The sequence below is a fragment of the Struthio camelus genome, chromosome 1 (assembly GCF_040807025.1).
Source record: "Struthio camelus isolate bStrCam1 chromosome 1, bStrCam1.hap1, whole genome shotgun sequence".
In the NCBI taxonomy this organism is placed as follows: Eukaryota; Metazoa; Chordata; class Aves; order Struthioniformes; family Struthionidae; genus Struthio; species Struthio camelus.
Genome location: NC_090942.1, coordinates 175,404,102 through 175,531,344, shown reverse-complemented (window position 1 = coordinate 175,531,344; position 127,243 = coordinate 175,404,102). Strand labels below are relative to the sequence as shown.

General features: G+C 37.8%; 1 protein-coding gene and 2 long non-coding RNA genes across 6 annotated transcripts in view; 2 read left to right on the top strand and 1 right to left on the bottom strand.

Moving 5' to 3' along the window:
- The first annotated feature begins 5,618 nt into the window (after positions 1 to 5,618).
- NDFIP2 (Nedd4 family interacting protein 2) lies at positions 5,619 to 80,644 on the top strand. 4 transcript variants are annotated; one of them, XM_068929305.1, is made up of 9 exons: positions 5,619 to 5,906; positions 25,461 to 25,617; positions 27,072 to 27,199; positions 31,119 to 31,178; positions 34,364 to 34,451; positions 42,985 to 43,109; positions 45,880 to 45,946; positions 50,103 to 50,208; positions 79,570 to 80,637. In XM_068929305.1, the coding sequence occupies exons 1-8, from the start codon at positions 5,871 to 5,873 to the stop codon at positions 50,204 to 50,206; spliced, it is 765 nt and encodes a 254-aa protein (XP_068785406.1). In that variant the 5' UTR covers positions 5,619 to 5,870; the 3' UTR covers positions 50,207 to 50,208; positions 79,570 to 80,637. The 4 variants fall into 4 exon arrangements, with proteins under 4 accessions (XP_068785406.1, XP_068785397.1, XP_068785420.1 ...); XM_068929296.1 differs by lacking the exon at positions 79,570 to 80,637 and adding an exon at positions 51,401 to 53,201; XM_068929319.1 differs by lacking the exon at positions 31,119 to 31,178 and having other exon boundaries at positions 79,570 to 80,644.
- On the bottom strand, positions 51,905 to 73,460 carry LOC138065148 (uncharacterized). Its single transcript, XR_011138294.1, has 2 exons — positions 73,342 to 73,460; positions 51,905 to 72,768 (listed from the first exon to the last, which is right to left on the bottom strand). It is a non-coding gene; the product is annotated as an uncharacterized lncRNA (long non-coding RNA).
- A 30,131-nt stretch (positions 80,645 to 110,775) lies between the features above and the next one.
- The window catches only part of LOC138065132 (uncharacterized), a 17,710-nt gene continuing 1,242 nt past the window's right edge, over positions 110,776 to 127,243 (top strand). The window contains exons 1-3 of the long non-coding RNA XR_011138286.1: positions 110,776 to 113,370; positions 123,858 to 124,025; positions 124,479 to 127,243. The exon at positions 124,479 to 127,243 is cut by the window's right edge and continues 1,242 nt beyond it. This is a non-coding gene — a long non-coding RNA (uncharacterized lncRNA). The remainder of the gene's footprint in view (positions 113,371 to 123,857; positions 124,026 to 124,478) is intronic.

The following is a 127,243-nucleotide window of genomic DNA, read 5'->3' as shown; positions in this document are numbered from 1 at the left end:
TTCACAGTGTTTCAACATGGTAATAATGTTCACGTCATTCACAGAAAACTGAGAGGCAGCTGGAAAAAATTAATTTTCTAATTAATGGGTGAACATGAATGGATTCACCCATTCTCATGAATGGGTGAACAAATATTTCCTAAGGAATACACACTAAAACTATTTAATCATACTTTGTTGGTAGTGCAAAAAATATAGGTGTTCCCAAGATCAGAGTGGACATATCTTGTCCAAACAGGACTTCATAGTACCAATTGATTTCTTCTTGCAGCATCAATCTATATTGACTTTTAGTGCACAAGCACACTGCCATCAATATTTGCTACCATTTCCTCCATGTTTTCCCATCAGATTTCAAGTAATTTTAGATTTTTTTTGTTCTTTATTTTTTAACTGGATGTATTTTCTCACATATGTCCCACATTCCTTTATATTTTGGTGAGTGCACATTCCATTCAACTCCATTTGCTAAATAGAAACTTCAAAGCCATACGGGGACTATTTTGTTTTTTTTTTTTTTAAATATTGTTTATTTCCATAACACCATATGTTGGGTATTGTGAAGGCAAGGTTTTTACCCATCAGATCTATATCTGAAACAAATACTGAAAAACTATCTCATATCAATTTATTTTTAAATTTTAATTAATTCATTTTTTCTGGCATTGTCCACACAAATATTTAAATAATTATCTTATATTACAAGGTAATTAAAACAGTAGTTATAAATCCATAGATTTTAAACTGATAGACTGGAATTTTTAAGATAACAATTTTAAAGTGGCACACTCTCAATTTACTCGTATAATTCTTTTGCTTTGCACTAATTTCTTTCAGAGAACACATACCTCTCTGGTGAGGTGGAAATTCAGCAGATCCTTCTTGCTCATTGTTAGAACCTTCTGTGACCTGTCTGAAACTGTGTTAGCTTTTCCATTTGTTCTTCGTAGTAACATCTTCTTTATGTCACATTAGGTAGAAATGGGACTTTTTAAGAAGAATCTCCTCTCAGAGACTAGCACATCTGCATCAGCCTTTATTTATGCATTCAGTACCACTTCCTCTGAATTCAGAGCATACTCCAGAAAACTAGCTCAGCAGAGCGTATCCCAGTGGCAGCTCATTACGTTTTTTAATTTATTTTTTTATTTTTCCCAAAAAACAGCAAGCTATACTGAAGAAGATATATACTGATGCTAATGTGAGAGTTGGCTCCTTGAGTCTGTTTGAAGCATAGCCCTACCTATTTGGCAGATAATTCTTCTTCCCATGCTTCTGTGCTCTGTTCTTTTAACCGTACTTGTGTCCAGTAAAGGTAATGAGTGTAAGTTATATGGCAGACAACAGAGACATAGGGACACTACAGATTTAAACGAAGTGTAAGTTTAATTTGCAGACCTGTGTCGAGCTTGTCTGCATATACCTGACCTAATTTTAAATTGTCTCTGTAACTAACAGGAAACAGCTGTGTCAGCATACAGATCAGTGTAGACTGCAAAATCCATCCTAGACCAAGGCAAATATCTGAGATGTTTCCCACCCTGAGCTCTGTGCTGCAGTAATTATATTTAAAGCTGGTTCAGATATATCTGCGTGATATTTGGACCTGATCTGCAGGACTATACATATGTATTTACATATGAATAAAGATGATGGTAATGTAATTGAAACTCTATTTTCAGCTAAGAAATCTTAAAAGTAGCCTAGCGTTCCTGTTAATGATGGCTCTGGCATTGCCTGTGCTGCCTAGAAAAGGAGAAGAAAAGATGAAGAAAACCAAGCCAACCTCCTATTATTTCTTTTTTAGAAATTCAGTCCCAGTGGTTTCTTTTAGTCAGCTTCCGTCTTAGAGTAGCTGTCAAAATCCATACAGAGATCAAAATTGTTATGCAGTTTATATAATCAAGAACATAGAATTAAAATTAAATAATTTATAAACATAGTTTGCAAACAGTGAAGAAAACAAATACAGCCAGTAAATAAATCTATGACCTGATTTCAGGTCAGTCCATGAGTAAATTAAATAAGTACATTAATTTCTTTAAATTTATCTTTGGACAAATCTACTTATTTCTCAGGGACATTGTTTGCATTATAGGTTTGAAAACCAAGGCTCAAGATGCAAAATTAAGTTACAAAAATTATTTTTGTCTTCATTTTTTGGATATAAATGAACAGCTTTCATTCTCTCTAGGTTTTTTACGTAGTATAGTAAGCAATACAGCATAGAAAGCACAATATTGACTTAAACGGTATCAAATAGTAAAATAGTATAAAATGCAATATTGCTTATGTATGTTTATTAAAATAAAATTGACCTAGTGCTGATGTTTACCCACTGTGTAATGTTTCTTTCCCATCAGAAACATTAAAAATTTGAATAGACTTATGCATGTAAAGAAGCACTTCCTTATTTGCTGACCATTGATAGAATAATGAATGAAAAAATAAATTTAAAATTGTTAACAATCTTGTAGTGCTTGCAGTTGTGTAATTAAGTTCAGATGTATCTGAATTCAGATCACAGCTTCCAAGTCAACTTCTCAGGGTACTAAGATTGCAACAGTTATTACTACCAAAAAGATTCCTTTGTTGGCTCATTTTCATGTTAGAGCAAAGTTTAAACTGTTGTAAACTTGCTGACTAAAAGCAAATTGATTTCTTCTTTCCTAAAACAAATCTAAAACAATGCTTTCTTTTAAATGTCATTTTGACATTATTTTCTTTACATACTGAGCACTTTCCATAAATACAGCTCTTTCACAATAAACAAATTACTACATGATCCAGAAAACAGTGATAACCATTACTGTCACTGTATACCGTGGTTTAAGGAGGTCACACAGAAAAAAATAAATATTAAAACTTGTATTATTCAAATATTTTAATCAACATGATTTGGTTATCTAGGCAATAAAGTTCTAACTGTTCTGAAATACATATTTCTCACTTTCAGTGTACATTTACAGGTGCCTTAGTGCTTGCTGATTACTTTGTGCTGTAGATTAATATTATGCCATAGACAAAATCTCTAGAACAAGGCAGTTAAAATATATTGATAACACTATTTTGACAATAACAATATCTTTCAGGAACGTATGACCTTCCTTTTTAGCCTTCTATCAGTGCAATAACACAGCCACCCACACAGTTACGTGGCTTTAAAAAGAAGAGTTACAGCATTCCAGAAAGAGCAAGAACTGAAAGACGGACATATTCAGAGTCAAAAGCCATACTGTCTGTTTTAAGGATGCATTTATAATACTGCTAAAGAATAAGAAGTTGAGTTTCTATACATCTCTTAAGCTGTAGCACGCATCCAAAGTTCATCCTTAAGCATGCAGCTCCCTTCCTACACACGCAGTATTCCTCTACTGAATCTTTTTGCCAGCTTCTGTGAAATATTTTGTAATTTCCTTGTTAAAGACATTGTGGTCCTATCTGCTGTCTTTTCTTTCCTTAAAAAAAAAAAATATATATATATATATGTATATTTTAATTTAAAACTACAACTTGCTTCTTACTAAATGCTTACTCAGTTGCTGTGTTGTGTGTGTTTGTATTCTGTTTAAATATTTACAGAGCGAAATGTTCTTTGGCAGCTATTAGCAGAACTCACCTGGTGTCCAACTGGGAGCTTCTAGGCATCTTTATTCAATAGAGCTGAGGTACAAAACATAGAAAAGAAAATGTGGAGGTCAGACAGCATTTTCAAAATTTCACTTGTTCAAAACTCCATTTCTGATTAACGCAACACTTTCCAGAAAACATCTTCCTGGACTCAGATGTGACATTGAACACTTTAAAAACTGTCTACTTTTGGGAAGTTTGTTTCTAACAGTATAGAAGACACTAGAAATTAAACCTATTATATGAATGGTCTAAATTCCCTTTCCCATGAAATCTGATAATACAATTAAGAGGTTTTCCTTCTATTTGGTAACAGAAGCACAGTACAGTACTCTGTACATGCTATTCTTAAACTTAACATGACCTGTACTAATAAATCTTCCCTTTAAGACAGAATAATTAAACACAGAAACTTTCATTATGTATAGAGGTAAAGAGGAAAAGGGAGGAAATCCTGCCAGGAAAATAATAACATTAGTCCATTTCTAACCTGTATTTCTCTGCCAACTTTGTTTCTAGACTGTTAGGCCTTTTTATGCACAACCAAGTTGTTCAATGAGGAACATAAGAAATGCAACAAACAAGAGTAGGCCGTGTAAGTTCCCAAAACTTGGTCTGTTTGCTTATTAATAACCGTTGTGGTAGCCAGAGATGGGCTTCAAGTGAGGTCCTGGGCACATCATGCTCCCGCTCCCTCCTCCCTGTGTACCTTCACTCCCACCCCCACCTCGAAACCAACCCCCAGCTCTCCACTTCTCTGCCCTCCTACACACACATACTAGGGCTTAAACTCCACTCCTGCAAGTCCTTATCCAGGCTAATGACCGCCTGCGTGACAACGCTTAGCCTGCCGCTCAGGTCAGCCTCCGAACAAGCAGGCTGTCTGGATAAAGGCAGTGATCTGGGCTATACGGGACAAAGTTCTGCCATGAGCCATTACTGATAGCAAGAATCTGCTTTCATGAGAGTGTTTATCCTAGGGATCTGCTATACCCCCCCCCCCCATACAAACGCTCCTTTCTACTATGGCTCGGAGCTGTATGCCCAGCTGTTTGGAAATTGTTTTAAACTACGACTGCGTATCTGACAGTTTGGGAACCTAGGAAGGAGTCGTACTGATCTGACAGGCCACCAGGGTGAAAGTTTTCACTGTTTTTACCCCAGGAGGTCATCAGTGTTACATCAATACATAAACATTTACAGTTTTAGAAAGACGAGTGAAGGAGAAGATCACAACGTTTTTCTCCTCCTCCTCCTCCTCCTCTCAGAGAATGGTGCTTTTGCCTTGAATTTTCAAAGGAACAGAAGACAAATAGGTTCTTGACTTAAAATTAGTACAGAAAGATTCCTACTCCAGATCATCTTCTAGGCCTCAAGGATGTCTACTTTATTCCTTATTTATTTATTCGTGCCTGATGGGGATAAGCTGCTAGGCTACGCATGCTTTGTGGACAGAATAGCCTTGCTGATAGTGCAGAAGGAGGAAAAATACTACCGAAAAGAGGGGGAAAGGGCAGCGGCGCACAAACCCTGTGAGGGGCTGAGCGTACACACCCACCCCGAGAAGGGCTGGGGACACCAGCCAGCAGGGCCAGCGCCCGGCAGGGCCTTGGTGGCAGGGCGCTCAGCACAGCCCCTGGGGCTGCCGCGCTGCCAACGCCAGCAACGCCGTCAGCTCCACTCCCCGAGCAGCTCCGGCGGCGGGGGTTACACCGAGGCGCAAATCGCTGCGCCTCGCATAACGGCAGAGAAGACGGACAAACCCATACGTTTCCCCCACCAGGCAGGGCACGCCCGTTTAAACACCTCCACGCTTCCCCCCAACACCCCGCCCAACGGCCGACCAGCGGCCCCGCGCCTGCGCAGAGGCGCGCGCGCCCACCGTCCCCTTCCCCCCCCACTCCCGGCGGCGGTCGGTCCCCGGCGCGTCACAGAGGGCGGGGCCGCAGCGCGCTCCTCTTCCCCCCCCCCCCGCCCAACGGCAGGAAGGGAGGCGTTGGTGGGCGGTGTGGCCCCTCCCCTGGTGGAGGGCGGGGCGCGGCGGAGCGGGGGGAGGGGCGGCGGCGACCGGCTCCGTCGCTGGAGTGGGCGAGGAGGAGGCGGCGGCGGCGACGGCAGCGACGACGACGACGACAGCGGTTGAGCGAGCGGGCGGGCGGCGGGGAGGAAGGGCTGAGCGAGGATCGGGCTGGTCGGAGCAGCTGCGGCCGCGCCACTGTGTGCGTCCGCCGGCGGCCGGGATGGATCACCACCAGGCCGCCAGCCGCTACCAAGTGGTGAGTGCGGCCGGCCGCGGCGAGGCCCGGCCGCCGGGTCGGTCCGTGGCGGGGAGGGGGAGGTGAGCCCACTCGGAAGCCCTTTCATCCCCGCCCCTTCGCCTTTTTTTCCCCCTCCCCCCTTCTTTTTTCTACTACTCCCCTCCCCCCCTTTTTTGGGGCCTACGCGACTCCAAATGTGAGGGTCTGACAGAGATCGCCTCGCGTTTCTCCAGCAGTGATGTGGGCCCGGGCCCGGGCACGACCCTGTCTTTTCCCTCCCTCCCTCCTGCCCCCTCCGCGATAGCCGCCCCTCCCCGGGAAGGGAGGGGGGGATTTGGCTTCGGCAGGGGCCCGCCGCGGAGCTGTGTGCTTGAGGGGGGCTGCCTCAGCCCGGCCGAGCTGCTCGCTTGTCTTCGCGGAAAATCCCGGTGCCCTTCCCTGTTCTCGTCCGCCCTGCGCAGGCTGGCCTTGCTTCCCCTCCCTTAGGCTGCCTCGGGGCGGTCGGTGGCGGTGCGGGGGCTGTTGAGGGCTGGGCTGAGTTGAGCTGAGGTGGGATGGCAGCGGTCTCCTCTCCGCTCGGGAGGGCAGTATGTTTTTCTTGCCCGGTTAACTGATTGCGTGGTAGCTGTCTTGATCTTCGCTGATCTAGCCGGGTGGCTTATGCTTTCCTCTTAGGTAAGAAGTAAATGGACTCCTCTGTATAGCTTGTTACTTTTGTGATGTTCAGGAGAAATTCGTAGAGCCTGGCTTTGTTTGAGTATTTCACTGATAGTTCAAGCTGTTGTCCTGGCAAAAGTTTATTTGAAGAACAGTATTTTGTGCTGTCTAGCTGTGAAATTAAGGATAGGGCAATATCTCTAATTAATACATGTGTCAGAGAATGAAGTGTCACTTGTATTCTAAAGCCATTGTTAGCAGTTGCTTGGCTATCTAGCACAGGGATAGATTTTAATGTGTGTATATTCTAATCTTAAGTAAGCCATTGCACATATGTGTATGCGCACACACACGTGTACTGTGGCTGACTAAAGATTAGATTCAGTGTACTGTAAAACACTGAAGACAGATCTTCTGTAGGCCTGTGTTTATGTATATATGTATGTATATGTGTACACACACGTGGGTGCATGCACACATACACCAAGGATAGTGGTTTACTGAAGTACTTTACAGTTCATTGAGTCTAATTTGAATGCTCTTTCCTTCCTCCTAAACTTCATTACTGAAAAAGTAACTTAGTATACTAAGCTCTTCTTCCAGCCTGAGTTGAGTGTACTGCTTGTTTCAATCAGTTGTTAGTTTAGTGTCAGTTATAGTTAAAAGGTGTATGCTTTTCTGATTATGTCACAAAAATGGCTTACGTGTAGTCAGCCTCTTCAAAATTTTCAATTTTAACCTTTAGTTCCATGTACTTCATGGCTTTGCTACATATTTAAGGGGGATACCATACAAATGTGAAATCTTTGCTACTGATTGTAGTTTAAACCTCTTTTACAATCCTCCATCTAAAGCCTGAATTGTTCATCTTACTGTTTGTGTTTTACAGCTTGAGTAGTGAAAACAATGAGCACAAAAGTAGTCACATTTACTTTTGTTTGATCTGTTATCTTGTATTTCTGGGTCTGGTGATATTAATGCCATGTTCTAGAGGTAAATGGCTCTTCTGGGTTGCAAGCAAAGAACTCCTAAGAGTGAACTTATGTAAAAATAAATACAAACGTTTGTATTCGGATTGTTCCTAGGTTATACTCTAAAATGAATAATGAGAAAGCCTTTGTTATGCATTTGAAATATTCATTTTGATAGTCCTACCAATAGTATGGAAGATTTCTGTTTGCTCTTGCGTGATTATATTGTGGGACAGTCATATAGCTGAAGAACATACCCGGCAGTCTGCATCTTCTCAGGAGTGAAGTATACCTTTAGGACACTAGCAGGTCCCAATGCACTGTATGGGTTAGTTAGCAGCCTTCTAACATACTTCTCTTCCTGTGCCACATTACCATAATTTAGAATTAGCAGAAGTCCAAAAGTCATTGGCTCTTCTTTACAAAGGTGAATGAAAATGCTGGCAGAGCATTTTCTGAGGAGCCTTCAAATGCTATATTCCCTCTGAGGTCTGAAGTAACCAAGTTATGTTTTAAAAGGCCTTAAAAGTGTATGCTGTTAGAGGTCTGATAAATATAATGGAAATTTTGCTTCCGTTACTCAGAGGAGTAGAAAAAAGCATGGTAAGATGGAATGAAGAGATAATTTGCCTCTGTAATTTTTTTTTTTGTTATATTTGATTTAAAACTTCCAACTATGGTGCTGGTGCCCAGCTTTGAATAAATGCTTTTTGTTGCAGTGTTCTAAAAGGAACGATATTGATGTAATATAGTAAGAGTTGGCCCAATCAATTTCCCATGTATATTAAACTTTGTGGCCAATTTATGTAACTGAGTTTTGTTACAGAAGTGTTCCCTGAAGCCTGTGCAATTACAGCACATTAAATAACTGACTACAAATTCAATAGAACGACAAAAGTGCTGTTTTAATCTTTGATGCACCACCGAGTTCAAAATAAGATCTTACTGATTACTACCTTTTAGGAAGGACCGTATTGTTTTTCTTTTACTATACATACATCTGCCTACTTGACACTGAGACTTTCAAAATGTTATTTGCTTACTCTGCTGGGTCAGAGGATGGAAGAACAAGACAATTGCAGATACACTTAATTAGCACCTGATTCTTAAAGCTTATAATCTTTAAAGTTATGATATCTTTGCTTACAGAATGACTCTGATAGAAAGCAATAGATTATTTCAGCTTTTGAAAATGCCCATTTTGTTGTCATGCCCTAACTTCTAGGGGCAAAATACAGAGGAGAAATATGTGGCTAACATGGCAGTAGTTTTGTGAGCCTCCCACCCTATTGCTGAACTCATGAAATCTGACCAGTGTGCTGTTTACAGTTTGTATTTTCCTTTCTTTTCCTTTCTTTTTATTTTTTAACAAATAATAGCAAAAACTTCTCCCCCGCCCCGTTCCACCCATTCTTTGCTTCTGATTTGCATTTTCTTGCTCTATTCAGGGCAAGTTTCCTTCTAAACAATAATAAAAAGATTTATTGACTTTACTGTCACTGCTATGAACTGATTGTATTAGTAGCGCTTTAGTGAAGTGCAAGAAGCTACTCACTGCTGCCTTTATTGTTTGTCATTTCTTTAAGTGAGTTAAACTAAAAGACTTTGAGAATGGCAGGCACTTTAATTTTAAGCTTTAACACAACTAGCCAACACAATGTTATGACTTGTTAAGGAACAGAAAATGTCTGAGCATGCAGTTAACCCTTGATTTCTCTTGTCTTTTTTCCTCTGTCAGAAAAACTATTAAAACTTTGTTCTGTTCTTTCTTTTACACCTATGAGGGTTTTCTGTTTATTTGTTTTTGTTTTTTAAGTTTAACAATAATCAAATGATGCAACTGTTAAAAAGCTACTACTTGAAACTGCAGTACAATAAGTGTGTAAACTAAGAGCAGGCAGTAAATCAGCATTACGTAACTTTATCTGCCGCAGGCATGTGAGATTTGTACTGTTTTCTGCCCCTCCTTTTCTGTCCTCGCTTCATAGGACAAAAAAGACAACTAATTGATGGGTAAGAATTTGTCATGCTTCTGTGCAGGGGTATGACATCAGAAATGAATTAGCCAGTCTTTGTCATCTTGCTTTCCTTCCTTTTTCTTTCCTTACTCACTTGCATACTGCAATCCTATTGGTAAATATGTCCTTTCCTGTGTGTGGGTTTGTTTGTTTTTTTTCTGTTCTGCTCTTGTTGGACTGGAGTACTGAGGCGTCAACTTAGTAAAATATAATAATAAATTATTCAATGATAATTTTTCTGTTTCCTTTTACTTTCTAGCTCTTTGTCATCTGTCCCTAAATTGTGCATTACTGCTTTTTTACCTGAAATGTCTGCTTCTAGTCCAAGCTTGTTCACAGAAAAGGTGGTTTGAATGATGCTTTATGAATTTGTACTGAAAAAATGCAGCGGTTTTCTGCAGTAGGTAAAAATGGGTGAACAACTGAATATTAGAGCTTTGGATTGCCTTTTTCTGTGAAATATAATTTTCCAAGCCAGTCATGAGGCACTTTTTCACAAGCCTATGAATGATATAGGCATGCTCATCCGCTTGAAAGCCACAGGACGTAAATGCTGACTTGCTTAAGAATTATAGTCAACTCCCTTCCCTGTCTAGGCCTTTAATTAATATATTTTTTAAATAATCTTACTATGTGGTTGATTGGCTTTCACTAGAGAGTGATTTAAGTGTTAAGGGGTAAAGTAGGTAAGTAGTAAACCGGGATGGATGAAGCCAAAGGGCAGTTGTTCACACAGATGTCACTTAAGCTGTCACTGAACTCATCATACTACTGTAGCACCTGGAGTTGAGTGGGGTATTGGAAATGCTGCTTTGGTCTCTAAGTAATAAGTGATGCAGAACTCTTAAGACTCCAGCTTGCTATTTATGGTGATTTTTTTTTCCTTTTGTAAGGTGCATGAATATTGTGTGTCAAATTGTGTATGTTGTTTAGACACAGGATTAAGTGATGGAAACTGGTACTATAAACACTTCACCTATGTCATGCTACATGTTGTCAAGAGTTGTACAGTTACAATGAACACTTAGTAGTCTGTATTTCTTGACTCCATTATCACTGACTTCTTATGCTCATCTGGTTAACCTGAGTCAAAGTCAAGTTGTCTTTGTATGTCTCAAACATACATGAAAGTCAGCTTACACAGGAAATGTGCACAGAAGAAAAATTTCTTCCTCCTTTGTTTCTTTTTATGGGACTGATCCTAATAGTGATTGGCAGATAAATAAAAATGTTACCCAAATATTATATATTTTGCATCTTTCATATAGGAGTCATAGCCTATATCTAGAATATCACATAGTATTTGTCTTCTTTGGAGAACTCTTATTAAATTGATGTTACTGAACAGATCAAGCTTATGTTAGGGAAATTCCGTTGCTTTCAATATGTCTGGTTGTGAAGTCATAACTGGAAGGTTAACTGTTGCTTTTAGGAGACTTCTATGTTTATAGTACAGAAGAATACTGAGTAAAGATATGTTAAGTGATAAGCGTTACTTCTGCTTGACTGTGCTTATGACAGTTAAACTGACACATTTAGTGATACAAAATGCTTAGCCATTGAAGATAAAGATTTTTGTTTTTAATGCAATAGCGTTTTGCACGTTAGGCTTTTAATAGTTTAGAAGGGCTTATAAGGGTCCTCTGAAATGAGGTAAGTTGAACTTTCAAACAATGGGCTGTGCTTGCATCTTAATTATTTTTAGAATTTAATAGTAAACATTATAAATTTGTAATTTACTCATTTCTCATCCTATTTTTACCAATAGCAAATTCTATTAACCCATTTTAAATGGACTACAAAGTGTTTTTTTTAAAGAAGAGTTTAATATTTTTGTAAACATTTTTCTCCTATCTTTTCCTTAAAAAAAAATCCCCCACCAATGAAGATGAAAAGTTATTATAAATGTTATCATATATTTGTATAACTGCAGTAGTCTTGCTGTGAGCCTTTTTCACTTTTTAGGTAGGTTTTTAAACACTTTTATGTTTCATATGGAAGAAGGGAATAAACTCTAATTTCTCTGTGTGTTCCTGACAAGTCAAGGAGATGAGGTACCAGCTAGGTACAATCTTTACTCTCTCTTCCCTTTTGCAAATCTAAAGCAGGGTGATCTAACTTTGTGTGTTGTTGCGACCATCTAGTTTTTGGATCTCTCTCTATGGGCCACAAATTTAGCACCTACCTAAGGATCTGCTTCACAAGAGGAAGCGCTGTTTCTCTTATGGAACGGGAGTAATAGCAGTTGCCATTGCTTACTGTTTTGTTTTTTTTTGGGAAAGGGGCAGTTTCCTATCTTTGGAGTGTATGTGGATTTTGGGAGGGGGGATGAAGAGACCGCACTGTTTTTGTTTGTTTTAATCAGCCAGTATTGGATCAGTTATATTGGACACCAATTTCACTGTGCTAAACAAAATAAAATGAGCAGTAAAAGCCAGTAAAATGTACGTGGGTTGCTCCGCTCTTAAAGGTGTTTCTCTGAACATTCATAAGAACTTTTCTAGACATCACATGCTCCCATTGTTCATTTTCCTTTTCCTACAAGAACTTGTTACTGTTAAAAGTCACAGTAGAATAAACAGAACTTTGCTTCTTGTCTCATTCCTCAGTGAGGTGGTACAGTCACTAAACTAGCAGAAAAGCATTGAGAAGTGTTGACCTTCATTGATCAGTCTCTCAAAGAGACTGGGTTCTTGTAGTAAGGAGTAATTTAGACATAAGTAAAGTCTTACTATTAGATTATTATGGCATGCAAGTAACTTGTAATTATTTTTTCAGGTATTACCCATATAAGCACAAAAGGAAAAATAGATGTTCAAATTTAAAACTCAAGTTCACTTCAAAGAAATGTGCTTAGGTGCCTGTATTTAGGGAAGAAAACGTTACCTAACCTTCAGAGCAGGCTTTGAAAAAAATGTAGATAGGAGTCTCAACGTGAATGGAGGAGGTAGAGGAATATTGTATCTATAAAAGAATCATTCTTCTTTATCTCCTACAGATTAAAAATGCTGTAGTAGTAACAAGGTATATGGGTATCACCTTTTGTAGATGTGACTATCTGCTGAATGATTTGATGAAGCTGGCTTTCCAAACCTTATTTGTAACAAGTCCTGACTCTTCTGATTCTTCTTCCTCTTCCCTTCCAATAATTTCTGACCATCGTATTCTAATGTTGTTCTAACTGTATTCTAATGAGCCCATCTTGTGAAATTGTATTCTTGAATTTTTAGGCTCCTCAAAGATGCACAAATGCAAAAGAAAGGTGTACCTGCTCTGAGTAGTGACAATAAGTCATATAATGGAAAAGAACAGCTTCAGATTGGGTCATACACACATATGCCACTTTTAGTAAGTCTTGCTATCCTATTAAAAAGGTGTGTGTGGGGGGGTGGGATGTTCAATAACAAGAATAAAATGTTTTTGAATAACAGAGTTTTTAGCAGATGTGTGTGATGTGGCCAACCTAGATCTCTTCCTATCATGCTGCTTAAAGAAAGAGGCTCTGAGCACTGTTAGAGCGTGTTTATATCTGAAAAATGAGGTAGAAACCACAATAGAATAGTCTCAGAAATCCTGTGCTTAAGAAGCACTGTGTTAATACAAAATGTTGGTAACAGTCTTCCAGATGGGGAAATTGAAGCACGTAGGACAAATGCCTAACATTAGCCTATTTTTGAAACACTCTTCCTAAAGACACAAAAGAATGAACATGTGGCAGCTAGTACTGTCATGATACCTAACCTTCTGGGACCTGAATGGAGTTCACAATCCTAGGTGTGATTGCTGTGTTCAGTTTCATAGCCTAAAACCTGCCTCTAGACTTAAGATGCTTAGGCTGCTTTGGACAGGAGAAGGACCATATACCAATATGCACATATTAGGCAAGCCATTCTCAAATGGAGAAGAAAGTCAATCCTAAGAGATTATGGGCAAAGAAAGAATAAAAAACTTGGCAGCTTAATTAGGTTGGAGGGGCACTGGCAACTCCTCCTACTAAAACTGAGCTATTGTACAGCCAAAAATGTGGGTTTGAGCTGCCTAAGGCTTCGAGTCTCCCACTTCATGGACAAGTACTGTAACGCTGGCCTATTTTAGTAAAATGGGCACCCCCTTTGCCAGCTGTGTTTTTAACGAAAATTACTGATAACTTCTGTTTCATGCTGAAGTCTTGCATTGCGTGGACTTGGAGCAAGTTTCAGGATGTGGATGCCTTATGGCTTTGCAACTTAGGATGAAAGTGGAAAATATATATCCATTTTAACATTTAACTGTTTATTCCACTTAAACATTGTTTCCAGTGTCAGAGGCTAGAAGTAGCCTAAAACTGATACAGTCTAACTTACTTTTCAATCATTCTATACCCTAAGTATTAGATACTGGGTCATTCCCAAACACCCCAGCTCATCTACATTTAGAGTGAACAGAATGATTTAGGTAAAGAACACCTCCAGACTTTGAATGCTGAAGATGCAACAAAACATGATCAATATCCTGGGTATTACTAATTCTATTATATTTCTGTTTGTAATCCTATTCTTCAGTTGCTGTTCAGGATTCTTGGCAGAGGTTTGTCACCATCGTTCTTGTGAAACATGTATTTTCAGTAAAAACAGGACAAAAATCTTAGTCTCTAACTATTGTATTGTAACTTAACATATTGACAAAAATAAGTTTGTCTACTTCAGTTTCAAATAGTATTTTACCTTTTGACAGCAATCCTGTTAATGTTGACAGGTGGATTATTGTTGTAATACAGATCAGAATCATGTCCTTGGTAAAACTGTTCAACAGTAAGCTATGTGTACATGCTTTTACTTTTCCCTGATTAACTTGAAAAGGTTATGTAGATCATCTTTGAGGAAAAATTGTTGACAGGAGGATATTTACAATGGCATTTATCTTGCTACTGCAGGAAATAAGAATTTGTTTGTAGGGTTAGGTACAAGTTAATATTCGAGTATGGCTTGGTAATGGTCAGCATAGTTAATTAACCCTTGTCAGCTCTGAAAAGTGAGTGATGCCTTTGAAAAAAGCATGAGACAATTGGAGTAAAATAGCTAAGTGAAACTGAGGATAATTATCCATTTGATTCTAGTATTTTGAATCAACTATCACATTTTGAAATTTAAGGGAAACATTGCTTCAGGTGTTCTGAAAGAATATACTGAAGGAGTGAGACTTAAAACTCCGGAGCAGAGGTCACAAACTTGATTAGCAACAAATGCATAGAATAAATGATGAGGAGGAAACAAACATAGTATAAGTTGTTTACTTTAAAAAAAAATAGGCACTCTCGTTCTAGAATTTGGAACATAATTCAGATGAATGAGGAGGCCACTAAAGTCCTGCAGCAGTGGGTCACAGCTGATGACCAGTGTGTCACTATGTTCTGTCAGTATCTCCTTTCTCGCTTATCTCAATGCGTACTACCTTCCCTTTCTTTGACTTCCCAATGTCACTAGGTAATGCTAGTTTGGTCATCTGCTACATTCTACCTCTGAACAGTTGAGCCTACTGGTCAGCTACAATGTTTTTTGTTTATTTGCCTAATAGTCAGAAAACTTGACCTGTTGGGAAGTACCTGCTTCTAGACCTGTGCGTCATACATCTCACCATTGAGAGATCCAGAAAATTGCCTGTCGGGCCACATATTATGTTTACTTGCTTTAAAATGCTTAGTCAGCCTTCTTTGGCCATAGTACCATCGCTTAACTTTGTGTGTCAACTATCGGTTGAGACACAAAATGTATTCTTTAAAGAGAGGACCTTTAAAGTTTACTGCTGTTGTGTGAGTTGTATTTGTCTTTGTCATTAAATGTTATTAAAGCTGCAAGTCCCATAGGGGATAGAAGAGAAAAGTCCACAAATCAAAATAAGAGCATCTTCAATAAGGCCTATTCTTTTGCATGTAATGCAAGGGGAAAAAAAAAGTAATCAGTTTGGATATATGGGTCTCTCCGGTTTTTAAGCTATTGGAACTTCTCTGTGTATCATCTCTCTAATTAATTGATTTGCTGATATCTTAAATTGAGAGGCTTGAGTACTCCTTTTTTCAGTTGCAAAGAAATGAGATGTACACAAAAAGCCAGGTAATAATTGACCTGTTAATAAGAATAAAGAAAACTTGCTTTTATTTACTTACCGCTCTGATTTATTTATTATTTAATCCAGTGATTTTGATTGGAGTTATTTAGTACTGTTGAATGGGAAGCTGTTCCAGCTTGACCAGCTTTATTCAGATACGTAAGAGGAAAAACTGCTGTGCTGTCAATAACGTTATCTAAGCTTTTCTTAGACTTTTACTCCAGAATTTTCAAGGATAGTTCAATTGTGATACAGGAGACACAAACTTGAGTCCTTTTTTCTTACCTCTCTCAAATCAGGGACTTAAGGTGCTTCTTCTGCAATTCAGTTACTGTAATACTTCTCTAGGAAGACCTCCTGTTTTTCCTTATCCTTCTCCTTACAAACTGAATTTGCAACTTTTAACATCCTCCCTCACTGTCCTTATTAGGAAGCTATGTGCATAAACTTTCCTACTGTACTTTAGCCTTTAGATGAAACACGAATAATATTTACAGAAATATTTAGCTTCTTGTATCAACATTGGCATTTTTAGCCCAGATGAGTGTAGGTTAGAATGGAAACTGGAAGTAATTGTTAAATACTGAGTTTGTTGTTGGTAACAGTTTTGTCCATTTCCTAAATTTACAGGCTTTCATATGCCTGTTACTTTTATAGTTTACATGTTTTGTATGTGCCGAGTGACTTCAGAATGATCAGAAATTAGTTTATGTACTGTTTCCATGCAGGTTTTGTTTCAGCAAAGAAGTGACCTTTTGATTAGGAGTTCTTGGAGTTGTCACTGATGGTTTGCTGAAGCTGTTGGTTAATGGCAGCTGCCAACAGATCCTAACAACACATTGTCCATTACCAGGAAAGATATTGAGTATGAACAGGAAGTCTGCTTTTGTCATTGTGTGAGACCTTGGTACCGATCACATTTTGAGTATTGTATGCAGTTTTGGTGTCTCACAAGAAGAACATAGTAGAGCTAGAGAAAGTAAGCAGAAAAACAGGTAAAGGATTGAAGCATCTGCTTTAAAAGCAAAGAATAAAATAGGTAGTGGGAGTTGGAAATGATCAACGTTTACAGCAAAGTCATCAAGGCAGTGGATAAAGTGATTGTGGAGCTGTTATTCACTAAATTGTATGCTACCAGAACTGGAGAGCACACACTGAAACTTTGGTTTAAGTCACACAAAAGTAATAACACAGTGAGAAGTGAACAGTTTGTTAATACATGAGAGGCAGATAGTATTAGCAGGTTCAAAAATGCAAATTCATGGACAAGAAGTCCATGATGATTATTAAATGGAATAGGCAGAGGTTTAGCCACCATAACATAACAGTTGCCAATTTTAGGGAAGTTTGAGGAAAATGTGTAAACAGTGACCAGGCTTGTGGGCTTTCCCAGTATAGTTGAAGACAAAACACTACTGCACACGGACCAGTGTTCTAAATAACATACTTCTATATTAATGGATCTGTATTAAACATTCTTAATTCTAACTGGAAAGTCTTTAAGCAGAACTTCATCTTGTATTTTGCTTATAGGGTTTAGACCAGTTCCTCAAACTGTTCTTGAGTTTCATTTGATCAGCAGAAGGGTACATAGTGATCTTTTTACTAACTTTTATATTTAGAATACTTCAGAATTACCATGCTTTATTGTGTACAAGCTTTAGGGAGTTGTTAAAAATGGTTCTAGAAAATAGGTGTTTATACTGATGCTGTAAATTTTGAAAAATGCCAGTAAAAATCATCCTTGTAAAACAGTTCTTTAGTGGCAACTTCTGCAGTTAATTCCTGTAATCATGCAATAGGTTGCATGGAAACTCTTGGAAACTATGCCCTATTTATAAGTATATGATAAAAATCAAACATATATCTATTTCGGGTATATCAAAATTTCAATATTCAGAATTATCTCTAAATATTTCTAAATTAGAGGGGAAAAAACCTTGAAGAATAAAATAGGAAGAAACAGAACTGTCTTAAAGGAAAATGCTTTTAGTTAGTGTTAGTCTCAGAATATTTACTTTTAGAAAAGGGTTCTAATATTGACACATAGTATGTTTCTGACTGTCCTTTATTAAGGATAGCTCCCCATCTGCTATTGATGTGGGGGATGGGAATAAATAGCTATCTTAGAAACAAAAGCAAATGAATACAAATGCATATTCTGTGTTGCTGTTAAATGTGCAATTAATTGTTTAAATCTGGATTGCAATCCATGGGAAAAGAAATAGTAAGTCAGTCTATTCTACATGAAGTAGCTATGTTTTTGTTTTTGTTTTTTTTTTTTTTAAGGAAGTCCTGATCACTACATATATATTTTTTCCTCAAATGCTTATATGCTTCTTTAAAACAACAACAAGAAGAAAAAACCTTGAAAAATCTATAGACTAACCCTCTGTTATAATAGAAATGACTAAAATGATTTCACTGTTTGCATTAATGGGAATGAGTGGCTCTCTTTCATTGCAACGCGCATATAAAACACTTTCAGTTGCTATGGATCACTTTATTTTTATATGAAGAGTCTAACTTTGGCAGAAGAGCCATTCTCTTGCAACATAATTTTCAACAACATTCAGTATAAATCTCTTTGGATTCTTTTCAGTAGAAATTTGCCTCCAGAGGTTGTGGGTTTCCATGGTACCTAATCCTTATTTAGCAGACACATTTGGTATTTCTGCACAGCTGTGGAATGGCAGCAATGGCCTTCTGTTCTGCTTTCCTGCTTCTAGTGCAGATTTTATATCTGTGACCTTATAGCATTTTGACTACTGATGAAAACTTTTTGCAGAGATGTATCAAAAAAACACCCCACTGTCATGAAGGAGTATTTATGGGTAATCTGAGTATTTATGATGGTTGACACTCGTGAAGTAATGGGATGGTGGAGGAAAAATTATGTAGATCTGTTCTGTGTGCTCTGGAATGCTGATCAGCTTTGATCAGTTAATGTTTTGGTGCAAACCAAAGGATTAAAAGCAAAAGTTGCTGAAATTTGCTGGAGTTCTGTGTTTTACCTGAATGTACCAAAGTACCTTATCTAGCTTCATTGCTTTGTACTTTAGTATTTATTGCTTTAAAGGCTCTCAGTATAACATCATTAGAGAGTTAAATTTTTGGAGGGGGATCTCTGACTGTGGCTAGTACTGTGTGTTTTAGAAGAGAATGCACTTAATGAACTGCAAATATCTTTCAGTAGTTCGGAAATTAAAATTTAGGTCTGCATGGGTTCCTGGTAGGTTGACATTACAACAGGAATTTGTGGACAAAAACATGTTGTAAACCAAATTTTTGATAGAGAATGAAAACTGATATTGAGAAAAAAGCTATAAAGTTAAAATTCTATACTGTTACTTTTTTTTTCCTTTTTTTTGTACAAATTCTTGTTTTTACAAGATCATTCAAGGCATCTGTTTTCTCAAAGGCCAGTGTGGATTTTTTTTTCTCTCTCTCTACTGATGAACAAGAAACTTGCAGCATTTCTTTTTTCTACAGGAGAATTTATCTGTCTCTTCTGGTCTTGTAATTCTTACCTAAGTGTAACTACAAATTCTCTCTTAGTTTTGATTGTTCAATGGCTCCTAGTGACTGAAATTGGGGCTGATTGATCTTAGTGCTTCAGTAGTGTGTTTATTGTTTTGTGGGTCTTTCTAAAAATACATGAAAGTAGTCTATACCACAGTGAAAACTGTTGAGAGAATGTGCTTTTGATTAAAGCATAGAATTTTGCCTAGGAGAAGTAGTTTTCAAAGAACTAAGCTTATATTGGATTAACTAATTTGTCATTCAAAAACAACAAGGATGGGGAAAATGAGGTCAAAATTCTGCAATCTGAAGTGTTTTATAACAAGTTCAGAAACTATTTCAAAATTCCCTTTGTGTATTTTCCTTCAAACTATCACTGTTAATACTTAGGTATTTACAGATGTCTAAACCTATTTTTAGACTACCAAAGCTGAAAGAGCAATAAGAAATATGGTTATACAGGCTGTACATCAAATGCTTTTTATGTGTTTAAGTGAAATTGCTCTGTTGTAGCTTGAGTATTTAGATTCTCCATCTCTTATGAGTAGTGCCTCATTTGCAAGAAACAGTATAGTATAGATTTGCAAATCATTATCAGTAGACAGACATAAAAGACCTTTCAATTCTTTACCAAATTAAAATGCTGAGTGTAATACGAAGATGGGAGAAACTTTGTGAGCGGTTTAATGAAGATGATAGTATTTTTCTTTTTAATCTACTGTTGATTATAATTTTAATACTAAATATGTTAGTATTTTTGTGGAATAAGTGTTAGGGTACCAGGATGGAAGATGCCATGAATCTACTGCAGAAATGTTGAAATACTTGTTATGCACTACAGAGGCAATTTTGAGATGAGTCGGTCATTGTCTTTCCCTGCACCACTAGAAGATGCAGTAAATGGATTTTATTTGGTTGACTTTTTGGCGTCGTCTGAAAATTATTCTAGAAAACGGAAGTATTAACTTCTGGGAGGTGGAAAAAGATGAACCTCTATTGCTAACAGCATTTCTCATCATGGGGAAAGTGTAGTAACTGAGTGGTTTAGCATGCAGAGGTTGAACTTGTATGATCTACTTATGTTATTTCCACATTTTTACTTAAAGCATAGTGTTAGGTCCATGGTTACGGAGTTTCCATGCAATGTATTGATTTTAATACAGTTTGAGTGAACTTATGAACTGATAGATGTGAGGTCAAAACTGGAGGAGCCAAACTTCTTAAAGTGTAATTATACTATAATTTGAAAGGCTAGAAAAGAGGACAAAGTAAAAATGCTTACAATTTAAGATCACTAGTGACAATGTTGTGAAGCCCTTTGGCCCAGGCAGAACCATCACTACTACAATTCATGTAAAAGCCTCCCTAAGGCAGGCTGTGTTAAGATGATCTTGTAGTACAGACATAAATAAAAGAGAAGGAAAGCTAGATGCGTTTTTTTTCGAAGTGATAATATCTTCTGTGTAATTTCCATACTGCACTAAATAAGATACAATGTGAAAACAACTTATTTTTCTTAAAAGAGGTCTTTGTAGTGCTTATAATGCATAGCTGAAGTCTATGTTGCAGTACTTATTAACATGAAACTGAATTTCTGTAAGTCACATTTTGTAAAATGGAAAATGCAGTAACTTTTAAAAGAACGTGCATAAAATTGGATAACGGAAGTAGTCTAAGAGTGTGTGTATCATTTGTGTAGAATACTCTGTCAGGATGATTAGAGATAACATATGCAACTTTAATCCGCTTGATCAGAAAATGTCTTGCTAATCTTGTGGAAGTATGATACAACTGACACTAGAGATCATCGTATTACATCCCTTTTCTCTGCTCTCTTATAAATTTGATGTATTTCAATAATTTGTCTGTATGTCACCCTTTTGCAAGCAGTCAATCCATCAGAAAAGAAGCGAACTCTGGTTATACAAGCAATCAGACATTTATAGTTCACACAAAATCACCACTGAGGGTAAATGAAAAGCGTAAGTAGAGAATGGCATCCTCCTCCCACTTTAAGTCTTTATTTCTGAAAAGCTTAGAGAGTAAAACCATCCACAGCTATTCCCTCAGTAAAGGATTTCTGTACTACTAAGCACTTTCTTCTGGTTCATGTTCTACTGTGGGATGTCAGCTGATTTCAGGCACCACAACTGGTTACTTTGGAAATCATTAACTGTACAAGCAAAATAGAGAACCTAACAGGAGGAGATGCGGCACTTCTTTATTTATTTCATTAAAGTGATTTACAATAAAAATGAAATGCTGAAAGTGCTGTATTATGTATTTTCCATAATATTTTGGTGTTGAAAGAACTGAAATGTTAATACACAGACACTTTTCAGCTTCTCTGGAATAGCATATGGAATTACTGCTCGTCTGGGATATCAGCTGAAGGTAGTATAAAGTTAAATAATAATAATAATCCTGTATTGTATATTCCATGGCAGGCTCTGCTGATATTAGAAGAACCATTTGTCCTACATCTAATTTTAAACTTGAAAACTTTTAAAAGTGTCCTAACTTATATGTAGCTTGCAGGTCTAAGCACTGTGACTCTTAAACGTCTAATATGCTGTAGTTATAGGGCTGGGAGAGCAGGAAATGAAATACTCATGCAAACAGTTTAGGCAGAATATAAATATACTGAAGAACTGTGTCCTGTTTTTAATTGTAAAGCTCTATATAGTGAGCCAGATACACTGCACACAGACTAATGTGTGAAGGAATCTGCTTTGGATTATCTAAAAATTGATTTCTAGAAAGATGACTATTGCTAGAGATGGCAAGCTGAACTAGCTGCAGAAAAATGAGCTTTTGACATGGAACTAACACAGGGAAAAAAAAAGCCTTTGAGTCCTGCTCTTAAAATAGTGTGGTGGGGAGCAAAGGAAGGTGGTAATTTACAGTTGCCTATAGTTGTTTGAGAAGTCCTAGCAATTATTTTTTACCATAATCTTGGCAAAAGCAACCGTGTTGCTTACGGTTATATAATGGTACATTTGTTGTGACGGGAAACTGAACTGTGGGTTCTTCCCACCCCTTCAATTTAAAAAAGTGGACAGGATAATCTTACTATTGAAAAAGAATCTTAGATACATTTTGTTAACTTTTAATGTTAAATCCTGAAAAGGTAACATTTAAGTATAGTAATTTAAGTAATGCCTTGAAACAGAATTTTCCGTTCCCCAGTGTTTTTTAGCTTGGTTTCTATGGAAATGAAACTTACGGATCTGTCAGACCCCTTCTTCCCTTATCTCTGAAAATAAGTTTTAAATTTACCAGCCGATATCAGCCAAATTGAAGCAGGAAGGGGGAGGCTCCAAGGCAGCTGGGTCCCTAGAGGCTTTGAGAAAACAGATGTCTGTGCAGAGACGAATCAGTGTCCTATGAAGACAAAGCAGGAGAGGTGGTCCTACCGTTTTGTCTGGTAGGAACTGCCTCCCCAGCTGGGAGAGGCAGAACTTGCAGCTTGCCAGGGTGAGCCCGCCCTGCCCCAGTGGAGCCTCCTGAAAGACTGAGAGGACCTGAAGTTACCACTTTGAGGAGAATGCAGGAGAGGAGACGCTTGCAGCAGAGATAACGAAAGCTACAGTCTGCTCGTGGAACAACTTGTCCTTTTCATTGCAGCTGTGAATATTTGAGATTCTTAATCTGCTTCTTGTGTATGGGGTGTGGTTTTTTATTTTTTTTATTACTTGTTTTTTAATTTTTTTTAATAATGGGATATTCTGTAAGGCGTATAGTGATTTTTCTTTAAGTTACTGCATTAGTATAACCAGGATGCCTTTCAGAATTTCTGAAAGATCTGTATAGTAAGAGACAAGATAAATAGAAATGCTTAGTCCCTTAATATAAATTATTCAAAATAATGACCAGGACTGTGTCTTTTGAGTACAGTTGATTGAAGGGCATAAAGGACTCCTTCGGAGCCTGTAGTGTGGAATTTTTCTGTTCCCTACGTGCAGTTCCTTCTACAGTTGGATGCCTTGTTAGCTTTTTCTGAAGGAAAAAAGTGTTAGGTGAATGTTCTCTTTGCATCCTCTTGTCACCATCATCACTTATAACTGTTATTATTTTCATCAAAATTTTTTGAAAGTTAATTTTCAAGAAAGCAAATAGAACGCACAAAATTAATGTCCTTGGTAATGGAAAAATGGGTATTGAGCAATTCATGTTCTTTGATCAATGAGCTGTTGTCAATCTTTGTATATGTACTATTTTTTGGTAGGAGAAAAGTTTGCTCTCGCTGAAAGGGAGGGCAAAAGGCAAGGAAGAATGGAGGTATGCACATCCCTTAAGTAGACTTTAGTTCTTCTACTGCTCATAGACCAAGCTGTTGCGGTAGAGTAATCAGAACTACCCACACATTCCCTATGAGGGTGTACCAGGCATTAATGTAAAAGTATGCCAGTAATGTTCTGTTATTGCTCACCTCATTCCTAATAAAATGACACTTTTATTAAAAAAAAAAAAAGGTGTTTTAGTTGTATCCATGTCAACATCAATTTTTTTTTTTTACGAATGATTGTACTTAATTTAGAATTGTAACATTTATAGTTCTCAGTCAAACTATTTTTCTGACCTACTTGACCTTTTCAAAATCAGGGTTTTATTTGTTATCTTATTTGCTTTCTGTATGCCTAAACATATTAGGCTGTTTTGAAGTGGTTTTGTTTTTCTGGTCTTAACCACTTTAAATAGCTATGCATATTTCTCAGCTGTTTGCTGCTTTTTCTGGGTCATTGATGAGACATTAAATGACCTAATTACTCAGTTTCCCTGCACCCTCAATACCCCCTTTCATTATCTAGAAGGTGATCTCAGCTTAATTGTGTGTATGTGCACGTACGTATATATATTTAAATATTTATCTATAGGTAAAACCTTTCAACTTTGGGCTACAACTCTTTGAACACAATATTTGGAGGGACTTTTGAAAATCAGTTTAAACATGTTTTAAAAAGTTAATCATTAACTTTAATCAAAATTGAAACTTAAAGTTAATAATTTTATCACTTTAATTTGACATATTAAAAGAGAGATGGTGTATGAGAAATTATATGAAAATTGTATAAACTTCTTCTATTGTGCTAATTTCTTGTGAAGTATTTTGTATTTTCCCTTGAACCGTCTTTTTTCTTATGTCTGATCTCCTTGTTATTCCTGCTGTTATCCTTAGTTTATTGTTAGAAAGATAAGCACAGAACTTGTAACCTGTGGAACTTTTATATGCTCTGGATGAAAATTAATTTTTGTTGGAACATAAAATGACTTAAAACTTATTTAGCACCCTCTCTTCTGAAAGTATTCTTTTCTTATAGTCAGGTTATACTTTGCTTAATACTAAATTAATGTAGATGTGTCCTTAATATTCTTGGTGCAGATAGAAAAACAATGTCATTGCGTAGGGTGTTTTTTGAAAGCTTGTGAATTAAAGCTGTAGAATTCTTGTTTCAGGTATGTTCAATTTATTCATCTGAATCTGTGGGTTTTAGCTGTGGGTGCTTCAGTAGCCTCCCTCTAGGCGTCTTATCTTGTAATTCACATTTTGTCTGAAACTAACGCTCTTTCTTTTTAATAAAGTTTGATTTCTGTCTTCTAGTAGACTAGCTAGTTGCCAAATTTGAGTTCTAGGGATTTTAATCAACATGTTTGCTTATTCTAATTCTTATTTTTATATATGCTTAACTGTAAGTGTGGTCTTAAAACTGCATTTACAAGAAGAAAACACAAGAACTTGAAGTTATATAAGGAAAAGATTCCTTCCACAATGTAAGGAAAAGCAGAATGCTTTGAAAGTCACAGAATTTGAGTGGAAAAGCTGTCTGACAAGACATGTGAATATAAAAATCCCAGTTATACAAATGGAAATAGGAATCTTATTTTTGAATTTCCTCTAGATTAATACAATCAAAGATATTGTTATTCACTTGTTGTATTTTGAAGTGGGTTAATATTTTATGAATGTATTTAGGAAAAAAGCTTTGCAATATTTTTTAAATATTCATGTAATAGAAAGTATTTTAAACTTAATATTTTCTCGTAAAGAGAACATTGAAAGGCAGAATTTTACGCTTCTATTAAGATAATTGATCGGAAGTAATCCATTTCTGAAAAAATTTGAGTTTAAGCTTATCTGATTTAGTTGGATTATCTGCAGTAGTCAAGCGCTAGTTTATAAATATGTTTTGTTGAAGAGGAATTTAGAGGAATTTTTGCTCTAAATTTGAAGAGGATTCCTCAATTATTGGATTGCCATGTAAAAAAAAATTCCTTGAATGCATCTGATTTTTCTTTTTTTTCCCCTCTCTCCCCTCAAGCTTCACAATGAAGATGACCCTCCAGAGTCTTCAGCAGCTGAGCAACCTTCTACTTCTACAGAGCCTACACAGACTTCTCAGACAGCAGCTTTATCTGAAGCAGATACTTCTCCTCCACCTTACTGTAGCATAGCTGTAGAAGCAGCTGCAACCTCAGGTATTTTTCTTCTTACATAACAATTTGTTAAAGAAAGGTGTGTATGAATCAGCACTTCCACAAAGTAGAAAAGTAGAATAACGCTGTGGGTCCTTTTTTTTTTTTTTTTTTTTCTTTTTCCTATGCAGACACTTAGCGTAAAAAGGTGTGCTTTCACGCACAGGTCTTTGTCCGGTATGTTCAGAAGCTGCACACTTTTAAATCACACTGTTCCAAATTACTAGACCAAATGAATATTCATTAATTAGTATGACACTTAAATTTTATTTAAGTCTGCATGTTAGTTCAGTTCCACGTTTAATCTTTGCATCTTGAAGTAGTGCTCTATAATAGACCTCATTAGCAATTTTGATGTCTTTTTATAAGAAAAAGCCAAATTTTCAAAACTAAAGCTTCTTAAAGAAACATGTCATATTAGGTGAGAATACTGCCATAAAAAGATGCAATTTGTTTTAAAAGCTCTTGATAAAATTTCTTGTGGAAAATTAGAAGGTTTTTTTCTGCCTTTATTCACTCCTCCCTTTTTTATGAAATTGTTACTTTTCTTTGGGATATGGGAGACTTAACCAGGGACTTGGATGTTACCTGCTGTAATCAGAGTTGCTTGCATTAGCATCTCCCATGCACAAAGTAAGCGTTCCAGAACTAATCTGTGGCCTAGTTTTTTGATTGATTAAGGAAGCAATTTCTTACCTCTGTTCTTTCAGAAAGATGTGATTGAGAGTACAAATAGATGTGTAGAATTATCCTGTGTATTATATCTTTGTGGTATTGGCACCTGCACTGACAAATCTTTACCATGGAAGGAGTCTTGTTGAACTACTGCTGGCTGTGGGAGGAAACTCAAAATGTATTTTAAATAACTTTTACTGTTTTATGATTTTTAAGGATTTTATGATGACTCTTTACTATTTCAATATATAAAAATGCATTCTGACTATTTTAATATAAGGAACTTTTTTTTCAAAGAATGTAGTAAAATTGAAATCTTGGAACAGTTGATTTTCATGGACCAACTGGAATTAGTAACAAGGCCCTGCTAATAAAAATATAGCATGATTATGACAGGACTTAATGTTAATTATTAAACAGCTCTTTTTAGAGTTTCTCTTTGCATGTCTTCTGTATGATTTGATAAAACAACTTTTTGATTAGAATATCTAGATATGTAACTCAGCAAGTGCAATCTTTGTTCCTAAACATACTAGCTTCTTGCAACATCTAGATTGAGGTTTCTGCCTTGAGCAGCAACTATAAACACCCTTAAATTGTTTGCTATTTTATTAAAAAAAAAAGTATTTTTATAGCTTATAAGAATTTGTAGTTCAAATATTTTTAACAGAGGCTGAACTTGTTATAGGTACTTTAAAGCTCAATAGTTCTGTGTACTTAATATTTACTGTTCTTAACATCTTTCTTGTTTAAAAATGCATAAACCTCTTTATTTTGAACAGAAACACACAATGAATTTTATCCTGTACCACCTCCATACAGCGTAGCTACCTCTCTTCCTACTTATGATGAAGCAGAGAAGGCCAAAGCTGCAGCAATGGCGGCTGCTGCAGCAGAAGTTGCCCAACGAGTAAGTGACACAGTTCTCCTTTATTTCAACTTTGTGACATCTATAAGGCTAATTTTAATTATTTATAATAACTTGAACCATATGGTGACCTATTTATTAAAATAATGGTGTGCTAATGATTTTATATATTTTAGATGTTTAATCCTTCATAGATTGTGGAAATTACTTGTAAAGTACTGTAAAAAGTGTAGAGTTTTCACTTCCTTCTGAGGCACAACTGCTTGCTAAACAACTTGAAAAGCCAAATTGTTCCTAGTTTTGATAGCCCATACCGTATAGTGTCATCTTTTAATTGAGAACCCCTGCTAATTTTACTTTTTAGAGTTAGTGCTCCTTTTGAGTGTTTCAGATGGTAATAAACTGATAACCAAAGAAGAAAATTCCAACAACCTAGAAGGGGAAAAATCCAAAATACTATAGATGTTTTAGAAGAAAAGGCTCATTTTTTTGTTTCATGAAAACTTATTACTGAATTTCAAAGAAATAATATTCCAAATACTTAAAAAAAAAAAAAAAAAGTCATGGTAAATAGTAAGTAAACTAATAGGTGTATGTATATAGTGTTTATAGTTTTGTAAGAATTAATATTCTAAAGAATACAGTCTTCAAAGTAGGAAATTAGTATCTACAGGTAGTATTAAATGTTAGTTTTGTCTTGTAAACAGTTGATGATTTTATTCTTTCTCACCCAATTCTGGAAGGTGGAACTTATAGTACTTCATGTGATTAGACATAACAGACTATTTTCAAGTTAGGTTTCCACTGCTTTCACTAAAAATCCCCATGTTGAAATCGTATGTGATTGCAGTTGAGATGCAACCTCCCAGCTGGAGGTTGTTACTTCCTTGACTGCCATGCAACAATCACGTGCAGAACAGTTTCTTTAAGATAATGATTACCAGTGAACATGTTACACAAACCTGTTTTATTAAATGTAGCAGTGCATCAGGAACATTTGCATAGTCAGTTGCCAAGTTTCTGCTATGAAGGGTTGATCTCCAGTTGAAGGACTGTAACTTTTTAAACTGCTTTAACAGGAGCACAGATTGCACTCTGTTAATACTGCTTTTCATACATGGAAAACTTTTGCTAAAGTGTTGGTCTGAATTCCCAATTTGAAATTAAGAGCCTTTAAACTTATTTGAAACTTCAGCACCCTGAAGCTTAACTTTTAGCGTTACCAGTCCTGTGGCATTTCAGACAGGGCATATGCAATTCTTGCAACACTCTTGTTACTTTTAATTTTGCAAATCTTGACCGTTGTAGGGTGAAAGTTTTAGACATACAGGCAGTAGTCTTTGAGCTGAATTTCTCTAGGAAAATCTTAGGTTATGTTTCAGCTAATTCCAAGAGAAAAGCTAACCAAAACCCACTAGTTTTGCCCGTGTTCTTAAGGCTTTTCTTTTGGAGAACTTTAATGCTCACATGCTCTGGTCACTGTGTCAGAAAGGTCTTTTGCCTTCCTCAGAAAATCTGCCTAATTTTGGCCAAATTATAAGCTGTTGAAAACTGAGTTTCCACAGTTTGTACGTACAGCTTTAAATGTGGTAAATCTGTGCAATTTGTCTTCCTTGAACAAGTTTAGCCTGCTCACAGCTGTGAAGAGGACAGGACTGCAGATGTGTTGTCCATAGAGAACGTTTTCAGATATTCTGCATCAGAAAGGGACTATAAGGCTAAAAGTAGATATACTTTATGGCTGCTCTTGGCTACTTTTAGTGAAAGCACTGGAACTGAGAAATGGGAATTTGTCCTGTGCCCTAAAGTACTATTCTGGGCCTTCTGTCCGTAAGGAAAAGGAAAGCCACTTGATTGAAATGTTAGGGCATCAGTGTAGGTGGAGGGGAAAAGGACAAGGGATGAGGAATTTGAGTCTGTGACTAAAGCTTAAGCGTTGTGGGAAGAGAAGTCTGTTTTTGTTTGGGTAAAGAAGTAACTGCCGCAATGGCAAGGGTGTATGCTAAGCATTGTTTTGGAGGGAGTAACATATTGAGCTATTTTAATTAGGAGCAAGAGAGAGAAGGATAAGCTGTGATTGACTGAAAAAGGAACCCAAGTAAGGACAAAATGTGGTATTGGAAAAGGAGTTGAAGTGGATGTGTAAGAAAATATGAGCGTAGGGAGGGAGGAAGAACAGTGGTAGGACTGGGTCAAGGTATGAGAGGAGGCACTTGTGGAGCTGAAGAAGGAAAATAACTGCTAGTTGGAAACTGTGCAACATGAGAAGAGTCAAAAGCCAAATGACTGAGTAAAACTTGATAGTCAGTTGGTCAAGGAAGAACAGCAGATAGGAAAACGAGGAGTAAAATGGAGACAAGGAAAAGGAATCTGGAACGAGGAGGCAGGAGAGTAGGATATGATGGCAAAATGTTAAACCACCTTTTACATAAAGTCTGTCCGTATACGTGCTTTTCCAAAACATACAGTAGAACTCAAAATTCAGGAACTAGGTGTTGACAGCACAAAAACAACCTACTTCTGAAAAATCAGTGGGGACAAACATCATTCCCGAAAAGTGCAGCTGTTCCCTAAGGCTGTAGACGTAAGGTATTATGAAGTTAGTGGCAGAAGTCTACTCAATGTATCTAAAAGTCACAGTCCTACTGGCTGCTAGGTGTCTCAAGTTTGATAAGATTTTTGCTCACCTTGCTTTTGTTTAAAAAAGAGAAAATGAAAGAAGACCAGCCCTCCAAGCTATATTAAAGAAACTATATTAAGGTTGCAAAGTTAAGCTTTGGAAAAAAGTAGGATAAGCCAGTGCAGAGTTTTTGTTTTGTAGATGATATTAGTTTTATGTGCCAGTGCAGTTTTATTTGATGCTATTTTAATTACCTGAGCAAATGGTATTTCCGCAGAACCCCTACTTATGTAGTACCTATGATAGACATACACTGGGGTCAGCTAAGGCTATGTAGTAAGACTATCTCAATGTAGGAGATACCTGGAAAAAGAAAAAAGTCATTTTATGGTTAAAGTGGTGGTTTGCCATCCTGAGAGGAATAATTGCGATTCTTAGCTCTAAATATGCATGGGAGAACAGATAAATCACTTAAACTTTGCATTACTAATATCTAATTTTTTTCTCACTTTCATTATGTTTGAGATCACAAAAAGTGACAGCTGCAAACAGTCAGAAGTGTTTTACGGTTTTCAAAGCATATACATACTGTATGTGGCAAGTAGGTTTTGAGTTTTCAGCCTTACAAAATTAGTGCTTTGAAGATATATATGTGAACTCTGCTATGACATATGCCTTTAACTTACATGTAAACTATGGGGAGTATTTCCCCTTCACTGCAGTAGTGTTAACAGTTGCAAAAAATTGAATGCCCTGAGGATGCATTGAGTGACCTATGAAGAAGCTGAAAATTATTTCATGGTATATTCTAAAGTGTGCAGTAAAGCAGACCAAAAAGCTATTCATTGAGCAAAAGAGGAAAAACGTATAAAATGACAACACATTTAATGAACCACTTCCATCCTTTTCTTTTTCTTCATGAGGTAGGAATCTTAAGAAAAAAATTAACGCCATCTTATTACTCTGTCATAGTCTCTGCCTCCATAGATTTTGAGAACAATCTAAACTTAGCGTTTACTGACACTTTCAGTACTCAACTGTAGTCCTTTGCTAAGTTTGTCTTAAAACAATGGAGTGTAAACATGCATTTCTCTCAAAGGCTCCCAGTAAGCTCAACATATCAAAGAAACTGTAACAAACCTTTGTCATCAGTACTGGTAGCATTATTTACCTGACTTTTGATGTCTTCAAATTCTCAAGGTCAGTTTTGAAAGGTTATTTAAATGGTCAAAAACATTTTTAACGGTTAAATGATTTGTTTGTATGTTGTAATAAATGGCTTTTACTTAATGCTCTTCTTTAGATGCATTTGTCTTATGTTTTTCTGTTTTACATGCTTAGCACGCCCAGTTTAGGGAGTCTAGGAGTCTGTTTGATGAAATATTCCTCAGTCCTCCAGAGGTATGGTATAGTTCTCTCTAGTTTAGACTTTATGAATTTTCCTGCTGGCAAGCAAATGCTGCTGGGGTTCTTCATGTCTTCCCCCTGCCCCAACCCCTCCTTCCAACCATTGACTTCTCAGTATTGTTTTATATGCTGTAAGTATCATTAATGAGTTTTATTAACTAATTTGACCCTTTTCTTAGGGAAGTGTTTCTCTGTAAATCATCTCTATTGCACAGAGTTAGACCAGTTTAGTTATTCAAGGGTTTTCTGAAAACTCTGATCCTTTCTTTGATTAAAGGTGGTCATCTCACTATATGCCATGCTAGGTTTCAGTTTGAAAGAACTTTAAAAGTCTTGGGGAAGAAAACAACCCTGTTTTCATAGAATAGCTACTGTAGTTCAGAGAAGTTAATAGGTTCAACTTCAATACATGCTGTTTGCAACTTGATGCTATTTTGCTCAGAGAAGTTAATGTGCGACATGCATTTATGCTGATAATGTATTTTGCTGTGTAGCTGTTGCTCTGGTCATCAGAAAAGTACACAGATTTCGTCACGCATTTAGCGGTTAGAAGAATCGTCCACAATTGTTAACATGGCTAACTATCAAAAATCAATATAAGATTCAATATATATAAGAATCAATATAATCTTGAAACATTATCACATGTTTTAGTAATTTACATGTGTTGTATGTATATGTGTATATATATTCAAATAATTATTCTAATTGAGAACAATGTCATTAATATCTAACAGAACAATTACTATGAAGTTATGTTTAGTTCTGAGCAGCAGCTGAGAGGGCAGTCATTCTGTATAACCTCATAAAAAGTGACCAAAAAGGTGGCAAAGAACTGTATGGGAAGAAAAATTGTTCCAGTTGATACTAATTAGCTCAAACAAGAACACTGTCTTGTGAAGCATAGCCTACACTTGTGGGGCATGACCAGTGGTCCATTGGTATCTCCCATCTGCAGGACTGTGAGCATAAAACCATATCGTACTAAATGGTGGATGTACCTAGAAATTTAATTTGAATATGATTTGAAGGTAGAAAACCCTATTTCATCATTCTTAAAGATTCTGATAACTTCAGTATGCCAGTGTTTGAAGACAGTAAGACTTAGTTTAATATAACTCCCCTTTGATATAGAATATGATAAATTACAATTTGTTTACACTTACTACAAAAGTGCCTACTTGCAAATCTTTGCTCACATGTTCCAGGGTTATATATTGATTTGTGTTTCTTACACATGTAAGCCTTAGGAATGTGCACATAGAGAAACCTGTTAAACTTGTTGCTGTAATTGAGCAAAATTTTATTTTTCTGAAGAAATATTTTGTATAAAGAGTAGCTCCCTAACTGATACAGACATGCCAGTAGGAAGTGGAGTAGTTACCAGTCAGTTCAAAAGAGTGGAAAAACTTGTTCTGTTTAAGAGATTTTATAGTCCTTCTGAAATTTCAATTGAAAATATTTTTTTGTTGTCCTAACTCGAAAAAAGGAACTTGAGGCATGCATTTTGGAGATGAGCACATTCAAATGTAGCCTTTTGTTTAACGCATTTTCAGCCTCCCTCCCCCATCAATATTGAAGCTGCAGCAAAGTTATACTAAATAAACTAATGCTTTCGTATTCACCTAAGATCACCATTTAGGGATATCTGAAGTTATGTAGAGTTGAATTACAGCCTCTTGAGATTGCTGCAGCCCTTTTTTTTTTGTATTTTCATTTGAATTATCTGCGTGAATGGCAATGTTTTTGAAGTAATTTATCTGATATAGAGTCCTGGTTTATTAATCTGAAATGAAAGAGCAGCTGGAATTTCATGCACATGGTATGAAGGGCAGCGCTAGCCACCTTCACTTGGGCACAGTTTGTTCTAGCACATAGTTAGTTATAATCATTGTCCCCTGGTAAATTATTCTATTATGCTTACAAAGATGAGCAAACATGTCATTCACATGACAGATGATTGTGATTGTTTTAATGTCCTTTCAGTTATGAACTCAATACACAAAATAACGTATGATATACATCAACTGAATAAGGTGTTAAAATCAGAACTATGCTGCTTCAGTAGTAATTATTTGCTGTGGGGAAAAAAAGCTAAATAAATCTCATTTTGATGAATCTGCCTTGAATTAGGTTTTTTATAGAGCACTTATCACAATTCTAATCCATTATGATTAAATGGAGAAAAAATTATAGGAAAAGTGAAAGAATGTTACTCATGCTTTTATCTATATCATATTATTACTGTTACTGACTGCACTACTTTACTTGAATCATCCTATGTTGTTCTGCTGTTGTTCACTTTACTGTTTTTCACTGCACTGTAAAATTTGATGTTTCTAATTGATTTTACAGTTTCTTTCAGGCTGTCTTTAGTAAATGCTCTCATGAAAATTTGTTTTTTTCCAAGGCTACGGTTATTGTGATGTCTTAGTTCTGCATAGAACTTTATTTGTAAGATCTACCAAGTCCTGTTGAAAATAAAGTATTGAGAAACAAAATAAACCCATACTTTCAGTATTTTAAAATCTAATATTTTAACATGACAGGAGAAACCTTTAGATTATTTTGACTGACATCTGTCTAATTTTGTTTGACTTGAAGTATTATGATTTTTGAGTTGGGAAGACTTGTGAACACTTTTGATGTGCTTGCGCCCTCTAGTGTCAGTAGACGCTTTCTTTTCTTTGTATGTGTCCTACCGTGAATTAAAGGATAGCAGAACTGGTTAGTGCTGTGTTGTTGCATCAGCAACTTGTTTTAAGATACTAACCTTATTCTAAAATTTTATCCTGTAGTTTGTGAAACAATAAAAAGGCTTGCCTTTCAGAGGAAAAAAAAAAGTGAGATCATTCTTTCTAAAAAGTATTTAATTACTTGGCTGCATATTAAGATATGAGCAGTATAGCAATGAAAGAGATTTGTTTTGATTGTAAAGAATGTCTGAAATAATTTCTAGTTTCATTTAAGATGAATGTACAATATGTACATATCTTCAGTGTAAGCAAGACTTGATTTAGAGGATGTGAATTATGTTTCTTTTAAAAGTCCCTTATGTGGACCTGTTACAGAAATGTCAATTCTCTCCTAGCGTTAGAAACATAATTAATACTTTAAACCTACAGATAGTTACTCTAAAATAAACTTTTCACTAAATTATCACTAACCTGTAAATCCAGGAAGAAGAGTATCCACCACGGGATGATTTCAGTGATGCAGATCAGCTTAGAGTGGGCAATGATGGCATCTTCATGTTGGCATTTTTCAGTAAGTGATCTTATATCCCAGACCTATTGAGGTATATCTTAATTGTACCTTGTTTCTATGGACTGTAAGACAGCTGTGATAAACTGCAGTAATTTACTGTAACAGATGGATTTTTTTTACCTGTACACAGATATAAACACTTCCTGTTCCAGAAGTAGAAAGTATGTTGCCCTTTTTTTTCCAGTTGTCAGACACCTATCACAGATAAGGGAACAAAACAAAATCACAGTAAGTATTCTGAAGCATAGCAACACTGTGAACTGTGAATTGGGAAATTCTGTTTTCCAAAGGACTACCAACTTTAATTAAAGGCTGGATTAGAAACTGGCAATCAGTTTTTGGACAGAAAGAATTTGAGAGTTACGATGTGCCGTACAAAAGTTGCTTTTGTTACTGAACTGAATTAAAAAGCTGTAGGTGGATTTGTGGAACAAATCCAGCCACTACTTACTTATTTTCAGGTTGAACTCATCACTAGCATATTAAAAGATATATAGTCTTCAGATGATTTCTGATTATCGCCAACACTACTTTAGCACTTACTGAAGTCACTATATGTGTGCTGTACACGTCTTCTAAGTACTGCATTAACCAAAGTTGGATCTATCCACTGTGAGTTACTTCTAGAAAGAAGCTGCCTCTGTTTTCCCCGTTGTATATCTTTAATTTCTGAGGAATTTTCCCCTTTCCCAAATAAAACTGCATTTTGCAGCCTTTATGAAAATTTTTTGTTGGAAATACAACTGTTCTTTTAGCGTTCATCAGGATGAAAGGTGATTGATATCCACCAAAGTCCCCTTTATGCCTTTCAGCTTAGATTTCGTCTTTATTCAAGTTCTTCTTGTCTTTTACAATCTTTGTTTAATTGCTGCAGATGCAGAATATAGAACTTTCATAAAAGTTCTTTTTCTTGGTACAACATACTTGGAAAATTTGAGCTTTGCATCTTAGCATACAAAAGTATGCAGGTACCTTTTACAGCAAATGCATATACAGAGAGACAAAGTGAGTTGGTAGTCTGACCTCTCTGTAGTTGGACCATGACAAGGGTATGTTCTTGTGGGGAGGAAGGGGAGAGTTTGGCTTAACTGGTCTCTTTCCTTTTCTTCCCCGACTTATTTGCTACAACCTTTTGTGTTCAATCAATATGGGTTCTGTATTTTGTGAATTTGTTCATGCTTCTAGAGCCTGCTTCAGGCCTTCGTTGGTGCTGCACTTGGAGGACAAGCAGATAGCTTGTCAGCAGTGAAAATTCAGACAAAGATCTTTGCTTCTACTATATTTAAATTCCTAAAATATCAGCTGAAAAAAAGTCTTATTAGCTTGCGTCTAGGAGCAGACAAGTAATGAAAATCATTCTATGCAAAAGCTAAATTAAATACGGTTGGCCAAAACTGCATGCCCGGAGCCTTTGTGCACACCTTCAAGAGTGGAGAGGTTTGCTTGGGTAAACTGGCAATTTTCTTTTTAATTTAGCCTGTTAGCTGAGGCTGATTGCCCAAAGCACTTTTTATATATTTGTCAAAAACTCTCTGTAGATCAAAATTTTTCTTTGTTATTCTGAGACTATATGGCTGTTTAACTCTGCTCTCCTTTGAGTGAAATACATAAAATGAGGATCTTTCAAAGTTAAACATATTCCAAGATATTAAGGCAAGCATGTGCTTAATTAGTGTCTATGTTGACTGTTATGGATACCAGTTATACATGGAAATTTAAATAATTTATTGGTCATTTGTGTTCATTTTATAACTAGTATAAAAACCCTGTGGGAATTACAGACCTAAAATATTCTGAGATTTTTTTCTTAGGAAATGGGAAAACTAAATGAAAAATGAGTTTAACAAGGACCAGTCTTAAATGGGTGTGTGTGTATGTAATCCCGATTCTATTTAAGGGAGTAAGAAATAAAATGAAATTAAAAAATGGATGTCTTTTGATGGAGGGTACTTTTAAAAGCTGTAAGCAGAGGTGGATGATCACTGAGAACCTACAGTAAATTCCTTCATGTAGTTAAAATGGAGGAAAACAGTGGCAGAAGCTGTGTTTCAGTGAGAGGGTAATGAAAAGAAGGAGCTGTTCTAAATTCACTCTCCCACCTCCTCCTGTGACTATTATGTGTAGCATTTGTAGAAAGACTATAAAGCTAATGAACAAGGGAGGGACCTTCGAGGGGCTCTTTTTGCCTTAATTTTAAACATAAAACAGTGCAATTAACTTTTTTTATGTTAATTCAACTGAAATATAAACAACTTTTTATTGTTCTGTTCTGTTCATTGCAATCAGCTAATGATATGTAGCTACCATCTAGTGGTAGCTGCCTAAATTGCATAAAATTGTTATCTTACAGGCCATCTAGTGGCCAGGTCTGTGGGTTTTTTGGTGGTTGTTGGGAGATGTGTTTGTGTGGTGGTGGTGGTGATGGTGTTTTTGTTGTGCTTTGTTTTTCCTTTTCAAGAAAAAAAAAAACACTCCCTAGTGGTGCAGTTACAGATAAGAGCTTGGTGCGTACAATCTATAAACTTATTTCCTATCTAGGTATGAAATAGATTTTAAAGTACTATTGTGAGTAGCATAACTGGGTAGAATGAGTCACTACAGTGAAAATAATAAAAGCCCTTTATGTGAAGAAATATTTTAATGTCTTTACTGCATTTGCAAAATGACTATGGTTTTTGTGGGTTTTTTGCTTTAGCATTTGATTCAGAAACAGAGGAAAAATCTGGAAGCCAATTAAGTATAAATGAAGTATCAATTTTATCTATAATATGCAGTGAAATCATATACATTCAGAAACTGATCTTGCTTTTCAAGTCCTTGGTTGTGTTGGTGTGTGGGAAAATCTGGTGTTTGTCAGCTTCTACCTTTAAATAAATGAATATATTAGACCAAAGTCAGCAAATTGCTCTGTCAGACCGGTTAATATAATTTATCTGTTATGTACTTTAAAGTCAGATATGCCATATACAGCATAGTGTAAACTTTTCATAATGCAACAGGAAGCACTTAGTAGAAAACTTTCTTAGAAAGAATGACTTTTTATATACACAACAGAAAACAGAAAAAGTGGAAATTTTGAGCTTTTTCTTTCCATTTTGTATACAGCTTTAATGGTGATACAGCAAGTAACTGTTGTGCCCAAACAGATTTATTTCTTGTGCTTAGTCTGCCCATAACAGAAATCTTCAACCCCTATCTGATTGCTATTTGTTCATCTAATGTTTTCTCTTATATAAAACTAGTGCATTAGAATATAAACCAGCCTTTTCACCTGTGGACCCCAGAAGGATTGCAGAGCTCTTCTAGATTTTTGAAATTACACGCAGTTTTGGGCTGTCCAAAACTAAGATTATCTCTTTATATCCAAAAAAAAAAAAATTAATTTGAACTTCTCAGAAGGGTTAATCATCACTTCAGAGGAAGAAGGAAGGGAGAAAACTTTTTTTATCAGTCAGCTGAAGTTTAAGTTCTCATCTGGAGATCTAATTTGTTCTTTTAAATTGCCAAGATATCAATTTGAAACGTTGTGAGTACAATTCACACCAATAAAATTCAGAATGTGGAGAAAAGTTAATGTACGTTCTCTCCAGATGCTGTATTAGAACAGATAATATCCATAGTAAAATTTGCAAGCTAATGTTCACACAGTTTTCAAAGCTAGTAGATGCTTCAAAAAGTAAACAAAGTGTGTACAAGCTAGGGTATCTACTTGGAATTTTAATATATATCAAGATACCTACTTAAGTTGAGAGGCAGAGTTGTAGTGCAAGCTCAGAGTGAGCTTGGAGGCTTTCAGGAAGCCTCCTATTGCGTGCTTCCTGAAAAATACTATGTGATCATGCTCTGAATTTCCTGTGGATTTACAAAACCTGACTTCTAGATGTCTGCAGTATGATCGTTATACAGGTTTCCCTTAGTCATGCAAGAGGGGTTGAGGGGAAGTCATCTGACCGAAATTGCCTTTGTTGGAAGGAGATAAAGGAACCATTTTGGAAATGTATGTTTCCCTCTGATTATCAGGGGAGCCTGGCTGACCTTCATATGCAGTCACCTAAGTTCTTTCTCTTTGTAGAGAGAAATTGAGTTTCTCCGTGCATATTGGATGTAATAAAAAATAATTGGAACAAGGAAGCTTCCAGTTGGGCTTTAAGGAAGCATAGAGCTTTCATTGCGGAGTAGAAAAACAAATTAGACGCTCTTAGGAATAGCGTGGGTATAGCTAATTCTGCTTTCAAACAGTGAAATGAAACATATGACTTCTTGTGGAACGCTTTCAGCCCTGTTTTCTCTGACTCAGATGTACCTCCCCCCGCTTAATTCGGTTTTGCCATATCGCGGTAGCCTTATTAAAAAACAGTGAGAGGTTTTTATTAAACTACTTGTAGGTATTTTAAGAAAATAAAATCCTAGATACTGAGGTTTTTCATTCCATTTGGGAATAGTCAGAGACGTGCAGAATGTTACTGTTCTAAGGCTGATGGACGCGCAGTAGGTAAATGGAAGGAAATTGCAGCGTTTCATATCCAGCTTTTAAATACACTATTAATGACATATGATTTTAGAAAGAAGCACGCTGTTTTCTGAGATATTCTCTTCCTTTCAGAAAAAATAATTTGTGTTTTCTGTGAGTAAAAGCAAATAGCTTGAGTTTCTTTGGACATTCAAAATACTTAAATTTGTTTTTTTCATGTGAAAATGTCAGATCCATAAGGTGGGGGTATTTCTGATGAAAAAGTTCAGTTAAGCAGTTGTCTCCTTTACGGAGATGTCTATATCTTCTCTTTCTCCCATACATATGGGGATGCAGGTTCATGGGTGCAATTTCTACTCCAAACATTCATATTAAAGGGATTCTTTCTAAATCTTTCTGCTAGTTCATATTTTAGACTCCGTTTAGAAGATAACACAATATACTACAGAAGTTTGAAACCAAATACCAGGCTCTTAAATCTTAAGGTATTTTTATAGTAATTTTACTGCTAGAATAAGAAATCTATTTAGAATCTGATCCAAAGTTGTCTGTTGAAGTTCATAGCATCCTATTGATCATTATTAGACTTTAGGTGGGGCCTTCAGAAGGGAGGAAAAATGTGTCCCAGTCCAAGAACGGAATAAATTCTACATAGCACTAGGAAGAATAATTTATGGTAGGGCATGAAGAGTTGAAAAATATTATTTATTGCAGTATGCTTATGCCAGCTGTGAAACTTTTTGCTCTCTGGTGTTTCCTTGGTATTAAAAAATTGGGAAAAGAAAGTCATGGGACAGACAAGTCAGAGAATAAAGGATGTAAGTGGTCATGGTTGGATTTTGTTTATATAGCTGCCATTAGTTTGCACAGCCTTGAGCCATGGCTAAAATTTGAAACCAGCACAGGTCTTCAGATCAGTTTTACTAGTAGGTTTTCATGGTACTGCATATAAACTTAAGACAAGTAATTAATGTGTGGCTGTAGAAAACCAAGTCAAAAAAATCAGCAAGTGGAACAAAATAATCATGGAGGAAAAAATAGATTAATTCTAATATAGCTGTAATTATTGTTGCATATTGCAATGTATTGCAATGCATTAAAAAACCTATATGTATATAACACTGTTTAACGTAGCGATAAACTAGATTTTCCTTTGTTTACTGTAAATTGTGGGAATAGAGTGAAAAGATGCATCAATATTTGCAATTTAATGAGCATTGAAAAAAAAGTAAGCACAGGTTTGTTCTCTGTCAAGTGTTATGAATGCTTTTTTGGAAAGAGGCAGTGTTAACAGGTGTTAATAAACTAGTTATGACAAAGTACGTCTTCATATGAAATCTTTGCCTTTCCCTGTAGTTAGAGAATGCAGAATGCAAAACAGTAACAAATGTAAGCTTGTTTGCCGGTTAAATTATTTTACTCCAACTTCTTTGGAGTAGCAGATGGATAAAAATTTTTGATTTCAAACTTTGATTTTTTTTTTTTGTATTAAAAAAAAGCCTATGCTGACCACTGTTCCTCAAGAAGGTTTTGGGTGTGGAAATAACTCGAGGGTATCCTTGTTTTCATGGACAGATTACACACATGTTAGACTTGCAACGTTTGGAATATCCTGTGTTTTTTGTATTTCAACTGGTATTATTTTATTGCAAACTGTAAAGTGAAATGTAAGTACACCATACTTATTGTGACCACTGCATTAGATATCAAGCGGGTTTTTTAATAAAAAGTCCATCAGTCAGTTCCCTACCACTATCAAGCAACTTCTTCCTCCATGTTCATTATGAATTCTGATGTGTTTAAGAGCTGCCCTAATGACTGTGTTCTCTTTATGTGAATTATATTAACATGCACTTACACATATGTATTCTCTATTTTTTTTTTCCGGGGGAAAAAAAAAAAAAGGCCACATTTAACACTTTAAGGAGAACAGTTCTAGGCTAAATTGTAAACTGTTCCTTCCCTTTCATTTCCTCCTCTTGTCATCACTGCAGGAAAGTATACGACTAAAAGGCTTATTTTTATCAGTCCCACTTGTCTGCCTATTGTTAGAGTAGTAAAGAAATAGTGACAGCATTGTTCCATTGCACTCAGCCTGAGTTTCAACTAAAAGTCTTGAATTTATTAAAGGGAAGAGGACAATAGTTGAAAGATGTGCATCAAATATGAGTGTAAAGGGTAGTGATCTCTGGGACAGAAAACAGTTCTTGTTGCAAAATGTTTAGTCTTACAGGAAAAGTCTAAAAAAAGAATGTAAGAGCTAATTGTGTAAAGAGGATGAGCAAATAGAAGTAAGGAATGCGTTTTAAATTAAAATCAAGATGTGATAGTAGCAACTCATCAGACTTTAGGTAGTTTCCTTAATAGCTGAACAGCATCATTTAAATTTTGACTGGATGCAGGCCAAAAGTGAAGGGCTGTGTTAGTAGCAGCAGGAAACTCGTACAGTGACTAAGTCGTCTATGTGTAGTAGATATATATTTCATTTTACTAGTCTCTCCCCTGCCCTTCCCATTCTCTTTTTTCCTTCAACTTTGGGAAGAAACTTGTGCTATGCCTTCTCTAGAGCAATATAGGGATGAAAATTATGGACACCTTTTATTGCCATGATGTCTCAACGCTTAGGGCGGACAGGAAGTTCACAAATTATTTTTGGTTATTCTTACCAGATGCAATGTGGGCCACGAAGCTCTGAGAACTTGCATGACTAACAGAATGTTCCTGGACAGGCCCTCCTATATCTTATGATATGAGGAAAATATAAATTGTGTAATGCATAACTGAGTTCAGGTGGTATACAAATCCTTAATTTTTTTTTTTTTTTTTTAATATAACCTTAAAAATCTTAAATATCCTAGGGATTCCTCTGGTATGCATAGTCCATTAGAAAAATGTCTGTCTTCTCACTTTTTTAGTGCACCTATCATTGCAGCCATTATCAAAGTCGCTCTAAGTAGTGTGAGTAGCATGGAGAAAGGGAGTGCAGTAAATTGCTATGCTGTTACAGGAGCAGAGACTTATTATAGAGCTAAGTACTGAAGTTTGTAAAATTAACAGTAGGATGAGTTTAAAGAGCTTACTTTAAAAAGGGAGATCCTACTTTCAGAACAATTTATCCAAGCTTTCTCAAATGTAAAATGCTTTTCTTCTATTTTGGAGAGATATCTGAATGTACAGAATAAAATATTCTTATTAATTGAATAGCTGTCTCTCCCCCCACCACCTAGCATATACCAATTTTTTTGTTTTAGGTTGCCCTCACTTAACTGTGACTGGGACATCACCTAATCAGGATTCCCACGCTTTGCTCTAGTCTACTCAAACTGCAGTCAATACAGATATTATTGTTGTTTGCCAACTACATGTGCAGATATGAAAATTTAAATTGTAAAACTGAGTTGTGTAAGATCATTAATGAGTTATAGAAGTAGTTATACACAATGTCCTTTGATTGCTTGATTTCTTACGCTTTTGCGTAAAACTTCTAAGATTTTTGATATCAGGTGTTTGTACACAGATCTTGTAAAAGAGAAGACAGTAATCAATTAAACATCAGCTTCTCAACTTATCTTCATTTCTATAATGTGTTTACAGAACAAGATCACATACTTTCATTCTGTTCTATCCAAGCTAGGTAAAACTGAATATGCAGCCTTGATATATGGATGTATGTAGGCATAATAACTATAATCTTGGCTATAAAAGGGTAGCATGGTTTTTTCTTTGTTTTAAGTCGAATCTTATGTGTTGTAGTCCTTTGTTTGCATTACCCTTCTTGTCTAGTATCATCTAGTCACATTTCAGTAGCAATGCAATACTTTATTTTTGGAATGTTCTTATTTAAAGCAGTAGATTCCACCTAATTACCATTTGCTTTATTATTAAGTGAATACACCGTTGGGAATATCTGTATTCAAACTAAATTTCTGAAAGCTTGAATTATCAGAAGGGAACTTCTGACTGTGTAAGCATGTACTTACTAGTTTATAAGTGAAACTAATGCCAAGTCTGTTTATCTAGCTATGCAGATTAACAGAAGCTACTGTTTCTTTTATTTTGTAGTGGCATTTATTTTCAACTGGATTGGATTTTGTTTATCCTTCTGTATAACAAATACCATAGCTGGAAGGTATGGTGCAATCTGTGGATTTGGTCTCTCCCTGATCAAATGGATTCTCATTGTGCGGGTATGTTTCTTGATTTTACACTGTATGGGCTTTTTTTGTCTGTAAACTGAAAGCATAGAAATCTATTTAAGAATAGGTAATGATGGAATTTTTTAAAAGCACAGTATATTTAAAAATTCTAGTATACTAAAAAACTTAAAAATGCCTAGAATTTGCTCTAACTTTCCATTTCATTAGAGAATTTTCTTTCTATATACTTACTAATAAAGCTTAGATTATTTTTATCTGATTTATCATTTTACATTCCTATTTTCACTAAAATAAATTTGGAGTTACTCATTCTTAGAACAAATATTTAAAAGCATACAGAAAAAAATGGAGAAAGTACCAATATAGTTTTGGTACTATTCAGAAATACTGTCATATGTGAACAACTGTAAATGGCTCTACTTAGCAGAAGAACATTTCAGAAGTGTTTTGCTAAATTATTCTCTCTTGGAAAATCTGATACATTCTCCCTATAAGGTACGTGTATACTAAATAATGTCAAAATCAAACAGATTGTAGAGAAGAGATTGTTCCTTCCTGGACGTGCCCTGCATCCTTGTTAGAGCTGAGGGTGGGTGTTTGGGTTCCTGAGGGCAGAGGAATTCTCCTGAACCAGAGGTGATTCTGGTGTATTTGACTGGAATTCAGGGATTGGACTAGAATTTGTCTTAATAGGGGAGATGACGTGAGTTTTTCAACTATACATCCATTGGGGTTATTTTCAAGTTTCCTTGAGGCATACTAAGCGGAGGACAGAACTTACTCATTGCGACAGTTTTATAATTGTCAAACAGACAGGAATGTGTTCTTTTCTTATAACAAACCTCCAAATTAGTGTATTCTAAGCTTTCTTGAAGAATTGCTGTGTTGTAACTGATATTTAAATTCTAATATATAATCTCTTGCAAATTTAAAATACTAGAGCTGACCAATTCAGGACCTCAGGGCTACTTTTTTCATAGCAAAGATTATCATTTCTCTGTGTTGTCCCCCTGTTCAAAGAGAAAATAACCCAAAAAGTTCATTGGGTGTATATTGACAATTTTGTCTAATTGGTGTTGTGCGTGTGTGTACGTGCGTTAAATTATTCTGTCGCTTTGCTTCACACTTCAGAAGGCTTGTGTCACCCTTTCTCACTTAGGGTCAATGGTATGAAGTGCAGTAGTGTCTAAACAATCCTAGTTCATGTATAATCTCTCTCTGTTAGGTGCCCCCCTTCCCCCTCCCCTCCGGTAGAAACTGATAAAAGTGTAATTTTACTGTTGGCAATTCTGCAACAATGATTTCCTTTGCCTAAAGAAAGTGTGAGAGTATACACATAGACCAGTGCTTGATTGCTGATTTTAATAAATCTTCTTCCCAATTAAATGGAATTAGGAATTTAAAAGAAAATGGATTGTTAGATGTGTTTAGAGAATTTTAAAATATTAACTATAACGTGAGATAGGATTTTAGTAATGCTGTGAAATTCTTGGGAATCAAGCATTCATCTGCTATTTTAATGAACCATTAAAATACAAAATCCTTTCTCTGCTGGATGATCGAAATATTAATATTTATGTTGGAATAATATAAGTACTAGTTATTTTAATTCAATTTAGCAATTCCGTTGCTTGACTTTTTTTAATTTTATTTTTCTTTAATTGCTCATAGAAATTAATGTGAGTACAGAATTAGGCCTTTAAAGAATGCGCGTGATCTGACTTTATTATGGAGAAAATATCTGTGGATCTCTATACACAGTCAGTTACTTGAGGGGGAAAAAAAGAATGAATTATGCTCTGTTGTCATCTAAAATTCATTAAATGGCACTGATGTTTATCTAATTGAAGGTGTGGCCCAGTATCCTCTTTTTAGAGGAAGCATTGTGTAATTCAGGCATTCTCCTGGTTGACACTACTGAAATGTGCTAGAAATGACAAATGGGCAAGTACTGTGGCAGGATGCATTATATGTGATAGCAGGATGGGAAGTGTAGCTGCTACTAAACGGGTTATTTTATTCCTTCTGGCAACTTTTCACACATCTCGCTATTCCTGTTTCCAATGTGAACTTTGGAGACATTTGATTAGCCTTTTTATCAGTGGAGCATGCAGTCTGGAGTCTGGTAAAGGCAAAGATACCTGTCTCATACCATCACACCCTGCCCTCCAGCTGCCTCCCACATCACAGAGAGGACAAAACTGTCTACCATGGTCACTAACAGGAACAGCTGAAATGCTGCTTCAAGGTTCATTTAGCTGCGTTCAGCTCACTGCTGGGAATTGAATACTGGTTTGAAAATGAAAAGACTTTAATGAGTTGGAGGTCTTTATGGGGCTGGTATTCTTGGCAGCGATTAACAGTAGGGGGTATACAGAAGGTCAAAAGCTCCTCTTTTGAGAGGTCAGCAGAACATCCCTGTCTGATAAGATTAAACTAATGTGGCTTCTGGTGTTAATATCTAAAGCAGCAGGCTGCTGTAATGTGTTTGGGATGACAGACATTGGGCAAAAAAATCAACAGCGGTGATTCTTTGTAATAGAAAATGTCAGATGATTCTGGCAAGTATCTAACTAAGTGTTTTTTAGAGGATTTGAAATAACTTTGCTGAAGAAGACAAATAATGCTGCCGGTGTCAGGTGTAGGCTATTGCTGCGCAAATATCAGTTTTGTATTTTACCCTAATATGTTATTTTTGTTCGAAATTGCTTTTTCCTCTATCCTTTCTGTATTTAAATAGACATTAAATATGTCTTAATCACCTATCTTACTCAAGTTAAGACTTGTGAATGTATTTCAGTTCTCAGATTACTTTACTGGATATTTCAATGGACAGTACTGGCTTTGGTGGATATTTCTTGTACTTGGTAAGTGGCAGATGAAAACATTTATATTTTGGTGTATATATACATATAGCAATTGGTAGTTTTCTATGTTGCTTTTATTTCCTTAGCATTTACCAGATTATTGGTTAGTACTGTGGTGTTGTGTGAACTGCAGACTATTCAATTAACCTTTAACTCCGAATTTTTCTTCTGCTTATATAATTTTGTACATATTTGAGACTTGTAACTTTTATTTTTTTTACAAAAACTGTGTGGAAACAGTTATACACAACTGTCTTAAGAACCTTCTAGGCTTTATGTGGAAAAATAGTAAAAGTGAGTGATATCTGATGTTTATAAACGCAAACTTGTATGGCAGAGTTTACATTTTAGGAAATGTGACTGATCCTAGGAAGGTGGAGTCTGTTGTCTTGTATACAGGTCATGAAATGGCCTTTTCCAGTCCTTTGAAATGCATACTGCATTAGTAGTTACTCAGTCAGACAAGAGAATGGCTTCATGCTTTCTGATCACAGTGCTTCCATGACGTCAGTTCTCTTCTTTAAAAAAACAGTCTGTCTGCCTAGATTCAAAGTTTTATGCACTTCTGCTTCTGTTCTTCTCTCTATTTTTAATTATGATGTACAAAACCTCAACTATTATACCTTTTTCCTAGTGTAAATTTTATGATTTGAATATGAAATCTGAAACCGTGTACTGTTACTAGTGATGAATGCTGCTATCCATTTTATCTTCTGTCCCTGGAAACTTAGTAAACTGTTGCTGTTTCAGTAGGTGGCAGTCTTTCCTTCAAGTCAATTGAGCTAATAACTAAAGAGTAAATGTTAGAATGAATGTTGAGTAAATTATAAAAACTGAGATCTTGTTTGTGATTATTTAAGATTTCTGTCTTTACTTGTGGGATAAATAGCAAAGTTGTCTGAATATTTCTTTATCTTCCTTTTAATAATGCTTGAGAGCGTTTGTCAGACTTCTTAAATCTCATTTTGCTCTACTGTTATGCACTTTGTTGCTTGAAGTATACAGAAACTACAAATGTTTAACACTTCACAGAACCAGTCTCCTTGAATACCCTCCTACTCTGAGGTGACTGCATTCAAGTAGCAAACGAAATGACTCTTTACACATGCAGACATCTCCAGATAAACTTTTTAATTAAAACACGCCTTTTGTGGTGCCTGAAACTGGGGTTTGACACTTTCACTTGCATAAAAGTAGTGTGTTCTTCCCCTAACATCTTCCTCCACCCTATCTGTCAGGGCTGTGCATTTGTAGTTTCTCTTTTTTATTTGTCTTCTGGGGCACTTGGCTCATTCAGAAGCTAGGCCACTTACATTTCAGAAAGCCTTATTTTCAGCTTTGCCTATTTGATGATTTTCTTTCTTTTATGTCAACTGACAAAGCTTATCATGGTGCCTTTCATTCCAAGGCATATTAAGTATGCAATACATATCCAGCAAGTCTTACAAATATTTTCATTGAAATATGTGATCAATAATTTTAAACTAAGGAATGAATACACTGAGGTTACTAGAATGCTATAGAAGAGTTTATCCCACTAGAACTACTTAGTAGGACATGAAAGAAAGAACATTATCAAGTCACGGGGTTTCTGTCAAACAAATCTTTATCTCTGTGTTTCAGACAACTTTCCAATTAGAATATGCTAAGTAGGATATGCTATGTTTTTTTAAACATGAATAAACTGAATTTGATTCTTTGTCTTTTGGATAGTCCATTGACATGCTTGAGCCTACCTGTTATCTTTTCTCTCCTGTAGTATCCACTTATCTGTTTCTGCTCCCTTCTTCTCTTTTAGAGCCTGGAAAAATGTGCTCACACTCTATGGAAAAGTGAAATGGTCTGCTTCCAAAGAGCTGTGATATACAGTGAACAAATTGAAGAGAGAGACAATTCTAATTTTTAAATTTAAATGTTTGCCAGTATTTCTTTTTGAGGAGCACAGTGGAAACTTGCTCACTCCCCATCCCCAAAGGGGGAATATAAAATATAGATTGAACTTGGATAGGCTTTCCAATCTGTGTAATGCAAAAAATATGCTTTCAGGCATTTTGAAAGCTGCCTACTCACCTTTTGCCGTTTAAGCTGTTTTTTCAGCTGAACCTGGGAATATCCCTGCTAATATCTGGCTAGCAGCTTTGGCAGTAGACTTCGGATCCAGATCTTACTACTTTCTCCTCCATGTAGAATTCACCTTAATCACCACAATGTATTTTGCTTAGGTCAAAGATCCAGCTGTTAGTGGAACATTGTCTGGCTTTTTGTGCCCTAATGAGGCTTTGGTTTAAAAAAGAAAATTAAAAAAATAGACAAACAAACATTTGGATAAGAAATGAGAATGGGGCAGCGGCAGGGAACAAGGTCCTGGCAAGGACAACAGAAAGAAAAAATGCATCAAATAGCAAAATATCCGTGTAACCATTGAGACAGAGATAGTTAATTAGGATGCAAGAGCAAAGGAAGAAATCCTTTGTTAATCTCGTTAAGCTTTAGTTTAGATTTTCATTTGAATATTTGGGATCTGTTATATGCATACATGTATATATGCATGTGTACATATCTTCAGGGCAGCTACATTGTCCTTAAATATAAATGAATCTAATTCCTGTGTAGTGATGATGCACATGGTATTGAGTTATCTAGCTCAGATTCATATATGGTTAACTTCATTTTCTGACTATATTTAAGAAGCAAGCTGATCCTAAAGATGCATGGTCAACTTAAACATAGGCTTTCCCAATCTGTATCAAACTATGAATTGATCTTAACTAATGTTTTATTTTCTCCAAGAGCAGACACCGTACAGATGTGCTATTAGAAAGTACAAGGATTTTATTTGCCAATGTCTAAATCAATCTTGAATGGTTAAGCATTTTAAATGTTAGGGACTGTATTCTTTATTTTTTTAAAACATTTAATAATACTTTAAACTTATTACACTTTCCTGATGTGTGTCAGAATTAAAAATGAGTTGTCAAACGGATAGCATTTGTTTGTCTGAAATTAGAAATATTACGTGTATTCTTCTGGCCTGCCTTGAAGATGTGAATTTGAGTTTTCTAGGCCTGAGACACTGGCAGCAGGCCGTCACTATCCAGGGACAGGGAAGGACCTGCTCTGGGCAATGCCCCTTACCTATTCTAGGATGAGAAGAATGTCCCTCTAGATTTCTGTGTCCACATGTGAAATTTGGATTTAGAGACCTAACTTTCTGGGCAGATTAATCCTACCAATAGAGGTAGAATAGCTTGCTGAAGTTTACTCAGCAAAAGAAGAATAGATCTAAGAGCTGTGTCCTTTATGCAACATTGTGGGGTGTGTGGGGTGGTGTTCCCCGCCCCTGCATGTGCGTGTTCAAATGTCCAGTGAATCTCTCAAAGGACAGAATGATGTTAACAATGTATGTGAGTGATTTCCTTTGGTACAACTGTAACTTGTATGTGACAATTCTATATCTCTTGTTCTTATAGTAGTTCAGTAAATTGTTAGAGCTGAAGTATTCTTTCAAACATGGCTAAATTTAAATATTTAAATATCATTTAAAATGTAGAGGTGAGCATAGTAAACGTAGTCATAACACATGTTGAGTAATCTGCTTTGAATCAACTAATGATTTTCTTCAGTTAGAAAAAGTGCATTTTACTGGATGGCTAAATCTCAAGCCATCATCTACTATAATTTGTTGCTGATTTGTTGCTAGAATAGTCTGTACAGTCTTGTTTCTTTTTTCTCCTTGATTAGCAGTACATTTATAATCTTAAACATTTCCAAAGTACACTTTGGGGTTCAGGCACTCTTCTAACACAGTAGTAACTTCTTCTAAGAATTCTACTTGAAAATAGTATGCACTTATTTTTGGTGCATGTGTTCTTTTTTTTTTTTAATGTTTTTCGTGTAATCCTTTTAGTGGGTGATAACTGAACCCAGAATGAGTGTAAAATTTTTGAAAAGCCTTCCATAAAGATGTATCTATCATACCTACATGCTAAAAGCAGAGCACTTGCCTTTTGAACTTGTTTATGAATAATGCATACAGGCCTTACTGACTGTTTCTTATATAAAATTCTTAAATTTTTTTTAAATAAAAATTAATGTAGAATATTATCTACTCTGAAATGTTGGTGTGCTTAATGTTGTTCATTTCTGACATTTTCAGGACTCCTGCTGTTCTTTCGAGGATTTGTCAATTATCTTAAAGTCAGAAACATGTCTGAAAGTATGGCAGCTGCTCACAGAACAAGATTTTTTTTCTTGTACTGAAGGTAAGCTGTTTCTAGTGATGATAAGTGCTTTGAAATATCTGGAGTATCTTGATGTTGTGCAGTTTGAAAGTAAATGTGTTTCATCATTGCTACCCCAAGTCCTCCCTGGAACTAAAATTCAGAAACGAAAATGCATTAAAACCTGTTGTTCTTCCTAAGCAAGAAATACTGTGATATACATTTAAACAAATGGCTAATGATAAATATGGAAGTTCAATACTTGCGCTATACTATAATGTTCTTGATCATGGAATAAAACTGCTAAGTGAACATAACCATAATGTAATATATTTTTACTATGTGCCATTTTGTAAAAACTATGCAGTAAGTTCAGCTGTTAAATAACTAAGAATTATATTACCTTTTAGTAATCTACCTAAACTGCCATCTACATTGCAACATTTCCTTTTTACAGCAGTAACATATCTTTCATTTTCTTAGCAATAGAGTGATGTCTTCAAAATAAGGAAATTCGCAGAGTAGAGACTGCATTAATGGATATGTTTGTTTATCTAAATGTTAGCTTTCAGTGTAATAAAACATAAAAATATGACTATATACATAATTGTTGGGACTAACTGGTATTTGAAAACTATAGCTTGAAGAGAATAATGAGAGCATGTGATGATTCGGACTGTGATTCTTTGTTCTCCTGGAGTTACAATTCTGCTTTAGGACAAAACGCTAATACCTTATTCAGTATCCACTGAAGTTAATGGGTTCTCCTATCTGACTTCAGTGGCTTCTGACATGGCCCTTTAGCTGAAAACATTTCTCATCACTGTGTTGTATGGGCTGTCAAGATTTGTGGAGTCTGTTTAAAGAGCTAAATGCCTAAATATTATTTGTTGAAGTATCTTAACTATTTAAATGCAAACAAGAAGTTCAAATTAATTTCTACCAAGCTTACTTTATTCTTACACAAACAGATAAATGCTGTCCAATGGCTATTAATTTTTATTTAATAAGTAACAAATGTTACTTCAAAAATTATTATTATTTTCTCAAAGTTCCAAAAGAATGCTTGAGAATATTTTATAAAGTGGTCACTTTCTTCTGCCATCGTGACAGAGGGCTGTCAGGAGTAGAGGAAGCTGCTTTTTTACTGCTCCTAGTTCTTACCTCAGTTAGCATTGTTGCTTAAAGCTAATTACTCCGATGAATTGAAGTACAATTCTTTTTTTATCTCCAGACTGCATCGAACAGACATTCCTTTCCTATACCAGTGTGAAATTTCCAGATGATCTGTAACTCTCCAAGTTAATAGGATAGAAGACTACTAAAAACAGAAGACAAATTAGTGAAGATACAGCTTCAGAAATGAATGACAGGATGGTTTATGGTCAAGTGCCAGTTCTGGTCATTCGAGTAAATATTTATAATTATTGCTTTTTATTTCAGCACATTTGCATATGTGCTTTGAGGATAGTATTGAAGTAAGAACAAACCATCTATTAGTACAGATTAAGTATAGTCAGACTTGGTTAATCTGTGCTTGTTATATCTGAAAGATTTAAGTGGTAATTTGTTTTACAGCATGTACGTGCCACTGACTTATTGATCTGAAGTTTGAGTAAAAATGGAATGCATTAAATGATTCAGAGTAGCCAGATCAGACACATTTTTTATAAAATTTAGATTCATCTAATGATTGTGTAGAACTTTTTTTGTTAAGTTTACTAAAACCTAAAGTTCCTTGTTATCACAAACTTGTATTCATCAATACTTTATCAAATTCAAACCAATATACTGGTTTGCTTAGAACTGATACATCACTTTGAGTCCCCTGTAAATACCTCAGCATAAATTACTGTTTAAATTGCTTCTTAGGAAATAAGTCAAAATATATTTTGTAACAGCATATTCTCTAAATTATGCTTAATCTTCATATGAGCTATACGTATATTTTTTTGTTGATATGACCATTAAGGGTATATATAGTTACTGTTAGGTAGAATTTTGGATGTAAAGGCATTGAATTGTCTCATCCTAAGTTTGCTCACATGAATTTGTATTAACTGTTTTTGGCCTGAGCCTGAATGTCTTTATTCATCTGCATAATCCTGTCAAAAGATGGTATTTATTCATGTTAGCAGGGATGGACAGCCGTGTGTCCTTAGTTCATGATTATGCAGTTGGATCCTTGTAGGTGCACCTTTGTCCCTAAAACAGAGTATTGCACATGCGTTCCCTGGTTTATAAACGCTGACTTTATTTAAAAATCTTGAGTTCAATGTAAACATGACATCCACTTTGAGGCTCTTCTCACAAAAAGTTCATACAGCTGTCTTACATTGCTTGCTTTGAATAAATACATCGCCATTTCCTAAGAATAAACCAAAAATTCAAGGTACTTTTAGAAATAATCTATGAAGGAAAAAAAATCATATTTTAAGGCTCTGAAAGCAGAAATAATTGTGTTGCACTTCTCCCTGTACTCATTTAAGTTATACCATTACTTTCCTAAAAATATCATCTCTTAAGGGGTACTCTCTCCTGTTCATGCACGTTGAATTTCCTTAAATGTAGGAGAATACATCTCTCAATCCTTTGTACAACTGGAATCTCAGTTGCAAAATACATTGGTTGCACCTTTGGGGAAGAAAAAGATGCAGATACTTTCCTCTAGTTATTTTTCTTTTTATATTAGAATTCTGCTTTTTTATTACTAACATTAAAAATGAGGTTTATGTTGTCATGAAGCTAGTGCTGTATTCAATTTTGTATCTATAATGTTTTAAAAATGCGTATATAAACTGGTCACATTATTCCTTTTCTTAATCTTTCAGTGATTAAAAGTGATTATAGACTTAAGGGGCAACTCCACTTCTCAGCTTTTTTTTTTTTTTGGGGGGGGGGGGCAAAATTCAGTATTATGTATCTGATTGGAATTTCCCTCTATACTTACTTGTTCTTTTTCCATGTTCTTTTGCATTCATTGTCCTTATGAAAAAGAAGCAAATAATAAAACATTGCTTTGTTTTGCTAATGAAGACTTCTGCTTTTTCGGGTTTTTTTGCACTTCACATTGAAAACTACACACTGCAATATTTATGCTAATGTGGAATTACAAACGGACCATCTAAATGGTTGCTAACCAGTCTTCTATACTCTTTTCCTTTTCATCTCATGTTTTATTGAAGCATACTGTAAGGACATTTCTCTTAATGAGTTAATACAAATGTGCTAAGCATGCAGTGTTGATTCCTTTCTATATTTACTAATGTGAGCTCGTACTCTTTTCCAAATTTTCCCAGATTAAATAGCAGTCTTCCGGTTAATTTATTTCCATTTACTCCTCTAACACTTTACAGAACGCTTCATCCAGATGCTTGTTTTTTTTCTGGACTGCTTAGAAGAATTTCCCTTCTGACAGAAAGAATATGTAGGGTTAAAAATGTACATGTTATCTAATCCTCTATAGTTGATGCAGCAGTTTGGTAGCCTGAAATCTCATCAGCAAAAGGAAGGGAATTGGGACACTGTTTTCAAAGACTGTGCAATCTATTCCAGATGTGTCAAATGCTGCATATTTTCCTTGCTATTTCCTGTGAGCTTGGTTAGGAGCAGCTGGCTCTGTGGTTTAGAGACACCTGGCCAGCTTTGCTTTGTGTCTTACTTGGACAGAAGAGGAGGGAAAACAAAAAACCAAAAAAAAAAAAAAACACAAAAGAGAGGAAAAGAACCCTTCCCCCTCAAAGTAAAATGAGCAAAAATGACCAGAGGGAGGGGGATTGCATTTAATTTTGAGTACCTTGCGTGGACTGAATTTCTGTAGTTGTTCTTGTCTATTTTCATTGATGTGGATACCACAGGAAGGCAGACACCTTGAATATGATTCAAGTAGTCTGCAGTTCTTATTAACACGTTTCGGAAATGATCCATCACTAACTCTTCCAGTGCAGATGACTCTTTTGAAATTGTATTTCTTGGGGAGAGAAGGTTGTCTCCAAGCTTTCACTTTGTTGTCTCACCTGGAGTATGGAATGTAGCCCTTATGCTGCAAAAGCCTTTAACCTTTTTTCAGCATCCTATTCTTTTTGGGTTCTATTGCCTTCCCTTTGGCAACAGACAGGGAAGTGGTTTTATTAATGTGCTATCCTAACGTAATAAGACTATTACCTCTTTTCCACATTTAGAGAATGTTCTCCCGTAATATTCTGTAGTAGTTCCTCCTGTGAGGTTGGTAACATTGTTTGGTTGCAAGTTCGTTACATGAGCTTGCCATTGCTTCTCATACTTTCTTGAAGAGAGAGTATGATTAAACTCTAGTCTTGGATATAGCAATCTATCAGCAAGGGAAAAATTCCTAATTACCCTAAAAGGTGATTAGAATGTGTGCACAGCTACCCAGAAACAGTACAGTCCAGTGTATTGATTTTGCGTTTTTTTTCACCCACCCCAGATCCCTTTTGTGATTGTCATCTTTTTTCCTCTGAACTTCCCAGGATATTTTTACCATTTATATCTTCTCTACTCACCATGTCCTTTCCACATGTCCCTGATTCTTTCTTTATGTTCTTGTTGTGCACTCAGCAAGTTGTTCATTCATTCTTCAATATGCATGCCTGCACAGACAAATGCCCATCGTTCTTAATTTGCTAGGTTAGTGTAGTACCGTGACTTCCAAATGCCCAGTTTCATATGAAACAGACTGCTGCTGGCATAATTTGTTTAATAGTAAAGTAAAAATAAAGCAAACTGCGCTTGGACATGTTCTTCAAATGAGTACTGTAGTTTAATATAATTGGAGTTGCACTGCTGGCTTCAATAAATATTTTGCTGTTTCCATTAATGTATTATAAGTCCACTACTGAGATGAGAGCTCCTCAGATGAGAACTCACTGCTGGATTCTGAAGTTTTAGATGTATTTTCTGTTAGTATTGACTGGATGTTTGAGTGAAGTCTGCAGGTCTTCCTGGAAATGTTATTGGAATAAAGCCAGTGCTAGCCATGGTATAACTGGTAGTATGAGTGCCTGTGGGATCACTCTGCAGCTAGTCAGTTCTTCTTTGAAGAGTGTCTTTAACTGACTTTAAGCCACTAACTTCTGCACTTGACAATATTCCTTGCATCTTTATTAAAAACTTTTAATGCAAATTTTAGTCTTAAATATGAGGACTTGTATTTGATAGATGAAGTTTGTCCCTGTACCTCTCAGAACAGCAATGAACTTCTGAGGACAGCTCTATCATCTCGCTTCTCAGTGTATGCAGAACATTGGAAATCACTTTTGCATGTTAAATTGATAAGCCAAATATGACTATATTTACCTGAAAGGGAAATTAGATACAACTTAAACGTTATTTCTTTTGAGTAGTCTGACACTGCGATTAAAAGAAAAAAGCAATCCGTAATATAAATAATTACTAGCAGTCAGTTATAATGTTACTTTTCTTTGAATTCTGAAGTGCTGCTATTTTTCCCAAGGAGTTAAATTTTGTTGCTGTTATTGTTGTTGTTGTTGTTTTTTTTTTTAAATAAACTCACAACACACGTGCCAGTTCGGTTGGTACCCATTGTAACATGGGTACATGTTAAACACAAGAACTATTAGTAGAATCTCATGGTAAAAATTTTAACTGTACGCATTTAAGAGAGACTTAAATGTTTCTGAAATCTGACTGAAAGTTGATGTGACTTTTTGAACTTAGTATGTTACATATTGCCTAGCTCAGGTCTGTACTTGACTCCTTGCTCAATTAGGATCCCAAGTGTTGCTATGCGGATTGCCCTAGATATGTCATTGGATCAAGGTGAAATTGCTGTGTGTTCTTTTCCTGCATGTTAAGCCCAGATTTACCGATGGGAGTAAGGAAGGGAGAGTAACAAGGAAAGGAAGACTGCTTGAACCTTTAGCTCTGCTTTTGCAACAGCTAATTTAGAAGGTGTTTCTGGCACTATTGATGTGAACACGTTTGTGTATAGTCATCATCCCCTTTTTCCCCAGTTGACTAGGGCTTTGCCCAAGCCGATTGGTGTACCTACTACTTAATCTGTGGAAATAGCCCTTAGTATTACTTTTGTCTTCTGGAGACAACTACTGAAATAGCAAATTCTTTTCCACTTTGACAGAAAGGAGGACGTCCCAGCTGGCTGCCTGCTGAGGCGTTTGGCCAACAGCTGTTAGCCCAGCCTCGCCTGTGGGAAATGCCTCTAGCTGTTTCCCTGCCTTGCCAGGCAGAATGTAATCTTCAGCTCTGTCTTCACTTGCACAATCTGCATGGCATATGCAGCCTCTTCCACTCTTGCAATATTGAGGTTTACATTAACACAGAAATCAGTGTTGTCAACTACATGTTTTTGTCACAAATCTTGTGATGTTGGGTAACTTTCTTACTGTTTTACTTAGCGTAGTAGCTACCCAAGCTTGAGTTTAGAAAGTGACAAACATTATGTTCCCAGCATAGTTTGTAAGTCTGGAAAGTTGGTGCTATATATCATGAACACTTGCTACTGATCTTACTGGACACTTTCTACAACCACCTGGTATAAAGGGGGCACTGTGATTCATGACTAGATTCTTAGGAACTGCTATTTTGCTTACAAAATTTGCACTTTGTAAAAGAAACTTCTGCTTACTAGAAATATTATCTGTCTGTAGGAGGAACATAACCCAGAACACTTAACAGTAACTTACTAATAGTGTCTAGTATCATACAGGACTTGAGTGAACAAAAGTTTTCAAGTAGCATGATAACTTTTTCTTGTTGGAATGGTTGTTAACTTGCTTCTAGCTTCATTTGATTTTTACATTTAATTTGTTTGGAGCTTTTTCTTTGGAGGTTGTAAAGGACTAAAGGATGAATGTTAGAGTTCTCAAATGCTGATCACTTAATGTGGTTGCTCTTAGGAGGCTGTGTGCGCTTCTTTGAACTATGAATGTAAAAATTATGTAGGGAGGTTTGATGATCAGTAAGTTGCCATGAATTTAGGAATCAAATTGATCCAGAGGGCACAGCCAAAAAATTAAGCAAAGTAAAAGAATTTTTTTTTTTCTTTCAGCTTTTTGACTTTCAATATAGTCAGTCCTGCAAAATTAACTCTAGTTCTGGAAGGTCTTGCCTTGCAAATCGTCAGCATTAATAAAAACTCAGCAGAGGGTGTGCTTCCAATCACAGTCTTACAATTGAATTTGTATTTAGAGTCTGCCCACAATTAATATATATATAAACTATTTTATCTATCTATCTATCCATCGGTCTACTTATCTATCTATAAAACACCTACAGATACAATTCATGATTTTTTAGGTCAAGGAAAGTATCTGTCCTGTGAACAGAACTAACTTAAAATTTTATGCACCTGCCATTTTCTGAGAAAGGTAGCGGTTTTTTTTCCATGATCAGAGTCTACAGATGGATGTTGTGAAGTGGGTGCAATTCCTAAGACTGGGTGTATGCAATAGCTTAGCCAAGACTGTGTGGTGCTTGATGCATAATTCTTCTTTCCCCAATTCTTTTGAAGAGCCATAATGCAGAGAAGAACTTTGGCTTTGACTTTATGCTCTGCAGCATAAAGTAAAAATTAATAATTTTAGAATATGGAAAACTTTGATGCAAAAGCAGATATATTGTTCTTCATTTGCTTTTTACTTTCAAAATCAAAGAACTTGGAAATAATTGCTTAGTTTGCTGTCAGTAAATGTTACATAAAACGTTTGCTGTATGTTTGTTATTATTTCTCTATGGCTTTTATAAACTCTTTCTCATGATGATAGTCTGGATTTATATGTGCTGTATAGAGAATTTGATCTATATCTGTGGTCCATACCTATAAAGGGACCTACTGTATTTTATGTACACACAGTAAACATTTATTCTGCCATGACATCAAGAGGAAAGATGATATGCATTAAAACACAGTAAAACAGATGGGTTTTGCTTTGTTTGCTTGGGAAGTTTCAGCAGATGATTTACTTCTGTATCTCAGCCATCAACTGTAAGATGCAGTGAGAATGATAATATTTTCTTCTTTATTTCTAAATTTGCTTCTATTCTGATCTCTTTGAGGCCTGCATTAACCCTTGTGCAGTGCTTGGCACATTCCAGCTCCACATCTTTTTTAGTGCTTATAATTAAATATCTATGTTGCAGAAGTGATTAAGCACCTAGTGCATGCATATGTTTTTATCCAGACTGGGGGCTTATGAAACAGGTATAGTGGAATCTGTTAGTATTAGTGCTCCTAATTAGTTCAAAATTGTTTAGCCCTTCAAATGAAAATTACCATACAGTCAAATGACCTCTGGATAATTGAAAGTTGTCTGCATTATGAATCAATGAATGACACAGAAAGATACCTGCACTGGTTTTGTTTGGCTACCAGCTCTCAACTCAGTAGTTTAGTCATGGCAGCTATGTGACAGTGATTACTGATTTAGGTCTGAGTTTGGAAATGGTCTTCTGGGAAATATTGTTCAGTAATTTCAATGTGCAGCCAGCTCGGGTCTGACATGGCTGGTTGCAGCTCAAGTCACTCGGGTTTGGTCAGACTCAAGCTTATGTCTTTTGGGCCATTCTGAGTTTCAGCATCATGCTGTTTAGCATGTCTTAAGTATCCATGTTAGTTAGATTTCTTTTTTCTTTTTTTTTTTTTTTTGGTGATAGTGGCCAATGAGTAACATACTGTATGTCACAGTGTAATACCAGGTTCAGGAACTTAGGTATGTTGCTCAGATATACAACAGGTAGACACTGAGTTCCCACTCTGAGGGTTGTTTCTATGTGTAGTGTGAAGGAAAATACAATCTTCTTCCCTGAGTATCCCAGCTCCTATTTGAGTGCTATAGCTAGGTGTCCGCTCACTTACTTTTCTTTGGACCAATAATTTCTGCATGCACTGAGTCGGTTGTTCAGGTTGGAAGAGGCCACAGGAGGTCAGCTGGTGAAGACTTCTGTTCAATGCAGGGCCAAATGCTGAATTCAGACCACATTGCTTAGGACTTTGTCAGTTGGGTCCTGAAAACCTCCAAGAGCAGAGATTCTACAACCTTTCTGGGCCACTTGTTTCAATGCTTAATTATTCTCATTCATAATTGTCAGTGACCTAATTTCAACAAAAGATGTGCACAGTGGCTCCTTCCACGGCACCCTGGAGCTCTGAACTCTCTCCTGGCACATGAATCCCACGCCTTTGGCATGAGGGAGGCTGGAACTGAGATGTCTCAATTACTAAGCAGCGATGCAAACTGCCCAACTATTGAGTGAAGTGGGGGAGAAAGTGTTTTTAAGTTCTCTTGTTTAGAGAGAGAGGGAGAAAGAGAGAGAGAGAAAGAAAGAACATTCAATCCCTAATGAATTGCATATGTTTCCAAGCCTAAAAAAGGATGTCAGGCCCTCTTCCACTATTTCCTGCCAACTTGTTTAAGCACTCAGAGCACTGGATACTGTGAATTCTCTTGATAGTTCTTAACATTGTCACTACCAGGAGGCCTTTTGCTCTATACATGGGAATTTGGATATACTCCTGTGAATCCTATTTCAGACTAACTCTAGGTGTTACAGAACCAAGCATGTCTGTCCTGTTTGGACCTGGTTTAAAAATACCTTTTAAATGAATTGACATTTAAGTATCTAAATCACTTGGAGTGGAATTTATGTAAATTCATGTAATCTAATTGAATCCACCTAAAAGTATAGTCATCTAGTCTAAGCTAGTCACCCAGGATCACTCAGTAGTCAGATGAGAAGAGATGCATCTGCAAAAGAGGCTCGTTCCATCCAAAGACTTCCATCCAAAGCGGAGGCAATTGAATCAGTGCTGAAAAGTACTTAGACTGCAAAGTGCACCTTCAAGTAGCTTTTAAAAGTGTGCCCTCTAAGTTCTTACGAAAACTATACCTTTTGGTCACACTGGTGCTTACTGAAAAGTTTCTCCTCCCTGCTCCCAGTGCCCCTGGCCCTTAGGGTACATCTGTCCTGTGGCTGAGGATACCACAACTTCCAGAGCTGCCAGTTCCCTGGGCTCCCTGAGAATCCTGCCTTGTATTTGGCAATAGACTTCAGTCTGTGGTGTTTCAAATGAAATGATTTGGGCTTTGTGAAATCCTATTTTCCTACAGACTTTGTTTCACAAGTAAATAGGGATCTGCTGCTCATTGTCTTCTATTCTAAGAACTGAGAGGAGCATAATGAAGCAAATACACAGATGGGAAGTTTTTTTCACAAGCATGTCACTGAGCTGTGGGACTCCTTTCCTCAGGATTTTAGGATATTCTTGTGATCAGAGCAGCTATTTACTTAGTAATGACCAAAAAAAAGGAGAGAAGCAAGTTTCCATGGCCAGGCCCCTTTCAGATATGGCTGTATCTTTTCATGTTAAAGCTGGCAAGGTGTGTTCAGACTTCAAAGCAGCGATGTGCTAGTCAAAATTTGTCATGTTCCCAGCATGTCTATTCAGTTTATGAATGGCATTTTGATTGTTATTTCCAGATTAACTGCTACTTTAGACAGGTTTTGAGATTTTGAGAATTCACCCATACTCAGATTTACAGGCTCTTTTGATTCTTGCATGCTCCTCCCAAGAAGCCAACAGCTCTGTCAGTTCTGAGTCTTAATGTCACAAAGAGTAACAAACCCCACTGCAAGGCGGCTGTTAACTATTAGAAAAAACTTCAAAGAAGGGGTTCGGAAGTTACATGGATTGTCATGAATTAATGTGATTTTACAGTTGCAGAAAGGTATCCTTGGCCCGCAGGTCAGCAGTGTGGAGTGGCTTCCTCTTACACTACTAAGACCAAGCAGACCTGGAGCAGATTGGCTGCCTCTACACTACATACATCCGCTTGGCCTTAGCTTTTGTTTGGTCCTAAGATAAAATTATTACTTTGTTTGAGTTTTGATTGAAAGCATCTGAAATGTGGGCAATGTGGCAGCTCTTCAGAGTGATGCTTTTCTAGTGGGAAACAGATGGTCTGCAATGTGTGGGAGTGCTCAAAGGTACAAATGCTGCTGAGATAGTGCTGGAGGACTGAGAGAGTAGTAGAGGAAAGAGACTCGAACCTGGTGCAGTCTTACTGATGTTGTGTTTTGGGAGCCTTATTCTAGAAGAATAAGTTTTTGCCAGAACTGCATTCAAGTTTGGTCATGGGAGAGCTTAGCTAGAGCAGTCCAATCGCCAGAGAATTACCTGCACTAAACAGTGCAGAAGATCAGGGCTTCGGTGCTTAGGTTCAATCCATGATTCTTTTATTTAGCAGTGTGGACATAGCCTTAAAACCCATTTTCATTATCCTACAGATTTACTTAGCTGCGAGCTCAATCAGATAAATTTGGAACAAGTCTCTATACAACTTAAGAAAATGCATAGATTCTCTCCTGCAGCTCCTGGAAACTGATCCAGTTGTTAACAGCTCAGGAGGATTTGCTTATGAATTTAAAGGTTAAGTCTGAACATTTTAGTCTCCTACGTGAAATGAAGAGTGATTCAAAACGTACTGCAACAAGCTGAAGGAGCCAAGGAGTCTTTAATTGCAGCCAATGGGGAACTGGGAAGTCTACCATAACTTAAAAGCTCAAACCTGCCCTCTCCACCATTATACAAGTTAAAATGCTGTGTGAATTCCAGACAGGTAGAAGGAGATGCATGTTAATATTTAATTTTTCATACTGTAAGGTGTAGGAGTGCCTCCGAGGTTCTGATTTTGCTCTGCGTCCCATCTTCTGGCATGCTGGTTTCCGTACAAAGGAAGGGAGTTGCAGTGAGCTGTGAAAATATCCCTGGATCCGAACAATTATGAAAGGAAGGCGTGTTACAGAATACACTTGCCCTGCCCAGCCAAAGAGACCAAATTCAGATAGTTTCACAAGCTGTAAGGTCTCAAATCCTGCCAACCTTAGCACCTAATCTTCACTTTACATTTGTAAGTGGTCCCCTTGCTTTCAAAGAGAGGAGGAGTTGAGAAGAGAGGCCTCCTTTACAGGACTGATTTTTAGTGTGATTTTTTTTTCATCTCCTTAGTCTTTTTGATTTAAAAAAAAAAAGAAACAGCAAATGCAACTTGTTTAATATTGTAGTCAAGTTTTTCGCCTTTAGGTTTCTGTAAAGAGGTCCAAAAACGATTACTGAGTTGTTTACACAAGGGTAAATAATAACTGGCCGCTTACTGAGGGGCTTGATAAGTATCTGAAAGGTAACGCTTTATGTAGGCTTTGGATCCTGCTTGATGCTTGTGCCCACCCAGAAGGCTCAATAAAACCCTTTTTTTCTTTACCGTTGTTCTACTTAGAGGAGGCTTCCTGAAATCAGCTATATAAACTTTTAATGAGTGACCTATTTGCAAAACTCCTTTCCGGATTGGCAAATGGAGCTGATATGGAGCTTGTCAAGCTCCCTGTGCCGTAACCTCCCTTTCCTCCCTGTCCCCTCTAGCTGGAACGTGACCAAGGCAGAAATAGTTTGAAGTAAACTCGACAGCAGTGAAATACAGTGTTGACAACAGCTGGACACACCATTTCTTCACCTTGCTGTAATGCCACCAAAAAATAAGCTGCTTGTGTTGAAACTGGTGTTGTGTACTGTCCGCCTCAGCCGATGAGAGGCTTTTCAGGCCTAAAGTAAATAGCTCTAAAGCTAAACGCTGAGGCCTGGGCTATTGTTGACATAACGATAAAAGAGCGTTTGCAGCATACAGTGTGCTTTCTTTCACTGCTTTTGAAAGGTGTAATGACTCCTAGTTCCAAAAAAGCAATGGATTTGGATCTGGCATGTCGTACTTTAAAAGGAAAGATCCCAAAGTCTGTCTGAATACGGCGTAATAATGCTTGCTCCTTCCTCCTCCTCATCTGACTGCCAGAGGGTTGTTTTTTTTTTCTCCAAACATAGGCAATTTAGGATGAATTTCTCCATACAAAGCAAAGAGCCTTTCTTGAAATTATATTTATTGCATGTTTATTTTCTTTAGGCTTAACATATTCCCTAAAAGGGAATTAAGAACTAGAACTAGAAAAAAAAAGTTAGCTAGAACTAAAAAAAGAAGCCTGAAACGTTCTAAATAATTAACCAAAAGTAACTGAAAATTGGAAAAGTTAAGTTTTGCTGATATACATTGTTTGAAATCCAAATGTTATGCAAAACAAAAAAGCAAAATAAGTTTCTAATTAATAATCTAGCTCATCATATGATATTCCAATGAATACTGAAAAACAGCATTCTCACTCAAGGTTATGCAGCCAGATGTTTTTTATGAAAATATTTCTAAATTAACTTCTCTGGAGAACTCTTATCAGGATTTGTCCCAGAGAGAGTTAGCTAAAATTTCAAAAAAAAAAAAAAAAAAATCTCACTAGTGAACTTTAATTTTGTAACTTTTATTTTAACACAAAGAAAGTCATATGATGACAGCTTAGTTCTTCATCTCTGATAGACTTAAAACTTGTTCATACTGCTACAATAAAAATGAAATCTGCATTATATACATGGTGAAGAGGCAGGACACAGAGAGGAGAATAAATGCACATTGATTAACATCTGGTTTCACCTGAGACACATGTGGGTTTCACATATTGGACTTTGTTCCTACTTTAGAGTTCATATAGGCTTTGTAAGAGACCAGATGCATGTGTTGATTGCAATCAGAGAGTCTGTCTCTCAGATCTCAAGTGCTTAACAAGCACATACTGTAATGCTATATATATAGGAAGGGCAAAAACATCCCCATTTGTCTCACATTTGTGCTTAGAAAGTGAAAATAAAATGCCCATTTCCAAGTCCCCAGTATGGCTCTGTTACAGTGATTTCCAGTGAGCTGCCCTGTGGACCCATTTGCAGCTCAGTAAAAAATGTCATAATTATTTGCTTCCCACTATTATGCCTGCATTTTTCTTGCACAAACTAAATTTAACTAACAAAAGGTACAAGATTAGCATCCTTGAAATGCCAAATTTTTGTCTCTGTGCAATCCAAGGTTTGTGTAAATGTCTTCAGCCTGAAGCTTGAGTTCAAATACTGGTTAATTCAGTATGTTGGGAAGAGCCTGATAGTTTATTTGTGTGCATCTCAAAACCACTGCATAGTTTGGCATGGGAAGGGAATAGCAGAGAATTTGCAGGTCAAGAATGAGGTCAGCTGGCGAAATGGTGAGGAAGCTTGCACAATACCTGCCCACAGTTGGTTTGGCTGTAACTGATACTAATGTCCCTTGCTGTCGTGAACTTCGAAGTTATCCACAAATCAAATAATTTTAAAGAAACACCCAGCACATTGTAGACATTTGTCTACAACCGTAAACGTTAATCAAGTTTATTACTGAAATGTGCTCTATCAATGGAAATGTGAAGCCAGATATAGGTGAAAGGACATTCATGGGAGATGGGGTTTGAGAAGGGGGGAAGAAGACTCTCTTCTGGGAGGCAAGCTTCTTTCCTCTGGATCCAGGTGTTGTGGAGAAATTCAACATAGGAATGTATAGTAATAAAAAGCGGAGATTCAGTGAGTCAACCAAGGGACAGGGATAGATTTATGTCCTGGCAATTCAGGCCAGTCTCCATATGTTGTTAACATTAGATGGTGAGAGAAATTAACTGTATCATATGCTGTTGCACACAATCTGTATTTTGAGCCTCTCCTATTTAAAAACAGTTTAAAACAAATGGAAAAGATAAAATGATTATTTTCCTCAAGCAAGAACAGATGGCAAAGTTTTCAGGCTCTGAAAGCCAGAGTTAGACTTCCCCATGACCAAGAGTCAGAGGAGATGGGATGAGGAGTTCTCCTCATGGCACAGTGTAACCTCTTTCCACATTGAGAATGTCTAAATTCTACACCAACACGCTTTTTATCCCAATAACTTCTCTTTTTGAGCCACTCTCCCTTCAGTTTGCTCTATTTTAAAATTGCAAATATCATAGCTATAAAATTCATGACATTGTTACAGTCATTACTATTGATGACGCTTGGTTCATTAAACTACATTCTCCAGTTGTCCTTATTCAGCAAGACTTGGGGCCTGTAATGTGGTTTTGTCAAGCATCTCGTTCTTCCTACTTTCATGTATATCAGGAAATGTGGGAGCTGATTATTGATTTTTGTGGTGTCTAAATCACTCTCTGGCAGTCTATTTGGCCAGGCAGTATCTCCAGCTGTTCCTGGGCGGAGGTGGCAGGAAGCGAAGGAGCCGTATCTGGGTTCCAGCGAGAGACTGGCTGTGTGGGGGACCCGGAGGTAACCTCCCACCGGAGTCCAGAACCCATGAATAAAGCAAGGATAATGCTTTTTAAAACAGTTAGCTCTGGATCTCTGCAGTTATTCCCTATTTAGAATTCAAGATGTGAATTTTAAAAGCCTCTGAAAAGCACTTTCCACTTTGTCCAACAATTCTGTCACTAGAGCACCTGTCTGGGGAGGCTTCAAGTCTCAGTTTCGCCTGAAAGGGATTTGAGTCATGACACTTATCTCCAAAAACAGTAATAGGGTGTTTGACGGCTGTTTTCTCAATCCCTGATCATGACTTTTTCTTCAGTAGAAAATGTTGGGTTATTGAAATAATCACACCATTAATAAATTATTCAGTAGTTTGCCTTACTTCCCAGTAGAGTGCCCTAACTAATAGGCCAGAAACTCACTTCCCTCTCTTTATTCCGTGTATATTTAAGTAATTAGTTCGTACAAACGGATGGATCAGCTCCAGAGGATAGCTTGGCAAAGCTTGGCAGCTTTGTCATGGTGGGTAGGATGCTCTCCTCAGACATGACTGTTGTAGATTCCAAATGCCAGAAGGAAAAGACGCTGAACCAACATCTCCCAAATCCTTCATGTGGGTACTACTGCTTTCATTTTACAAATGATGCCCAAGCGTAGCCATTTGAACAGTTGAGGAAGAAGCATTCTCTTTTACCTGAAAAAGATTTTTTGTTTTATTTTGTTTTATTTTAGCATCGGTAAGAATCCCTCTCCTTGAGACTCTTTCTAGTTTGGAAAAAAACTCCATTGTAAATTTTTCAGTGGTTTCCTTCCATGGCTTAAGAATAACAAAAAAGAATTTATTCATGCATCTATAACTAACTGGGCCTTCTAGAGAAAAGACTGAGAGGAAAATGCAGCTGCAGGTTGATCCCTACAGGGCAAGGAGATAGCTTTTCAATGTTTCATTTTCCGTCTGCCGTGAAATGATGAATTTCATTGCATCTGGAAAAATACCAACAGTCATGACTGTAGGATCACAGTTCAGCTCAGAGCTTCTGGGTAGTTCATATAGCCAGGAACTTGTTGGTTTGATTAGCTTGTAATCACTGTTGCGTTGCCTTATGCTCACTAAACATTTCAAAAGCAAACTCTGCAACTCCAACTGCTAGAGACTTTACTTTTCAATGTTATCTGAGATTTGAACGCATATTTTGCAGAAGGGCTGAACTGTGGGCATTCATGAAATATACAGCAAAGTCTGCCATCATTCATGCCTGCGTTTCTAGTTGCCGACAAACCTGGTAGCAACCAAATCACTTTATAGCCTCTGCAGACAAGAGCAACTGAAACGGTAGGCCAGCCAAACACTGTGATACAGCTACGAATAAGCTACAATGTCTGGATGAATCTAGGGTGGGTTATCTGTCTAATAAAAATTTGTAAGGTGTATGTAATAGTGCAGAATCTGAACTTCTCAGCAGCAGGTCATCAAATAATTTAACAATTGGCCAGGAAGTTAATTGTTTACACTGAAATAGCTTTCTTTCAAAACTTTGGGTGTGGATGAAACATAATATTGATTTAAAGATGGAGATAAAAATTTACCGTGCACATATAATCTTGCATGTACATCTCTGATGTGAATACTTTCTTATTCCTAATGCCTCCGACTGCTGTAATCATGTATTGCATTATTTATGCAACCAGAAAAATACGAATTAAAAAGAAAATCCTGCACATCACAATGCACACAAGCATCTGGTGCAGGGAATCAGAGCCCTTATTTTCACATGGATTTTGTATTTTTAGCAAACAAAATAGCTACTTAAAATTTGATTTTGAAATATTTTCCTCTCCCCATATAGTTTCAAATAGTTACAGTATAGGTTATTTCTAGAGAAGAATAGTCATCCTTTTTTTCTCAGTCTTTGTAATAATAACATAGTAGGGGGCAAGTTTTACACTCTCCCATCTGCCTTGTTTGACAGCATACACAGGCTCCGTTTTGTAGCTGCCTTTGGAATAGTTAATGGTGAAATGACTGCTGCTATGAAGAGATGCTTAAGAGGCCCGTTCCTGCAAGGCATATGTCTCCCTTACCAAGGATTTCAAACTTGTTGACTGGGAAAACCCTACTTGCCAGAACAAGATCTTTTTACACACAGCAAGAACAATCTCCTATTGTCTCCGGGGATAAAATGGTGCCAATAAAAGATAAAAACCTCATGCCAATGTGGTGATACATAACTATGTTAACTGCTTCACCACTATATTTAACTATGAGGTAAAAGCCTCTGAGAGACTTTTTTTTATCTCATGCATCCGAATAAATTGAACGTAGCAATTATACTGAAATAAAAACAAATGTTATGTTCATAGCTCTGCAACCATGCAAGTATGAATATTAGGATTTCATTGATTGGTTCTTATATCCTTACAGCATATCTGTAAGTCTTTCCCTCTGCCCTCTTAGCAGTATGGCACTAGTGCTGTTAGTGCCAGCCAGCCAGGAAAGGCTGGCTACCTCTGGTCTCTAGTGTCAGGAGATGTGTGCATATCTCACATAGATGTTTCTACGAGTAAAGGCAGTGGGTGCCTGATTTCCGTTATCGATCTCTGAACAGCTTTCACCAAAGATTGCCTCTGGTGTTTAAACTATCAGAGTAAACTCTGAGTTTAAAGTGTATGCTCTCTTTTCCCCTCACACCTCTGTTCACCTAGAGGCACAAGGTAGATTGTTAAATTGCATCCTACCTGAGAATATTATCTCAACATTGGGATGCTGTAAGGATAGGACCTGTCACAAAGGTAGAGTTCTTATTTTATTCGCTATAGCTGGGAAGAAGATACTCTGATCCACTTCTGTGTTTAATGCAGACTTCAGTTTTTCATGGGAATGTGCCATTTCTTGTTCCTCCTGTGATGATTCCTTCCCTTCTAGAGAAATACAAACTGCCTCAATTTCCCCTCACTTGTGCAGCTCAGCTCTATATGAGTAATATCTGCCTGAGTATATATGCTTGATAAAGCAAGGAGTTTCCAGGGAGTCAGAGGAGACTGAGGATGGGTTTTTATGTTAGATAAGCATTGACTGAGGAAGTTGTGGAAGCAGAGTCTGACATTTCAGATTTCCCCCACTCAGCCTGGTGCCCTGGCCAATATTCTGCAGGGTTAGGCTCCCTCTTCTCAGGTCATCTTTTGATCTTGCAACCCTCATTTGTGGCTACATGGTGGCCTGGCTCTAATAGGACAGGTAGCGAGTGCTGGTCACATGAGGGTCTTTTGGCTAGGTGCTTTTCTGCAATACGGGGTCTCTAGGTAGTCTTCTAGGTGAGAGGGTCCCAAAACTCATCCTCTTGCAGAAAGGCTCATGTGAGGTGCAGGGGTCTGCGTGTGCCACAGCAACTCCCTAAAGGGAGCTTAGATGCAGCCAGCACAGATTTTAAGAGAGGAGAGTTCAGCTACTTAGATGCACACCAGGGTAGTCTCCCACTTGGCCCCAGACCCAGAGAAATATCCCGGGCCTGCTTTATCCAAAGGTATGGATAGTCCCCGAGGGACCTAAAGCAGGGACATGGACTTGGACTATGTACCGCAGCAGAGCCCATGTGGAAGGTAGGCATCTCTCCTCTCAGTGAGCATCGTGTCCAAGACGAGGTGCTCTGGAAACATTCAGGCTCAACAGGGAAGCGTCGGTGCCTTCTAGGACCCTCAAGTTTAGGCACTACTTGTGAGTATAGGCTTTCACACCTTTGTGTGCTTGGATACAGGTACCTATGAGGAGGATCTGACAATCTGAATCTTACTCTGTGTTTTTATCTGATTTTCCCTAGACAAATTGTTGATTGTGCTGATTATTTTTTGAATAAATATGCTACATTTCCTTTGATCTCTCATGGCTCTTCCTGTCCTGTTCAAGCCCATTCTGTAGGTTAGCTGGAGGAGTGAGCGGTGAACGGTGTTTTGTCTTGAACCATTCCATCCCTTTTTTCTCTCTTTTATCCTCCTTTCCCCCAAACTTCCCTTCACTTAAACTGAAACAACAGACCTCCTAACGATCAGGTAAAGAAACAGTTTATAATATATATTGCATATATGTATATATGCACATATATGTATGCATGTGTGTATTGTGTATGTATGCATACACAGAATATGTATGCACATATGCATGTAGCTGTAGCTACTGAGTGTTGCAGAGTAACTCCAAATGCAGCCTAGCCTCTAGATGCTAGTGCATTGCAAATAATCAGCCCCTCTTTCAAAATCTTTTTTTGAGTAAGTTTGGACGTGCTCATTGTGGAGAGCTGGCCCCATTACAGGGCTTGCCCTTTTCCGTTGACTACATGGCACCAAAATGTAAAACTGAATGCAAGTCTAGGTTCATGCTGAGAAAGCCCTGCTAACCTCAGGGAGAAGGAATTAGTTGGTTTTGGAATTTTAATTTGGTCTCAACTGTATTTCAGCTTTCTTTCAAAAATCTGAAAAGCATAACAATTAGGAAAACCATGCTACATAGATCCATGTCATTGAGTTAAAATGTTTGTTTGGGATAAATAAATGGAAGTGCAAACCACTGCAAGCAATCTGGTTGCAGATTGTTGTCAAAATTATATACATACACGTGTACATTTTCATTTCCTTCCTCCCCAAGATAAATTATCCTTTAAGCTTCTCCTGTGGAACACATGTGCCTTTAGAATATCAGGAGACTGAAATGTGTGGAAATGCTACATGTAAAATCAGAATTACGTCTGGTTATATACTTTCTGAATCCAGTATGGCTCTCTCTTGCTTCTCAGCAATGTTTAGATTAAGCCCTCCGAAATGAAAATCAATTCTCTTTGTGTTTCTGAATTTGCAGCCATGAGAAGGATAAAAATAAAAAAAGCAAAGAAAAGACTTTTCCTAGTGTAACCTTTTCTTGTGTTGCTCTACATCCTTTCTAATTGGTAAAATCAGCTGTTATGACAGAGGCAGCATCATAAATAATAAGCAGCAAGCTGTCCGACTAAGAGTTTCTTTCTCACGCTATTTCCTGCGGAGTGAGATTGTATGGATGCCTGCAAATATCTAAACTTGGGGCAGTATTTGAACATCCCTATTACCTTTCTGAGCTTTAGATCCAGCTCTTTGATTTGTTCTCTCAAGCTCCTTAAAGCTCCTTCTCTGCCAGTTTGGATGATGTGTAGGAGTCTGTGATGAATACGCTCATTATCTAATACAAAGTGGCATAAAACACTCATGCCATGAACTCTGCCACACAGCTATACCCTGCTGCAATTCTCTGATTCATGCTGTACGAGATTAATAGCATTTATGTTATTCATATATCTTGGTTGACCTTGATCTGTTAGAAACTCCCTCCTTTTTATCTCTGTCCCATACTGGGGAGGTTTTGTCCCACATTAACAATGGATCTTTTGTACTTCAAAGCACATTCCCCCCACGCCCAACATCCTGAGTTTTAATTTTCCTTACATATATAATATCTGTTCCCGTCTCTTTCCCTCTCATATTCTTACCTATGTTTAATGGGTTGATACTATCTCAAGAGCTGTGAGCTTTTATTTTATTTAAAAAAAAAAAAACATCTTAAGTTAACCCTTTGGAAGCTAACTGCAAAAATATTTGGATTCTGTTTTCTTTTTCTTCTGAAAGAAGTAAGTCCTTGCTCTAAGAATAGCCAATATTTGTAACTTTTCTCTGTGGAGGCTGCAGCGCAAATACTATTGTTCCAGCTAGGAAGATATATAAGGAGACATGTGTATACGTGCGTGCATGGGGGAGGAAGAGGATGCAGGAGACCGAATAGGAAAAATAAACATACAAAAAAAACCAGTCACATAGTTTTAGATGTGATTTTTCAGTAAGCTACAGTTCCTGTGTTTCTTCTTGAAAAAGCTCTGGATGTTTCTGTCTCTTTTTTTTCTCTTGTGCTAAGAGGGGTGAATTGCTCTCTGTAGTCCCTCAGTTCTGCTCCTCACTGCAGCACGCTGCTCAGCAGTCACAGCAAGCCAAGACATTCTTTGTGCCTGATCTGTGAGAAATTTTGGGTTATCTTTAGAAAAAAAACATGCTATTGGAAGGAGGTACCCATATCCTAATATATTTTCCACCAAAGGACCTGCTTTTTCTGGTTGAAGCTTCCTGCTACCGGTGATACAAGGGCAGATATCACCCTGAGGCCAGGGCTGTGGAGAAGCGGTCCTTCCTGAGCCTTTCCTGGTGGAGCACTGTCCTTGGGGATCACTGTGCTGTGATGCTCATGGGGAGGGAGGCCTGGACAGGCCAAGTGGCCTCCCATCTTCATGGCACAGAGTGGGCGGAGGCAATGCATACTCGGTACTGGACTTCCCAGAAAGAGATGCAGAGACAAGTGCAAAGCTGGGCAGGAGCTGCTGATTGTCAAATGGGAGAGGGAACTGTTGAGCACAGAGGTGATGTGGAAGCAGACGCGGAAGGAGGGCTGGAGAAGGAAAAGAGCAAAGGTAGTGACAAGCATAGTGGTTGACAAAGTGTCTCACTGAAGGACAACTCAAACGGAGCCTCTGGGTATGACCCAAGGATAGACTCTACATTTAGTTCTTGGGCCATCTCACAGCTAAAGCAGCCATCCATATGTGCTGTGTGCACACTGGCCATCTGCTATCCTAATTGGAAAAGGAATTCGGCTCCGTTCACTGACCAAGTCTCTCGCTGTTGCTACAAAACCACCACGGATAAACTGGGAATTCTAGCTACTGCCTTCCCTTCTTTTTTTTCTTTCTCAGCACATGCCAATACTTAGAAATGTCAAAACAGGTATATGCCTGAGTCCAAAAATTGCAGCTGGCAAGGACCATGTCATTCTGAAGGTTATAATAGCTTTGCAATCTATTTATTTATTGACATCTCCCTCTGGCTTGTGACCAGTGGCTCATTAATTTTTATTTTCCCATCAGCTTTCTGAAAGGCTAGATTAGAACTGTAAAAGCTAAAAATGCTGATCCGGAAATGTGTACGAGGCAAGATTTGTGGGGAGAGGCAAAGTCTTTTATTAGACACACTGATACCACTTAAAAAATAGACAACTTTCAGATGTATTGGCTCGTCTTTAGGTCACGAAATCCTGTCTTTATTTTTTTTCCAGTGATATTAGTTGGGTCCAATAAAAGATATGATGTCTCCTTCAGACTTTTCCTTGCTCATGCTCGTAGACCATCACAGCTCCAATAGCACTTCTCAGTGAATATTTGTAGGCAAAGCTATACTGCTCTGAGTGGTTCCTCCTGCAGGCGCTTTCCAGCTCCAGCTGTCATCTCCTTGTCACCCTGCTGCTGCCGATGTGCAGCCCCTCTGCTGAGCGGCAGCAGCCCAAGGAGCAAGGGGATGTCTGGCTCCACTCCATGTTCCTAATGCTGTGCCTGGCTAGAGCTTTATTGGTAGGAGATTTGCTGAAAGAGAAAAAAAAAAAGCAATTTTACTTAACACAGAGTAAATACAGCAGATCCTACCATCCATTCAATGCAACATACAATGAGTTCTCCAAATTTTTACTGTTGTTTTCCAGGGCTTTACAATATTTCAGTTACCAAGCTTTGGAGTTTTTAAAGCAGATCGTGCTTTAAAATTCCTACAGGTTCTCGCTGTGCTGTTGTTGTCCCTCACGTCTGAAGCACTTTAAGCTCCATCTGTGTTATAATCCACTTAATTAGTAAGGGGTAGAAAAAAAGAGCAAACAAGATATTTTTTTCTAATCTCTGCTTAAATCCTGCAAAGAAAAACTTGACACTTTCTAAAAGAATTCCTAAGTGATAGCAACTTTATCAGTATTAGACCATGGTTTAATTGTGCTGTGCCTGTGTTAAAGGAAAGCTCTGTTGACTCTGGATTTGCAATAGAGCATATACTACTTTCATGGGATTAGAAGCCCATATACTTTGGCCTTGTGAAACTGTTTTGCTTTCTCTGCGTGTTCTAGCTTTTTGAGGAAGTGAACGACTTCCTCTATGAAGGGTCATGCTTACTTCATTTCTTTGTGCTCCGAGAACTGAGACAGCAAGTTCCTCAGGAGATCTGCTTTTTGTTCACTTCGGGTTTATTTATGACATGCATCTGCCTGCCTTTTCCTCTCTGCTTTCAATGCTATAAAGAAAGAAAGAAAGAAAGAAAGAAAATTCTCCTTGATGGTGCATCTACAAAGCCATAGCCCCTGATCTTTATTCAGAGATAGATTGTCACTTTAAGATTCAGTTTCCCAGTAAATTAAATTGCAAGGGGCAGTGTCAGAAACTGTGTGAAAACATCTTCAGGTGAAATATCCTACCCATCATCATCCTCTTGGATTTTGAAAGAGCTCCTCTGGTGGATAATGAAAAGCAAGCCACACACCAATATGGCCACACATTTTCTAACATTACAGCTCACCATCAGGCAATACATTTTAAGCGCAATGAATGGGCTTGTGTTCTAGCTTTCAAAGTCTGAGCTTTTCTCTAAGCTTTTCAGACAACCCTATGTGATTAGTTCCTTCAAAAGCATTTATCGTTCTGCAGGCCTCATGAATTCCCACCAGTGTTACAAGATTCAGGTACTGTTTGCAAGGCTGTGCAAGAACATTCATGAACAGGACGATCTCCCAACACACTATGGATAGGATATGGCTGTGTTGCTGCTATCCTGAAACATCACATAGGACATCATTACTTGAAAAATGACTGCAGCCTTCTTAGCCTGTCTCCTGAAAAATCTGTACCTGAAAATCACAACATTTTTTGGTGAAGCAGACTCATAGATATGTAGCCTGTGATCCCAGAGGTGGTTGCTAAGATTAAGATTTCTCTTACTCTGTGTTAAAGTCAGCCTTTGAGGTCCCTCTGTGATCAAGGGAGATGGAGTCATCACACTCAAGAGAGATGTGTAAAACAGGTAGAGTGAATGACTCTCCAGAGATTCTTCTTTCTCTTCATTCTGAGGTAACCCAAGGGATATGCTTAGAGTAGTTACCTACATTTTAGATACTTATATTTAGACAAGGCGAATCCTGCTATGAGCAAACATATGCAATGCCCATCTGCAAGCCAAGGTGCCCTAAGAACTGGCCAGGTTAATACAGAGAAGCTTGCAGCAATTCCCCAAAAGATTCCACAGCGCAAACCTAAAAATGGAATTTCTTTCTCTCTAAAACCTGAACAGAACTTTCACCTGTAGCACACGTAACCGTGCGTGTTTGACAATGCTGTTTGTGGACTTCCAGCATAACATAGTTAGAAGAGGCAGTGGAAGAGGGGAGAATGGTAACAAAGTTCAAATAATTTCTTCCAAAAGGACAGGAATCACCTGTTTTTTGTGTTCACAAGAAATCATGCGTTTAAGCTGTAGTGAAAAAGATTTGGGTAAACATATTTCTAACATAAAGGATGACAAGTAAGGATTAAACTAAACTGCCTAGGAGGCCATAGAATTCTACCACTAGAGTTTTTTTAGTAAGAAGTTAGGCAAACTTTTGTTCAGGTTGGATAGAGAAACAAGACACATTGAACAAAGATAGATGTTGCTCTGAACCTACAGAAGGGGCTTCCCAACACAGACTTTGGGCACAGAAATGCGCATCCTACAGCTCCTGCTACAAGTAGGAATTAAACCTGTGAGTTGAAGGTTGTCTTACAACAAATGGCTGAACTGATGATCCTTGATTTTGGGGAAAACTTTGCCCAGTCATATAAATGCATGTATACAGCGGTTATAATAAAAGTCTGAATGAGCCCTGTGTTACTTATCAAGGACTGCTGAAAAAACATTTGAATTAATGACTTATATGATATGAACCTGGAAATAAGGCAGCCAAGCCCTATGTCTGACGTGAGTTTACCAGCTCGGTAAGAAATTTCTGTAAGGAATTTCTTACTTTCTGTAAGAAATTTCAAGAAACATACTAAACTGGGATAGCAGGCAGTTGGATAGGGCAGTGATTAAATAATGTTGTGTCTTACTGTGCGTGTGTTTGTATATCGCTGCTACTGTATCCCCTATAACCATCTGCAGTTGTTGCCTGCCTTGTTTGGGATCTGGACAGTGGCTGTATTTTTAGCTTGACTTCAAAAGTTGTCGGTGCTTGGCTCTGAATTACACAGGCTCCTGCCATTTCTAATATTCATTGCTTGTGACTGGAAAGCCTTGTACAACACTGACTTGGAAGATAGTGTGTTCAGCTTCCACAGCCACAGGAACTGACTGACTGATTTACACCTGCTTGATGTTAAGGATTTAAATAAAGCCTTCGAAGACCCTCCCAATATAGTATGGTAGAGACTGGGGAACCTTTCTCAGTGGCACCATATTTGACAATTTTATGTTACCTTGCTCCTTGTAGAAGTTCCTTTTTGTAGTGGATTCAACCCAGCATCTTAGATGGGCAAGGGATGTGTCACCCTCTCGAAACACCAATTTCTCTCCATTGACTGTAGAGGGAGCCTAGAGGACTAGCTTAGTTTACACACACCTCTTTCAGACTGCTGACATTAGATTAGAGGAGTCTAACTCTTTGCCACTAGAGAAATCAAACCACTAGGAGAGAAAACGCCAGAAAGGAGATCCACAGAAGTTGGTACAGCGTGGAGAAACTTAGCTAGCTATTGGAAAATACTTATAAGACAGTGTGGTTTAGGCACTACTTTTGAAAGTAAAATGCTTACTTCGAAGTTGCAAAAAAATGCCTGCTGTGTCCTGGGAATCACAGCTGTGAAGTATCTCCTGGAGATGTTTACTTCAGTTCATCCTTTCTCAGACAGGCCAGCAAAGGATGGGAACCCTACCCTCCTCGGCCAGTGGTTAAAGTACTCACTGGCAGTGTAAGAAATGCAAGGCCTTTCCTTCCTCTGTGGACTGTCATTTGTAAGAAATGGCTGGCTTAATAACCTAGCTCCAAGAAAGGGTTCCTGGCCATGAATTCCAGGTAGAGGGATGCATCTCCCTGCGGCCCATGCTTGGGCGCCTAATTCATTTTTAGAGATGTTGAAAGGTATGGCATAAAAGCAACTCCCAGATTGGCTTCTGCAGAATTTTGTGAATTGGCCTCTCTGTCTTTAGATGTGAACCAGGTACCAGCTTGCTAGACACTCTTAAGACTTAAGTTGTTCTAGGTATGCCCAGGAGAAAGGTATTTAGGTACCAATGGAAGTTTACTCTAGAAACTATCACTTAGGTACCTTCAAGGTGAGCAGGAAGCTAAAAGGAGAAGTTGAAAGTCCAGATTTGCCCTTAAAGACGTAAAATATCAATGAGGCAACTACGCAAGGAGCATGTCCTGGTTGCTCTAGATGGCAGGATGGAGCTCAGCCTAGGAGCACTATTTTAGTCTTTACGAGATATCACTTGTGCAGCCTAACATGAATGCCAAGCTGCTGGGGCTGGATGATTTCCAGCACCTATATAACAAGTCCCACCAGGTGTGTGGATGCCAGCCTTAGGGAAGGGGCTCACTTCTTTAGGTGAGTTAGGAGCATTTCTACATGTGCTGCAGTGACATTTCTAACTCCTTTGGGGATGGTCCTCACATCTTTTGTAGATCTAGCTTTTAGCCCACCGAACCCAGAATCACAGAGGCATTAGAGTCCTAAGTGCAACTGAAATCACAAGACGTATCTAGTTTAGGAACACAGTTACTTTGCCTGTATAGGCAATGGAAAAAGAGAAAAAAAAAATCACCTGCAAAAAGGAGGTACTCCTGCATCTGGTCTGAGCTGTTTAGGACACCTCTATAGCTTTTGGTATGGGGACTTTGTTCTTTCTGACACTGAATTAGAGAGAATGGAATCACCCTTAGCTTACAAATATTTCTTTGTTGAGAAGCCAGGAGCAAAGTAGAGCTTCTGTGTCATAAAAACAATGAATTTGGTGATGGATTGTGAATTCACATGTGTCTTAAGTATAAATGTTTTTGGAACAGAAAGCTAATCAAGCATTTTTCCTGAGAGTTTTAGCATAAATCTTGCCATTTATATGAGGCTACTGGTACTGTGTGTTTACTTTCAATTTATGTTGTTAGCTCTGTTTATTGCCTTTTATTAAAGCTCATCAAGCTGATTGTTTTAAGCTCTGTTATGACAAAGATGAACACCAGCATGTGGAATACCCTAGATAAATAAACTGAAAGTAGTTGAAAGCTCCTATACTCAAAAGTACCTTATTTGCATTTCTTGTGTGGGAGTATTTACTTGCAGAAAACAGGATATTGACGATCAAACATACAATTAACTGAAAAGGTTCTGTGTGTTTTGTGTTAAACAAAAGTACAAAAGCTCTGGCAGTTTATTTTTAACTCTTTTTTTCAGTAACTTCTTTAAATGAAGGAGTGCGTATGTTACAATATGTTTAACCATAAGCTAACTGAATGTAGACACACATTTGGTAAAGGAAAAGACCATCTTTCAATGACTTAAAATCTCATAGAACTGTTTATACAAATTGCTTCATCTGTGCAAGTTGATCTGTCCATCTGTTATATTTTATACCAGTTCATTTCTATATTTTAGTCAGAGGATCATTATGAACAGCCTATCAGATCTCCTATGCAATGCAGACCACACGTCACCAAACTGCTTTTGAATCAAGCCTGTAGCTTCTATAGGAGCTAGAGTGTCTTTTCAAAAGACATCTCATATTGACTTACAAAGCTTAATGGCAGGATACTGCTGCCTTCATATTTACTACTCCATCGTGTTTCAGAAATGCTTTTATGTTTTCGTCCTCTATCGGTGCCAGCCATTCTAGTGCATCTGTTTCTTTTTTTTTTTTCTCCCCCTTTCAAGGCTTCTCACAAGCATTTGTATTCACAGGTTTTGTGTGTCTGTTTGTATTTTACTCCGCCATCTGACACCCTGTTTCTTTGCTGGGATGTACCTCTCCAATCCTAGTCTTGCCCATTTCCTGTTCAGTTGTCATTTTTATCCTACCCTTTACTACCAGATACAGAGTTACCTTTGTGCTCTTGACATCTCTAGCAGATGTCTTTATCTGACCTGAGTGCTCTCCAGCACCTGTTAGCTTTTTGCCCAATTCCTATTTTAAATAATCCCTTCCCCTCTGAATTGTGCCAGTTTTCTTGCTGAATAACTTGGCTCCACCACGCTTAGTTCTCCTTTCTGTGTAAGATTCTTCCCCTCCTTATTCCTCTCCTTACTCCTTACTCCTTATTCCTTATTCCCCCCTTATATTATTCAGCAAAACTAACCTTCCTTTTTATACACATCTTCCACAAATACCCATTTTTCCTTGCAAACTGCTGCAGGTGTAGCAATCAGTAGCAGTTCAGGAAACCTACAATAAATAGGAAACAGGACTATAAGATGTTTCCTAACTTTTCTGAAGCCCTATGAGAGCAGCCCACCTTGATCCATCTCCTTGCCCCTGCTTCTCACGCCACACCTGGAGCTGTCTTTTCCTCACACTGCTCTCTCCCTTCCCAGCACCCAAACTGCTGTATTTTGCCCATTCCCACACCCTCTGTGTGGGAGGGTTCACCCCCTGTGAACATCTCTGACATACACACACTGCAAATTTTGGGAGCATGGTATCAAGTCGGCCCTGTGTACAACCAGCTCAGATTCAGTTTATTTGCTTAACTGAACCACATCCCTCCTGTGCTAGAGTTGTATCAATGAGGCATGTTTCCCTGTGTGTGAACTGAAGGTATAGGTGATGGCATAGCACATCACTGAGCAAATCATTTGTTCTGTTTAAAAGTGAAGATAACTTTACTCTTTGAACTGTGTGGTGTGAACGCCTTTTCTAAGAAATGTTTGTTCTGAGTGGAAAGAGAGTACATTGACTGCAAACAGACAGACAAATTCTTTGCATGTGGAAAATATGACCTCTGCTAAAATCTAGCAGGTATATCAAAACTTTAACAGAAGATGTCAAGGTTCTCTTATTAAAACATATTTCTTGTTAATCACTACTGCCAAGGTACAATGGAATGTAAGATTTGGTGGCAGCCAAATTTTTGGGGGATTCTTCCCTTTTCGCTTTTCTGTCCTTCATTCTCACTTGCCTTGTCCCTGAGCTGTCCCACTCTGCAGTGCCTATATTTGGCTGTTGATCCTTAGTAATACAGTGTAGGAATGAATGTTTTGTTTGCTTTATTTATGGGCTAAGAATGTTTAACAGAGTGTAAAAACATGTGGGTGAAATGTTGGAAAATACCCACGACATTTGGTTACGTCCTCACTGAAATATGGCCATTTCAACTGTTTTAGGTCTGCGGGGCTACCTCACTGTGTTACTAGCAGCCCACAGCACATCCGTTCGGGACCTGCAACTGCATTAACCTCGGGATTATGACATCAAGAATGGCATTTGTACAATTAAAAATGTTATCTCACAGGGTAACCCCAGGTGCCCTCGGCCACCATCGGGTAAATCGTGTCGGAGGAAAGGTTAAAAAAAGCTGCTGGAACTAATCCTTTTGATGAAACATTTAACAAGTATGTCAGGCCTCTCTGATCTCGGCCCTGGTAGAATATAGTTCTAGTTAATGTCCTGTGCTCTAACTCACCGTCAAAGATCCTCTTTCCTGCAGCGTGTTTTCTTCATCAGTTTGTATTTCTGCCAGTCAGTGTCACAAAGCACTTCCTGTTTCATCCCCACTTGACAAGGTTAAGCCACGCTGATGCTCTGCAGTTGTGTGCAGCTTCATTTTTCATAGATTCTTTCTGATAACCATAACATGAACTCTGGAGTATGTGTTAGGAACTGAAAACAGGCCAAGTGTTTTGTATTAGAGTCTGTATTCCCACATTCACCAATTCTCCGAGGGATGAAAATGCATAAGTGACATGTATGAGAAAAAAAAGGCTGAGACTAAAATCAATTTTCTCCCCTCTTGCCTACATGAAACAAAATTAAAAGCACAGTGAGCCTTATTCTTTCTTCATTTACTGCTACAATTCCACTGCATTCTGTGCAGCAGCTCTTGTTACACCATTATAACTGGAGGGAGAATCAAACGTGATATTTGCTGCAATTGTTTGCACCTTAAAAACAGAAGTATAAACATTATTTCTATTTACTCTTTTTTGAAAAAGCAAGTAAGTATTTTAGGTATCTGGGTGGACCTAGACCCTGGGGAACTACACTAACCAAACTTGTAACTCACTCTAAACAAATAAATTGATGTTCCGTTATACATGACTGGCTTTTAATTTCACAATACATATTGTGACCCTCACCTGTCAGTTTAATGACTATGTTAATGCAGATAAAAGGAGAACAGAAACAAGATGCAAAAATATAGCAATAAATAGCCTACTATGCTTTCTTATCTTCAGTGAGAACTTCATATTAAGCTGGTTTATTTGCTTGGTATTACAAAGTCTTCTTCTCTTCCGTTGAAAAAACTGGGGTGAAAGCCGCAATAATCCTTTAGACAAAATGGAAAGAGTTATTTATGCTTGTGCTATTAATAGATATCTCTTCTGAGAAAACAGCCATTTGCGGTATTTTTTTGTAGCATCAACTTTTCTCCCTGAGATCTCACAACCCCCCCCCCCCCTTTTTTTTTTACTTTAATGCAGAACCATGTTAACAATTCTGCCTTCCTAGCTGTCAAATAGATTTCCTGTGGTCTGTTTTTGGCTGTGCACTCAGCCAGTTGCAGTGTATATTAGGCATTTGTTTAAAAAGTAAACAGCTACAGTCATCATCAGCATTAAAATTAACCCATGACATGCAGGATTTTTCACTTTCTTAGCACGGATCCAAAAGCCACCTGAAGACTTGCTGAGAGTCGGACAGCCAAAGAGCTGAATGTGTTTGAGGGAGCTGGTTGCCATGAGGAAGGCAAGCCAAGTGTCATCAGCTGAATGTTAAATAGGGGTAACCATGGATTTGCTCACGGGATTCGATCCCTTCGCACTGCTCAGACCCAGAGAGGGACAGAGAAAACACTACTGAGGCCTTTCTAGCAGAGGACGGAAGGGAAGAGCTTCTCCCTTCCCAGCTGAATGTGCTAATGCCAGGCCACCAAGATCCCATACACCTCCTTATGAAAAATCAGGTTCGTTTTCTAAAAACAGATCAGCTACAAAAAAGTTTTCTCAACATTGTTTGAAGAAAAACTGATTTCACAAGATATTTTTCACAATAACACATGAAAAAACGTTAAATTGCACTGTCCTGTGTACCCCTGGGTACGCAGAAACTTTTAGCAAAAGAAGTGCCTTTAGGTTTATGAAGCTAATATTGCTGTCTTTTTTTTTTCCTTTGTTTCCTTTTTTTTGTTTTTGGTTGCTATTTTGAAGTAGGTGCCTAGTCCTGTTCTAAACCTCAGATCACTATCTAGATCTACCTCACAGTATTAAATAAGTATTAAAAATGTTTTTTTCTGAGGCTTGCCAGGAATGCTATATGAGCAAGTAATGCTATTTTACTTACTGAAAGGATTCTAATGAAACATTAATTCAATATAAGAAACCTCTCACAGAACATTAGTACAGTTTATTTTAAAAACTGATGAGACAGATGTCATATTATAATGTCACAACCATAAATTTAGCAATACACTTTTAGACCTGGCTATTTAAAATTATGCAGTAAAAAAAAAATCTGCATAATTATGAACTTTTTATTTGAGAATGAATCAAAGTATACCTTTCGTGCATTACACTGTACTTTCAAAGTAATTGCCGGGTTCACATTGGAGATAAACATGTTTGTTTGCAGTAGCAGTGTGCGTTAATATATCTTCTGGAAACCTTCTGTTCTTTCTGGCACAGAAGACAAAACACTGATTAAATTATATAGAAGTCCATAGGTTTTCATCATCTTTGGAGAAATCAGTCCTAGGAACATACAACTAAATTCCTTATGTACACAAACTGATGTACCAATGCAGAGTGCAGAATCATTTAGGGCAGGTTTCATTTCATTTAGCTGTCAAAGATTAGGCATCAGGCCTCAGTTAGCCCCCCAAGTGTAGGTATTTCTAGTGGATTATGCATCCTATCTTTAAGTTGGGGGTCTAAGACAGTTGAAATGGTTCTCATTTGAAGGTATTTTTCTCTCACCATCTAAATATCTAAACATCTAACATCAAATGTGATGAATTCTGATTTTTTTTTTTCTAGAAATATTTCAAGACCCAGAAAACACAGTGAGTTAGAAACAAGTTTTTACCAGGAGTAGAAAGCCTCACAGCTGTGATAAAAGGGCTTCTGAATATCATTTAGACATCTAAAGTACATTGTAGGTATGACAGGAGGTGCCCACATTTGGAAGAGCAAGTCACTTGCTTCTCCTGAGGCAAATCTATATCATGAAAGAAAGAAAAGACCTATGCACTTATGCACCTGTGAACCTATGCCCTGGACCTCTGGCCAGCCACACTGCGTCCTTGGTAGCTCACCTCGGCTTCTGTTGCACCATCCCAATTAGCAAATACAAATCTGCCATAGAGGGGCAACTCTAAGCACTGTGGGCACAAACTGATCATTACCACATGGCCTCAGGGCCACCGATCAATCCTTGTTAGTTGGTAGTGCTGATATTCCCTTCCACACCTGAGAAACTGTGGGTCTCTAAGAGTAGGAGTATACTGATTTACTGCATTTTATTCAGCAGCATAAAGTACATCAAGGTTTGTACAGACAAAGGCACCAGAGGTGTTTACTGTCCTCATCCAGAGCTCAGACAAAATGAGTGGAGCATTAATTTCATCTATGAGACCCTTTGGGGTTCACAAGTAGCATTTAGAGTTTACAGCCCAGAGGTGTCTCTGCCCTTGAGGAATTCTCTCTGGTACACAGGCTTGGAGAATCTGATGACAACATCAACCTCAGCTCAAAACACAGCTGCCCATGGTGATGCTTGCATCAGTGAAATGCGCTGTCTTCTTGAGAGGCTTGTGTTGAAATTAAAACCTTCTGAAACAGTCTGGTTAAGCTTTGCTGCTATTGCAAGGTGTCTTGGAAGCTTCCTCCCCCTCTTTCAGGAACTCTTTCCTCTAATATTTGTGAGTCTGATTCTTCTTATATTATCACAGCGTGGAGGTGTTTGATTTTATGTGAGTCAAAGAGTACAAGGTGGCCATCCTTTCCTGAATAGCGCTAGCTTGGGAAATTAAAAACCCAGCTCCTAGGGAGATTAAGTCATTTCCACGAAACTTTAGAAATGTCTCTATGGGGTGCTCCAGAGCGAGGCCAGGGAGGTGGGATAGTGTCCACTCTTCTGCTCAAGCCTGTCCATGGTACAGCCAGGACAGCAGGAGCCCTGAGACCCAAAGGAGGTCAGGAGAGAGGGGGCATGGTACTTGTGTCTAATGTCTGACCTGCTGCTGCAACTGAAGGACTGTTCAGAAAGGAAGGATTCCCAGAATTCTCAAGCCGAACAAAGAGCAGAAACTTGAGGGTTTGGAGTTATACTGTTCTCAGAGCAATGGGAGTACCCGGCTTCCAGGGTGGCTTGTGAAAGCACTTCACATTTGAATGCCCTTTATGGGATGTGACAGGAAATCACTTTCTAAGCTGAAATCCCATACTTCAAACGCTGATGAAGATGCCACTGCTAGACACTCATTTCATATATTAAGTGGATCTATAATTTTGGCTTTGTGACCTTCCAGTTCCAGGAATGTCTTGGGTTTTTTTGTTCCCAAGCTGTATTTCTTATTGCACAGACCACGAACTGAATTCATTTCTCTAAGGAACATGAATAAAGTTTGTTTTTCCTAAATTCCTGGCAAACAAGCTGATGAAATCCATATGGATCACAAAGACTGAACACTTGAGTGCAGTGTTCCTCATGTGAGCAAACACTTGTCTTTTAAAATAGACGACTTTTAACTGTGTGGATTTTATATACATACATATTTGAGAACTGTTCTGTGAGCCATCAGCCAGATTTCAAAAGCACAAGACAGGAAGCTGACTGCTTCTGAAGGTATTTTCCTTCTTCCTTATGTTAAACATACATGTATTCTAGATAAGGATTGTTAATTTTCGTTTGTCACTATATCTGATAATTGAAGAAAAATAGTTAAAGAACAGTTTGAAGCTTTCAGACCCATGCCTTCACCCTCACTGCTTTACACATGTTCAGTCCTAATCCTTCTCAATCCATACGGCTCTGAGTTATAGCCTTATTTTCGCCATTGTCAAAATCCCTTCAACACACATATATCCTTCCTTTCCCACCCTGGCCTGGTTGCAGACAATCTTACCTGTTGGGACAATCTCTTTTCAATGTCCTTCGCCCATCTCCATGCCCCAGCATGCCTGCAGCCCACGCTCTCCTGGCACCATGCTACCTGAAACAATCTTGAGCACAGGCTAGGAGAGGAAAGGATCTTGATGGTGATGGTTTTAAAGGCTGCAGAGACACAGACTTGTTTCAGATTTTAAAGGTTGCAGAAACACAGAGAATGTGCTTTCTTACACATCTCAGACTGCCTTGCATAATGCTTGAGGGAAAGCTATGCCTCTTTTGAAAAAGAAAGAGTAGACCAGTTTAATTAATTAAAAATTAATTGTTATTTTTGAAATGAGTAGTAGCAAAATGGATTATCAGCTAGCAGATCTAATCTATGTATATGCATAGAAGCAGTATATTTTTTTCTTATTCCTGTGTGTACATGAAACAGAGCAACTTTAGATGCTGGGCTCTATTGGCCATGTCACCAGCTGGGGCCTGCTGCCCTCTCTTCAGCATCTCCAAAATCCTGCCAGGACTTCCTTGCCAACCAGATGCCTCACCATGCACAACCTTCCCCTTTTTCAGGGCCAGATCGAGATGAAGTGTTCAGTCATATTCCTACCACTTCTTTCCCAAGCTACTCAAAAGACAGGAGAAGTTGCAAAAGTAGGAAAAGACCCATGAGAAGTGAGTATGATAGAGCTGAGAGTTGAAAGCGCAGGTGGAAGAGTGAGAATCAAAATGGCGAGACAGCAAATCCAGGCAGTTAGATCTAAGTGAGGATGAGAAAATGGCTGGTATCTCCCCGTTAAGAAGCTAGGTAGGGCTGAGTGGCTGTCCTTGCATTTGTGGCCTGGATGTGGCTCCTAGCAATCTGTGGTGGCTCTACACAGTAGTGCATAATCACTAGTTTGTCTACAGAATAAAGTGTAAGCTTTTTAGTGTATGGTCTCAGAAACATTTAAAATGACTTGAGAGAGGTATAAAAGCAATTAGCAAAATATGTGGTTAGAGTCAAGGCAGTTTCCATTGATTTTTTTCTGAATGTTTATTTTGTAAGCGGAGTGAACAGTGTGCAGTAAAAAAAATTAAATAATTGAGAAAAGTTTTCTTTGGCAAAAGGGAAGCATTTTAAAAGCAGCAGAAGATGAAATGTCAAGGCAACTGTTGGATTGTAGTTGCTATGGCAGTCATAACACAACACTTTCATTAGGCACACGATGGAGGCTTTGGATAAGAGTCCAGAGAGGGTGCGCGAGAAGTGGAGGCTATTGTATTTTGAGGAAGTTTTAAAAACTCAACACAGAGAAGGGTCTGGCTTTTTAAAAGTATAATATATGCTGAGTTTTCTCCTAAAATATGTTTGCACAGGCATTTCAACACTTTAAAAAGAGCATGTCTTAAAATTAATAACAGGCCTTTTTTGCTAAAATAATACTTCCAGGACAGAAAAATGTCTCCCTTAATATGGAATCTGAGTGTCTTATGTCTTTCATATATTTACATTGATGGCATCCTGGGAACTACGGAAGTCTTTTATTCCCATAGTGCATATGGGGACCAGAAAGATTATGGCGTAGATTCACGAGAGAACATGGGTGTTAGGACACTCTGCACTGCCTAACTTTTGGGCACTTTCATCTGAGCCAGTCTGCCAACACACCCTCAGCGAGGAGGTGTCTGAGCAGTCAGCTGGGAACGTTGAGGACACAGGAGAGCCTCAAGCCCTGGATGCTCCATGGGTGACCCCTGAAGCACGGATCACACCACACATCCTCTCCTTACTTCCATGCAAGTCCGAACTACTGGCCTGTGTTCATCTGTGTTTCCTTCTCTGTGGATTTTGATAATGGCATGAAAGGGATATCTTCAAGGCAAGGGAATGCTTTCTTTCTATTTCTTCCTACTCTGCTTCAGTTCCCACAAACCAGAAGCTAGCCCTAAATACTCCATCTACTCCATTTTTTAATAGAAAGGAAGTATGGTTCTTCTGTTTTTGAAGAAAAAAATCTGGCTTCCCAGTTTCAGTAGTGGGTTGATTGAGACCTGGGAAAAGCTCCTGGTAGGGGTGAGCAATGGTATAGCTAGTGGAAATGTGTGGACAGACTTGTCGTTAACTTTTCTCCCACTGCTGACTTTCTGCTTCACTGCAAACAAGGACATTTCAGCTCTTAGTATTTTTGGATTTTCTTCTCAGCTTTTGTATGACCTGTTTATTTTCATTAAAAACGCCTTTGTGGGATATAAGGGGGAAGACCAGCTTTTATTACCTGTGTGTATAGCTCAGCAAGGCTCTGAGGTGATCTGGACACTGCAGGTGCATGTCACCACAGTGTAAGCAAGACAAATATGCTATATATTATTTCACAGTGCGGAAGTACGTGAATTCCCTAAGATGACACATCACTTCACCCTTTCAAAAGAGACAAATTAAGATCAACTTGTTTTTGCGTTGGGGGCGGGGGGGGATTCAAACTGGAACGACAGGCCCAAATCTTGTAATGGGTTTCCCAAATCTTGTAATGGGTTTCACCCAGGCAGATTTTCTTACTCCTTTCCGAGTATGTATTGATTTCAGACGCTATACTGCGCTTTCAGAAGTCAAGGGTGTTAAAATCAATGCCATAGCCATTCTATTTGTCAATTAAAAATCTCCTTTCACCTTTAAAAATTCAAGGGTTAATCCCTTCTTTCAGCTTGCAGTCACTTTCCTGGGCAACAGTTGGCTTCTTTAGTCATCCTCTGTGGATGTGGCTCTGTCCCTAGGGCAGTCCTGACACCCTAATCCTAGGGCTAAACCCATCAACGGAGCCCCTTTACCTGTAAGAAAAGTCCCTGAGGCTCAGTGCAGCTCCTGTGGTTTGACTGTACAAATTGCATTGCGGGACTGAGACCTCAGCACGCAGCCTGAAAATTCATTTTAGCATGAAAGGTGCTAGAGTAATATAGTAATATGAAGTAATACTTAAATAAGCCTACAAAACCTAGAAGGGAAGAGATTTAAGTCCCATAGTTGCCCTAAGCTTTGCTAATTGTGAGACCGCCAGCTGTGATAAAGGAAATTGATTTCATCAGTTGTCAGTCATCCTCGTTTTATTAATGATCAGAAGTTCACAGCTCCTCCAGGCAGGGCAAAGTCCTTCTCTGGTCTGTTCCTGCCTGTCATGCTGAAAGGTTTGCCTATAACAATTCCTGTGTTTTACACAGGGAGTTTTCTCTCTCCCCAGTGGTTTCTCTTGCTGTGATCATGCTGAGTCGAGTCCTTATCCCGATGACATCACTCAGAAGTTTCTTGTCAAGCTTGTTGCTTCACCCCTTCACTTATTAAATAATATATCTGACTTCTGGAGCAGAAATTGTCTGTACTGTGGCTAAACTGTATTCTTTTAAACAGAGTCAGGCAAGCTACATTACCCAGAAAGGGTGTTGCTGATAACAGGTAGTATGGATAGAGATGCTGTACTATATTGACTGTTTCTCAGGAAAAAAAAAAAAAGGGCTTGCTTCTTTCAGCTTTATATGTAACTGAATTAAAAATAACCATATTGCTAGTGAATTTTTTGACTGACAACATAATGGAGAATGTTCCTCTTCACCCCCTCCATTACTCTGGTGCAAAATTAACTATTAAAAAAGGTATTGAAAGTTGGAATTTCATCAGAAGGGAACCTGAAATTTTACTGGCTGCATGTCCATCCATTCTTGCTCATTAGGTTTCATTTTCAGATAGATGTGTATTGACAAGTCTTGGTACTGCTCTTGGAAAAATGAGAGAACTATTGAAAATAATCACAAAAAAATGAAAGAGAAAACCGGAATAGGCATGTTCTCTCTTCTCATTTTGACGAAATGTTTCTGGCAACATTTTCCCAGCAGTGCAGACTAGATGTGTATAGAGGCAAAAGCTGTACTGGACTTTCAAATTATCAACATTGAACCTTATTTTCAGTAGAAATAGATCATTTAAAAATTTACTGAGGGATCATTCATAAAGAGAATTGTTTAGGTTAGCTGAAATATTTTGCTTAAATATTGACTTCTGTTTTGCCTCTTTCTTTCTACTGAATTCAGACTTATCCATCTAAGTTTTAGATTCCTACAGTAGGGCAAGGTGAATCCCACCACTGCAGTCTGAAGGAAGAACTGCTACTGTGATATATAAATTCTGCATTTTTAAAGCACTCTCATAAAGAATCGTGGGGTCATGAATTGTCAGTGCTTCCAGCAAAAACACCTTTGGCTATTGCATGGGAGAATTACTAGAGGAGAGTGAAAGTATAAAGTGAGTCATTGGAGTCTACCCTGACTGTGTGAAATAGTACTATTGGCAATTGTTGCATGTTAATTAGGGTCTTGTGAATGATAATCTGCAAAATATCATTGTACTTGTAAAGTATTCATATGTGAAAAATGTCTTCTTTTAATGCAAAAGTTTCAGTGTCTCAAAATCTTTGAAAACAGCACTTAAATCATACCTGTTAAATTAAAAATGTAACTTTTATGAAAAAAATATATTAATGAAATAGACGATATGCTCCAGAAATGGTAAGCAGAACTCAGAATTAGTGAGATGGGGGAGAAAAAATGGGGGTAAGTAGCAAGAAAGGAAATGTTGCAGAAAATAATTGGAGTGGAAGATGGCAGAGAGATATGATATGGGAAAAATTAGAGGACAGAAGTCTGGGACAAAATCTCATTGGAGTCCAGCCTTGATGGGACCTGGATCTGCAGAACAGCACCAACATCATCAAAGTGAGAAGGAAGTTATGTGCAAGCTTGAGTGTCATCTAACTACAGCAGTGAGCACATGCCTCAGGAGTCCCCACAAAGAAAAAAAGAAAAAAAAAAGAGAATTTAATTCTGCCCTTTATGACGTGCAGAAAGCTTCTCCGGAAAGCCCAAGTAATGAATGCTGCACAGTTCCAGGAAAAGTGTTGTGGAGAGGGAGAATGCCGCATGTTGTACTTTCTCATCACTGTGTGACCTTGATATGTTTTATTATTTTAAACACTTGTGTTATTTAAAACCTCTTATAATTACTCAGTTCTCTAGAGGCATACTTACGGCTTTTGCACAACAGTCCTGGGTAGATCCTGAAGCAATTATTGAGGAAATCCTGTGAAATACTATATTATAGAAGCACTCTATGGGTCAGTTATAACATAATAACTACAGGAATGTACATAACTCGCTAGCTTACTGCTTCTTCATGCTTGCAGTAGGAAATTACAATTCCGAAGGGGCAATACAAAGGGCAGTATTGCAGTTCCTGCCAGAATCGTACCACTCCATATCCGGTACTTTAGCGCTGCTCTCTACCTGAGGCAATGTTCAGCAGTATGGGAGTCCATCTGGGGTGTAGAAAGTCAGAAATGCCAGTCATTACATTTGGTGGACGACTCTTCAGCTTGAATGAGCTTTTCTTCTGTTTTTAGAACTTGAAACAGCTATAGGTTCAGTTTAATGTGCTAAAAAGTAATAAACCAAAAATTACAAGCCATTTCCAGCCTTCTTTTCATCTCCACTTAGGGATATGTGGAGTAATTTCTTCTCTCAATAAAGTTCTTGTGGGAGTTCCCTCATTTCTGTGTATTTTAAGGGCTTTTCTTTGTTCTGTTGTAATAACTTGGAGTACCACAAGTACAATATTTCAGTATAAGCAGCTTGCTGTGACTCTGTTTCTCTTGCAAGTGCCACCTTTTACATGCAGGAAGCCTGATGTCCATTTGAAGAATGTCCACAGAGGGAAAGCAGATATTTTTAGAGGCAACCACCAGCAATGAACAGTTCATTGCCAGCTTATCTCTGTGTTTAAACAATAATCAACCTCTTCCGCTCTCAGTCGGTGATTCAGAGCAGTTTTATCTTATGCAGGCTCTAGATTAGACTACAGCAGCTGCACACATTTGATCAGACTCTTGTACTGGGCTGGATCCTGACAGGCTGGCACTGTCCTGTTTTAGCACTGCCCTTTCTGCATACAAATATTCTAGCACAAGGATTTTCTAAGCTGCATGGCTGAGGCTGACCAGCATGGGAACTCTGCTACTGCAGAGAATGAATAAGTGCCTTGCCTGCAAGGTTCAGACTATTTTGTTTCCCATTTAGGTCATCCCATTGGAAATGCGATACGTTCAGTTAATCTTCAATGGGCAATTTCAGACATTATAGATCCACTTATACCTTGTGATGAATTACTTCAGTGTTTGGCAAATATTAAATAACATTTTTTGTTGACATGGAAGTGTGACCTGCAGGCTGCAGCTGGTCCCAGTGTTTGGTACTGTTTGTGTCCCGCCGTCTGTCTCTTCCTCCCTCTGTTCTCTCTCTATTGAAACGCAGCTGGTTTACGTCTGTCACAATCAATGGAAGGACATTTCCGAGCTGGTAATTGCCAAGAGGATCCGGTGCTGATGGCTTCTGGAGCTGCCAGTCTAGGGAGCAGCTTTTGGCTCCTGCTGAGTACAGTATGTCTGCAGTTTGACCATTTATCTCACTTTACATATTTGAACTGAAAGAAAGGTTTGTGCAGACACTTGCTGCTCATTCCCTGGCATGTCTTTCTGCCCCTCTTCGCCTCCCTCCCCGTCTTGTGTGTTATCAGCTATTGCAACAGCACTAAAATGTGTCAAATAAGGTGAATGTTGCCTAGTCCCAAGGTAATGCTAATGGGGAAAGGAGTCATAGTATAAAATGTGACTTTGGAATAATCACTGGTTCACGATTATGGGAAAAGGAATGCAATTATCCTAGCTGCATTCAGGTCAATTGTTGTAGGGCCAGACTGTTAAACTTCAGTGTTTCTTCAGTGTCTAAACGCAGCTACAGAAAATTTATTTAGGCATTTGCATAGGTGATGCTATAGCTCAAAAGCTGGAGGTAATTCTCACTTAGGAGATGTGGGAGGTGGAAGAGCAAGGGAAGCAGGCTTCTTCTGTGGGTGGTAGAATTGCTTCATTTAAGGTACCAGATGATAAAAAATATTAAGAGTGGGATCTAATCTGAAAAAAAACTGCTGGAATTTCCTAAAAGTCACTTTATTTCCAGACTTGCCTAATCCTGTAGCCATCTAAATTCACTAGGCACCTCACTACCCAGCTGAAAGTTCCTTGGATTCTTGGTTTTAATCACCTGCAAATGCTCAAATTGCTGTTGCTAGGAAATGGGTGTCTATCTGTCATCTAAAGCACTGTTGTGATTCAAAGCAAGGAAGACAGGACACGGGAATACTGCCTAAGTGCCTTGGGAAAAAAGTCATGAAAAGTGAGATTTGGTCAAACTGATGATTACCTTATTTGACATAACTGCCCATGTTTGGCTAGTTAGCATGTTGACAGAAGACAGGAGATGCTGGTTGGTTAGCACACTGACAGCAGACTGACATGAGCAAAGAGATGCTATATAGTTTTAGGAAGCCTGAATTCACCTTTTTTCATCCTAAGAGCATGTGGAGCTCTTAGACCTCTTACAGGAGCCTGGCCAGACCAATTAACTGGAATATGCATCTCCTCTGCATTAGATTATCAGTGAACAAACAAGAAAAACTGTCTTGGGAGCAGGGATTCCAATAGCAGGTGTCCAACTTTTCTCTCCAACATTACAATTTTTTATCAGGCTGCACAAAAGCTGTATGAAAGAAGGCTGATAAAATAAAGGTCGCATGCCTTTCCTGTCCTGTCCTTTCTTCTGTCCTCCTTAGCATACTTCTGGCATGCAGAGGCCACATTTGTCTGTCTGCCCATATGAATCAGGACTAATGCGAGCTGTTTAATCTCTGACATAGTTCCTCTTGCATTCTTCTCATTCACAGTCCTTTTCATTCCCTTTGTTAAAATTGTTTTAACTTTAATCAGTTGCTACTCTCCATCAGAACTATCATGGCTTTGCTCTCTCCTCTGCTGCTTGGTAAACGCATATTTGTACAGGGAGGAATGCTATCTTCCTGCTCTGGTATCTTCTTTCTGTAGCTCAACTGTTGGACAAAACTATTCACATCCGTTTGCTTCTCAGGCTCCATGGAGACTGCATATACCTCCAAACTGAGGTGACAAAAACATCATAAAAAGTTGTTTGCTTCAAGTCAGATATTGAGAAATTTCTGATATGTAGCCATGAGGTAAGTGGAAGTAAACATCCTCCTAACTCTATAGAATAAAGAAAGTTCACAATAATCTCTCTTGTTTCTTATCTTTAGCCTTCAATGAGGTGTCACCAGATGGTAGAAACTGTAATGAACCTCCCCCTTCCTGTTTTCCTCCTCACCACTCTCATCATTGGCCTATTACACTGGTCCTGTACTAGGTGTAGGATGGATAATGAGTTTGAATAACTACTATTATCGTCTGCAGAAGCCTTAGTCTACTTATGCCATACTCCTCTGTGTGGCTGTGTTCTGGTATTCATATCAATAGTGTGGTATAGTATTTGGAGAAAGAAAAAAAAAAAAGTGACATTCTTTTCCTTTTCCTCTTTGGTCTCCAAACTTGGATGTGCACAACTCAGTGCTGCAAGGAAGAGCCCCTGAAGAAAGGAGCTCAGTTTGGTGCTACATCTGGTCTGGAAATTAATTCCTGATTCATTTACTTGCACATGAACAAAAAATATTTTGGAACGACTTTCTGAATCATAACTCTTTGGTTACTGAAATGTGGTTGAACAATATGGAAGGTTATTTGCAAGTAATTTGACAATAGACAGAAATGCTTTTGTGAAACAATCTAATTCTTATTCAATTATATATGTTTATATTTTCTCCTAAAGCCTACTCTTAAAGGGAAAGACCTTTACAACAACAGCATCTATGCAAGCAGATCCTTAAAGTATATCCAGGCAGATGATAAAGGAGCCAGTCTACTCCTCAGGTAGAACTGGCCATAAAATCATAGTGTAGCTTTCTCATAGTATTACCACCAGTCCAACTGTTTGCTTCATGCTATAAACATGTGGCATCAGCAGAAGTGACAGAAATCTAGTAAATACAAGGAAGAATTTTTAAAACAGAGTTTTTACTTATGTCTGGTTTGATGCTAAGCAAACTATGATTAAAATAGCTCCATTTCAAAATAATGCACTGGCTGTGCAAATTCTGGCAAATTTGTCACAATGGCATTAGCTATATGCTGAAATAATGCCAGCCAGGTTTGATGCTGATGGCATTTGGCTACGTAATGCCTTCTGGCACTGAGACACTACCTAAAGTACATGTGGAAAAGCTAAGCTGATGAAGCTTGTTCTGAATGAAAAGTTGCAAAGTGTGTTTTGCACGAGTAAAATTTTCCTGAGTTGTACCAGGAAATGGTACAAGTGGGTGCAAAGTACTCTCATGCTGAGCTGTTAACAGTGTCCATCAGCTTTTATGGCTGCAGATAGCTACTACAAATAGAGTATGGCAGAGTGAATCAGGTTATAGAGGAGTATCAGAGATAGCTAAGCTGGCAGTCAATAAAGCATACGGATAACTAATGGAAATACTTAACTTTGAAAAAATAATGGAAGTGTTGTGCTTTACTCCTGTTTTCAACAGAAGAGAACAGATTGGGGTTCAAGAATCTTTGGAATGAACTAGGACAGTTTTGTTCCTAAAAGTTTTGTTGAATTTTTCTAGAAAATTTCTATTTTCCTGAAATTTTACAGCATTAGGTGTTTGAGCAGAGAACAGTTATAGTGCCCTTGGTCACTTACAGTCAACTTGTTTCTACATTTGCATGTAGTAGCCCATATGCCACTACTAAAAGATTTGATGGGAAAAGATTACAGACATGTAGACATAGCAGACAACCTTTATTTAATTTTGCTAAATCATTGAATTCAATCTTCTTTTAATTCCATTAACTGTGATGCCCACCAAGTTAAAGCATTCAGGCCTAAGCCCAACTATCTAAATGTTGCGTGAATATCAGGAATATGATTGAAATTTCTTTGGCTGTGATGAATCAACATGTACGACAAATGAAAGACTAGACTGTGCTACTAGCCAAGTAGGACTGAATCATGCAAAGATACTCAAAATGACAAGTGACACCTTCAGAACTGACTAAGACCACTAATTCTGTAGCAGGCCAAAGGGAAATATTCACAGATGAATGCATAGTTCAGGTTTGTCATATTCAATTAACAATCACAACACTCTTTGGGAATGATTAAAATAGAGACTTTGTGTTTTAAAGAAATAGTATGTCCATTGCACATTTTAAACAACATCAAATATATATCTTTTTAAGTCCATCCTCCTTGAACTTCTTATTTTGCTTCTAAGGCCACAAGAAAATTAAGATAGCATGTTAACTCAGAGCTACAAATCTTTGTGTCACATGGGATACAACTAACGTGATTCTATATTACGTGATTATATAGGTTCATAGGGCAGCTCAACTACATGCATTTAACATGTTTCTTTGACTTTCTAGACAGTCTTTTGGATTTGTTACAGCTCCTGGTGAAAAATTGGGGACAGAGAGGAGTATATAGAGGATTAAAGACCCGAAAGTGGAAATGAGCATCAAAGAGAAATAACGGTGAAGAGTGGAAGATTTAAAAAAAAAGCTGTACTGGATAAACCAAAGGTCCATTTACTTCAGTTTCCTCTCTCCTATATATGTATGAAGACCTCTATTACATTGGCCTCTCATTCATTAATAGTCAGTCTTTCATGATTAGGTGTGGAAGGGTGTGGAAGACTACGGTCCTTCTGAACTCCATTTGCTCCTCTCGCTTCCCTGACACATATCACACTGTCCTTGGAGGCTCTGTAGCCCTGCATCTTCCCTCTCTCCCGCAGAAATGCTGTGACATAGATCAGCTACCTGTCACCAGTTTTTCTACCATGTCTCATAGCATGATTTTAGGGCAAACCATGTCAGCTAATATGGTGAGGGTAGGCATACTCTGTCACTTGACCAGGCACAGATGGAGGTCCAGTCCTCAAGCTCCCATCACCCCATCATCCAGTTCAGAACTTAAACATGCAGTAAATGAGTTTCCTGGAGAGTTATCAAGACTTTTTTGACAGAGATTTCTCAGGGAAAATTGGGTGACCGCATGCTGGGAAGAAAATTGGATTATGTTCTCTTTGACTTCCTTCTTTCTTGAGTCAGGAAAGATGCCTTCTCTTCTAAAACAAATAGGACTGAAATATAAGGTTCTTGGTCCAGTTTCATAAGTTTCTGCAAACAGGCTTTACGATAATTTATTTGTCCTGTGCATGCATTTGCAGCTATGCCCAAGTACAAAGTGGCTGCTCCCCCCATATTCTAGTTATATAAAAACTGAGCTGTTGTTGAAGGTGGTTTCTGAGCCTGTACTAAGAATGGTTTGTCTTACATACATTAGTCTCAGCATTAATTGTCATTAATGGCTGTGCAAGCCTCTTTGTTGAACTCCAATGCTGACAATAACGTTTCCTTGTGTAAAATTTGATTTTAAAATACAGTGCCTACTATACGTCTTTACTGTTCTTTATCATAACACTTTACATTCCTCCTATACTACACAGCTGCTTTTCTTGTTTAGTATATGTCAGAGAAAGCTGAAAAAGTGCTTTCTAGCCTCCCAAAGCAAGACTTTGAACCCCTTCCCCAACATTAAGTGCTTTGACTCACACCTCTGAAATGTGAGTAGAGTAATAGGAAATGCTATCTGGGAGGTACGTTTGGTTTGCAAAATTCTTTAAAAACAACCGGTGAGTAAAGGCTGATTCTCTGATTACTGTGATGACTAGGTACTCTTGTACTGGACTAGGTTTTGACACGCTGTCTGAAAATGAATTAAATTGAGAAAGGTAAACTCACATTTCAAATGCTTTTGTTATTTCATACAAAGAACCAGAACTGAGCCTCCAGAATTCCCCCTTCAACATATTTACTGTTCACACAAGGCTGTATTCTGATCTTATGATTCATACTGAGTGGTATGAACATCTCTGACTGTTCTCTGGCTTTCTTTCACTTCGGTTAGTAGGTGCAAAACGTGTTTTCTCATCATCAGTTTGGCATCTAAGATTTTTACGTTAAAATGTATTACATATGTTTGTGATTTTGCCTTTTTACTCAACTTTCATTTTCATTTTCTTTCTTTCCCATAAAATTAGCCTCATAAGTGTAATTCTCAAAAATACAACTTAGTATTTCTTACAGAGAGACAATTTTGCTGGAATGAGAACATAAATGTATGCTATACTAAACATTTCATTTGTTATGCCCTGAAATACAGCATCTCACTTACTTGACTAAAATAAATCATTAGCACCGTGAGTTTATAAATAACTTGAATAACACCTTTGATATAGTACAGTCAGGTTGAATTAAAAACATTTCTACAGCTATAAAAATACACATACGCATGGTTTCTCCTGTTACAGATTGGTTATTTCACTTGATACTGAAGTCTGCACACTAGCAACTCCAACATGGGATTTTCTAACAGTTTTGTTTACCTTTAGCTCAGATTTAGTCATGAAAACACTGGTTAATAACTGCCTAGTTGTGCTTGCTCTCTAAAATCCGTAGAACATTTGCTCTCCTGTGCTATGATAACTCAAAAATAAATAGTAGTAACATTGATTAACTGGTAATGAAAGGGTGAGGCTATGCAATCTGGTGAACTGCTCATGAACACGCATCTGTACATTGCAAAAGCTTAAATTTATGTTTCTGCTTTGTTACTGAGGTCTATTTCATCTAACATAATTGTATAGCCATTTCTAGAAATTTTTCTCCAGAATTACAAGAGCTGTAATCTCCATTATTTCATTAAAAAAAACCCAAAGCCAATCCCCCCTCCCCAGTATCAAGGAAAAACAAAGATGTGAAAGCTTATCTTGATTTTTTTCTAGCCTCTTTAAAACATTAGAATTATTTTCTGTTTGGTAATAGCATGGATGAATACATTTTGAACCTACTTCTCTTCTTAAGAATGCATTTTCAACTTGTTCAGTGTAATGGCTTCCCAGTTGGAGTCTTTGTCTTGCAAGATAACAGGTATTACATAGTATATTCATCAAGATACTCCTGTTTCCCTTTTAAGAGCACTTAAAATTTTCTTTGTGATATTTCTAAAAAAGTCTATAGATTTTTGGTCACAGGAAGAAGCTTGCGAACTTTCCAATCCACTGTCCATTAGAAAATTGAGTGAGTATGAAAGCTGTAACTGTTTAGCCAAAGATAGGTCATGTTTAAATGGCATAGCGCATGGCAGTATCAAAAAAACTCAGAATCACTTGTGTGAGAATAACAGGCCATTTAAGCTCTTTGCACGTGAATCGGTCACTGCTCAGTAAGGATGGTTTGCAAGTTGTCCCATAGGCAGTGGAACTGATGAAGCATACTTTTTTTATAAATTTGTATCCTCCATCCCTACTGCTTCTCACTTAATCCTCCTAGTGAACTAGCAGTTCTCCCTGAGAGTTGAGCACACTTATAAACAACCCTGGCTTCCCTTCCCACATCCCTTAACTACCTCTTGGACAAGAGGCAGCCTATGGTGTGTCTGATTTTGGTCTATGCATGTGATAATTGGCAGGATGAGAAGCACAAACTGAATGGCCAGGGTAACAGGAGATCCCCACGATCCTTATAATGGGAAACCCAGCTAGAAGGTGAGTGGATAACTGGAGTAAATGGGAAGGCTTATAGACTGACTTGTCTGGGATCTCTTGATTTTTGACTTTAGAGGAGTTAACAGGTATTTCTGTGTCACACATCTCTATCTAGCAAGGCTTTATCTTCATATCACCCCTGTGGTAGGAAGAAAAATGCACAAATTCACAAGCACAGATTCACAAGCACCGAGAGATTCTGGGTCCAACTGTGCTGGCCAGCAGGAGCAGCAGCATAGAAGAAACCACCAAGGGCACAGCAGGTGGGAGTGCGTGTAGTAGGTGCTCAGAACCGAGGAACCTGCCAGGGGTCTCTGGCCTTCAATATCTGATTTCTCATTGATCGTTAGTGGGTAAAATGAGCCTCTGTATCACAAAACAGCTGCTCCGACTCACTCAGTGCCATCTTAAAGGCTCAGCTCCACACAACTTGCTTTGCAGCAATAATAACAATAAATATCATGGCCAGTATTAGTTTAATATAAAGTTTTAAAGGCATTGAAACTAGAGCAAAGTGTTCCAGTAATTTCAGAAGGTATGCCTCAAAAGTGCATCCTCCTAGTTTCAGGGTTCAGATGCCTGACTTTTTTTGTCTGAACTGCATGTGAGAGAGGTATCAGGGTGCATGCATCACCTCTCCAGCAGCCTGGTTCTGCAAGGGAAACCTGCCCAAACAGTAAGGGAAGCACTGTGCACCCTAGCAGGTCCCCTAGTCTGCATGACCAATGCACTGAGACACATCATGGCAAACATCTGCCTGCCTTTCGGATGTGGCTTAATTTGCTGTAGGAAGGTTTTCCCATCAGTCCTAATCTTTTCTAGGCAGCAATAATTGTGTTAGTTCAGCTTATGTCATGTCTGAGGGCACAGTTGTCTGAACTTGCTGGCGCTGCTGCCTTTATGCACCGTACTGGGCAATCAGCTCACTGATCAGCTGAGTTTTATCCATTTTATTTCTTCAACTTGGATTTTTCTTTCAGTGCTAGTGTCATTATCTCTGACTTCGTATTAGCTTGTGCATCTCTGTGCAGCTAAAATTCATGATATTCCATTTGATTTTATGAACTATTCCTGTTTTGCTGTGACATGAGTGTATATTCTTTTACAAATGGTCATCTAGGCTAATGCTGCTGTTGCTGCCTGATCAACGCAATGAATGTCGTGCTGGTATTTGGATAGTGTTGCAAAATAATGCAATTCTCACATTTTCCTTAAGTGCTAGAAATTTTCTTGGCTTATTGGCCAGCATATGTTTAGCATTTTGCATTATTTTTATAGATTCTGTTCTGATGTGAATGCACAAGGTTTGTTTCTTTGCACCCTTCATACTTCCTCGCACTATACCAGGTGACTTTGCGCCTTCAGACGTGCCCACATATACCTTGAAAGCATACTTCTGACATCCACTATATCTCTTTAATTCAGTGCTATAAGAGCACCACTTTGGCGGACTGTAACATAACCCTCATATTAAGTCAAAGACCTTAAATCGAAGAAAACTTCACAAAAATAGCACTTATGCTTTAGAGCCGTAGGGACAGAAGCAACTTAGGGCCATGTGACAAGAGACCATGGTTTTCTCTAGTGGAGACTAAAAGCTGAAAAGTGGGTGTACAAGCTACTTGCTGATGAAGTATTTGAAGGCTTTGAGCTCCGCTGCCTGGCAATCCACCTGGTAGCCTATCAGCTAGGTGAGCAAAATGACAGGAAACCAAGCAAACTGCTTCTTCATGGAAACTTTGAGAATCGGCTGATTCTGAAACCCAGGTGCGCATCTTCACAACTTCAGTAGCCTTTCATCATTTCTGAGAAGTATTTCACTTTTGAGTAATCACCTTTCTTCATCCAGAAAAGTTCCACTGGAAGATTTCTAACAAGCTTTAATCATATGAATGGCTATAACTCCAAAGAGGCCTACATGTAGGTCAGGATTTTTTAATGCATGGTTTTCTAAGATTATAAAGTAAAACCCCTTTTCTATCTCACAGAGATAGCAAAAGACTATAGACATGAGATTGAAACAGATAAACTAAAAAGAAGATTAAAAAAAAAATCACATAACATTAGTTATCATGTTAAAATGTGTTTCCAACCTACCAGCCTATCAGAGGGCTATCTACCAATTTTTTGACATGTTTAGAGTTAACTTTTTTGCCATTTTGAAGTGATATATTCATTTAAAATGGTGACCTAAATGAAATAAACACATTAATTAAAAAAAAGAAAAAGAGTAAAAAGAGGATGGAAAGTTAATTAAACTCCAAATGAAATAATACATTTCACTTGGAATAAAAATATTTCATATTAGTCCAAAAAACTTTTCTAAAAGTTTTGTTTTTCAAAAAGTCTTAATTTGAGTATTTGGTTCTTCTGGAACTATTCTCCTTTCTTCCTTCTCTGTTTTCTTTTTTTTGTTCTTCCACTGAGCAAAAAATATGAATATTCCTCCAGGTCTATTCTGAGATGACTTTTCTTTCTCTGTATATGTTCTAATCTTAACCGGAAAAGGCTGAGATCGCAGCTTTCATAAGGAAAATACTGCTAGGGAAGAATAGTAAAAAACCGTTTTTTACTATTTGAAGCCATTTTGACTGAATCAAAAACCATTGAGACAGAATAAAAAATCCCAGTAATCACAACCACTCCTTCTTCTGGTATCTGATCTCATTCTACATTGTCTTGAGGATGCTTTCTGTTTTAGTACACCTCATTTTGATAGCTCCCTCCTTTGTACACCAAAGTATTATATTAATAGGGCCGGGAAATTGTTTACAAAGAATATAATATTCACTACCATTTCCAGATGTCAGAGATTTTTCTGCTTCTCTTTCCAAACTGAAGAAGGGGTTCTGAACCTAGAGGCTTGTCTGATTCTTCCAACTATATCAGTAGATCGAATAAAAGATATTACCTTTACCTACAAATATTGTCATACTTGTATTCTTTGATTATCATTACAGTAAAATGCTACGTTAGAGAGAGAAGTTTTTCTAGATGACATTTTGGAGTGCCTCTCTCTCTCTCCATTGAGTATAGGAGAATGCAAGGGAGACTAGTCTTCTACCTTAGGCACTTCATTAAGTAAATTGAGAATAATTTGTGCAAAATCTCTGCTTAAATCTTGTTGCTTCCTTTATGCCTTACCAGGTAACCAATTTTATTCAAGTAATGCTATAAATTTCTATGTTACGTGGTCAGAATGCCAACATAGAAAAATCTACGTAGTCTAAATCAGAACATAATATAGATTTAATTTCCCTTTTTAAATACATAGCTTTCAGCCTGCAGAGTATCTTTCCATAGGAAAGACTCCATATTACTGAATTTTATCTAATAGCTCATTGTCACCAAAAGACCTGAGCGAGAACATGCCTCAGCCACGGTGAACCTGTGATCTTACACCATTGTGTTGAAGTTTCCAGGCAGATGTTCTATTCAAAAGAGGTGGAAATCAGTGAATCACTGCCAACATGCACCCTATGTGATTTGTCATAGTCACAAAAAACCCATCTTATTATGATATTTAAGAAAGACTCTCTTGAAGAACATTAAAAAAAACCCCCAAAACACTGCCCCCTCCTCCTCCATCCATCCTTCTTCCATCCTCTGAAACTGTCTCTGTGGCAATGTTGGAAAACTATCTGTTTAATCTTTCAGGGATGCTGTGTGGTTCTCCTTTCTTTCATATTACTGCCTATCTGAACGCATAGTGAATTCAAAGGAAACTGTAAAAGTAAGGCTACAGAACTCAACAGGAGAGGTGAGACAATGACACAGATAAGAGCTTCAGGTTCCCATCTTCAAAGGAGCTCAGATAACAATGGCTAGGCCATCAAGTGATGAGATGCATTTGTCTATCTGGCTCCATCTCATCTGGGATCAAAAGGCATGGAAAAACCTCAAAGATCCTTGAAAAGGGAGGGGGGACTTGGTTGAGTCAGGAGAGTGTCCACGTTCTATTAGTGAAAAAATGCTGGTGGGCTCTCTCCTCCCACATAAAAGGAGGGAGGAGGCCACTTATTTTGACTCTGAAATTGGGAATAAAACAAAATTTCCTTTTCATAAGAAGGAAAAACCTTGGTAAATAATGCATTTGGGTAATATCATTTAAAAAATAATTTTCCAGTATTGCATTCCTTCTACCAAAAAAGCAAATACTTTACTTTTCATTGCAAATATTTTCCTTATTACTGTGAAGATATTCATGTTCCAGGAGGAGGGCTCTTACAATGGCTAACATCAGTTACATCTCTCTCTTAGTCATAGCTGAGAACATAGGAGGCCATATTTTCGATCCTTCTCTAAGAATGAGCTCACTGAAGCCTGACATTTTTTGAGGGTGCATTCTTAAATGGTTTGTAGTGCCTGATAAATGTGTTACCCCGTTCATAGTAGTAAGAAGACCATCTAGACCACGTTCAGACAGAATATTTGCTTTTCCCTTGGGAGACTCCTCTGAACACAAATATTATGGTCATTAGATCCACTCGCACAGTATGCAAAGCATTTCCTGCTTTCCCATAAAAGTCTGCAGCACATATGCTAGCTGAGTGCACCAGAGCTAATGTTCATGAAAAGATATGAGCAGGACCAAAATTATTCGTACTGTAAGGAAGCCATTCGGCTCTGTTTGGACCTATAACATCTATTACAAAAACATGTAATTGGTGTTGCATTTTTCAAGCATTCAGAATTTTTTGATAGAATTTTTAGCAATTGCTCATAAATAGTAGCAAGAGATCATCCTTCCTGCTCCATCTCTTGTTTTAGCATTTCTCTGTAAGCCATCTCGGTAGGAGCTGGTAATCCTAGACTTATTCTGTTATTAATGGAAAGAAACGGGTATCTTCAGAAGACAACTCATCAAACCTCTGTTACATGTCTGGTTTTGGATGAGATGACTCAACCTCTGGAGTTGCATGTGTCTTTACCTTGACAATAGAGGAGGAGTCTTAGAAATCTCTTTCAGATATGTCAGTTAGCATCAGGTGAACCTTCTGCAACCTTCCCTCCAGTCTCAAAGAAGCCAAATAACTGTGACTAAGAACAAAAATTTTAAGCAAACCTTGTAGAGAGAAACTCCTATAGTGTGTTTGCAAAGGAAGATCTCAACCTGGTGAAGGCATGATAAACTTCATCATAAATGTTTGCAACAAGGTAAAGAAGTGTGAGACCAGGTGTAGGATAGGTTCCCTATTGCATTTCTTCAGACTGAAGTCATATGTTTATTTGCTTATTTTAGTTTTTTAGCATTATTATTAGAGGGTACAAGGCTATGAGATTAAAAGTGGTTTACTGACTTCATTGGAAAAGCTTGTTTGTCCTTCAGCAGGGAAAAGTTTTCCTGCTTGTAGATTAAAAGGCTTTACATCACAGCCTTTAATTTTAATCGGCTCATTTTGTTTCTGTGGGAACCAGGGCTTCAGAAGGAAAGGAAGGAATGGTTGGCTTGTTTCTAGATTACTAATATTTTGCTTTATTGAAAAGACTAATGACTGCCATATTTACATCTGCTGGAATTTTCTTATGATCTGTCATATTTCAGTTTGTTGGTACTTAAATTCTTCCTATGTGCGTGTGATGTTAAAGATCTGCAAATCATGACCAATGAGAAACTTTCAAATAATTGAGTATATTCAGTCTTAAGAAGAAAAGATTGCAAAAAAATATAGTCATCTACAAATAGCTAAATAGTAGCTGCAAAGAGGAAATATTGTTATGTCTACTGCATCAAGAAAAGAATAACTACCTAACATTCTTGTAGAGTATATTTAGACCAGATATGAAGAATATCAAGTATAGCATCAATTCAATGAGCTGATAGTGGAGGCTATGGGATCTCTGTCCTTGGAGGTTTTTAAGAACTGTACAGATAAACATCTGCCAGGAGCACTGAACACTTGTCGTGCATGATCTACCCCTTTGCAAGAAGAAGCAGAAAATCTTATCAGGCCCCCTGTAGCCTTATTTTCTAAGCCTACGTTCAGACTGACAAGTAAAAACTACCTATGATCATTTTCTGACAGGATGCCAGCTGGTACGCAGTGCTCTGTGTCTCTAGTTTTAAACTTTCATGCCCTCCAAAACAAGACGGCCAACTGCACGCTGCTCATGCCTGCTCACCGGCATAACTGGCCTGCGCCAATTTCCAAACCATGCTCAGAAATTATTAGAGAGTGTGCTAACTGGTGTCAGTCAAAGTCGTGCCAGGGACCCCGCTAGCACTTTGACAGTATGCAATACAAATCGTCCAGGAACATTCCCTGGAATGATCTGAGTTGCTGGTATTCATATAGCCTATGATTCTGTGATCATGTCTGGCCAACAGCATTACCAGAAATGCTCTTAAATTGCAGAATGAAAGAATAAAGCTTAATGTTCTCTACTCCTGAAAAAAATCAGTCTTTTATTACTTAATACTATCTAATGAAGATTCTCTGTAGCTCTGATTAAATTTAGACTTCTATCCTTTTTTCTCAGTAGAGGGCATCCTTAGTACAGTCACTTCAGTAGTCTGTACCCACATAGCAAAGAGTGGGAGAAAGCTTCATATTGCCTCCAAAATAGATTAAACTGAGTAAACAATTGGTGCATGTATTTATGGAAAATAGTGTTCTTGTGGAACAATTTGGGGCAGTATTCACTTGAATAGGCTTTCTCTTCTTTCTCCATAAGAGGGGAAGAAAGGGAAATAAGGACTGAAATAGCAGAAAATATTTATGAAAATTTTATACTTAACCATCTTTTGAGCAGAGAAAAAGAGCCCGTATGAGCATAGAGTTAAAACAGCATATTTAAGTCCTTTTCAGAAGAAGGAGGGGTGATTTCTCCATTTGCTTTAATTAAAGTTCTCCACAAGCTCTTTTTTCCCCCTTAGGTTTGGGAGCTTGGCAGGCTTTATGTTTTTAAAAAAAATCCAGCTTGCTCACTAGGCAAATTTTCCCATGCTTTCAAAGCTGTACTGTTTAGGCAATCAAATGTTAATCCGACCACAGTCTAGCTTTTGCTTTCTTCCCAACAGCTTGATATCTATTGCCATTAATGTTATACCCTCAGATCTAGGGTAGACAGTGATGTCGCTGTCCAGCACACAAGTGGTAATGAACTGCAGCACAAATAATGAATTGATAACATGCATATGTTCCTCACCCCCAGAGCATGTGCATGGGTAAGTCAGCTGTAAATGATTTATTCTACGTACCAAAGCTATACTAAATCAAGCCAAACAATATTGGCTTTTTTTATAAGCGTAAAGTATTTCCCACGAAGCTGGTAACTTCTGTCCATTAGCTTATAATCTATATAACCCAAATGTTTTGCTTTATAATACTCCATCAGTGGTAAGCATAAAAAAAAAAAAAAACTGAAGACAGTCTCTAGAGGACTATGTTAACTTAATAATTGGGATGGTGAGTGCGCAACTGAAATGAAGAAGGCACGTCTAGAGAAAAGGGAGAGTATAAAAGTGTAAGTCAAAATAGTTGAGATCTCTTCCTTTGAAAAGAAGTTTTTCACTGAGTCTGATCTGCTAAGAGTTACCACCATGAGCATTTTGAAAAGCAGATTGATGTATAACTTGGATCACAGCACTTAAAAGGTATTTGATCTGTATTATTCATCATCAGTAACTTTTACTGGTACCCTTAATGTTTATCTAGGATTCTGGTTATATTTAGCAGTAGGGAAAAAATATGGGAGGAAAAAATGAGGAAGTTTTAAAAAAATGCATTATTCAATTTTTTTCTAGCATTTTCATTATAAAGGAGATTTGCAGGCAAATATGATAAAAAATGCAATATTTCTTTATTAAAAGCTATATTTAAATGACAATAATTTAGCTATGATTGTTTTTGATGGTAAACTGGAAACAGCATCTAGTGATCACTACCATATGTATTTAGACTCGGGTTGGCTAGACTTGTATTCTCCCTGGGAAACTGGGTACTTCAACTGGATTGCATTTTTTAAAATTTATATCTCACTGAGAAATTTCCAACTTAGTTTCCAATCTATTTATTCACAAGAATTCTTAGGGTTTCCACTAACTGTTGCAGATGTTCTTTGCTAGTTTGGGTTCCGCAATCTTGGAACAAACTCTTGGGAGAGAAAACTCCTATTTGACAGGATCAGACTGTTAATTCACACTGAAGTCAAAAGGACTGGCTATATCATGTTGCAAACAACAGCAAGTTATCTGAACAGATAGAAACCTTTTCATTATATACAGAAATATACGTATGTATGTATATATACACAAAGATTGTCATACGGACACATGCACAAGTATATGTGAACTGGTGGAAGTAAATGTGAGAAAGTGAATGAGGGAGAGATGAGCTTAGAAAAAGTTAACAGGAAAAAAACAAGCCCCTCAGGCTTAACTCTACTCCTGTCAAAGAGCAGTAAAGGGGTTTTATTTGTTTTGTTTTGTTTTGTCTTTCACCAACGAAAATAGATGACTGAGGTTTGATCCTGTTCTCAGAGAAGTTATTGTAAAAGCTGGAGATGGAAGTGGAGCAGAAAGGGGCACTTGTTGGTGCCTGCCTGCAGAGAGGAGCTTGAGGACTCAGGGCCTAAAACAGTCGTGTGACACTGATGTCAGAGAATTTGGGCTTCTTTTCCTCATTTACGAAAAAGTGTCCATGTCTTTGGGTGCAGAAGTTAGATGAATTCAGTGATAACAAAAGACCCAGTTTCTCAGAGATTCTTAAGAGCTGCCAGATAAAATTAGGGTTTCGTGAAAGGCTGAGAGAGTGCAGACGCTCATAAATAACGATGCTGTCCTCCTTCCTTCAACAGTGCTGCAGTGGGGCTCTTCTGGCAGCAGGCACTACGTTAACGCTTTTAATATGCTTTAAAATGAGTTTAGTTTTTGAATGAAATAGTCTTGCATGTTTTGAAAGAGATTTTTTTTTTAATTGAAAACTAAAAGTTATTTTTGTTAAAACAATACTGTCATCCCTTCTTCCTCATCCAGGATGTGGAACTTTTCCCTTGGAAATTCATAGTAAACTGCACAAACCAGATAGCCTGCTAATCCCCTTGGATTCACACTGTCTCTCAGAGGTGCATCTCTGAGTGACATTTGTACCCTAGGTGCCACCTTACTCATATATGTGTGAGGGTCATCATTTGTTTATTATTGCTCTATATTGGCAGTATAGACCATATTATGTCATTCTAGCTCTTTCCCAGTGGCCAGGAGAAAGGTGGAAGAGAAAAAAGGTTATTCCATTTCTTCTCTAATCCCAATCTAATCTCCCAGTCCAAAGATAATGAAAATTTTTCCTTTTTTTAAGCATGAAAGTTTAATTTCACATTAAATAATGATAAAACGTACATCAGTGTCAGGCTGCAAAAAATAAATCCTATATGATGTTATTTTGTGCCTTAGAAAACAGGTGTTTGCACCGACCTAGGTGCCATCATGTGAGTCAGATGACTCAAAACAACTCAGTATATCTGAGTATCAGGGAAAATCTCTTTTCAGATTGGTTACTTGTTCTTATTCTGTTAGATCAAAACTATTTCACTGATCTTTTTTTTTATAGACGTAAAAATGCACGTACGAAGACAAATCACAAAACAAAAATCAAACCCAAAGCAAGCACATAACGTGTGGCTGAAGTTAACCTTCTATTTAAAAGAAAAAACAATTAGGCAATAACAATAGAAAGCTTTCCCTTACTCCAGATTTTTGCATCCTCTATGTATTTTTCTAGTTGTTTTGAGAAGGAAATCTACCTTCTAACCATCCAGTCCTAGAAGCTTCTTGGAACAGGTGTTCTGTAAGCTCCAGGGGGAACCAGCAGGCTGAAAGAGAAAAGCTCCCAATAGCCCGAGAAAATACTTCATTATTTGCATTTCTTTATTGAAATATAGTCTCTTTTATAGCCAAGGCGATACAGACAGCTGTTTCATTTATTTCAAACGCTCCCTGTTTCTGGTGTAATCATTTAGAGCTGGTAGCCGAACCTCTGAGCAGTGTCTGCTTGACTTAAGTAAGGATGAAAACCGAGAGTTTAGAGATTGATAGGAGCATTTTTGGTAGTTCTGGTTAATTACTTTCAATTTTCTTATTATTCTTTTCTTTATCTTGCAGCCAGATTGTCTTCCCTGACTGGGTGAAAAAGATAAAACAATTTGTAAAAGCCTTTTTCTAAACTAAATCTTAATGTGCAATATAATCTCTCCTTGGGTGAAGAGTTTTGTTTTTCCCTTGACCAGGCTATATCACTGCCAATTCAGTGATTCCAGAATTTGTGAGTCACATCTTGATCTTTAACGGAGCTGGGGCATGTGCATCATCATATATTGCACTTGCCTTTCCCATTGCTACTGTCAGCAAATGTTGCCAATTTCATTAGTGTGGCTAATGGTTCTGATTTACTTCTGGTTTATGTTGGCTTCAATGAAAGCAAATATAGTAACCTTTCACTTTAGGCAGTACCAATAGAACTAGATTTGTCATGCCACTGAGCAGCCAAAAGAAATACAGCTATTTCTGGGAAATAGAATTATTTACATTGTATATTCTTGTTAGTGTTACATTATCATAGCTATCTGTATATTTAACTGGCTTAAGCACAAAAGTTAGGAAAAAGAGTTGTAAAAGAAGCAGGGGGAGGTGATGGGAAAAGTGGGATAAAATACGTGAAGTACTGGAAATAACAGAGAAAAGCAATGACTGATTGATACTTACTGTAACACAATACTGGGTAAAAGAATAGTGAAGAGAAAAGCCTGACGGGTAGCATAAGAGAAGGAAATGAATGTAGTAAAATTCAGTCCCTCTATATTTCTAAAAAAAAAAGAGTGATAAACACTATAAATCGATGTATTTTGGCCAGTCCAGGTATACGAGGACCTCGTTCTCAACAAACAACCAAAGCTGGCTCTTGGGACCTATAAAAACTGCATTTAGGCCCCTCTCTTTCTTTGTCACTTCAATTTCTGGGGCTTTTGTTCCGGCTATATGTAGGTGCTTGCATTAATTAGGTATACATTCATAAAGAATTCAGTGACATTATGGATAACTGAATACAGAAAGTGACTATGAACGAAGGAATGAGTTGTAAATGTATAAGCAGTAGTATAGGAATAAGAAACAGGAAAAGCTGAGAAAGACGCTGCTGCTTTTCAGTAAGAGAAAAAGATTTTAAGAGAGACAAATATATAAAGTAGGTCAAATTTAAGAAAAGCTGAAGAACTTTGAAGAGAAATAATGGCATTTTTATGCCTATCTCTAGTAAACATTTGTCTTGGTAATGAAGAGGAATGAAGGCTGTTTTAGGCACTTAGGCTGATATTATTAGGTATGTATATTAATATTAATAGAAGATATCAAGTATTCCTCAGTGACTGCATGCCTCATTCAGTTTTTTATAAAGCTTGGTAGGCGTTCCTTGCACGGCAACTGTGGATTTTGGGAGGGCTGTTTGGACACACTGAACCCCAGATGTTCGGTAGGAAAACAGTGCCAGAAGTAAGAGAATTAGATGATGACTAAAGACTGAAATAATTTCTCTGGCATTGTTATTAGAAATGTATACCAATGAGTGGCCTACAAGGCTTCCAAGTCCACATATATTGCTAAAGGAGACCACTTCTGAGTGGTAGCTTACTTTGTCAGGACCAGGAAGAGAAAATATTAGCAGAACCCTTTACAGTATTGAAATAAAGGGATGGGTGGGCCAAGTGTTTCCAGACAGTGTCTGTGCAACGCTAATCAATATGTTAGTCCCTAAAAGGAAGAAATCAAGTGACAGAGCCATCCACTAAAGACATCCGAGAATTCTAAAAAACTACTGGGCCTCACCCATCTCAGAAAACACCACAAAAATTGTAATCTTGGCTTGTTAGATGGGAGCTAACATATCTAAAGATCAATAAATAAGCATATATGTTTTGAAAATTTGTCTGAAATAAGCCGAAATTATAGCCTGTACTGAATTCATGAATCCCCACTGCAAATCAAAGAAGTATTAAGGGGAAAATATGTTTTTCATTCATTGGCAAACTGGTAGAAGAACAGATTAATCACTATCATTTTCTTCAGTAATTCAAGGGGCATGGAGGAGGCTCTCAGAACAATTGAAATATCTGAATTGCAGAACACCAAGTGAAAGAACACAATTGCAGCTGATTTCTGTGAACTATTGCCCAGTGGCAAAATATCTTCTCCTCTTGAGGAACGAATATTCCAGATATCCGCTGTTGGCATTTTGTCATCTACTTCATCGGATGCTATGCTTCCTGTTTTGGATCATATACTGAGCACATGTGGTATCCAACTTTATCAAATCTGACAGCAGACCACTGCTTGATAGGATAGTTTCTGAAAAATATGTGGAACTTTTTGGATTTAAACACAAGGACTTTCAAATACAGCTGGCCATCCTCCAATGTGCTTTATGCAAAACAGTGCTCACTGAAGATTATTAATGACATTATCTTAAAAATCTCTCTAAATCAAATTTGAGACATTACAAGTCCATAGATTGTCTTGCTATAGGAAAATTGTCTGGAAAATTTAATTTTTTAAAGGCAGGTAAAGATAACTTTTCCAGATATGAAGTAGAGTAATACTGATGGTGACATCTCCATAAATAGTTAGGTCACTGTTGCTGATTTTGAAACCAATACCCTATAAAAGAAGGGTGACAAAAAATGTTTTCAAAAACGCTGAATTTAGTGTCCAGCTCAGAGAATCTGAATCCTAAAAAGGCTCAACTCTATTTCTGCATGGTTTTCAGACATCAGAGGAAAGCCCAATGCAATTTAAAGAGAATATTCTCCTTTCAATCAAGTCATCAATTTCTGAAGCAGGGATGTAATGCTGTGTTGAATTTTATTGGATGGCTTACAGACCTATATAAAGGCTCTAATTCTAGTTTAATTTCTATAGAACATTTCTCTATGTCTTTATTGGCTTCATCCCTATTATATTCTACGGGATTTTTCCACACGGATGAGGAAAAGCCTTTCACCCCCTGAAACAAGGAAAAGCTGCCCATTTAAAAACCATGGGGTAAGGGTATGTCTACATGGCACAGTTCAGTGTCATGCAGGGATACTGAAGCAGCCCTAACTGATTTTGCTTGGGTATGGAAAGCATTACAGAAGTCTTGACACAGAACTCCACCCTGGTTCATATCATTTGCTTTGCAGCTGAGCTTACTAGCTCACATGAGGTACTGATGCAAATAGGTTTTGTTGTTACCACAGAAACCTATTGAGATCTCACCTGATCTTTTGAGGGACACTGCATCCTGTTATGCAGCCTGGATAAAACTGACTGGGAAGAAGAAAATGTTTGCATGAGCTAGACTCATCTAATGTAATTACATTTATTGCATCACCTATGCAAGGTGTAAACAAATGAGAATGCCAAATGCAATTATTTACTCTCGATCCTGACCTTAGATGTTTGCCTTCCAAGAAATAAGAAGAAATAATAGTGAGGAGGAGGGAAGTGTATCTAGTGTGGTTGAATAGGTTAGTCACAGGCCTAGTGATCTGATCTAAGGTATTGGGTAAAGTTTTCAAATGCCTCAGTCTTCCCACTTTTGCACTTTAACACAGTGAAAACTAGTTCTTCCAAAGCATATACAAATCTGATCCCAGACTGTGTCTGAGATTTTAAAATAATGTTTTAGAGCTTCTTAGAACACTACGTACCATAATCCATTCCATTTTGTGGTGATGTTTATTGTTCTGAGGGCAGTATCCCCAGATCCTATGGCATTTGATTACCAGCAATAACAAAAGAATTTTATGTTTTTAAGCAAGTGGTTGGCTGTGTTCTTTGCACAATGATAACTGCAATTTCAATTTCAAAATTTACCCCCTCTGCAAGAGCCAGGAATTTCAGTTCACCATATGCGTCTGGATTCCTTTACGTTATCCTAACACACACATAATTGTAAAGCTAGACGTTGACAATGAAATTAGTGTCATGGATGAAAAAAAAAAATCACCCAGCTTTAGCCTCTAGGTGCACCTGTTTACAGCATCTAGGCAGCCTCAGCCAGGGTGCGCGTGTGACAGTCTGCCACTGCAGCTGTTCCATTACCATAAAAACATAGCATTTATTAAGTTTTAAGCCTTTCTGAACTCCGTAACTTGGGCTTACAAAAGGAGGCTGTAATGCTATGTCTGGACTGTGATAATAGTTTAGATAAAGATCCAGCATGTGACTCTTAATGACAGTATTAAGTCTATTGGAAGGAACTATATCAAACTATATGCAGTAAAACAGACAGCAAATATGAACCATGAAGAATTAATGATTAACTACTCACTATGTGCTTCAGTGGGAACAGCATCACCATTGAAAGAGTTTGCAAACTCTACGGAAGAAGTTAACTCACAAACTGGAGCTACACAACAAGGTAAAAATCATAAATGCAGTGCTTAAAGTTTGTGGGTGTGAGTTGCATTTCAGTGCAAGAGAGTTAACAATCATTTCCTTTGTAAATGAATAACTAGGAGATATTATCCAGTCCCCCAGCCCTGCAGCTGATTCTGTGTGGACAGGACACCCCTGCACCTTCACAGACCCTCCTCACTGAGTTTAATGGCAGTCGCAGGGGTGTCCACAGGGATTCAGCTAATGGGTAGTTACTACAGACAATCAAACTTTCAGAAGCTGTATTGCATCATAATTATTCTTTAGAGAGTGTTTGTTTTTTTCAAAAGAAGGCTGTGTGGGATTGCATAATCGTTGTGCAGTCACAAAGGTTTCAGCAACTTGTAACATTTGGAGACACCACACTGTAAAAGAGTTCTCTGTGGCATATATGGCTTCAAACTAGCATCACGGAGTAAACTGGCCCTGCAGCACCCAATGCAGTGGCTGCTGACAGGCCATGAGAAAAAACAGAGGAAAACACCGCTATGCAGCTGGCCAAAAGTATTCTAGATCTCTGTGAGAAGAAGACTTCTGCTTCCCTCAAGTCCTGGCAGCCAAGGAATTGCTGCTTTGCAACTACTTTCTTGCTTCTGCGCCAGGCACAAAACTTGGCCCCTGCCGCACTGGAAAGTCAGTGGAAGCTGAGAAAATGGGGGCAGGAGCCCCTGCCTCCCCACCTTGAGTACTGGGGATGCCCGAGGGAGGTGCCCCATGGCACCAAGCTCCTTCTGCAATCAGGGAGGAAAAGCAGGTACCCCTCCAGATTTAAATCACCTAACTATAGAAGACTGCACTGACAGCATGAAACGGTGAGGAGCCAACCTTAGGGCTTGCAGGAAATGTATGGTTGTTTACCTAAGTCAATAGGTGAGTACAGAAATTATGTTTATGTCAATAAACAGTTTTATTTATGGCATTTTTATTTATCTTGCTATGGCGAATCGGCCTAATGTAAATGAAAATAAGCTCCAGCATTTGAGGAAAGTAGGTTATGAGGTGCTCTCCCTAAAACTACAGGATATTTTCAGTGTGAAACAATAAGTACCTAATGGTTTGGGTTAGTGTTTTGGCCCAGACCAATCAATACTTGATTGCTCTACCTTCTGGCGCTGTAGATCCCACCAGGTAATAACCCGTACAGCACAAGCTGACTCCATCTATAGTTTTGAGATTGCTTTTACATTGGTTTCCTGGTGCTAGATCAGCGGGAATTTGAAGGACTTTGAATCTGTTGTTTTATGAACAGTATGAGCTCTGTAACCTCCACAGAGGCCCAGATTACTAAGAATATTTGCTCTTTTCCGTGTTGCTTGATCTAACAGTTGCAGGCCATTCTTTCAATACCCAAATTTGCAGTCACGAGTGGGAACTCTTCACATACGTATTCATCCAGAAGTCAGACCTCTAGTTTAAAGTTATCATGCAGGCTCCCTGTATAGTCAGTGGGGAGAGACAGGCACATTCGGGTGAGTATTCAGTTCACCCCAAAATAGCTTGGGCTAGATATCCCTTGGATATGCTTGTCTCTCACTGCAGATCATAAAGGAAAGCTAGACAACTTGGTTAGACTAGATGACCAACATTTGAAAGGCTGAAGTCAGGTAAAGTTAATCTCACTCAGGTGGCAGGAGCCTTTGTTAGGAGAGAACTCTCCTTGTTAAAGATATTAATTTTTTCTTTCTGTTTCCTGGAGGCTGCTGTGTGTTTGCTCCAAAATCAAGTGACTCTCAACCTTTTAGAAGGTAGGAAACAGCCCTTCATACATGACAATATCATTTTACTACTCTGTGTATCAAACTATTTCCAGAATTTCACTATCATTTCAGGCTAGCATTTCATCATCAGGATTTCACAGCCCAGTATCGCAGCTTGTTTTCCTGAAATTTTGTAGAAGTTTTGGATTCTCTGGGCCTTCGGTTTGATAAATGTGTATATGTATGTCTGTGTGTATTTATACATATATGGGTGAGTGTGTGTGTGTGTGTGTGTGTGTGTGTGTGTGCATGCAAGTTGTACATGTGCGTGTGTGTGTATGCACCGCTAGATAAAAGAGATTAGGGAAGGGGGTTGAATGTGAGGTCCGTGATCATCCACATTGGTTAACTGCTAGCTCTCCTTGGCTCTGTTTTAGACAACTTCAAGCTACCTCCAAGACAAGTCCGCTCCAGAGGGCCTAAGCTAGTCAGTGCTAACTGACTTTTTACTTAGCAGTGGAGACACAGCTACTGTCTGTGCCATGGCAACATTACATTAGTGTTTGTTGAATGGACCTGAGCTGTAACTAATGTACTGGATTTCAAGGAAGTGAGGAAGTGTTTCAAAAATATGAATGTGGAATGATGGCTGTATGGGAAAGATTTGATTTCCCGAACAAAGCATTTAGACCCACTTGAGATGCCCTAAGGTACCAAACACATCCACTCAGAGCTGGCAAATATAATATAGAGCCTATGGGAGACTTGCTTCTGTAGTGGAAGCCAGATGCCTACTGGGATATCCTGCAGTGCCTAAAATGACACCAGACCTGTGTGTTTAGACAACTGTAACACACACTGTTGGCCTTAATATTCATTAATCACAGGTTTACATATTTTCTTTAAGGAATTCATTTCAAAATTTATTTATTATTTATATAACTACTTGGGGGGCAGGAAGATTATGATACCCTTACTGAGAATTAGTAGCACTTTACATTAGAAGTAGACATTAGTTTCAGTATTATTTAACTCTGTGATAGCTCTGTTGATGAATGTGAGAATGGCAAAAACAGATTGAGAATGAATATAAGATAAAGGGGAACTGTTTCTAATATCTACAATTAATTTGAATTCCTTTTATGTGAAGAGGATTTATTTTTATTTGACAAAGGATCTGGAATCAGCTAAATCCTCCCAGCTTGCATTTTAAATTAATCATTGCTTTAGATTCTCCAGTTTTACAAATTAAAAAAATCATCCTTGCATTACTAAACCATATTTTCTTTTAATTTAGTGGCTGCTTTCCAAAGCAGGAAGTTAAGAAAATAAAGTAACTTTATAGTTAGACTAAGGCAAATAACACTGTCCTAAGAGGGAATGTTATTTAAACTCCCTTTGTTCTTACATGTCTTATTTTTTCCTCTTCCCCATTCCACTGATGATTGCAATTAAAATTATAGCTTCTGAACTAATTTTACATTTCCTTGTCAGTCCTAATTCTGCTTTTCAGGCTACTGCTGCTTTATAGAAATTATAATGCTGGGATTGTTGGTATAGGTAGTCTAAAGAGGGTAGCTAACATTTTAATCTTGTAGGTAGGTCATTATGGTGAAACATCTGATGGTTTCACAAATGTCTTATCATGAATAGGATTCTTGATGTTATACATGTCCTAACCATTACATTACTATGTAAAAATACCCATTTTCTTGAACTTGACATATTGCTCAGAAGAAGGGAAGGTGACCTGGATTTTACACAGAGTCTCTGTATAAGGAGCCTGCGTTTTCTCCTGGAGCTCTTCATAGGCATATATGCTTCTTTACTGAGAGTACAGGGAATTGTGCTGTGTACTTTTAGGAGGACTGTATTCCTCCGTTATGGTGGTACACATACAAAGTAGGCACATATGCCCTTGAGCTGGGTGCTTAAATTAGCTACTCTTCACTTGAATATAGCCTATAATATAGAAGTGATGTTACCACCATCAGCATCAACTTAGAAGGAAGAGCCTGAAAATAATTCTGGCTTGTGGCCTCCAAATGGCTGGGGACACATAAGCATCAAAGAGAGGAAGTTTTCAGGGGAGATCCTTGTCCTCAGTGGCTACACGCATCTGTTTCAAGCAGTGCTAACTGGCTCATAGGCCAGCTGATGCAATGCATTAGATGTATTAGATGATATATTAGATTAGGAGTATTAGGTAATCAGGAGTGAAGATGGGAGTGCCAAGATATTTGGGTATAAGAATAACCATTATTTCCAAAGTTAGCTCTTAGTAGCTACCTGAATGATATATTTGCTGTAGGCAGTCCTTCCTGAGACTGTCCTGCAATGACTAATGTCGGGTAGGGGGACTGTAAGCCTAACAGAGGGTCTGGATTTAACCATAGGCACATTTTGGACACTGTGGTCCTTTACTGAATCTAATTGTGAAGGCATTCATAATGTGGCATTGTTCATATATGCTGCTGGACAGAAACTGCAGCTTCACAGGACTGAAACCTATTAATATATAAAATACACTTATAAAACACAATGACAGAAGTATCGTGCTATCATAAACTCATATCTTTTGAGACTTACAACTCACTGTAAGTAAACAGAACAACTTAACTGAAACAGTGCTTTATTAATTGGCGAGGCTTTCTCGGGATGAATAATTGTTCTTTCACACAAATCCAAAAGCTGCCAGGAACTGTAGATTCTGATTCCTATTAGGATCCATAGGTACTATGTCTTTATCAGTGCTAAAAAATAACCTTGTTGGAGAGTAGACAAGATCTGTATTGCTCTGACAGATTTTTGTCTGTCTCAGCAACTGGCTTTAGGGCTTGCTTCCCTTGAGATACATGTTCATTTTTGATTCCCCCAAAAGTCCTTCTCTATTTTTTTTTTTTGATAGCTAAACACAGGTACTTTCTCTGTGCTACTGATTCCTGACATCCATAGCAGCTAAGAAATTCAGATATGTCCCTAAAATAAGGGGCATGTGAAATTTTAAAATAATAATAAATGCATCCCTCAAAACTAACATAAGCCAGACCCCTAGCAACACCATAACCCCTTTCTGCTTGTCTAATGCTGAAGAGAAAGTGGACAATAATTTTAAAAGGTTTTCACAGGGTTTCCATAGAAAGTACACCAAGGATAGGAAAACTGCATAGTTTATGGCTGCCTCATCACACACCTTTGAATATGGAATAGAGGTGGCATAGTTAAATCCATCTGATGATTACATGAGCTCCAATAAGACTAAGCATTGCCCAATATTGAATGACATCAAGAAATGCTGATACTGAAAACACTGAAGCATACCTTTATCCACCCCTCCCCTACAGCCAGGGCCTGGTTTGAGTAAAACTCGGTCATACCTAGAGCTTTTCCAAATTGGTAATGTGCACAAGAACTGTCTGGCAGATGTGGAATAAATCCAGCACAAATGTAGGACATGCTGGACCAACTCTGCACATGCGATCTGTGGGGCAGAGCTTGAGCTATTTGTTTGCTGCTGCTGCCTGCAAGTGCCAGGTGAAGGTGGGTAGCCATGGAGAGCACGATGTAGGAGATGTGACCCTGCTCTTTTACAGCTGGCAGCTCCAAATATAAAGCTTTCTACCTGTGACAGGGCTACGAGACATCCAGAAGTCACAAATAAAACTATAAATTTGTTGAAACACGCCTAGAGGAAACCTCTCACCAGAAAGGGGGGCATGTTCAGAAAACCTAGGAAGAGCCCGCTATATGCTGGCGTGCCTGCAGACAGTGACATGAAACAGACTCCCAACAGACTCTCAACTCTCCTTGAAGTTTTTAAGGCTGAAGCAGTTCCTTTTTTAAAATAGCTAGTTTTTGTATGCCTATAAATGTTAATATGTGATCAAAGTAATAGTTGGTTTGTTAATAATAAGGACAAGAACTGAACAGTGATTCCTAATTGCGAAATGGGTAGTACTCAGCCCAGCTTTCTGATTGGCTTTAAGGAGCTTGAATGCATGGCCTTATTTCACTGCAAAGCCCTGGCAGACTTTGCACATTAAAATTCTAAACTGTCTAAGTAGGTGTGAAACTAATTTTGTGTTTATTTTTTAAAAACCACCTATGATCATTTAGGGCCATCCACTTCACTTTGGGAGGCCCTTACCTAGCTGCAGGTGGGCCCTAGGAGACAATAAAGCCCACCTCAGAGAGGATAATTTCTTGAATATCATAAGCTGAATATTTATAGCTTCTGGAATCGTTGTAGCTACTTATCCATGTTTCCAGCCACAACTTTTCTTAATAAGAAGGGCTTTGAAAAACTTGCTAAATCTGGACATAAAAGGAAACAGAAGTTTTCCTAGTGCAGTGGAATTTTTTAAAAGTCACATAGTAACTTTATTGATGAAACAAGGAAGAAAGCACTTTTCCACCAGACTTTGCAGAGCTTATTTACAAAACATAAGATTTTTTCATTAATGTGTAGGCAAGGCAAAGTTATGACGAGGTTTCCTGCAGAGTGAGGACGCTTATGTGGCTAGTCATTTCATCAGTAGGTTATCTTATTCCTTTGCTTTGGGGATTTTAGTATGTTTATGAGACAAACTTCGGAGGAAAAAAAAAAGCTTTCAAAGGCAGATGAAAGATCTCAGAAGCATTTTGGCTTTTTAAAGTTTTATTTAATATGTGAAAATGTATTTTATATCCTATTTACACAAATGCAAAAACATTTGCAATTCACCTTGTACTCCCATAACTCATGTCTTGACTGACTCTGCTTTGCCTTGCAGTTCATTTAGTCACTTACAGACAATTTCCAAGTTACCAAATTGCCAGTCATTCAGGGTGAAGCTCAGAGAGCACTGAAATCACAGTTGCTGGGGTTCAGCCTCAGATTCAGACACCTTATTTTGAGTATCTGAATAAAGGTGTCTGCACGTACGCTAAAGAACTAAACTCCTTTTCATGTCTACGGACATCTAGGATACAATGACCTAAGTATCTGACGTCACGTGATGTGTCTACGTGTCTCCCACTAGGTTTCTGAAGGGATGAGTTGCAGTTACTTCAGTTTGTGAGCCTAGCTGACTACAGCCAGGAGGTAGGTGATCAACAGCTGTGTGCAGTCAGAACAAAGTCCCTTCTCAGTGTGAATGATAGCAGGTGAAAGTGCAGATGAGAAAAATTGGTGCCACTAACTAAATTTTCAGAAACAGCACCAGATTTACAAAGATTCTGCAGCCAATAATTTCACTGTTCTCCAAAAGGATGGTAGGATGAAAAGTGCTTTTCCAAATGTGGCCCGTCTTTCTCAGAGGTGCTTACTACTCAAAAGATCCCACTGCTACCAAATGAGATGATATGAGCTGCTAAACTAGTTTACAAGCTTAATGCTAGTAGGTCATAAATCATTTGGAGAAATTTTAATGTCTTACCGTGAATGATGGGAGCTTATAAGTGTTGTATTTCTGTGGAAGTCTCGGCCTGTGTTTGTGTTATTGCTATATATGCTAGTGTTGAGACTAAAAGCTAAAATATCATTTTCCCACTGTGGTCCCTCTAAATCAGGAGTAATGAATGTAAATAGGTAAGAAGAGCTAGTCAGCATTTCCATTCTCAGTCCTGTGAGTACAGCATTGTTCTAGAGATTCTTTACCATCATCAGTTCTACAGCTTTCACCATAAGATAATTAAAAAAAGCAACCAAGAAATGGATCTTTCTAACAGTGCGGACTTCTCTAAGACAAATCTTGCAAACAGTGGGCTGTGAGACTGATCCTGCTCCCTTATTGTCCAGATGGAGGAGACTTTGGTTCTTTAAGTGGTCTGACTACTTTTATTTTTTCACTACGTTAGAAAAATAAAATAAAAAGACTGATTGAGTATGACAACAAGCTGAACACTAGATGTTTTATGAATATATGACTTCCCCAGCCCACACCCATGTGCATGTAAGAGAAAAAGAAAAACAAAGTACTGTTTATAATTGTCAGAATATTAAAACCTTTGCTTATTCAATGTTCTTTCTTCGCTGGCCTGTTCACGCAGCCAAAAAATTGATTTATGACATAGACCATTCATTGCTTGAGTTTTGCTTTCCAAACTTGGTAGAAGTATTTCATGGCCATAGTCAGATGTCTTTCTTTATGTAAATTTTGATAATTTTGAGGCTATCTTTAAACCAGTTCCTAAAACCACAGTCTGCAATAACTCATTTGGTTTCTTGTGCTCTGCTCAGCCCCATCAAGACAAATTGCTGGGTTCAGTGTCCTTTGCCAAAAGAGAGGAACATTCCCTTCTCCTGTTACATAACATTAAGACACTTGAGCGGGAGAGACAGGAACTGAGGCTTACTGACTAGCAGGTATTCTGCAACTTTGGAACTATCTTATGTGCTTTAGAGTATCTTTTATGGCCTGGTATAGAAAATCCAAATACTATTCTCCTACAAATTGGCTAATGTAGTTATTTTACTGCTACATCAGCTTCCTCCTGAAAGAAAGGCCATGGACCAGAGCTTTGCTGTTCTACCCATGCAAACAGTTCTGTTTGATTTTAAAGTTTTTTTGTTTCAGCAATGCAAGAGTTGGTCCAAGAGCATATAAAAACAAAAGAGTTTATCATAGTATTTTATAGTTTCTATAAAATCTAAGGTTATTTTTCTAGAGCTGTCAAAGAGTAAATAGTTTCTTAGCATTCATTACTGACTTTAACTCCTTGGATGACAAAGTACCTGAAAGTGATTTTTTTATGGTGTTACTGGTTTCAGGGGTTTATCATTTCACTTCATTTGATAGTGTTCCAAAACATAGTTCACACTTCACAGGCTTGTTTTAATCTGGTGCAGTAACACTTTAAAGATAGACAATAAAACTGAAAAGTATGCATTAGCAGGAAACAATAGCCTCCCTGCAAAAGGCCACTACTAGCTTGACTTCGGATCTGAAACTGCCTGAACTGATGCTTTATGTGTGCTACATTTTGATGTAACTGAAATGAGAAATGACAAGACTTCCTTGTTGAAACTGCAAGATACTTAAAAAGAAGTCGCATAAAATCACCTGGTTTTCTATGTTTGAACAGTTCTTCAGCAGTTTTTATAATCTGTATATTTAAATTGAATTAACTAACTCCCTCAGAATTTTCCTTAACTTAAATATATACACATATAGGTGTGAGTTTAGCTTGGTTTCTGAAAGAAATGAGGCTTAGGCAATCATATGATGTGTGTATGCCCATCTATCGAGCTCATTCCTCCTCCATAATAACTTTTGAACAAGTTGCTATGTGACAACCATAGCTAACGAGGAGTTCCCGGAAACCTTAACTTCCTATATGTTTTGTGAAAACTCATGGTTGAAAGGGTAAGAGAGGCAGATAAGTGCCACAACTGAGGGAAAAGTCATTATAATTCAGCTTTGTAACATTTGAAGCCATTATAACTCAGGTTTGTGATACTTGAAGGGGTTGCAGCTGATCAGTCTGGATGCAGTGCCTGCTGCAGCACAGCACACGCTGCTGCTCTCCAGTACAAAACGCTGCAGGATATAGAGGGTGTTCCCAGTGCTGCTGAGAGTTGTGTGGAGTGGGAACTCATAGGGAAACAAGCTTGGTTCATCACACCATTCATTGTACAATTTGTGTGTGAATCTACTTACACAGCATAATTAAAAATCTGGATAAGTTTTGTGTGTCCTACTGAAGACAGTGAGACTTGGTCTATGCCGCTATGAATTTGGCAAGGGCCAAGTGAGGATCTCAGAACTTTCTTTGGGCAGTGTTTAACCAAGGAAGGGGAAGAAGTAGAAAGAAAAGATGGAGATCACAAGCTGGGTATTTTTGTGACTTAAATATTTTGTTAATCTGCTAGACTTCCCAGAATGGACTCGGAGTCATGAACCTAAGGATAGGTCAACAATTTTCGTGTGATACAAATGTGGAGGTGACATGCTGTCAATACAATTATTCTCAGAAAGAGCATCAATTATAAAGCTTTATAAGATGATAAGGTTCCTCTTCAATCTAAAAGTGGAAATGCTTGATAATGTATAAATGTTTATTACTTTTCCACTTAAAATAGAAACATCATAATTGTCTTTTGCAAATAATATTTTAGAATCTTTGATAATAAAATGTTAAAAAGGTACATTAATTATGCTGTAGCTTAGAGAAAATATAGTGTATTTTTAGTGTTTTCCCTAATAGTTTTGTTTTCTTGTTGAAATTTTATTTCCGTTGACAGTACCAGGGAATGTTTGTAAAAGTCTTAATTAATGCTTGATGAAAATACACATAACTAAAAGGACTTTAAAAAGTCTTTCAGTAAATGTATTCTTTCTTTTGGTGCAGAGGAAGAGTAGGGATATTGCACGAGGAAAAAGTCACTGGAAGACTATCAAAACAAAAATTAGCACATGGACTTTTAGTGTTAGGTTTGTGAACATCCTGTAGTAGTAAGTGGGTATGACTCCTCATTTTTTTCTTCTGTATTTTCCCCCCTTATATAAAGTCCTGAACTGAAAAAAATTGTAAATTAAGATCGATTAACTTTGAGCACCTGATGGTAATGTGCTCAATGGTAATATTTTTTTTTATAAAGCTCTGCATTATACAAATCTCCAGATTCTTATAGCATTCTGTAACATTCTCAATGAAAATGGGATTCATAGTAGCTGACATAGCCTAAGTATTTAGCACACCTAATCTTTTGCTATCACCTCGGTCTGAAATTACCATCTCTTCTGTTCTGGTTTAACTGTACCCTAACCTGAATCTTTGAAGTGATCTTCTTTTTTAAAAAAATATATAATTTTTCATGGTGGGGACAGTGATAAGAGAATAATTCATGCCTTAAATGAGGAACATAGTTTCATGAGACTCGCTATCCAGTCAATGGAGACAGCCAGGCACCTCCAGACCGCAATTCAAACTTTTAGTGGTTTACATAACCAATTTTCTACCAAAGAAAGGGTCTTGAGCAACTAAGTGTACAAGATTGTCACCTCCGTCAGTCTGCACAGTTTAATGGAGTGAATTCAAGCCTGGGTGGGAGTTAGTTGCACGCTTAGGGTAGCAGCTCAGGACTTTGGAGAATTGGGAGTATGATCCTGATTCCCTTTCATGACATACCAAAGGGAATTTTCAAAAGCATCTACATATTCAGATTCTTTGATTTCAGCTGGACCTAGTCATAAAGCTGTTTTTAGAATTTCCACAAAATCATTACCTGCATCCTCTCTTTGTTCAAAATCCTCTAAGCTATTTAGGTTTCAAGAAAACAGTACTTCTGAGAGTCTTTGCCTCATTTTCCCATATGTAAAAAATGGCTTAAAGTTCTTTGATATATCATGGGAGCTAAGGCATTATTGCAAAGAGCCCCCATAACTGTGGCAGAAAGGCACTCTGAGCGTACATTACAGCCTGCATTTTCAGCTAGCATGTTACAATACCAGTTCAGAAAATCTCTCTAATAAAAGGTTAATTTTCTAGGTTTTGTACCTGATCTCGTCTGAACTTACACTGAAATAGTCTAAAATTTCTAAAGATTCCTAAAGATTCCTTTACATCTAAGTAAAATGCTGGTGCCAGTAGCAAATGTGGATTTAGAGAGCCAATGTTATAGCGATGTATTGAACATGGGGCCTGCTGAATTGACCATGAACTAAAAATATTCTACAGAGCTTTTCAGCTGGTTGTATCAAGACTGAGGAGTGGACAATGTAACTTTGAACAGCTGAGAATTTTTTTTAAAAGTGAAGAATGGAAAATACATGAAATATCAGACAGTTTGGCACTTAAAGCAGACAGAAGACAGCAAGAGGAATCGTGATATAATAAATACATGGGGTAAGATATAATTCTTTCTCTACATTTTCCACATACAGGAACACTTAGTTGCAAATTTATTTTTTTAAATGCGCCTATGTCAAATGTATGAGAAACCTGATAATGACATTAATACTAACAAAAAGGAGGGAATTTGATAGCATAAAATATGCACACAGTGATCTGTGATTTACTTTACACATAACAGATAGTATCAGCCAAAGATAATCCCTGTTACAGAACAGACAGCTTTTCTCATTCAAATCCAGAACTCTGCTAAATATAGCCTACTTTATAATAAACTTTATTCTTCTAGGATTAAATTATTTAGCTCCTTATGAGGTATAATAGTCTAGTCGAAAGCCAAAAGCACCATTCAATGCTGATCAGTTTGATTAGGACACATTTTGCTGTTCTCACAGTTTCTAACCTGGCAGCATAATGGAAAAACTATTTTGCTTCCATTCATTAAAGGGAAAGAAGAAAGAGAAACAGCTAAGCAGTCAGCGAGCAACCTTTTTGGGAGCCAGCCCTACCACATATGTGCTTTGAGAGCTGAACAATGCTCAGCAGCCGCATCCACTTCCATTCAGAGGCGCAGCCGTCGGAGGTGCCCACCTTTTGTGCAGCAGCCCCGGGTTTAACGCCACTGGGAGATCTGGCCTCATTTGTGTGAGCAAGTCCTAATCATCTGGCCCACAAGGAGCATACATGGAGGAAGTCTCCATCCCTCCTGTGGAAGTGTGGCTAACCATAGTCAAAGAGAAAAAAGCCCACAGGCCAAGGGGAAAAAATAATTATTCTTTTAAGATCCAAATTCTACTAATAAGTGTATTAGCTGGAGGTGAGGGAGAAATGGATTCAAATCACTTCACCTCTGTCTGACCAGATCAGGGATTTAGGTGAGGACTGTCCACGAGAGAAATGGATCCTAACTACAAGGTTCTTTGAGAGTGACCTTTTTTTTCTGTCCAGTTCAAAAAATATGGATTGAGTGAAGAAACCTGACTAGAAGTTTATTATGTGGTTACTCAGGAGACAAAGGTCATTCTTTGATTCCAGTCCTGGTGCCTCCCATTTGTTTTACAAAGCAGAACACTTTCCACAGCAAAGCCTATATGTCTGCCAGCGTGGTTACTTGCTCTGGAACACTGAAGGACGCATTTTAAGTTCACACACAGAATGAACCAAAGGGAAGATCTGAGTTTGAGTTAGATAATATTATCCTAACAGCTAAGACATATGCCTCTTCTGATTTATGAATTGATCCAAATCTCCTTCATAAATGTATCATCTCCTTTAAATCAGTTTGTTCTAGAAAGACTTGAATGAGCCAATTTGACATTTTTGAATGTTTTCTTCATTTTTTAGGCCAGCCAAAATTTGCCAAATTTGATTCACATTGAAGAAGCTCTGCCAGTTGAAATTGCATTTTTTCTTTTCAGAAAATAAATTGTTTATTGAAGGTCATTCACTTGGCCACCCCACAGTATAGCATTCCTGGCTGTGTTATAGGAGAGCATCGCAGTCTCCTCACTGACTGGGCTTCTTGTTCGGTGTGTCTTCTGAGGGAAGGTAGGCAGATTAATTCCATATTAGCCAAAGAGAGCGATAAGAGGGCCAAACACAGTGGAACATTCATTTTCCATCTGCATAAGCCCCTCAAGTGAGAGGTGTGAGCAAGCTGGAATTTTCTAACACTACAGGGCAGAAGTGTGAAGGGAGTGATTCAGCCAGGCAGCAGCAGAAGCTGCCAAGTGTTCAGACAGGAACAGGAGAGGAATCTCTGGCCGATAGTGCTAATTCTCCCAGAGCTACAATTTGCTGACAGCATTGCCAGTCATTCTTTCTTTATTAATTCATTGCAGTCCCATATTTATTTTTCTCTTCTTTTTCCTGGGGGATTTAAATAATTAGAAATGAATCTTTGGGTTCTGGAGAGATTTTCACGTTGAAACATTGCAATACCAAGCTCTATACAAGCGGTGTGGCCTGCCTGATGTTATAGCGTTGCTCTAGTTAACGCTTACCTAATGTGGAAGGGAAACATCATTTTTGAGGGAATTTGTTCAAAGATGGGGAAATGTGGGAAATTTTAAATATCGGTACAAACGAGAGAGAAAAATGGCATAACAAGTGTCTTTGTAGAGTTTCTTTCCTCCTGTATTTTATAGCAGTACAGAATGTCCGGAACCATGGAGGCTCCGAGATTTTTGCTTAAAACAAAACAAGGGCCCCTGTTTCTTTTCAGCTTGAAACCACCTGATCCTCATCTAAACCTGGAAGGCTGACATTCTCTTTGTTCTCCACTTCAATCAATTAAATGTACGTGCACAGCTTTTTTGAATCTGCTTACTGCTTGCTTATGACACTAGAAGGATGTTCCAAACTGGTGGTCACTGAATTCTTTTGCTTAAATCAAAACATTCTGTGGAAATCTAAATTTAACCATTTTTCTTTCCCCAAGACTGATAATAAGCAGACTCATAAACTAAAGAGGTACAATATCTCTTTCCAATATCGTGCAGAGAAAGACAGAACCGCATCATATATTTAGGCTAGCTGATAGAGGCCAAATTCAGACCTCTGTTGCATTCTTTGGGATCATATTGAACTCAATGAGAACCACCTGCACACAGAATTTGACCCCAACATGAGAGCCTGGCCACAGATTTGATTTGAATTATTTGACTTAGAAGTGAGGAAGGCTCTTTCTCTTGGTCGTATTTCTGCAGTAGTTGTAATAGTAATAATAAAGATAGGACATTTCTCTGTGGAATATATCAGATGGGAAATAAATAAATAAATAAACTGACACAGCTCCTTGCGTTATTTTCCCTGGGAGGTCAGTATAATTTTTATCCACTGAAGTCCAAAGTACACTTCAACTCATTTAGAAAGTAGTGACAACCAGCTGTGCTGTACTGTCTTTTAAAATGTGCCATTTTCCTTCAGAGCAAGATAGATACGTCGTACTATGGTATGTCTGTGCCTTTATGTTTGAGATAGCAGGGCTTTGTGGTTCCAGATGATCCCAAATTTGCCTGAGCAGAAGTTTACAAATGGGTTGAGTCTCATTAGGAAGCAGCACACTCTATCTGGTCTACAGCATTTCTGGTTTAAGCAAATCTGTTCACCCACCACACACCATGGCTAGCTTGCTTTTAACATCTTGTTAAATCACAAAACATGAGGGTTAAGGAATATGTCTTCTAGTTTGTTTACAAGTGCAAGATATT

Coding starts and splice junctions, on each gene's coding strand:
- NDFIP2 (XM_068929305.1), top strand. CDS start 5,871: ATGGATCACCACCAGGCCGCCAGCCGCTACCAAGTG. Junction 34,452..42,984: donor CTTCATGTTGGCATTTTTCA/GTAAGTGATCTT, acceptor TTTATTTTGTAG/TGGCATTTATTTTCAACTGG. Junction 45,947..50,102: donor GTGGATATTTCTTGTACTTG/GTAAGTGGCAGA, acceptor TGACATTTTCAG/GACTCCTGCTGTTCTTTCGA.